Source organism: Trematomus bernacchii, unplaced genomic scaffold (genome assembly GCF_902827165.1).
Source record: "Trematomus bernacchii unplaced genomic scaffold, fTreBer1.1, whole genome shotgun sequence".
Lineage (NCBI taxonomy): Eukaryota > Metazoa > Chordata > Actinopteri > Perciformes > Nototheniidae > Trematomus > Trematomus bernacchii.
This window is the reverse complement of record NW_022987513.1, coordinates 1257497-1379392: the sequence shown is the minus strand read 5'-3', so window position 1 is coordinate 1379392 and position 121896 is coordinate 1257497. Positions and strand designations below refer to the sequence as shown.

At 41.0% G+C, this 121896-nt stretch overlaps 1 protein-coding gene and 1 long non-coding RNA gene across 3 annotated transcripts; one reads left to right on the top strand and one right to left on the bottom strand.

Moving 5' to 3' along the window:
- Positions 1–22960: 22960 nt before the first annotated feature.
- wscd1b (WSC domain containing 1b) lies at positions 22961–41780 on the top strand. The gene is made up of 9 exons (XM_034113841.1): positions 22961–23098; positions 24112–24705; positions 33329–33443; positions 35105–35289; positions 37135–37256; positions 38270–38444; positions 38839–39003; positions 39099–39299; positions 40818–41780. Exons 2-9 carry the CDS (start codon positions 24321–24323, stop codon positions 41168–41170), a joined length of 1701 nt encoding a protein of 566 aa, XP_033969732.1. The 5' UTR covers positions 22961–23098; positions 24112–24320; the 3' UTR covers positions 41171–41780.
- A 28516-nt stretch (positions 41781–70296) lies between these two features.
- LOC117500204 lies at positions 70297–116132 on the bottom strand. 2 transcript variants are annotated; one of them, XR_004557772.1, is made up of 3 exons: positions 115671–116132; positions 84865–84913; positions 70297–70714 (listed from the first exon to the last, which is right to left on the bottom strand). It is a non-coding gene; the product is annotated as an uncharacterized LOC117500204 (long non-coding RNA). The 2 variants fall into 2 exon arrangements; XR_004557771.1 differs by lacking the exon at positions 70297–70714 and adding an exon at positions 72151–73016.
- Positions 116133–121896: the final 5764 nt, after the last annotated feature.

Below are 121896 nucleotides of genomic sequence, written 5' to 3'. Positions count from 1 at the left end.
ACACAAACTTATTAAGATCTAAAGCTTTAGTGCGTTTTGATTCAATGCTGAATACAGCCAAACTTCTCTGTCATTGTAGACCGCAAATACCTCATTCCTTCCGTCTACTTGGGTCCGAATCTAGACTGCATATTTAAATGGACGTAGTGTCCGTGACGTCACCCATAGGATTCTGCAGAGTTGCCGAGAAGCCCTTAGTAGGCGGAGTCGGCCACTAACGTCTCGACAGTGAGGTCAGAGACTAATGGCGCGTTTCCACTACACGGCCTCGCTCGGCCTCGCTCGGTATGGCTAGGCCTCGTTAGGACTGGCTCACTTTATGGCGAATTTCCATTACAGTTTAGGAACTGGGGTAGTATCTATAGTAACGCAGTGTAGGCGGAGCCGTGACGTCATCTTCAATGAGAACCCCAGAAAAACAACACAGCCGTTAGCTGTTAGCACTCAGAGCTCACAGCTCCTCATATATGTTCAGAAACTAGACAAAAGTTAAACAAGTACACACCACAGACTGCCTGTGTCATGGCGAATACAGTCGCTGCATTATTTATGTCTGTATAGGCCGTTGTTGTGAGTGTGGACGGTCGGAGCATATACTGCGTTAGCTTAGCCAATCTCCATTTAGAAAACACGCATTTTAAAAGGTTTTTCGCCTGCCGTCTGTCTGCAGACTTGACAAAGCATTAATTCATGGTTTTTACTAACCGGTATCAGTATGTTGTTACTTCGGCATCATTTTGAAACGTGTATTACAATTAAATCACGGTCAAATATGTCCATCTTGTTGTAGTTGTAGCCCCCTTGCCAGCGATGCTCTCTCTAGTTTAGCATACTCAGCCCGACTCAGCCTCATTGTCTCTGGCCCTAGACCCACGATTTTATGAGGCCAGAAAAACTGTGAATTAGGACCCGCCGGCCGGTACTAGGCCAAGTGGAAACGCAACCAAAGACGGGCCGCTGACGTCACAGCCCTCTTAAACCGTGCTCCGCGCTGTAGTGGAAACGCGCCATACCTCCCGCCTGCTCTAGCCTGATCCAAATAAGGGCAAAGAGGCGGAGCCGAGGCGGAGCCGAGGCGGAGCCGAGGCGGGACCTGCTGCCAGCGAGCTGGAAGTTCCAGAGCTAGCTCAGGCTAACAAGCTAAGCTAAAGGAAACCTTTATACAAAAATACATAAAAAGTTATATGTTAGGTGTGTTGGGTTACAGACTGCTTAACAAGCAAAACATAGAACTTAAATTAGTGATGCAATGCTGAAATGTAAAAATGTGACAGTCAAAAAGTATAGGTGTTTTAATGCCATATTCACTTAAAGGTGGGGTAGGTGTAGGTAATTTTGGAGAAACCAGCTCGAGTGCGCTAGAATTTGAAAATACACAGCCGGAAAAAATCTGCCACTTCCTTACAGAGCCCCTCCTCCAACACACACCGAACGTGCACATGACCAATGAGGGCACGAGATAAGTTTGTGCACAGATGGAAGGCTGACAGGCAGGTAGGCCATCCAGTTATTTTAGCCGGGCCGGCTAAAATGATTGGTCGTGCTTTTTACAGTACTACGGCTTCCACAGATTACATTTTTTTATGGATTTTTTGTCAAAGCACTTAAGATATTCATTGCTATCGGGATGTTAAGAGCATTCCATGGAATATAACAAAAAGTGTATCTCGAGCCGGTTTCTCAAACTTACCTACCCCACCTTTAATAATGCATGAACAACTTTTACAAATATTTCTATATAGTCTGTGTTGGTAAATGTCATCTACGTTGCACATTTCCTGCTGAAATACATGCATACCAAGTTACTGCGTGGCACTTTGGTTTTGATAAAACAGTGTAGTTCCACTATATAAACGTTACATTCATAATCAAACGAGACAATCTGCAAGAGAATTCGCTATTTTTTGTTATTCTTAATGCTTGTCATTCACACGTTAATAAAATAAAATAAGTAGGCTACCGATACATAGCAGAACAATTGTGCCGATGTTCAGCTTAATAAACCTTGTTCAACATTATTTCTTTAGCTAATACTACAGCGGGCTGCAGGCGAACCAAGTCCGCGTTTCGCTGCATTCCTTGATCTCCAGTTATAACGCCGGACTCCGCCGCCACCCGGGATGCCGGCCGGAGCTGTACTGGAGCCCCCTGCGGCTCCAGTACATTGTTGGTTACTGTGAATATCTACAGTACATTGCTGGTTACTGTGATTATCTACAGTACATTGATGGTTACTGTGATTATCTACGGTACATTGATGGTTACTGTGATTATCTACGGTACATTGATGGTTACTGTGAATATCTACAGTACATTGTTGGTTACTGTGATTATCTACAGTACATTGATGGTTACTGTGATTATCTACGGTACATTGATGGTTACTGTGATTATCTACAGTTGGGACGTTACTACTGATATTTTAAAAGTGACTCCAGAGGTACTGTAATTTTTGGTTGGAAACACGGTATTATACTCTAAAATAATATACAGTAATTTACTGTGCACAAACACTGTAAATAACTGTGGATTTCACAGCCATTTTTTACAGTGCATCAGCAGACAGTGGCAGAGAGCACAAAGGTGACACATCTCCCAATCCACCGTGGATAACCTGGCTGGCTGACATCGAGGTTACACACACACAGAGATAAGCTGAGAATTGAGTGTGGCAGCTCTGGGAGGGCTGTATGTGGGGGGAAAGGCCTTTGGTCTTTTATATAAAAATAGTGAAGCTGATGTAAAATTTGGTTTCTACTTCTGAATTTGTGACCTGCATCTTTGCCTTTTGAAAAAATCCAGGCTCTTTTTTTGCAAGTACAAGTTGTTTATCTGCTGTGAGAAAAAATGCTATTCAGCCTTCTGTTGACATGCAGCAGGAAAGAACCAGGGTCTGACACACACACGGCGGTGGCTATGTATTTTTATACAGTATGTAAACAACTTTTTGTATTTTCATCTTCTCTCCCCTTCTTTCAGTTTGCTGTCTGGTTTCCTCTTCAATTCAGCTCTGAGGACAGTCTGTTCCAATTAAGCCTACATCATGAAATGAAGTGAAGAATTGGACAAAAACACAGTCTGTAAAACATGTGGGCCGTCCTTCAAAATGCCTGTCCACACTGAAACTCCTCAGATATTTAAGCTCTCTCTGCCAAAGCTTTCACGGCTTGTACAGAAATGTTTTTCATGACCGTCAGCCGAAATGGGCACAATTATTTGGCCATAGTGCAAATGGTATACAACCTTAGAAAACATGCAAATGGGGAACACATTTTTACCAACCTCACAACACAAAAGAGAAAAGGCTGTATATTTATGAATATATTATACACTTTTTTGCTGGTAGGCCACCTGTTTACTGAGGCAAAGTATTTGTTCAGGGAATAATTCAAGACAACCTTTGGAGCCTGTCACTGGAAACCCTCCATTGCTTCTACTGGTGGATGTCTGCTTACGACTTGAAACTCAACCTTGAATAGACCCAACTGCTCTTCCTATAGGACTTTCCCATCCTGACTATCAACACCTGCACCTCTGTTGTTTCCCTATCTCGGACGTCAAGTAGTTGTGTGACGCTTGACAACCAACCACATTCCTGTACTGACCCAGAAGGTGACCCAGGTCCTGGTCCAGGCTCTTGTGATCTCACACCTTGACTATTGCCACTCCCTCCTGGCTGCTCTACCTTCCATTGCCATCCAACCTCTGCCAGTGGCAGCCCAGATGTGCCTATAGACACTGGTACTGGCCTACCGTGCTTTGAATGGATCAGTCCCTTTTTAAAATGGCCAATCAGCTCGCTACTCCCTCACTGTGAGTGGGACCCAGGTACTACTCAACAAAAACACGTCTGTTTGCATGGCTCCAAAATGGTGGAACAAGCTCCCCATTGATATCAGGACAGCAGAAAGACAACACAATCTTCTGCAGTAGAGTGAAACCCAGCTGTTTTCACTGCACCTTAACCAACTAAAAAAGTGTACAAGATTCTTTCTATTCTAAGTTTGAATCCTGATGGTTGATTGTTGGTTGCTCCTGGAGGTATGTGTGAATATTAGCTTCCTTGAGCAGGGGACACCTTGCATGGCAGCCCCTGCCTCGGTGTGAATGTGCGTGTGAATGGGTGAATTCTATGTAAAAGCGCTTTGAAGAGTCGTAAAGACTAGATAAAGCGTTAATGCAGTCCTTTTTACCATTTAGGTCTTTGGATAAAAGCGTAGGCTAATAAAATGTAATATAATGAAGTGAAAGTGTACCCAAGTTCAAGGCAAGCTTTCAATAAAACACAAACATGTGTAGGCAATTTTATCTTATCCAGTGCACAATAATCCCTCCTGCCGTCATGCTTGGACTCATGCTGTGGTTTGTCCACATTAGCCTGTGCTCCGTTCACTTGGCTTCAGTTGGATGTAATACAAAGAGGCCGACTGGGCTTCAGAGCCTGTGGGGTTCTTGTTTTGACACACAGTAAATGTTTAACTTCACAGCAAGAACCTTAATTAAAAGTATCAAAGAACTATGTTATTATCCTTTTTTTTATTAAATAAAACTACAAAGCGAACCATTATTGCTTGGCTTCAAGACATGTTCAAGTGGACATAAAACCAAAGAGCATTTTTACCCACTAATATCTTTAGTCAAGATGCCAGATAGGATAAAAGGGTCATGTTGCAGCAAAAAGAACAGTATACCTTGGTGTGTGTGTGTGTGTGTGTGTGTGTGTGTGTGTGTGTGTGTGTGTGTGTGTGTGTGTGTGTGTGTATGTGTGTGTGTGTGTGTGTGTGTGTGTGTGTGTGTGTGTGTGTGTGTGTGTGTGTGTGTGTGTGTGTGTGTGTGTGTGTGTGTGTGTGTGTGTGTGTGTGTGTGTGTTCATGCACCAGAGTTCCCCTGTGACTACATGTATTCCTTCTGCATTTCTCAAATATACATATGTACAAAACAGACTATGGCTACTTTATAATACAACCAACTAAGGAGAACTTCAATTTCACACGCTGACCTCCTCCAGACAGCTGTGTACCCCTTTCCCACAATGCACTAAATACAAGCCCACACTGAATGGGCTTTGAGCTGCTGTCAGTTGGTGGCATTTTCAATGACGTACATTTATTTCACTCAATATAACTAAATAAAAGAATATGAAATGTATTTTATATGTCTTGTTTCATTTCACCACACACATTGAATTAATAGGAGTTCAAATTGTTATATTCAAATAAGTTTTCCTTTCACAATTTAAAGTTTGGGTGATTTATTGCAAACGGTAAGCCATTTTTTCCAATATGTCCCCTTTGAGGTGAAATCATTGGCATGCCGTGTAGCACAGTGTAGCCTAAGAGGGGCACAGAGGCTAGATCCCTTGGAGTTGGTAATTTAGTTAATAGAGTGGGTCTAAATAATTGTGAAAAGTAAATTGCTCTTTTAAAAGGTTATCGATACCCTGACACGAGACCACCTCTCAGGAATATAAAACTACACCTTGTTAAGTGATTGGACAGGCTCATTTCAGCAGCTATTTTCACCGCTGCACCTTTCATTATTTGATTTTCACCTCATCTTGGAAGCCACACTTTTAATGGATTGATTTTTTCCAGGCCAATTGGATTATAAAACCTCTACCAGAGAGTGGCAGTGGAGTGTCAGAGGAAAGGAGGGATGAAAGCAAAGTGTCAGCTTGGAGGTGGAGAGAGAACAATGAGGTAAACAATCAGGAATTCATGTGTCAAATCAGACTCTTCACGCTCTTACAGCTTCTGCATTCTCCCTCTACTCATTTGTTTAAAAACATCATTCCGGTCACAAGACAGGCAACCTACATCACTGATTGAACTTTAAAGGGGTCATTCTGCTCATATTCAGGTTATTTTATTTATGTAGTGTCTCTACTGGGACATGTCTCCATGCTTTAATGTTCAAAAAGCTCTTTATGTTTCTCTACTGCCTGTGCTGCAGCACCTCTTTTCACCCTCTGTCTGAAACCAGAGCCCAGTCTGCTCTGATTGGTTAGCTGGCTGGCTCTGTTGTGATTGGTCAACCGCTTAGGGATGTCCCGCCCCTTAGCCTATCACGTACAATGTGTTGGAGCGCTAGCAAATAGAAGCAAAAGTTTTACATATGATGTCATTATGTAACAGTAATAAACAAAGGAGACCCATGGAGGCGTAGGGGGGGAGAGTGTGGCAGAGGAAGTTAAGGATTTCAGCCTTTGCAGACCATTTACATGCACAAAAACCAATATAACACACAACACGAGAGGAAAACCCCCAAAATCATAATAAGGCACATTTCACATCCTGAGTTCAAATTACTTGCCTGATGTTTTCTAAGGCATCATATATTTGTATACACATTTGTACATTCTCCTTCCAATGAGTGTCCTGAGAGAGACATCAATGGTCTCAGCCATCATGAGAAGAGGTTTGGTCATTAGTCATAGATAAAGATACATTATATGCCAGATTTACTTCACTGTGTTTTTCTTTGACTGAGATTTTCTTTTTTCCCTCTGTGACACTGAGCATCACAATGTAATCAATTCTCTTTTCTGAGCCTGAGAAATCGAAAGAAAAGGCAATTACTGACAGAGAAAATATAAGGCTAAGGAATTGAACCCCAACTGTCGAAGAAGATGGATTGGTTTTCAGTTTGGTGAGTCAGGCAAGCTTTATATTTACTGTGTGGCTAAGGAAAATGAATCGCAAACATCATAAAGTCAGGGTTAGACTCATATAAAGCTGTTCTCTGCAGGGAATAATCCATGATGACGAGTGAAACCATCAATGAGCTCCATTTTCTCATTTACACAGTATGAAAGCAAGTGTTCATTGAACACCAGCTTATATTGGCTTTATAAACGTTTATGAATACTTTTATTATTTATTATCAGCACAGTAAAGGGACATTTTTGATTATCCTAAACAATTATCTTCATCCATGAAAAGATACAAATGTTGCTATTAACCTTTTTTTTAATCCTATTTTAAATCAGTTTTTCATTTAATCTTAAGAAAGATATCAAAACAGGGCCAATTATTTTCAGCTTTTGAGCAAAAAATGATATATATATCTTTGCAACCACCAGAGGCACCAACACAAGTCAACATGAACCCATTCACACACATATTCATACACTGGAAGCAGATGTTACCAAAGAGAGGGCCACCTTGTTCTGGAGAGATTGACATTCATTCTCTTACTGTGCCATTTTACATAAGGTCACATCTCCTCAATGACTACAGGGGCTGGAGATCTAACTACCGACCTTCTAAAATGGACAACCACTTCTGAGCCTAAGTTATTCAAAAATATTTAGAACTGTATCCAACCCCCAACCTTAGCTACTAGCTTACTAGCTAATATGCATGTACAACATTGAAGTGAGGCACTTAAGCAAAACATTTTTGGCCGACCCTAGGGGGGATCGTCCCCAATAAGATTTGTTTTTATTTCAAATCAAATCAAATCAAATCAAAGTTTATTTATAAAGCACATTTAAAAGCGATTTTTGGTCGGGCCAAAGTGCTGTACATGTAATAAAAACACATTACTACAATCACAATAAAAGACAATAAATTACAACAGATATATAAAAAACACAGGGAAAAGTCAGGAGTCGTGCTCCGCTCTGACTAACAAACAAACAACTACGTGATTTAACACGTAAACTAGGCATTCTGAGAAGAAAATAAAGTAAAAAAAGACAAGATTTACTTCAGGCAAACAAGCCAAACAACATTGCTGCAAGCATGTTTTTGGGTAATTTTTTACCAGTCAGTATAGTAGCGATGAATTATTATAAAGAGCACTGCTGTGCCCTGCTGATGCAAAGCGGGAGGAATGTTTGTTTTTACATTTTCTATTTAAAGTTAACCAACATGTCCAAATGGCACATCTTGGGTCCCCAGACATACACCCACCAAGTGTGAAAAGACAAACTGTTCTCAAGTACATTCTCTTGTGCAAAATAACCCAGTGTTCTTGTTTATTACATTTCTTTGTGCACACTATTTTTCAGAACATTTGTACCAAATTACACTTTTGAATAGTGGTGGGGACAAAATGAGCCATTTAAAAAAGTTCCTTGTGTCTCAGCCAGGCAATTCTTCTTCATCTAACTGTGGTTCATCCTCAGTGGTGTCTGTGGTTGTAAATATTTATATATTCAATTCAATTCAAGTTTATTTATATAGCCCAATATCACAAATCATATTTGTCTCAGAGGGCTTCACAAATCAACAAACACAATTGACAATGTAAAACAATGTAAAAACAACAAACATATCTTACAAGATAAATGTGAAAATACCAATGAAAAAGGAACATAACACAATGACACAAATACAGTTAGAGTACAATCATTAAAATTCCATAAAACGAAGGGTCCATGAGGATGTTTAAAAGGGGCTTTAAAACCAGTCCTAACTGTACTCTTAAATGTGTGTATATATTTATATATATCTTACAAACAGTAAAAACTGGTGGTACATAACAACTCATGAACATGTGTCCTTGCTACAGCAATACGAGTGTTACAGCCATGTGTAGTTATATTTCTTGAGACAATAAAATGTTATCATCTACTTAACATTTTAGTTAGCGAGAAATAAATTGCTTTGTAGACTACCATTTTGACAACTTGAGTTGCGCATTTTTGCCGTCCCCATTTTGATCATTTGAGTTTGCTGTCACCATATTTGGACGAGAGGGACCCAAAAGCCATTCATAGTTTTATTTTCAATTTCTTACTCCAAATCGGACCATCGTTTACAAAATGAAAACTGTTTTGAAGAAGACTTGAAACTGTTTTGAAGAAGACTTGAAATTAGAAAGACATTTACTTAAAGGTCCCATGTCATGCTTCTCTGGTTATTACCCGTCCCCTTGTGTGTTATGTAGCTTTTTCTGCATGTAAACGGTCTGCAGAGTCACAAACCCTCAAAGTACACCCTGTAGCGAGTAAAACTCTAACACAGAAAAGACCTGTCTATGCTGCCCCAAAACGTCTCGTTGGAGATTTCTCATTTTCCATTGTTTTCTTCCTGGGTTCTGTGACATGTGAACACCCAAATCAACAACAAATGACCGGATTGGCCCAAATGGACCAATCTGCGGAGCACCTCACACACCAGGATCCCTTGGCTAACTAACAGGGAGTCCCCATTGACTTGCATAGAGCTCCCTGAACGCTGGTAATAGACGAGTTGGGATCGCAGAGAAATGCTCTCCGTAGAGCCATTCTCACAGCGTTATAAACCTTTTTCTTACTCAATATCAAGCCACACTTATTGTTTTTACTTCGGCTGTGAGTGTTTGTGTGTGCTCAGGATGAGTTTCGCTTGTTCTCGCTGTATCGCCGACCCCGAAACCTGTCCGCTCCTCGCAGCAGATCGCAGCAGCAGCCTCGCAATGTCCCGACCAATCAGAGCACACTGGGCTCACAGGGAGGGGGGGCAGGAGCTCCAACAAGCCGTTTAGGACAGAGAGTGAATACACATACTATACAGAGATGCTGTATAAGAAACCAATGTGAGTTTGGAAAACTGCACAATATAAATCTATTCTAGTATACCTCAACAATGGAATTATGATCAGTAGAAATGGCCATGTCATGGGACCTTTAAGAAAATATGGTTTATAGACTTCTAATCAGATTTCTTGTTGCAACCAATGGGGATGGTAGTAGTAATGGCACGTTTAAAGGTGCAATGTGTAGTTCTATGTCATCTGTTTAAACAAAATAAGGGTAATTATTGTACCTCTACTACTGGGTCAATACAATTTGAAATAATACATTATTTAAAAGTTATTGAAATAGCCTGATGTAGTTTGTTATCCTATGATTGTAGTTTAGTTTTAGTTGTAAGGCATATTTATTTCATTTTCAGTCATAGAGTATTATAATGTATTCTTATATTGTGTATTGTATTCTCACAGAAAGGAACTTATTATAATACCAATGATTGTCTGTTAATCTAAAAAGGCAAACAACAGGGATATAAAACAATTCCACAATCTTAAATATGTAATGTCTTTGTTAATCCTTACTGTAGGCCTTTTTAAACCAGTAAGACCCCTTAACACCTTCAAGTAATATTATATTTGACCTATTTTTAATTAACATTCTCTGGCATTTACAATCGGGTTTAAGAGCTTGTTAGAGAAAAGCAGCAGTAATCTCCCTCTGGCTGATTTGATGTCTTTGTTTGTTGGATGTTCGCTTAGTGACAGTCTTTGTCTTTGACATTGTGAGAGAATGCCTTTGCACAAAAAGCTGTGGCCACTCTTCACAGTGTGACTCCAGGACCATTTGCCTCCAGCGCTGCAGTCACTTAGCTCACCATATATCACTCAGAAATGAGCTTGGCCTGCTGTCATTACATTGAACTCCTTAAAGGTAATCAATCTGAGAGAGCTGGGTGTTTGCTGCAGGAGAGACATTTAGAAAGGTGGAACTGGAACAGTGCAGATGGATGCCAAAGTCGGTGTTCTGTGGGAGGCTGCAAAGCAAGAGCTGTATTCTTCTTAGCAGGACACCATTACAGTTCTCATCTCAGGTCACATGGAAGAATACAGAGAATACAAAGCAATATTTGGCTATACTGTAGGACAGCACAGAAGGCAGGATAAGACTGGGAGAGATGAGCCCACTGTGAGATTTGGAATGAAAACCACCCAAACATGCACTCAGTGTGCACAGCTCCATCTTCAACACCTCTCCGTCTCACGTCTTTGAAGCTGGCAGGTGGAACGGCAGCTTCAGCAGCAGTGTTGCTTTCACTGCCATCGCTTTATGGAAGAAATCTTTTGATGTTAGTGAGCAGAGTCATTGTAAAAACAATATTTAAAAGAAATGGAAAGCTTTCATAATGCTCAAAATGTGGGTGTTTACAGTATTTAGTCCAGCAATATTTATCTATTTACTGTATTTATATATTTTGCTATCAACTATTCAGCATGCGTTTTATCATCACAGTTCAAGACCAGTCAAACATTTCCTGGCAACGAGGTCTGCTATTACCACCAGATTTATGGTTTCTAGTCTCATATCACAAGATGATCAACTTCAAACTCAAAATGCACATCCAAAAAAGAAAGACCTGCCACTGAAAACAACAACACTCATACATGGGACCAGAGTGAGCCCAGTGCCATGGCTCTGATGGATGAAAAGCCACCCACTGTGGGCATTGGTAGTAACAGGTAATGTGCCCCTTTGCCTATCTCTTTAAAAGCACCCAGGAGAGCAGATGAGATACGTTTTCCAGCAGTCTTTGTATTCCAATAAGTAAGAGTAATTCCATTGAAGGAAGGACCTCTGATAGTGCCAAGAGCAACAGTGGATGGTGAGTCATGTTACCCTTGCATGACAAGTCATTCTTCAAGCTTGGTTGAAGAGAAAGAATGATGAATAGATGAAAGGACTTCTCTTAGATGAGTGCCTGCAGTAACGGTCTCCAGTGTAAGAAAATGTAATTCTCAATATTGTTTTTTTTTTTAATCATGCCTGATCTTTGATGTAATCAATGCAAAATCAGAGCAGACCTTCACCTGTGGAGCTCAGTAGCACCCAGTGTGTGCATCGGCTGATTCATTGAAATCCATTGGAGTCTATTGGAGTAAAGAAAAGCTGTAACCAAAAATCACAGGCTGATTACAAAACTGTTATAATATCCAGCTTGAACCCTAAAAAAAACCCTACTACTTTCAATTCAAAGTCAATTTATTGTCAATTCCTCTATTTGTGTGATACAGGCAGGGGGGTAGAAATTCAGTTTCTCACCATCCCGGGAAATAACATATATACAAAAATATATACATATATATATATATATACACACAATACATACATACACACCTTTATAAGATACATACACAGAAAATAAATACTGCCTGGAGTGCAGAGATGTACGTGTAACACGCTGTAAGACCACAGAGATAGTGTTCAATATTTTGATTCCTTATTTAACAATCTAACATTTACTCCATCTGTTGATACAAATTGTAATCCAGATGGAATGATAATCTTTCTCTTTTAAAAAATTGCTGTTACATTTTAGTGGTTGTTACGAACCCACTAGGGATGAGTAAGATAACACTGTAACACATCAGGCATGATTAAAAAAAAAAACAATATTGAGAATTACATTTTCTTACACTGGAGACCGTTACTGCAGGCACTCATCTAAGAGAAGTCCTTTCATCTATTCATCATTCTTTCTCTTCAACCAAGCTTGAAGAATGACTTGTCATTCAAGGGTAACATGACTCACCATCCACTGTTGCTCTTGGCACTATCAGAGGTCCTTCCTTCAATGGAATTACTCTGGATGGTCGTAATCTCACTAAAATCCCACTGGTGTTAGTTATTATCCTTCAGTTTAACTAATCCTGTAGCAGTAACAAAAATGACTTTATTTCATCAAAGAAATCAAAGTCCGAGCAGACCCCCGGATCATACTGTTGAACAACAGTTCTATTAGCCTTTTTACATCCTTGTTTCTCATTGGTTGACCTTGGTGAAGGACAATGTTTCCCCTCCACCATTTTTTATGTTGTCATCCTTCTTTTACTTTTCACCGTACTCCATGATTTCCTTGCGTTTCCTACACGTGCCCCTGGTCACGTTGTCACTATGGTCATGGTATCACTACCTTGACCTCATTAGTTCTCTGCCATGTGAGAGGGGAGTTCTACTGTTGTCCACTTTTCTATCGTAACCTCGTACCATTAACTTCCGAGAATGAGAAGGACAGTTTTACCTAAATCCACTAAAGTGGCCTTCCGTTCAACCTTGACACTCTTAGTTCCACAGTTTGTTAGGACTTGTTTTGTTTTGTTTAAACCTACAGTAGTTAGCAAACAATCTTCTCTTAACATTGGACACCACTTCACATCACATTGGATCACATTCTGATTACTTACTACTACAATGTATAACAGTATACTTCATGCATATCCTACTACAACAAGCTCCATCTCAGCAGTTCTCCGACAAAAGTTGGAAGGAAGAGAACCGATGCTGACTCGAGGATATGTTCCAATAACATCCAATCATCTGCTTGCACAGCAAAGAATATCAATCAGTTTGCATTGTGTTTGGGCTGAATGCACCAAAATCAGTCCTCTAATGGCCTGCAACGTTCCAGTAATGATTCATTGGATTGGCTGTGTATCATCTCAGTGTTTCTAACGCAAGGCTGGAATCAGAATACTGATTAAAAACACCTCGTTAACCCCACACACTCCGGCCGCGGCCCCATCAGGTATATCATCTGGTGTTCAGAAGGAAAACCTGCAGTCAGAAACAGCTCATTGTGAGGACAAATAAACACCACAGCCACTCAAGTGTAAATGGAGTAGCCTGCAAGAAGGATTTCAATTATTCACAGTGTATATTCGATGAGTCCGATATTTTCTTAGTTTCTCACACAAAAACAGTTAAAAATGTAATATCTGTAAAAAGCAGATCCCAAACCAGGTGGCTCTGTCTGGTATTGACAGTATGAACTGTGGTAATAAATGATCAATTGAAAGAATATGAAATTCATCTGTTATTATTTAAAAAAAGTTAAAGCATTGAAACATAAAACAACATTTCCAGTTAAACAATATATTATAAATATTAGAAAAACAAGATCCCCAAACATAAAAATATTCTGCTATCATGTGTTGTGCACCTATTGTTGGTACCCTACTGCCTGATATACTTAATGAAAGGCAAGTTTTCCTATAACATCTCTGAGCAAAGGACAAATTATTGTTACTAAATATCTTGTATTTTCTTTTCTTTTGTTTTATTAAGGTTACATTGTTCTGTTGTCTCACACTTCAGTAAAACAAATATTATTGATATTTACTGTAATGATGTGATAATAACATTAGGAACAGGTGATTAGTCGGAATACATTTGAAGGTAATCCTGGCTGACATTAAAGCAATTTAAAGAGGTCAAAGAACGCTAGCTCTATAGACTGTTTAATGGTCATGTCAGAACATGTTCATTTATTTACCAATAACAAGTGCACACACACACCAATGTTTAATTGAATGCAGCATGAACATCTGTGTGTTGAAGAAGATGAAAGGTTGGAGAAGCCGCAGTATCTGAAGTGATACAGATGCACAGTTGGAGTCCTGAAGATGAATAAGGAGCAGCCTCTTCATGTATAAGTCAGACTGTGTGACACGTAAACACTGGAGGCTGTTTCTGCAGCAGAGGCACACTGTGGAGGATAGTGATGCAAGGATGAGCGAGCAAAGGCCTCACAGAGAGAGATATAACATCATGCTTCAAAACATGTCCTTCAGCTCTCCTCCCGAGAGGTCAGGGTGTGACTCTGAAAGCCAAACAGGTCTCACTGTCATCACTACAAAAAGAAAGGCTGTTTGAAGTCTCTGGGGGAGAAAATGTGTCATACAGACTGTCTGAAGTGAATATTGTGTAAGTCAAGTTTGACTTTACTGCTTCTCAAAGTATATAGAGTGGCGCAGTGATGATGAATTATTGCAGGCCGACCCAGAAGTTGGGATTGCAACACCACTCTGTGATTGTGAAAGCGTTAATGCAATCGCCAGAGGTCGAAAAAGCTATTGTTAGGCAATAAATAAACGACATCACGGTTGCATGTCTGCGTATCATCACCGCTAAGCTAAAGGTAGCTAATGGTTAATGTACTGACATATACTAGTCTCATTTAGACACTTGTTAGCAACCACTGTTTTTATAAAACATAGAAGCTTTGGATATTCAACAGTGGGCTATTTAATGACTTTTTTTGTCACATAGAACCAAACCTGGACATTTCTTCAGCTTGTGTTAACCACAGACCTTATTTCAGGCGTCTAACCACAAAGAACTTCCGAAAACCATTGACTTGAGACAAGGGAACAAGAAGTAGAAAACTGCTATGTCATTTCTGGGTTTTATGACTAATTCCTGCATCACTGAGGGATGCCCCCACACAGCTCTCAACATGGCGACGCTGGCTAAACTAGCGACTATCAGCTAACGGTGTTAACAGAGGGAACAACAGTTTAAACAACGGCAACAATGCTGACAAATCTAACCTGCGAGGAACCAGAGGGTGGGCTTTGCGTTACCCACTCTATGAGCACATATAACAGCAGCGGCCATCAGCTCACAAAGCACAGAGAAGCGACCAACCACCAATGGGTCACTACAGTATGTCGCCCTTCGGATTCATGTCTTGTGGCCAAACTCGTAAAACTTTTGTCATGGACCCTGTGTGCTCTTTTTTGTGTATGTGCGTGTATGCTTGTGTGTGTGGATACATGTCCGCCCGTGGTTGCAGTAGTCAGATGAACAAAGGCAGTACAAACAAATCTTATATATTTTACTCACAAGTGGAATAACTATTGGACGAATATTGGATTGATGATTTAAATCACAGTTTATGACATCCAGAAGAGTCCTTAATCCATGCAACATTTACATACTGCAAACTTTGTATTATGGTTAACGGTTTCATAGTTAGAAAATACTACCTTAAATAGTTATAGCGACTGACAGTCACACATTGGGTGTTGTTCTTTTTCTTGTTGTTATTGTATGTACCTACTGGGTATCAATATGCAAACTGAGCGAAACAGATTCACACAGAACATGACGTCCATAAGAGACATGTTAACAGGATTTTATTTAGCTGTTGCCTCTCCATCTGATAGACAAAGGGGATGGAAGTTTACATTTGTGGTTGCTTACAGATGGTTGCTGCCTTCTCTATAGCGTTAACTGCCTGACCTTTATTTGAAAGTCCCTCTGAGCCACTTACAGTGAGCTTGCTCATAGTCAATCTCTTTATTGTTCGTTGACCTTGAGCAAGCAAATTATAAGAGCTGGTTTATCAAAGGCCATTTTTGGCAGAGACACATGAGGACAAAAATGACTCTTATTTAACCTAAAACTCGCAGGTTAAATCTCCAAAATAAACCCTCCAAGGTGGTGATTTGTCTGGCGAAAAATGTTTTATGATCGTCCAAATGTCCACTACACTTAATCTAATCCCCACACTTCCTTTTCTGATGTCGAGGAATGTTAATCTATCAGAGGCTAAACATGCTCCAGTGATAACAGCCATAAGAAAACAAGTCAAACCAAAAATGTAGCAATGTTCATGAGGGTCTTTAGAGGCAGGTTACACAGCTCTGGCTAATTTCCCCCAACGTTGCCTACCTCTGCTTTAATACACCAGCATACTTTTAGCATGCTAGCAGTGTTGGCTCTCGGTATGATTATGTCTGTCTGTCACTTGGTCAGTAAGTCGGTCAGTCCTCCACTTTTCTTTATTCCAGAATGACACCTTGTTTTGGATTGGAATGTACTTTGGTACACACATGCATGCCCCTGTGAGGATGAAGCCTACTTACTCAGGTGATTCTATAGTGCCTCCATGCTGCTAGTAAATGAGTCCGATAGAAGAGCAATGTCTGTTCCTTTAACAATGACTCATTCCAAGTGAAAGAAAAGGAGAGCTCTTGGCAGAAAGAATAACACCATGAAGAGATGACTGAAGGTAACCACCTGCATGAAGAAGTTGCCGATGCAATAAAATAAACATATTCATAAAGCCTGCTTTCTGACACTTTCTGTCTGCGGCAGGGATGTTTTTTCAAAAGACTTTGCAAGGTTTTAAAATGCAAAGCTGTGGAAATCCTGACAGTGAAGGAAGGTCAAAACCAGAACAGAAAGCAGCAGCTGTACTGGGTTAGAGAGGAATATTGCTAACAGTGACTGCAGAGGGCAAGTATTGATGGAGAGTGACAGAATTCCACTTCTTAGTCGGGATTTTCAGGTCAGCTGTTTTGAGAAAAAGCAGTATGAATCATTTAAGGGGAGATTCCCTAATCCAGGTTTGTGTGGTTCTAGTTAAAGATCATTTGAATGAGCCATTGTTCAGACATATTCACAAGTTGAGTCATCTCACATTTATGTTCACAGCTCAGACTGTATCACCACAGATGGCAAAACTGCGCCGTTCCCAGAAACTCAAAGTAATAATAAAATGGCTCAGACTTTTACATACACTGTTTTACCTATAAAAATCATTCTTATGTAATGTATATATCATGTGCCATGCCAGGAAGGAGTATAAGAAGCGACACAATCCAAACAGAAAAGAGGTTAAGTTAAAAAAAAGGAAAAAGTTGAAGAATAAAAAAAGAACTTTTCGTAGAAATGTGATCAGAATCAGAATCTGTGTTATTACCAAGGTTTACACACGGAATTTGCTGTGTATATGTGCTGCATACAAAGACACATAAAGAAGAAAAACTAAATAAAATAAAATGTTTACAGTTATAACAGCCATTTAAAAACAAAATGTTTTAAGACTATTCTAACAAATTAAAATTAAAGACAATATTTATTATATTAAATATGAAAAATACTATATACTTTATTCAAAGTGGAGAGCTGGGCTGATTTAAAAGAGGTAGTTTGGAGAAGTAATGTGCAACATGTGCAGGATTTACCATTTTAAATACATACATAAACTATAAACTGATATAATAGTAAATCCCTGCATGTGTCCACAATTTACATTTTCAAGGAAAAGCTCTTAACTATTCATCCTGTGTTCAGTTTGTGTCTCAGGTTTAAGAAGTTGAACCAGGGACTTCATGATCCCATGCCTGTTTCTTTCAAATCTGACTTTCCTCTTCTCTCTAATGACAAAAAGGACAAATGACAATACTGTGGAGAGGAGAAGGAATAAAGGATGAGAGACTGACTGAGGCATTGTGCTGCATGGAGACAGCAGCAAGTGTTTCTGTCTTGTCTGAGCTGATCAATGTCTGTGAGGCAGCAGAAAGGCAGAGGCGGGACAGATGAGCTGTGCTGTCTGGACTGCTGACTGACAGCTCCAGCACCTCCTATCCACAATTGTCTGAGTGCAAACTGACCTAAAGGGATGAAAAAGGTTACATTAACTGCATTGTTGTGGACAGATTGGCTCCGTCCTCTGAAAAAGCCTGTGGGTGGTGAACAGAGGGATGGATCAGGATGGATCAGGATGGAGGAAGCTCCCTTTTGTGTGACTTACACAAGGCATACACTACAGCTGAGGCCAATGCTGATTGGAATAATCACAGGAGTGTTAAGCTCTTTATAAACTGGATGTGAAACAAACTTACAGAAAGGCCCGTGTGACAACTGTGTCAAAACTCACGGACAAAACCCAGAAGCTCAACAAAGGCAAGTGCAAAACATCTCTTTACTTACAAAAATGGAGCAAAGATACAAAAATCCAGTCAGGCCAACAAAGTGTTAAAACACGGGTTGAACACAGGTACCGGCACGCTTAGGTACACAAATGCTGAAGAGCTAAGGCACATGGCACAAAGACAATCTGGAATCAAACTGGGTCAACTTTTCCCGATTGACTTACATTGGAAAAGAGACGTCTGTAAAAAATACCAAGCCTAGACTAAAGGTTTATCAGTAAGCTCAGGGATCTACTGTAAGGTCACCAGCGCCCTCTGTGACAGGATCCTGAACACAACCCCATCACCATCAACGGGACTACGGTGAAGAGAGACAGCAGATTAGGCTTCCTCGGGATTCACACCAACACGAAGACTGCTCGACAGAGGCTCTTCTTCCTCTGGAGGCTGCAGAGGTTCAACATGGACTCCAGGATACTCTGCCTCTTCTACAGGTGCACCATGGAGAGTATCCTGACCGTATGCATCGGACCCCGGTATGGCAGTTGCATCACCCTCGACCATTAAGGTCTACTAGACTCAAGGACAGTTTTATCCAACAGGCCATAATAAATACAACTATGTGTTAAGACCATAATGTTCCATATCTCAATCACTAGTACTGACCTACTGTGCTGTGAATGGATCAGGCCCTTACATCCAGGACATACATCCTACATTCCAGCATGTGCACTTTGACCGGCCAATCGGATCGCTACTCCCTCACTGGGAGTAAGACCCAGGTGCCCCTCAGTAAAGACACCCCTGTTTCCTGTCCCCAGACTGGAAACCCACCTGCTTCCACTTCACCTTTGGACATAAAAAAAGAAATGTCCTTTCTGTATGTAGAACTTAGAGATGTTTGTCTTAGTTGAAGCCATTGCAATAGTACTAACAATGGTTTGGCTTATTTAAAGCGAATGTGCTTGCAGGATTCAAGCTTTTTTTCAGATTGTTTCTTCATGGTTGAATCCACTTACTGTGCGTCGCTTCGGATAAAAGCCTTAGCCAAATGTCATGTAATGTAACAGTTATACAGTATAATATATATTTACACCTGCACATCTGTTCACACAACATTTGCATGTACACATTACCATATTACACTATATTATTTCATAACTAATATTATGAATGATGTCTATATTTGACTTATTCCTGTATTTTATTATTGTTATTATTGTTCCTGTGCTATTTTATTTCTTCTTGCACTATTTTATTCATTGTTATGTCTGAGTACTGCATACTGTATGTTGCAGCGACGTGCAGTCAGTGGAGGCAGGGGAGGCAGAGCCTCACCTGTCATCAGTGGCGGCGTCAGGGTATGGCTGGGGTAGGCTACAGCCATACCAAGAAATGGCTTAGCCCCACCTTAGCCCCACCATGAAAAGTAATGCAAATTCAATTAAATAATAAGCAAAATGCTAAATGTTGAGAACACGGATTGCGAAAATATACGGGTCGTGTCCACAGCACACAAACTGATCCTGCTGTAACAACAAGTGCACGTTACTGATGCAATATGGTTGAGACCATTCGGGTTTATGCTAGAAGAGGGGTGCAAGGAATAGTCTAAGTAGTGGGGGAGTTTTATACACTAAAGGTGTGGAAATTCTCTGGCGTTATAATATCAGCGCGGCCGCGGTCAGATCAAAATGCCTCCGAATGCAATTTCAATAGACCTACAGCCAATCAGAGCAACGCAACGTTGGATCTGCGTCATGCCTTATTGATTGAGATCAATCGAAACCGCCATTCAGTATCCCCATTGGATCTTCAACGTGTACTATCATACGTCACGTTCACAGTGATCCCTTTTTATTTACTTCAAGACAAATGTGCCGTTTTATTTCATACAGTTCCATTTTGATTGAGACAGGGAAATAATCTAAACCTCACGCATGGCGTTTCACTGTCAAGGGGGGCGATATAGCGTGTATGTAATTACATTGCAAATACTGACTTGCGCACCACCACTGTATGGGTTAGCCCTACCATAGATTACCCAACAAAAATGCTCTGGCGCCGCCACTGCCTGTCATACTCCAATGTAACGGAAAAACAACTAAAGAAAAACGAAATAGTAATAATAATAAAATGTCTCCACTGATCTGTGTTGTAAGTGTGATTTATGTATGATTCTAATCGCTTTTTATAGTCAAAATCATCAAATTTGCCGAGCTCCGCTACGGGAGCGATGACAAGTGAGGCAGGCTGTGCTCTGCCTCTCGTAAGCCCACAGTAACTTGCTGGAGCACGGGCACTAATTTAGCGCGGGCACTTATTTTGCGAGTGCGCTCAAGCCAGTTACTGTGGGGTGAGGTGAGGCACAGATGAGATCTGCCTCACCTCAGAATGCGTCACCCCACAGAAACTGGCTGGAAAGCGGGCCCTAAGCGCATGCCTGTTACCATCTCACTGTAGGTCACCAATGTAATGTATGTAGATCCCTTTATTACATTTATCCTCGCCATCCATAGTCTCTAAATAACTTATTTCACGTATATATGATATTTAGGCTCGCTGGTCTCAACGGCAATGAAAATGCACCAGGGGAGGCAGCCATAACCTCTGCCGCACTGAAGGGGGCGCACGTGAGCCCACAGGTTCTTGTTGCTACTGTAATTCTACGCAGAGACGGTAGACGTAACAACAAACTAGACTTTTGAAACTACAGGAAGATAAGGAGGACTTTTACAAAAAAGTAATAGAGATTGTTGTCCAGAAGGATAGCATGGACTTCATCTTCAAGTCAAGGTAAGACCACATTTGTAATGAAAATGGGATCCTACTAAGAAAGAACAATCCAATATTTAGATTTTGGGTATCCTTTTGTTGAACGGTCTGTTTAAAATGAATCGAAGCATCAGACTAAAAAAGCTTTTGAAAATAACCGAATATTTCGATTAAGGTCAAAATATAATATTTGTAAATCTGACTCTGCCTGACTGACTCTGCCTCACCAGCCATGAACCTCACCGCACGTCACTGGTATGTTGAATTGTTGGAGGATCCTTGGTTTTCTGCTGTTTGGACAATACACCTTTCTATCTTGAATCTATACAGACATTCAACGACAGTGGAACTAGAAGATATCCTGAAAGATACACAGGATGATGTTATTTGAACAGCTATTGCATTAGGTTGTTCATTTTAATATTCACTTCTATTTTTATCGAAAGTACAAGTGAATGAAGTGTTCCTCTCTTGTCATTCTCAGGTTCCTAAAATATTGAAGCCAATTACGTTTTACATTTAAGGGTTCTACACTAAATTGAGATTGTAGATGCTTATTTTATTCATTGTGCCCTTCATTTAACACACGAGTAGAGGTGATAGAAGAACTCAGGTAGCAATACCATGATCTGAAAATACCCTATCACAAGTAAAAGTTCTGAATGCAAAATAATACTTTTGTAAACGAACATAAATATCATCATCTAAATATACTAACAGTATCAAAAGTAAAAGTACTCTATATGCAGAATGACTCTTTTCACAATATTATATGTTCATATAATATCATATTATCCTATTTTAATCAATATCGGGGCATTACATGTTGTATTTGTCAATGTGAAGCCAATTTTAGATACTTTTAAAAATACTGGTTTGTATTTTTGTATGATATAGTACAGCACTGCATCATATATCACAGGTTTTTATATGTCAAAAGTAAGTAGTAACTATGAGTGTAAATGAATGTAATCGAGTATAAAGTAGGCTACAATAATTGCCAATGAAATGTGGAGTAGAAGTATAAAATAGCATAACATGGGAATTCTCAAGTAAAGTGAAATTATGTCTGTAAGTATTGTACTTGGGCAAAGGGTTATATGTAGGCGGCCTACAGTATGTGAATGCTGTAATTATCCATGACGCAGCGCTTTGTTATGCGCCGTTGCTCCCTCTTGTTGATTGCAGGCGCGCGCAGATGTGGCGCTGTTCGTGGTGCTGAAACGCTGGGACATCGGTGGACTGATGGATTATTCATGACTCATGGCGAATTCCGAACATTCAGTATTTGGACGCACCGATGTGCAGAGCTGAATCCAGTAAACAACTCTATATGAGGACAATACATCGGTCAATGAGACACATGGTTGGAGAGCTCTGGATCTCCAACGTATCTGCTGCAGGATAACAACTTGTGCTTCGCTTACCAAAAACGCACAAAACCAAACGTCCTTCAAATGGCTGATGGCTGATTTACTGCTGTTGTTATACCCCGAGACAAATGTGGTGTCAGTGAGATGCAGTTTGCATGCTGCTCGGGTATTTCTGAAGTGCAACATCGTGGTGTAGCGGGGGGGGTTGCATGGCGACATGATGCATATAAAGCCGTGTGTCGTTAGGTAGTATAGTGAAGCCGCTGTTTATTATGTGCTTGCTGGACACGACTCTTCCGTTTGCTCAGCAGAGGAGCTATGACGCGTTGAGATCACCAATGCAAATTAGACTGACTTCCCATCCTGCCCCTCTCTCACCACACACACACATTCTGCCTGCTTTATATCGCCGTGCCAGCCTTCCAGAGCAGTAGTGGCTGGCAGAGAGAGAGAGAGAGAGAGAGAGAGAGAGAGAGAGAGAGAGAGAGAGAGAGAGAGAGAGAGAGAGAGAGAGAGAGAGAGAGAGAGAGAGAGAGATAGAGAGAGAGAGAGAGAGAGAGAGAGAGATAGATAGAGAGATAGATAGAGAGAGATAGAGAGAGAGAGAGATAGAGAGAGAGAGAGAGAGAGAGCTTATATAACACCAGCTCTGGGAAATGCTGGAGAGACCTTCACTGGACACTAAGCGGGGGAAACAGCCATCGTAACGGCATAAACTGATCCGCGATCGACGCATAAATGATGCCAAACCTCCCGCAGCACGGCTGAAGGTAAGCTGCATGTTTAAACAGCTTCTACTGTATGTGGTGGAAACACAGTGAGGGTTTTTTTAAGATGGAAGACCTCGGATTTGTAAATAGGTGATTCGTTTTACTCTCGCAGCTTATTGATTTATCTTTCAACACCGCATCCGAACAGGATCGTTTTGCGTAAAAAAACCTGGAGTTTAGCATAATTTGGGCACTCGGGCTTGATCAGAGAGTCATTGTGCAAACTGTTGCTTCTATCCTCGGGAGCACTACCGCACCCCTACTTTTTTGGTGGTGGACGGTGGTGGACGGGTACAGTTGGGGACTGAAGACGAGAGGCCTGAGAGGAGAAGTGGAGCTGAAGGGCATGACGCTGTGTGACGGACACCGACTCACCGGGGTGATAGATGGATATCACCATTGAGAAGAATAGATTGTGTCACATGGGAACCTGTGGGGGGGAGGGGGGGTGGGGTGCGGGGGACTTCCAGGAGACCATGGTGACAGAGGAGGCGGGGGTCAGGGCTGCCCCCCCCCCCCCCCCCCCCCCTCTCTTCAGGCTTCATGAAACACTGCCAACACATCTCTCTGTGCATGTTTTCCTTTAATCACTTATTAATCTTTCCACAGATTGTCTGCATAACCCTCATTTCATAAGCGCCCATAATGCGCTCTCCTGACAGTGTGTTATCACATTATGGCATTTGACTGGGATAAGTGAGATTTAAGAATATGATCTGACTGTGCTGGAGCTCAATGAAATCCCTGTATTGAAAAGAGGATTCAGTTTGAAGCAGTATTAGTAAATTGGTCTCACCCTTTTTTAAAGAGGAATGTGAAATGCAAGCCAAAAGGCAGAACCGGATTTACAGGAAATGTAGAACATAACTTAAGCTCTAAATGAAAGAAATGGCAGGGATGAAGTGATAAAGCAGCGGACAGCGTGGGTATGGTGCAAGAGAGAAACACAAGCCTGTATGTTCACATCAACTGTGAATTTAATCCGCAATGCATTTTCTTTTTGTGTGCCTCAGCTTCTCCCGAGGATCCTCCGGAGGGAACACGGCCTTGGATATTAAATCCCTCTCTGTTGTGACACATCCATTGTTCCGCTGCTGCTGTTTGGACAATGAAGAGCCAACACACCATTACTTTACCACATGCTGCAGGCCTTTCCAAGATTATGAAGTAGATCTCCTCACTCGTAATCCATGAAATGGCCTTCCACTGAGGTGAGAGCAGGATGTTGGCGCCCCCCTGCAGACTGTACTGCCTGTTGAAGCGTGCTCAGATGCTGCTGCTCGGCCTTGGCATCGCCTACCTGATGGCGGGCAGCATCCTGCTCCTGCAGCGCTCCAGCATCAGAGTCACACAGCCCAACCTGGCCAGCCTGCCGCCTCTGCTGTCCCTCGCTGCCCCCCCCACCGCCCTCAGGACCGCTGGCCTGGGCGTGAGGACGCGCTCCAGATGGGCCTCCGTTCAGCCCCAGTCCGGAGGGGGGGCCAAGGCCAGCAGACACTGGCCTGCGTCCCAGCGCCTGGGGGTCCAACACTTGCATCGGCGCTGGTTCCACAGTCTGCTGCCAGAGAGCCCGGAGCAGAGAGCCCCTCTGCACAGCAGACATAAAGGTACACATTCATTCATATATTCAAAAAACGATGCATATTTTGATGTTAATGTCCTTTTCATGTTTATTGAGTGCTTATTTCAAGTAGGTCAGACAGCAGAAGCTGTGACGTCCATCTTAATCTTGAGATGGCGCCTCTGCTTTTGGAGGGTAAACATGTTTTGACCACAGGCACATCCTAAGTCCTAAGAGTCAGTGAAAGCCAGGGAGACTTGGCAGAACTCAGGGTGGTGTGCACACATCTATTATAAGGTTTCTGTTTTGTAATGACTTCTAATCAAACCTCCAGTGTTGCAAGACATCTGTTCCAGTGTTGCAGCATCTTCATTTTTGTTTCCAATCAATGCCTTAAAAATAATTTCCATCACAATACTGACCTTACAGATGTTTCTCTTTCAACACACGTAACGGTTCATATAGAGAGATAGACAGTGTCAACACATTGAGTTGAGAGAACCATTTTAAAGTGATAGTCCAATGAATACTGCTTTTAACAAGATGACCACGTGCGTGCTTTAACCATCAGTTGCTTTGGTGGTCATCTAAAACTCAGGTCTGATATCTGCTGATATTTAACCTGACAGACAGGGTTTGTGCTTTGCTCCCCCTACAACATCTAATGTGATTTGCCAATCTCAACTGATCTTGTATATCTGTAGCCAAGGTTGTGTACCTCTATTAGCGTTAAACAAAAGCAGACATTGCAACACGAGTGAAAAAGCCTTAAAGAGGACATATTTAGCTTATTTTCATATCAGTATGTTGTGTCTCTCCTGTGACATGTCTCCATGCTCAAAAAGCTCTTTATTCCTCTCACACTGCCTGTGCTGCAGCACCTCTTTTCACCCTCTGTCTGAAACCAGAGCCCAGTCTGCTCTGATTGGTTAGCTGGTCGACTCTGTTGTGATTGGTCAACCGCTTAGAGACGTCCCGCCCCTTAGCCAATTACGTACAATGTGTTGGAGCGCTGGCAAATATATGAGTGAGTGTTACTTAGTGATGTCACTATGATAGATAAGTAAACAAAGGAGTCCAATGGAGGAGTTTCAGGCGGGGGGGGGGGGGGAGTTGCAGACCATCTACATGCACAGAAACCTATATAACACTCAAAGAGAAAACCCAAACAAGCATTATAGGGCCTCTTTAACACGACCCTGCTTTCTGAAATACTGCGGGGGAAAGTAGGATATGTGAGAATACAGATATGTTCCTGATGAAGATGTGTTTACTGAGACGCTGGTTTTCCTGGTGAATAATATATGAAGAAGCAAATAGGCAAGTCTATCTTCTATTTTGTGATTTACTTTTTGAGCTCAGGTGGCCTGGAGCTCCCTCACAACAGCATCATTGACATTTATGAAGAGATAACCCTGATCTTAGAACAAGAAGAGGGTCATTATACATTTATGTGACATTTTACTTGTTCAGATCATGTTGATGAGGGGTGTTGGGGAAATCATTTCCAAGGCCCCTAACTTTGACCCAGTTGATCAGTTCATACTGTCCTGACTGAGCACACGCACCTGTAGCCTTGGCTGCTGTGCTCTCAGTGTTGTGTCTCCCTGTTCCTGCCTGTTGGCGTCAGCTGATAGAGGTGTTATCATTCTATCTTGTTATGCACAATGTGGATTATTCTCTCTAGACTAGCTAAATACACGAGTTCTTCAGAATTGATTGTGGCATCTCAACCGTGTGGTCAACTCGTGGCCCGTGACATGTCGTGTGAGTTCTCCGGCCGAAGCTCCAAATAAACCGTCAGTGTTTGCCATCAAAGCTCCAGCTCTCCTCGTGTCTCTCTGAGTCCTGACTCCTATTGCTTCAGAGGTTTCCCCCACAAAGGGTATTGCTCACGACTCCTCTGCAAAAAAGAGAAGGAAAAACAGGCAAGCACGTATTTCTTTTTGATAATACATTAGTATTTCTCATTAGTAATCTTGAATAAAACCTTGATATTAGTCATTTCTTGCACTCACTAACCCCTAACCATTGTTCTTCCAGCTTCTTTAAAAGCCTCACAAGAGCTCTTAGTCCTTCTTTTGAACAGACAATACAAGGCCCCTCAGTCACCAAGAAGGCTATATACAGAGGTGGAGAAAGTACTCTGACTTTGTATACTGCAGGGTAGCTTGTGAATTTACTCCAGGTGGAACTAAAGTCAGATCTAAGTGTTGATTATATTTCACATCATTCATCCAAATCTGTAAAGTAACTAAAGGTACTAAATAAATGTAGTAGAGTAAAAGTATATGATTTACCTCTGAATTGTAGTGGAGTAGAAGTACAAAGTATAGCAAACAATTGAAATACTTAAGTAAAGTACAAGTACCGCAAAAGTGTACTTAAATACAGTACCTGAGTAAATGTATGTGTTACTTTACACCACTGGCTATATACAGTATACATACAATGATGGAGGCAGGAATGAGACCAGTTTCAGTCACAGCCATCCGGTAAAGGTTCCTTTTGAAAAGTATTTCCCATGAATCTGAAATAGATTACCCAGCTCTGCTGTGCCACATGCACTGGGAAAGTAACAGGTTGAAGGGTTCAGAGGAATTGCAGAGGTCCCCTAGGTGATATGATTCATATCCGTGGATTTTCCCGATTTTTACTCTGATATAAATATATAAACATAGCTTAAAAAAAAAACTTTAGCTTGCCATTGACATTCACTCATTCCCACGTCATATCTAATTTGTTTATACCATGTGTCGACGCACACTGCATGTCAGTACTAATATAACTGTGTGTGCCAATTTACCATGCAAGGCTCAACTCAGTGCTACCAGAGGACTAAAAGAATAAGGAATAGTGAGAATATCAGTGAGTGTCCTCATAGTCGTTGCAAGGCCTGCAGACATAATGCCTTAAGGTCTATGGTTTAGTATTACATCTTTATGTTTTCACTGTTTTATTCAAATCAATCTTTATTCAATGTAGTTTTACCGTCAGCTTTCAAACTGTATTTTGCCGTTACAACACACAGCCAGATGGAAAGGTTTGCCAATGCATTGTAATATATTCATAGATCCATGGGCTTACCAATTCCTTTTCAAACATTTTATATATACATGAGACGAGGTAGGGATGTCCCGATCACCTTTTTTTGCTCCCGATCCGATTCCGATCATTTGATTTTGACAATCTGCCGATACCGATTTTTCCCGATCCGATCTTTATGCAATGCATTAAGAAAAAAAAGGCGAAAAGCATTCAAGTTGTCCCTTAAACCCCACGTTCTCCTCCACAGATAACGGCTGGTCATCGAACGCGATGAATTCAGCTATCTTGGCTGTTATTTTTTTGGCCTTTTCACTGTTCTGGGGCAGTTTCTCTTTCCTTTTAAAAGTCTCTGAAAGTGTCGGTTGTTTCAGTGCCGTTACCCGAGTGGCCGCTGTGTACTCGTTGGTCGTGTTGAACGTAGCTCTGTTCTTTCCACCACGCGGAACCTACGCCTTGCAAACATTGCATCTGGCTGTTACACTGCCTTCGCTTTCAATTTTATAATACTTCCAAACTCCTGACATTTTCTCTGTCCCGACTCCCGAGGCACCAGCTGAACGTAGCCTCTTGTTAGCTTACTGCTACTATTAGACACTGCGCCCTGCCCACTCTGTTGCCAGATTTGAGAGAAATAAGCAACCAGGTCTATGAAAACAAGCCCAAAAGAAGCAACACATACATGATGTTGTGTAATTTTAAACCTCAGGATGACTTTAAGACGTGAACATGGTCATTTTTGTTTTGTAACATTAAATAAAAAAAATATATTTTATATAAAAAAAATTTAAAAAACAAAAGAAAAATTCCCGATCCCCGATCTTTTTCTCCCGATTCCGATCATTTGAAAATCACGTGATCGGCTCCGATCCCCGATCACGTGATCGGATCGGGACATCTCTAAGACGAGGGCCAGTCTTTGTGTCTGCTGCTGGAAACGTTGTGCCTCGCAGGGACGAGTCACACATTCCTTGATATGTAAAGTACATACTACATGCCCAGAGATGTGACAGGAATCAGAACGGAGAAATATTACAGGGGTTGCTCAGTAAAAGCCGCACTTTTTATTTTGTTGTGCTCGTTCTTTTCTCTGCAGAGTTTTAGGTTGTCGGGAAGTGCAGGTGATTGTGTTTTAGATACAGGCGTAATTTCCACTGGGAATTCCCCTCCACATTTCCCCTCATTTTATTGTTTCAGGTTTGATTCAGTAATAACAGAGGTCCCTCTGAATATGGCAACAGAGAGAGATAATGCTATAGGCTAAATACATGTTATCGTAGCTTATGGGTTATGGGTTTAGGGCTTAGCAACCTTAAAGGTCACCTATTATGTCTTTTATACATAAACATGTGTCCCCTCTGTGGAAAGAGATTCTGAAAGTTTCAGGAAAAAAGAGTCTCTCTCTTTTTGTCCTGATCCATTTATATAACCCCCCCCCTCCCTTATCACCTGCATCTCCTCCTAGAGCACCATTGTGTTCTTTTTAACCAAATATCTCTCAGAGGGGCGTGGGGAGGGGCTCCTTATTTTCATCTAAAGTAACAGACAGAGAATCAGCACTTTGGAAACAGGGCTGAAACAGAGGGGATTATGGGTAATGCTGCAATGATCTGTTTGGTGTTTGGAGGCAAACACTTCAGAGACATGTTTTATAATATATGAATGAAAAACAGTATAATAGGGGACCTTTAAGAGAATACCTGTAGACACTAATTAGGGCTGAAAAACAATCATGCCCATGCTTTTATTTTTACAAAATCATTTAATCTCAATTTTTAATTAATTATTTCCCTCAAAACATATGGTATAATTCAGTTACATTTTAAAGATGTGGATACAACATTATCTATAAAAAACAATATAGGATAGGGTAGGGTAACAGACATTTACATGTTCAATATTTTCTCTTTATTTTGTAATACAAGTATAAAACAGAGATGATCCTCTCTGTCACCCAGCCTCATGTGTTGAGCTCAATGTAAGGTTTGTTTCAGACTGTTAACCTTCTCCAGCCGCCTTTAATGGACACACACAGTTCACATGCTACTTGTCATTAGCCTTCTCCATCTACTCCTGTGGAGAAGAGTCAGCTCCACAGCCATCAGTCTCAGTGTTCAGGAAAGAGACACAGTGTCAGGTCTAAGTGCGGTCATTTCCATCATGTCTGGGACTTTGGGCAGCTTCCCTCCATTAACCCTCAGCGGCAGACGCCTGGAGCTTCTCCTTCACTTTGATCAAAGCAATGACCTGCCCCGCTGGGTGGAGGCGTTGAGGGGGGGCTCACCTTGGTGATGGCTCTTGAGAAGTTTCCTGCCACATGTAAAGTACATATTACATGCCCAGAGAAGTGCAGAGGGATCAGAACTAAGAAGTGGTTGCACAAAAGATGCCACACTTTTTTATTTTGTTATAGTCGTTCTCTGCAGAGATTCAGTAAGTGCAGGTGATTTGGTTTTAGACACGGGCGTAATTTCCACTGGGAATTTCCCTCCACATTTCCCCTCATTTAATTGTTTCAGGTTTGATTCAGTAATAACAGAGGTCCCTCTGAATGTTGCGACACTTAGTGATAAAGGGAAAGCTACATGAATGTTACCCCAGCTAATTGGTCATGTTTTTGTAGTTGTTGGCAATATACCTGCAGACACTACATAGGGCTGAAAAACAATCCTGCCCATGTTTTTATTTATTTAAATAATGAAATCTCAACTTTTATATACAGTTCCTAATAGGGGTGTAACGGTTCACAAACATTTCGATTCGGTACGTACCTCGGTTTTTAGGTCACGATTCGGTACGTTTTCGGTACAGCAGAAAAAATGATCACACAACATAAAATATTTTTTGGGGGTTTTTAATTATTATTAAACTGAATAATGTATTCACTCAAATACATAGAAAATATAATAAAATAAACATTAAGGTGCAGCATTTCGATGAACTGAAATAATCTGTATTTGAACTGTACTGTACTAGTACCTAAGCAGCCAGCTTGACATTAGGACTTGCTTGCTTGTCATTGTATTACATGTTTTTTTTAAGAAAAACGAACTTGTCCACATTGCTTGCCGAAAGGGCAGATCTGCTGGCACTAACAATGTCTCCTGCTGTGGAGAACACCCTCTCTCTAGGGACAGAGGTAGCAGATACAGCCAGGTAGCGCTTTGCTAACATGGCAACATAAGGATATTTGGCGTTTGTAATAGCTTTGGCTCGGTCTGAACTTGTTGCGAGTGGTGGAGGCTTAAATGCTAGTGGGAGTTGGGTTTGCACTTCAGTCTTTTTTCTTTTGGTACCGGTGATATTCACGTTCGGGTGATGCCTTTTCAAATGAGTGTGCAAGTTTGATGTATTGCCAGCCGCGTAACCAATTTTAGTTGAACACTGCCGACAAACAGCTTTGGTTCTGTCCACCTGTCTTTGTCCGTCATCCGTACGTAACTGCGAAACCAAAATGTTCCCAAACCGGAGACTTCAATGGTGCTGGAGGATTTTCGAGCTCAACTGTATCTGCGTTCGCCATTTCGACAGTTCCTCAAATTACTGACTACATTTGAACGCATCCCTGTGACCAGCTCTCATAGTATGCCTCTCGTCCAATGAAATGACTTGGTCGCTCTATGACGCGTTGAACCCAATGTGAGCAAATTACACTGAACACTGCGACGCAGCACCTGAGATTACTTCCAAAAAGTTGTTCACGTTTTCAATTTTTTACGTTTAACGTTATATTCGTTCGGTACACTTCGGTACACTTCGGTACACTTCGGTACACACGTGTACCGAACCGAAGGGCCCATACCGAATAATTTCGGTACGAATACGTATACCGTTACACCCCAAGTTCCTAAAGATATGCTAGAATTCAGTTAAAGATTAAAGATGTGAATAGAACTTTATGTATCAAAAATAAAATGTGTTAGGGACAGACATTTAGATTTTCACCTAACATTTTGTCTTTATTTTGTTTTAGATGATTATCCCTGACCCCTGCTTGGGTCAGCCTACCATGTGTTCAGCTCACAGTAAGGATATTTGAGATCAGCAGTGAGACAGTTAACCTTGTCCAGTCCCCTTTAATGGACACACACAGTGCACATGCTACTTGTCATTAGCTGGAGTCAGCTCCACAGCCATCAGTCTCAGTGTTTGAGAAAGTGACACAGTGTCAGGTCTAAGTGCGGTCATTTCCATCATGTCTGGGACTTTGGGCAGCTTCCCTCCATTAACCCTCAGCGGCAGACGCCTGGAGCTTCTCCTTCACTTTGATTAAAGCAATGACCTGCCCCGCTGGGCGGAGAAGTTGAGGGGGGGCTCACCTTGGTGATGCCTCTTGAGAAGCTTCCTGCCACAGACCTCTCAGTGCCTTCCAGCTGCTGTGTCCTCCAGTGTTTGTCTCCAAACAAAAAGGGCAGCTTCAGAGGACTGTGCAGACTGATTGAATCACAAATTCGATATGGTGATGCTCGGCCTGCCAGAGATTTCATGGTTCATTGCTTGTGTCCATCTTGTCGGTGCTGCCACATCTTGCTGCGTCTCCTCCAACCCTTTAAAATCCTCTTCGTCCAGTTGGCATCAGTTCATTTTTATGCTAATAGGAGACATAGAAAGCTGAATCCTCAATGACCTTGAAGCCTATAAAACATCAATGAATACAAATGCATACAAAGGTTTGGGAAATAAACCTAAAAGCAGACATTGGGAAATTGCCAAAAGAATCTTTCACCTGCCTGGTCACAACATGCACTCAATGACAAAATCCTCTAGCATGAAACCTAAAAATATCATATTCTCCGACCCTAGGGACGAGATGTAAATTCATCTGCAACCAAGAAAGAAGTGCATGCGCTACCCTCCACTCAAGTGATATTTATAAAAAATACTTTTATGTGTCAGCTGAGTTTATGTAGCAGTGTGAAAAGACAAGGGATAACATCAGAGACTGTATGGGTGACATTTTATATGGAGCCGTAATCTTGTCAGCACATCATAGTTTATCGTCGCCTATTATGCGTTTTATTTTTCTTTCCAAAGGAACGATTTTTATTCTAGTGCAAGTAAAAACTCTCCCAGAAACATAAAAATAAAAATCATTGACATTGGATTGATAACAAAAAAGGCTTAGTCATGTTATAAATAAGTTGGTTATTGTGGCTCGCAATACAATCTGGTGTGTAATACATAATAATAACTATGAGGCAATTATTATTTTGTAATATTTTAATTTATCGTCTTAAAAGATGCACTTTGCTCAGAATAGGTACTAACCCAAGTATAGGAAAGTCTCAACAAAGACACAAAACAAAACAAAGCTGAAAAAAATACTATTTAGAGTTAAATTGAAGCTGATTACAAAGCAGTGATATGCAAACAGAGGGTTGGAATTTTTATAATTATTATAAGGAATTCCCTCAAATGTGTACTTTCTTTTTTGCAAATGTTTAAAATAAGAAACATTTCGTCCATACATTTTATGTTAACCTACTGTACTAAGGAATGAATTGCGGAATCATTTCAGAACAAAATGCCTCTTGTAACATAAACACACTTCTCAAGTTGACCCTTGTCATTGTGAGAACACTGTACAGGGAATTTCACACTCAATGGTTTTCTCTCACATACAGGAACCTACATCGGATGCTTTCTTCACAACGCCAGCGATCGAGCCCTGGGGGGGACCATGCTTTATGACCTGCGCAAAATGACCAGTTCTCTGTGTCAGGACACCTGCTCAGAAAGGTAATGCGTTCATGTGAAGGACCACAGAAGGCCTGCTGTTGGAGTAAATGCTTCGGATCTCAGTCTCCTCCATGAATGCCCCCTGTGTGTGGAGCCAGCGGAGAGGCAGGTGGCTGAATGACAGTAAAAGATGGGGGGGGGGGGGTGTGGTGAAGAGCAGGCTAGGACAGAAGGCTTGATCTATTGCAGAAGAAGGAAAGGGGGGAGGTATGCATGTGTTATAGAGCTGAATGAGCAGTTTGTGGATACATCAGATATGTGCTTCTCTGTGGTGAATCTCTCCGCTTTGAAATGACCGAAAGCTGAGGAAACATGCAGAGAAAGGTGGCATTTTTGAAGTAAGCTCAAGGAATGACCCACTTGAGTTATTCCTCTTATATCTTAGCAGCTGTTGTGGAAAAAGTATTCAGATTATTTACTGAGTAAAAGCACTAATACACTGAAAAAACTGAACCGCCGACTTTAATGAATTGTTTTATGTCAACAGATTTCACATCACTGTATCAGGTTAGTTGAAAGCAGTAATATTAAGTTGAACCTAATCTTTTTTTATTTAAACTTAATAGTATTGCTTTCAACTAACCTACTACAGTTAAGTTAAAGCAATTGACGTAATACATTTAATTAAAGTCAACATTTCAGGTTTTCAGTGTACCACACTTTAAAAATACAACATTTCAAGTAAAAGTAGTGCATCGAGAATGGTACCTAAGTAAAAGTATTTAAATACGATTAGGAAAATATAATTAAAGTATTAGTACCCGTGGTTGTAGTTGCTTAAGTTGGATGCTTTAATATAAAATAATTATATTTCAAATGTTTTTCCCAAGTATTGTTTGCTAAAATCTTAATTGATAAAGTAACGAGTCAATACAAATGTAAAATAAGTGTAGTGGAGTAAAGATTACAATATTGGGATTCCAAAATGTAGCGGAGTAGAAGAATAAAGTTGTATAAAATGAAAATACCCGGGTACCTTGAATCTGTACTTCAGTACAGCACTTGAGTAAATGTACCACACACAGAAGCTTTGTTTCACAGAGTAGCGGAGGACAGATGGAAGCAGTCACACTGAGTCTGGACTCACATCTCAAGCCCCCCCCCCCCCCCCTCCCCAATGCCCTATTCACACAGAAAGCAGTTGTGCTCGTTACCTGAGTGGGCCAATTATCTCGATGAGTAAAAGTAAAAAGTCAAGGCAATTTATGAGGACGCTTCAAAAGACGTATGTGAAAAGGTCAATTTTGATGAGTTCTCTGCCTCTCCCGAGCGGGAGGAAGAAAAGAGAGGGTGAGTCACGGCAGCCTTGATATGTAAAGTACAAATCAGAGGTGAGCACAGTTCAGACGGAGACGATAGCACTGGCGGATGAGTGCAGAAGGAGAAGCACTGACAATATCACAGGGGACGGAAACACTGTGGATTTAATGCTGGGGAATTACAATTATACCTTTAAAATGTAACCAACGTCATATGAGATGGCTAAGCCTGAGGGCAGAGGCTTGAGGTTGTGCATTAACTGAATCTACTGTGTGTGTGTGGTGTGTGGTGTGTGTGTGTGTGTGTGTGTGTGTGTGTGTGTGTGTGTGTGTGTGTATGTGTGTGTGTGTGTGTGTGTGTGTGTGTGTGTGTGTGTGTGTGTGTGTGTGTGTGTGTGTTAGTGGGTACCAGTTTGCAGGTCTGGAGTACGGAGCTGAGTGCCACTGTGGGAACCGGATCAGTAGCTCGCGGGCTGCGGAGGAGGACTGTAGTCTGGTGTGTCGGGGGGAGAGGGGGTCTCCCTGTGGAGGTGTGGGCCGACTCTCCATTTACAAGGTGGAGGAGCAGCTGCCAGGTCACAGAAAGTGTGAGTCACCGTCCCTCAGAGACAGGAGCTTGCTATTTATTCTGTGTACAGCCGGCTCTGAGAGCTGCTGACAGGAGAGGAAACAACGGGTCTTTAAACTGAAATCCTTAAACCTAATAGTGTGTAAACAGAAGGCAATGTCAGTAGAAATGAAGCACTTCTCAAACACATGTATAACAATGCCTGGCCTAAAACAGTGTTAAAATAGAGATCATCTCTATTGGTCATCACAAGGGGTGCTGTCTGGTTTTTTATTCTATTATGCATTTTGTAATTATTTGACCAATTAAAAAAGAAATCTTTTTTTATAGCAAACCCCATTGAAAAAAACACTTTTTAAATAGATTTAAATTAAACACGCAACACGCAAACAAAAAAACACACAAAAGTACACAGACTTCCTTTCCTCCCTTTTTTTCCTCTCTCCATATTATTCTTTCCACACACACACACACATATATAGATATATATATATACGTACACACAAATACTAATTATTTTCATGTGAATGATGAGAAATAATGTATATCAACTGATATAATTATGTCTTAGTAGGAAGGTACTCAAATAAGACCGGCCTATTGTCAAATGTTTCCCAAAAAGTGACACCCAGTTTGTTGCTAGGCAGATGAACTTCCCTTTTTCCCAACAATGGGAAGCTCAGTGGTTAACATTACTGTACATCTTTCCATCGCTGCTCTGACACTCTGATATGCAACTCATGTCATGCATTACTCCAGCAGCTCGGAGCTATCAGCACCAGTCTTAGTGATATCATATATTCAGTATACATATATTATATATATTCTCTGCAGTCTTTATTGTACATAGCAATACCCCTGGTCTGTCCTCCAAACACCCCAGGATGCTGCAGCAGCCACTGCCCTACATCACTAAATGTGTGTTAATCCGTGGCTGAAAATAGTCAACAACAAATGGCCGACTAATTCATATTTGAGTCTAATTTCTCAAGTTAGTTTTAGGAAATTACTTTTCCAAAAACTTTGCAACTCTTACTGAAATATTTGTCCTCAATATGAATCAATCCTCTTAAAGCCTTATACCAGCTCTATGTCTGATGTTGGATTTCCTTTGCCGCAAGAACATTTGTATTACAAAAATGTAGAATGATTGGAGCTGTTCCTCTGAGTGATGGGGCTCTTTGCGTGGTTGTAGGGCCACTTCATGATTTAGGCTGATTAAAGGCCCTCTAAGAGTAACTTCATTCTTGATTGCTAAGATTTGTATAAGAATATTGCCTTACTGTGGAGTCTTTAGACAGAGTTTCACATTGTTTGCATGTGGCATGTCACAGACAGCTGTGATGCAGCATGATTCAATCTACTGTTCATTTCCTTCAAAACATCATATAAAGAAAAACATGTATTCATCTCTAGAGTTGTGTATTGGCCTTGATAATCCAAACACAACATATGAATAGCTATGTGGAAAATAAGACAACACTGATTATACATTCTCTTTCGGAACTCTTTTGTTCTTTAAGCTATGCACCACATAATTGATGTTGGCAAGGTCAAATTCATTATAAAGGCTTCATACCATATACATTATTAATATTCATGATTGGAGGCTTCAGTGTCTCTGGAGATTTGCAGCTGAATCTATTACACACCAGATTCAGTTAAGTATGAAAATGTAATTAGGGCAGGAACACTTTGGAAAGGATTATTTAAATTCAGCCCTTATATAAATCTATTTTCAAAAGAATTCACAATAGTCAACCCTCATATGAATCAATATTTCTCCTGCTGGTCATTGCAGTTGAATCTAAATGTATGTTATCCTGTTAAGTGTTCCACCATCTTATAATGTTGTCTGTTCCAGTCAAAAACGTGCACCACCGCGGTTGCTTCAAGTTGCCGAACAGCACCATCAGCACCTTCCCCGTCTCCTCCTTCCAGCCCAACCTGACCACTCAGTCCTGCGTGGAGACCTGCACCGACAAGGTTTGTATCAGTCCTCTAAAATAACAGCCCTGATCAGTTTGTTGCACAGATCTTCCTGTAGTGTACCAGTGTTTCTCCTCCTGTAGTACAGCAGACTCACAGATCAGAGAGCTGCCTCAGCTCCCTGGAGATCACTAGCATACTCCCTGGTTTTGCTGAATATTAACGGTTTAATGGGCCTCTAATGAGAAGTAGATAGTCTGGATTCAGCTCTGAGATCTTTCTGGAAGCAGCTGTGTCTCCTCTGAAATGAATGTGAAAACAGGAATGGCTGGTAGATGTATTGCGTTATTGCATCCATGCATGAATAAAGAGAACAGGATACAGCATTGGGAGCCCTGTTCATTCATATGAACGTTGCTCAGTGGTGCATGGAGCCAAACATGGCCTGACTCTGGAGAACAAAAAGTACCGGCATCATCCGGGGATCTTTGCCCATAGAGTATGCACACTTGTGTTTTCCTTGAACGCTTCCTCCAATCAAATCTAATAAATAAAGTCAAATGAATCGAGAGGGAACACTGGATTTGGATTTAGCTCAATGTTTAACGAATTAAAAATGAGCTCTTCAAGTGTTTCAAGTGAATTGTGACGTTGATGTCCCTCAAAATTATTAGACGCTGATTTACAGACGTCACTTTCCCAATCTTAGTCAATGGGGAAAAGTATTTTTGGGCCCAAACGACATCACGGACTGACCGACACTGTAATACCACCGTTTGGCCACAAGGACATTTGTTTCAACATCTGGCACTTCCTGTGGGATTGATACTGTATCATCAGGTGGTGACTTCATTCAGATTATTACCCACAATGCGGTGTGTGCGGATGTGCGTTTGTGCATAGTGTCATAGTGCATTTTCACCTTCTGTTACCGCAATAATGAGAAAATAATCATCAAGACGGATGATGAAGTGATGCAGACGTCACTGCTGAACTTAGCTGACACATATACATGCGATTAGTTAGAGAAAAAATAATACATGTTGAGTTTTTGTGTTTTTTGTTTGCAGGAGCTCCCGTTGGCTGTGTTCAAGAAGCCCCACTGTTTCTGTACATGGACGTCCTCTCTGTTCAGTCTGAACCAGCAGTGTGTGGGGGACACTGGGCTGAACCACACCAGCAACTCCACCCACACAGCAGCCCCCGAGCTGGACCACTACCAGGTGTATCACACCCCTGTGCTCGGTGAGATATGCAGCAGGGTCTTATTTGGTAAAGGAGGATGGGAGAATGTAATCATTTCCTGCCATATCATTTATTTTTAAGGATCACGCACAGCAGCAAAGTTTCACACACTATTTGCCTCTCCATTAATGTTGTGTTGTTTCCTTGGGGAAATAATTGCTCTTGAAAGCAGTGTCACATCCCAAATTTAGATCAGACCCGAAATTCAACTCTGTCCCAATTTTTCACTTTTGCAACCATGCTGCCACAAGTCATGTTACACAATTTGTGCAACATGACTTGTTCTGCGTCATTTTGAGAATTATTCATTTTGTGCTTCCTGCATCCACACTTTGTGATATATTTGTTTTACCTTGCTTAAGCAGAGTAAAAGTGACAACCCATCTCCTTGTAGACTCCAGGTGCAAAGAGAGGATGTTTCTGCCTCAGAGATCCAGCTCCCTGGTGGCTCTGTCTAGTTTTCCTGGTGCAGGCAACACCTGGGTGCGACACCTGATCGAGCTCGTGACGGGATACTACACTGGCAGCTTCTATTTCGACGGCACGCTGTACAACAGAGGTGGGGAGCTGACTGTTCAAAGAGTGTTTGAGCGAGCGCTCGGTGAAATATGCCTCGCAGCTGACCATTATTCATTCATGTCTTCATGGCACCAGGTTTCAAAGGAGAGAAGGACTACTGGAAGAGTGGCCGCAGCATAAGTGTGAAGACCCACGAGAGCGGTCAGAAAGAGATCGAGATGTTTGATTCTGCCATCCTGCTGATTCGAAACCCGTACCGCTCCCTCATGGCTGAGTTCAACCGCAAGTGTGCCGGACATTTAGGACACGCCACAGACATACAGTTGAAAAGCAAAGGTAATACAGTCCACTTCTGTATTATATGCGTAATCACAGTAAGTAGGTGATGGCAATCGTAGCTCACGCAATTAAAATGAAATTGGATAAACACCGAAAAAAACTGAACCGTTGACTTTAATTAATTGTATTATTTCAACAGATTTCAAATAACTGTATTAGGTTAGTTGGAAGCAATAATATTAAGTAAACATTTTTATTTTAAAATAATACATCTAATTAAAGTCAATGTATCCGTTTTTTTCAGTGTACACAACGCCACACACCTCATACAATATGGCATCCACTAAGTACACAATGTCATACACTTTGTTAAGTACGGCACACATTCTACAATATGTACACATTGCCATACACTACCTACCATACATTAAGTACAATAGGGTGTATACCATGTACACTTTACATTCACTATGTTCAATGCAGCATACACTACGCCCTACATTACATAGACAGCTGCACACAGCATGTACAATACAAATATTCGCCTCAATTCAACCTGGAACCTCTCATACAATAATACAATACTGTGTGTGTGCGTGTGTGTGTGTGTGTGTGTGTGTGTGTGTGTGTGTGTGTGTGTGTGTGTGTGTGTGTGTGTGTGTGTGTGTGTGTGTGTGTGTGTGTGTAGATCGTTGGAGCTATGTGCAGCTCAAGGCATATATGCTCGAACGGGAGCTGCAATCATGTTGCGCGTACTGAGTGTGCTGACTTTTCGTACAATGTCCCACTGTCTGGCTACCTGCATAAAGTCAAGTGCTCGGCGCAGTTGTCGGCGAAATGTCATTGAAACAGCTCCTTATATCCGTTAGCGCAGCTAGCTAGCACCGGATGCTAACAACAACAACACGTAAGGTGTGCCTCGCTCGCGCGAGTCGCGCCGCGCCGCGCCACACATACACACACACACACACACCCTCCCGGTCCTCCCGATGGCCAGTCCGGGCCTGCCGGTGAGCGTGGAAGTGTGGTCTGCCACAAGCGGGCGGCAGGAACGGGGCTGTCAGCATCAGCTTGTACAGTAGATGGTATTTTAAATTCGATGCGCTCTGAAACTACGGCGGCCGAGGACAAAAAATACACATGCGTTAATCGCGTTAAAATAATTAGTGGCGTTAATTTTTTTTTGCGTTAACGCGTTATTAACGCGTTAACTTGACAGCCCTAATATATATATATATATATATGATGGCATATTTATATATAAGATAAGATAAGATAAGAATAAGAAGTACTTTACTGATCCCAAGTTGGGAAATGTTTGTGTATATAAATATCATATACTATAGCCACAACCTAATAAGAGCGTACACTTAAGCTTTGCTGCACACTATCAATATCAGTGTGTGTCGTGTTAGAGATGTCGCAGCAGACTCTGGAATCATTCATATCTATTCTACTATCTGCAGTGGAAAACTAAAACGAGTAAATGAACTGTTTGAGTTGATTTGAGTCAAGCGGTAGCAGGCAGTGTAAACTAGACTAAATGTCCTTAACTTCTCTCTCTTTCATCCACAGAATGGCCAGAATTTGTCTCCAGTTACGCCCCCTGGTGGGCGTCCCATGCTCTAAGCTGGCTGAAGTTTGGCCACCGCCTGCTGGTGGTGCACTACGAGGAGCTGCAGATGGCTCTTGACCCTCAGCTGCGTCTCATCACAGCCTTTCTAAACGTCTCCATGACCGAGGAGAGGCTGTTCTGCGCCCAGAGCAACCAGGACGGACACTTCAAACGTTCAGGGGGACAGAGACCCTCTTTTGACCCATTCACTCCTGATATGAGACAGATGATTGACCCCTTTATTCTTACCGTTGACCAGGCGCTGAAGAGCAGGAACTTTAGCGGAGTTCCACAGGAATACCTTCCCAGATGATGATGTGAAAAGGTCATATACTACCTTCAAAAGACTGATCCAGGTGGGGTTGTGACTCTTCATGAGTAAGGGGAACAGACACACTCTGTAAGTGGACCACCTGACTCTTTGATAAGACAGACACACTGTGAATGGCTGTAGATGGCCGGAGGTCACTGGAGGAAACATGACAAGTCCTTGTGGAACCCAATGGAATCAGTGATGAAAGCCCCAGTGCCAAGAGCGCCTCGGGAATAAGACGAGTACGAGAGGATTGGACATGACTTGTTGGTCTGCTGAGGTGGGATTATCTGACAAGTGCCCGACTGCACAAATATGAGTTGGGTAAATCCAGGATGGATTTATTTTGGTTGAAGAAGTTTTTCTGCCACACTTTCATTTTCACTTTGGGAACATATTGTGTTTTTAACCTACACACACTTGAAAATCTGCTGGTTGCTACAGGTTTGAAGACACTGATGGATACAAGCCTCAAAGCTGCTCCATGTGGCTGTAAGGACTCTCCATGAAACAGTTCATTGATATGTTGATCATAATGAAACTGCTTTAAGCTGTAAACTGCAGCTGGTTTTATGATTATTTTTATTTCATTAAAAGCATTCCGTTTCAATTGATTGAAGTTTGCATTTCTTTGAATGTTTCACTTTAATGGACCAAGGTAAGACATTATGACACTCAACCCTAACCCTAACCCCTGATCTCAACAGGTTGATGTATTTAACGTTTAACTCTGAGGGACTTCCTCCGACCAGTACAGTAGGTCTGCATTGTAGTTTTTTACCATTTTTATTATTTCCAATGTTAACTGAATAAATAGTGCCACCTGGAGGCTGAAGTGCGGCAATAGCGTTGACGTTATACTGAGGGCTTGACTAATCGACTTGTTTTCTTTAATTGTACTTCAAAACAATAATAAATGGCTGATATAGTAATGACATTGAACATTTAAAAAATCTGAGAATGTAGGTAATAGAAATTATTAAGCAAATCAATAGAGCCACCGCAACAAAGAGACGTGTTATGATGGGAGACACAATGTCAAGAAACATTTTGAAGCTTCGATTCCTTTATTTAAATATAGAAAATTGAACATGAACTCAAAATGTACCATGAAGGTCATTTAACATCTATTAACCAAACACGGTGTCATCCACACAGAACATTAAAGCTTCCCAAAGGATCTATTCCACGTCTGTATTGGTTCACTGGTTTTATGATACAATGCTTAGTGACCGTCACAGAGAACAGGCAACATCATCAAAGATCTAAAGGACATTACAATCAGTTTGCAATACTCACAACATGTTTTAGATGGTCTTAAAGCTCCCATGTCATGCTTTTCCGGTTATTTCCCGTCCCCTTGTGTGTTATGTAGCTTTTTCTGCATGTAAACGGTCTGCAGAGTCACAAACCCTCAAAGTACACCCTGTAGCGAGTAAAACTCTAACACAGAAAAGACCTGTCTATGCTGCCCCAGAACGCCTCATTGGGGATTTCTCTTTTTCCATTGTTTTCTTCCTGGGTACAGTGACGTGCCCATATCCAAATGGACCCATTGGTCCAAATGGACAAATCCGTGGAGCCGTTACGTTACGTCCGCGGAGCCGTTACGTTAACTTCCTCACACACACACACTCAATCTTTTCTCAGCTGCAGCTCCGCCGATTTCTCCTCCCTGAGACGGCGGGATGCGTCGAGACTGTGAGTCGGTGTGTGAGCACACACACAAACTTCCAGCCAGGCTGCGGGTGTGTGTGTGTGCTCGGGCTGGTTTCGGGCTGGTTTCGGGCTGGGTTTCATTGTGTCTCGCTGTCTCGCAGACGGCCACTGGGCTCACAGGGAGGTGGGGGGCAGGAGCTCCAACAAGCCGTCTAGGACAGAGAGTGAATACACATACTATACAGAGATGCTGTATGAGAAACCAATGTGAGTTTGGAAAATTGCACAATATAAACCTATTCTAGTAGACCTCAACAATGGAAATATGATCAGTAGAAATGGCCATGACATGGGACCTTTAAGAAACCATGCCACAAATCTAAAGTGAAGTTCAATTTCATTTGTAAAAGCGAAACAAGAGAAAGGATTTCACAATGACCCTAAGTTTCAGAATCTAAAGTTGAACAGCTGCTGATTGATTAAGATCAATTGTGAAATGAGGTTAAATATGTACATCATAAGGGAAAATATAAGGAGCAGGCAAGTAGGCCAAGGTCAGATGTGGTTAAGCGGCACAGATTCAAGGATGAAGAGGAAATGAGAGAGGGAGAGAGGGGGGGGGGAAGAACCAAGATCTTCATCAAAAACGATTTTACAGACAATGAGAGACAAAAACAGATGGAAGTGTGGCTTTAATTCAAGCATGCATGTGACCAGGGACAGGCTGTAGATCCACGCTATGATGAACTCATTGTTCAACAAGCACTCTCTTCATATAGCATAGCAAATACATCCCCAAAAGATCTGCAGTGCAAGTCATAATAATTAAAAGGGGTTAGTATATGATTGTGACAGTGATTCATTACAAAATGTATACTTTTTTTATAGAATTCTTCTAAATGTAGTAGAGCTGGTCACTGACAGTAGAGCTGCCAACAATTTACATCGTTTTTTCTTCGTGGAGCATAAAATGTTTGCAAAACACTGTAAAACTACGGCAAAAGATTTGAATAGATGAACATTTCTGATCCAAAATGTTACGCCAAAGTTTAGGACATTCTGTTTCATCCAAAACATTTTCTATTTTTCATCTCAATGCAAGCATCCATAGCTAGATCATTTGACCCATTACTGCTCATGCTTAGATCTTACATTTTCCATTGTTGCCTAAACTAAAAGCTGACTAAACGGGTTTGTATCTCCCTTCAAAGAGTGCTTACAAAGGCATTCATTGGACAAGGGGGGAGATAACTAGAAACAGTTAGATGTTGGTGAATACACTGAAAAAACTGAAACTGGCTTTAATTAAATGTATTATGTCAACACATTTTCTAATTACTGTATTGGGTTAGTTAAAGCAACAATATTAAGTTGAACCTAATATTTTTTATCTAAATGTAATATTATTGCTTCAACTGACCTTATAAAGTTATGTGAACATTTTTATAATAATACATTTAATTGAAGTCAACGTTTCAGTTTTTTCATTGAACTATATCAAAACTCAGCTACAAAAAAAAGGCGGACAGAGGAAACACTTACAACTCCTAAGGAAAGTGTGTGTTCCTCCACATCTACTGTAAGTAGGCAGCTCTCCAGTGATTATTCAACGTTTATAGATATTTGCACTGCTCAAAATGGTCAAAAAAAGAACGGGGGGAGAATGGAAGAAACCTTAGTGAGAGCAACAGAAGAGGGATCACTCTCCCAGGACAGACAGATGTGCAACAGTTTTGCTCTGTACAGAATAAACCAAACAATAAGATTACAACAAACATAATGAAGTAAACAAGTAGAAATCTTTAGATTTTAACTTAAAGGGGACCTATCATGCAAAATGCACTTTTGTACGTCTTTTATACATGAATATGTGTCCCCGGTGTTCCAGGGAACTCACCAAGTGTCAGAAAACACAACCCTCTCTATTTTCCTCCATACCCAAATCTCTAAAAAAGGGGCTGCAACGGATCTGATAAAAACTGATCCAGATTTGAACACTGTCCTGACGTCAGGACGGTGGCACTACGGCTATTGGGCCAACTCTCCACCTATCAGGGGAATGTGGGGTTGGGCCACGGCTGGCCATTGCCGCTCGAAAGCGCTGGAGACGCTGTAGTACATATGCCAGGCCTGTAAGTGGCGCTGTAGTCTGCCACAAAAGCAGCGAAGAAGACTTCCCGCCCATAGTTACCATGGTTACCCTTCTGTTTATTCTCCGCTGTGGCTCTTTTTCTCCCTCCCCGAGGCAAGTGTTTGCTCCCGCTGCTGTAATTCAATGCAATCCCTCCCCGTCGAGGCAAGCACTGTAATTCTCTCCGGTTAGTCCACCAGCAGATGACAAACACCCACCTCTCCGCCTCTTCCAAGGAACGAGGGGACCGTGCGGCAGAGTTTCAGTTTCAGTTTCTTTCGCCGGTCAAGATGTCCGTTAAAGTTTAAATCTTCCGGACAAAATTAGAAAAGTGCCGGTCAAAGGTCTTCTTTGTTATTTATTGAGTTTTAAAACAAATGAATAACGACTCTATATAATAAAACACGGAGGACGGAGATCTCTTTTTCTCCCCCTCTTCTGACAGCCCAGCAGCTGATCAGAGCACGTCTCCCCTCTCCTGCAGGGAGGCGTGGTCAGCAGAATCAGACCCGTAGACAGCAAACAGCACATAGAGCGAAATGAGGCATGGCTAAAATGCATGATCTGTTTGGTATTTTGAAAACAGAAACGTATACCTTATATAGGTATGGCCCTACAATATATAATTTAAATATAGCATGATAGGTCCACTTTAATCAAATGTCGCAATTAAAGGTGGGGTAGGTCATTTTGGAGAAACCAGCTCGAGTGCGCTAGAATTTGAAAATACACAGCCGGAAAAAATCTGCCACTTTCTTACAGAGCCCCTCCTCCAACACACACGAACGCGCACATGACCAATGAGGGCACGAGATAAGTTTGTGCACAGATGGAAGGCTGACAGGCAGGTAGGCCATCCAGTTATTTTAGCCGGGCCGGCTAAAATGATTGGTCGTGCTTTTTACAGTACTACGGCTTCCACAGATGACATTTTTTTATGGATTTTTTGTCAAAGCACTTCAGATATTCATTGCTATCGGGATGTTAAGAGCATTCCATGGAATATAACAAAAAGTGTATCTCGAGCCGGTTTCTCAAACGTACCTACCCCACCTTTAACAGACGTAATTATTAAATTAATATTGTTAATCTGGTGGTTAAAATGGAGGTAGAACTTTAAATCTGGTGATAAAATGTAGTTCACTGAGAGCTGGTTGACAAGCATGCAGCTCATCATGTTGACAGTCTTTCACAGTTGTTTTATTCCCAGAGGGTTGAGGAGTGTGAGACTGAGCCTACTTTGTGAAGCAGAGTCTGTCATGAACACAGAGCGGACTGACAGCTAGTCTGGGACATATTAAGTTAACAAACACCATCTGTTTCAAAAATATGTAATGCGTTTACTGTCTTTTTTCAAGTTTGTTGCAAACACAAGTGATTAAGCATGGAAAAAAGAGAATAATGATTTTGCTAATATAATGCAGTTCCAGTGGAAGGGACTGGAAGAACGCAGAGATAAGAAGAAGAAGAATGTAGATGACTGCAGATGATGTTCAGGCCAAAGGAGCCTCCTCTTCCTCCTGTTGCATGGACAGGAGTCAAGCTTGTTACTTTACCAGGGAGAGGAGGAACTTCAAATGATTGACTTTAATTAAATGTATTATGTCAACAGATTTCACATAACTGTATTAGGTTAGTTGAAAGCAATAATCTTAAGTTCAACCTAATATTTTGTATTTAAACATAATTATTGCTTTTAACTAACCTAATAATGTGAAATCTGTTGACATAATACATTTAATTTAAGTCAACGTTTCAGTTTTTTCAGTGTACGGGAAAGAGTTTACAAAATGTAAAACAGGTTAAAAATATTTTAAGTCCAAAAACCAAGAACTACACAAATTCAATAGAAAAGTCCGGAGAAAACGTGTGGAACCACGAATGACAATTCATTTGAAATATTGTCAATTCAGATCACATCTATGACTGTAGGATTGCCTCCACATAGCTCTCAGGAGGTAGAGGCTAAAATGTACCTACCAAGGTTTGGTTTAGGCATGGTCAGTATGACTGGTTGGTACCATGGTGAGCCACTATAGAGGGAGAGTAGGACGTATGGTGGGTACATTCCCTCTTATCATGGCGACCGCTAAAGGTGCATCAAAAAACTGTACAGAAACAACAGTCATGTTCCTGGCCTTTTGGTTGATCTGTTTCCTGTTATATTTTGAATAGTGCTCCCACTTTGTGTCAGGTCTGTTTTTACATGAATCCAACTGCATCAACACAGTGGTGTTAGTATGATGCGACTGCAGATGTTACTGATGAGAGTCTTCCGTGGTTAAACTACAATATTATCTTTCTTCTTCTTTATTGATCTAACCTGCTGTCCTACCGACTGAAATATGAACTCACAAATGTCAATCATTTCTCCTAAGTGTTCCCGTGAATATCCTTTATTCTACTTTCCCAAAGAGGGTTGTGCACATTGAAGTCCCAACCCAAATGACTGGGAGTCCTATCATCTCCATTAGCTCACCCAACTCCCTCATTTCGATTTCCAAATATGAGTTGCAAAAGTTTAGTACCTTTACCTGTATGTGGTTTGCTACAACACATTCTAGTTTAGTATTCTATCTGATCTTATAAATGTTGCACAGCCTGATAGTATTGATGAATTCCCTTGAAAGCTTGATATCATAATTACATTTAAGACAATATGTCAAGCAAATTAAGAAAAGAGGCTTGTAATAACAGAGAATTTGTGATAATAAAGTCTTTAGAGAACTAGGAAATGTGTTATTGAGGGACGTCTGTCCTGAGCAGCTATTGGATAGATATTAACAGCTGATATCAATAGATACAGCAGGAAATGATCAATGAACATGTGTGAAAGGAGTGATTGTCAGGATGTAAGTTCCGGCTAGTTTTGAAAATACATCAGTGATGATCCATAAAGTTAGGAGCTCTTCAGGAAGGTATTTGCATGAAGAAATCCAGCTGCAGTGGAAAAACAACTAAACACTGCAGTGTGTCAAGACTTCTGTTTAAAGGTGTGTTACTGTCACCTGCTGGCAGATCGTTGCCAGTGAGCGTAATGTCACTACCTCACACTGACAGCATGGAGCAGTGGAGCCAGTTCTTCTTCTGAGGTTCTAAACAGTGTGGTTCTGCTAATCAACATTACTTACAACTGTTGTGCTTTCTTACTTAAGTCCAAAGCTGGTCACAATGCTATCATGTATGTTAACTCCCTCTGCCACGTTTAATACTGTCATGTGTTGCATATTTTCTGTACATGGAACATGGAACACGACCAGGAGTTGGATAATAACAAAAGGAATTGTTTGCTGTTTGATATTGCATTGATTTGTATTAGAGTCAGCGTCACAGTGTTATCTGATATTTAAGTAGAAGCATGGCTGTTTAATGCAGTGACTCACACTTTGTTTGTCCTACTTTCAGAGAGTTGTGGTTTGTAAATCCAGGTTTTGGTTTTCAGGCAGAATATTTGTATATTTTAAAATACTTTTGTTCTGGTTGTCTATTTTACTTTTTCTGCAGGAAAGTGAATAAGTATCTCCCAAAATGTTGAACAACTTCTTTCAACTGAAAAGTAGTCTTTCTTTAATTAAAAAATATTATTTAAAAAGTTATGTAAAATGACTAAAGTAATGCTAATATCTAAGATTAGCCCTCTATAAACATATACAAGGATTGAATCAGAAGAACAGTGATGGAGTAAATTTAACTGTAAGTCCTCAGATCTACCACAAGATGGCGACAGAGCTCTGTGAGGAGCTAAAGCAGCACTGCAGGACTGTCATCCAATCAGCTGACAGTGAGTGTGCACTGTAGCCTGTCTATGGTCTGCACATAAGTGTCATACCTGAGAATATTAGACCAAAAAGACATAACACCACTGACCCTCTGTTACTGTGGAGTTTATATTGTATGGAGCCAGGGAACATCTCAACAGGACAATACAAACCTGAGATTTACCAACTCTATAATGTTAGTTAGTTAGTTAGTTAGTTAGTTAGTTAGTTAGTTAGTTAATATGTACGCCTATACACACTGTCAATACCAATGTTCATAACAATTACAAATATATAGTGTAAACCTATAAATAGATACAAATATTTAGAGTTCCTGAGACTTTTTGTTAATTTTTTTGTTAATTTAACTGATACTTTTTGGTTTACTTGGACTATTAACCTGTTCCACTCTGAGCCTGTTTTTCAGGTCTCAGGCTCGAAAATGACATTCCCAGAACAAATGACCATATCTTCCCTTCTAAAAGGGTTAAATTAATAATCTTTTCTCAAAGTAATGATAAACCTGTGAGTTGGATGTAGAAGTGTCAGAATCAATATAAATGTTTTTTATTTTAAAGAAAATTCAGATTTTACATAGTAAAAAACTGTAAATTATAGTGTCCGTCCAAAAATTATTTTTTACAGATAGTGAAAACTACCCTTGGATGATGGGTTAGTAGACTAAAAGCTTTAGGAATCCAAAGTACAACATATAATAAGTACCCTGTATCAAGATTGATGCAAAACAAGTGAAATTTGACCTTTTTAGAGAGATTTAGCCAAAAACACTGGGCCATCTGGGGTCATTTGGGTGGATTTGACCTATCTCTGGCCCCCCTTGCTCGATCTGGTTGGTTGACATACCCTTGTGACCGTTAGAGCCAATAGAATCGAAGGAGGAGACTCACATAGACACACATTGTAAAGAAAAAATGTTGCCGCTTCGCGTGTGGAAAGCGAAACTAAACTGGAGGAATGTCTCCTTCTGGAGTTTGGAAACTAAAACGCAGTTGTATTGCTTATGGATTATCAGAAATAATTTCAAAGAAGGCACAGACACATAGGATGAACCTATGGATTAACTGCAGCATCGTTTTTTTATCGTTTTAATGCCATTGAAGACCACTTTTGACCAAGGTAAGCCATATTTACATGTTTAGCTTCTTGGCTCCACATGTGATGATGTACGCTTTCGTTGATAGCGTCGCGAATGTTTATCACTGAGTGTTGAGGTGGGCACCGTTAGATTCAGTGTCTCCAGGACACCAAAAAATAGTGTTTGGTTGTGCATCTAGGATAAGTAATAAGGGAGTTCTGAGTGAGTTTATGTGCCTTTGTAGGTTACGTTTTTTTGTCGAGGCTAATTCAGAGGCTGAGTGCTAGCATTGTGGGTTTTTTTTGAAAAAAAAAATTAAAAAGATCAGTTAGCTGAGTTTCTTCCCGTTACATGGATATAACACATTCATAGTTTTATTCAATATTAAGATTCCTTAGACGTTGTTTCCTGCAAATGACGCGTTTATCCGCCCGGTACCGGGGGGAAGGCGTGAAACAGGTTAAGTAAGCTCGACTTAAAGATATACATTTAACCATACTAAATTGCATTGCTCTTTTTTGTGTGCATGTGTCTGACGTCAGTAACGTCGGTAAAGGTTGTGCCCTCAGGAAAGCGCTAAAGGCCTGCAACATTTTGGCATCATTGCTCTGACAGTACGTTTTAAACATTCAAATATCTTCCCATTTCTTCTTCTAGGACATTTGTTGTTGTTATTATTGTTGATGTTGGCCAGATATTTGCTAGATATAGCATCAGTTGATTCAGGAGATTCACAGAAACGTTGATTCTTTTTTTTGTTGGTACGAAGCTACCCTTTCTTCTAAATCAATGATAACTTGTAGTATTTATAGACATGTGGTTTTGGAGCTGTCAGTCTGTTTTCCGGTCTGTATTGACGGTTGGACTAGCTTCTTGCAGATGATATCTCCTTAACCAGCTGAAACACAGCAGCTCTGTCTCTCTGTTCCGCAGATAGCTCTGACACGAGTCGGTCCTCTCCTCTGTTCATCATGGAGCTGCTGCAGTGATGCTCTGCTCTGATGGATGTGTGTCTGACAGCAGCTTCCAGCAGCATCAGCAGCACTGCTGTGTGTTTGCTGTCTCCTGTTCAGGCCCCAGTGAGCGTGTGAGGGACGGAGACATCTGTGTTTTCCAGTTTTAGCTCCTGCAACGTGCTGCTCAGTGTGCATGGGAGGACACAAGGAGGTGCACGAGGAGGAGCACAAGGAGGAGCACGCTCGCCTTGCTGCGTGGCGAGCCGTGGACACCATCATTGTTGTATGACATCTCAGTAAATGAGCTAGTAGATCATTTTAATTCAAAAATTAAAAATGTTATAGATACCATTGCTCCAACTAAGGTAAAGGAAGTGATTGGCAAGAAAATATCTCCATGGAGAAAGGCCATGACCGTGAGAACAGAAAAAAGAGAGTGTCGAAAAGCTGAACGTAGGTGGCGAAAAACAAATCTCCAGGTTCACTTTGAAATCTATAAAGAGAGACTTGGCCTTTATAATTTGGAATTGAAAAACGCACTACAGTCTTTCTTCTCTGACATCATTACCAAAAACAAAAACAACGCACGTGCCTTGTTTGCTACCGTCGACAGACTAACTAACCCCCCAGTGTCAGTAGCCTCTGAATTTCTATCCACCAGGGCATGCAATGATTTTGCCTCCTTCTTCACTGACAAAATTCAGAAAATCAGACAAGCAGTCAGTGCCTCTGCATCAGGTACAGCAAATGTGTTGTCCCTATGTCCACCTAATATCAATTCAAACACCATGACACAATTCCATCAAATTAATGATAAAAACTTAGAGGACATTATTCAACTTCTGAAATCCTCCTCCTGCTGCCTTGATATTATTCCAACAGGATTTTTCAAAGATGTTTTTCCTTGCATGGCCTCAGATCTACTTCATATAGTAAACACATCTCTTCACTCAGGTATTTTTCCAGAGGCCCTGAAAACTGCAGTCATTAAACCGCTCTTAAAAAAGAATAATCTAGATGCTTCAGTAATGAACAATTACAGGCCAATATCAAACCTGCCATTTCTAGGTAAAATCATTGAAAAAGTTGTATTTCAACAGTTGAGTAACTTCTTGCATTTAAATAACTGTTTGGATGTGTTCCAGTCAGGCTTTCGTCCAAACCACAGCACTGAGACTGCTCTTGTAAAGGTCTTCAATGACATCCACTTAAACACAGACAGTGGCAGAACTTCAGTGTTAGTATTATTAGATCTCAGTGCTGCGTTTGACACTGTTGACCACAACATATTACTAGACCGACTAGAAAACTGGGTGGGACTTTCGGCAACAGTTCTAAATTGGTTTGAGTCCTACTTAAAGGACAGAAAAGACTTTGTTTCTATAGGTAAATATACATCTGAGTTGACAAATATGACATGTGGGGTACCTCAAGGCTCCATCTTGGGGCCTCTTCTCTTTAACATCTACATGCTACCACTGGCTCAGATAATGAAAAACAACAAAATAAGTTACCATAGCTATGCGGATGACACACAAATTTACGTAACAATTTCACCAGGAGATTATGCTCCAATTCAAACACTGAGTAAGTGCATTGAACAAATCAATGACTGGATGTGTCAGAACTTTCTCCAATTAAACAAAGATAAAACTGAGGTAATGGTTTTTGGAGCCAAGGCAGAACGTATAAAAGTTAGCGCTGAGCTTCAGTCTGCAATGTTCAAAACAACAGATAAAGCCAGAAATCTAGGTGTAGTCATGGACTCTGACCTGAGTTTCAACAGTCACATTAAAACAGTTACTAAATCAGCCTACTATCACCTAAAGAACATATCTAGGATTAAAAGACTAATGTCACAGCAGGATTTGGAAAAACTTGTCCATGCTTTTATCTTCAGTAGACTCGACTACTGTAATGGTGTCTTCACAGGTCTCACTAAAAAATCTATTAGAAAGCTGCAGCTAATTCAGAACGCCGCTGCTCGAGTCCTCACTAACACTAAGTAAGTGGATCACATCACTCCTGTTCTGAAGTCCTTACACTGGCTTCCTGTGTGTCAAAGAATAGATTTCAAAATATTGTTGCTGGTTTATAAAGCTTTGAATGGTTTAGGCCCAAAATACATGTCTGACCTACTGCTAAATTATGAACCATCCAGAACTCTCAGGTCTTCAGGGACTGGTCAGCTTTCTGTCCCCAGAGTCAGAACTAAACATGGTAAAGCAGTATTCAGTTATTATGCTCCAAGTATCTGGAACGGACTCCCGGAGACCTGCAGGTCCGCTGCAACTCTTGCTACTTTTAAATCCAGGTTGAAGACTTTTTTTTTTGCCGCTGCTTTTAATTGAACTATTCACATCTTAAACTGCACTGTAACTTTTAACTTTTATCCATGTATTTTTTCTTTTAATGTTTCTTTTATTATCTTTTCTTTTTAATGACTGACTTTAAATGCCATTTTCTTAATGTCTTTCATTTTTGTAAAGCACTTTGAATTGCCTTGTGTTGAAAGGTGCTATATAAATAAACTTGCCTTGCCTTGCCTTGCCTATGAGAGTGGGATATAAAGAGGGAAATATGAAGTGAAGATCTACGTGTGTGTGTGTGTGTGTGTGTGTGTGTGTGTGTGTGTGTGTGTGTGTGTGTGTGTGTGTGTGTGTGTGTGTGTGTGTGTGTGCGTGCGTGCGTGCGTGTGTGTGTGTGTGTGTGTGTGTGTCAAAACAACAGTAAAACCTTAAACAACCATATAAACAATATAATGTAATTATGTACAATCAAGACAATAACTTTTGGTGTGCGTGCCCAATTGCCCATGTTTGTGTTTGTGTGTGTGTGTGTGGCCTGGCATTACTATCCTTGTGGGGACCTAAATCTGTTTACACGCCACGATCAGGGGAGCACAGGTTCAAACCCCATTGCAGTCAACATGTGGTTGTGTCCCTGGGCAAGACACATCACCCCAAAAAATGCTCCTGTGGGGATTGTCCACAGTATTGAGTATGTAAGTCGCTTTGGATAAAAGCATCTAACAAGTAACATGTAATGTAATTTGAACGTTTTTTTTATTACAAAGTATTTATTGGATTCCAGATTGTGTTATTATATGAAATTAAAAAAATGGCTGCTGAGATTTATAAGACAATAACTTTTGGTGTGTGTGCATGCCCAATTGCCCATGTTTGTTTGTGTGTGTGTGTGTGTGTGTGTGTGTGTGTGTGTGTGGCCTGGCATCACTATCCTTGTGGGGACCTAAATCTGTTTACACAGTCACGTGTGGGGACTCGCTTCCCTTATGGGGACATAATGGAGGTCCCCATGAGGGGAATCATTAATTTTAGGGTGAAGACATGGTTAGGTTTAGGATTAGGGTAAGAGTAAGGTTTAGGGTTAGGCATGTGTTGGTTATGGTTAAGGTTAGGATAAGTCTCCAGGAAATGCATGTAAGTCAATGTAATGTCCCCTGAAGTGATGTATACATGGTATGTGTGTGTGTGTGTGTGTGTGTGTGTCAAAACAACAGTAAAACCTTAAACAACCATATAAACAATATAATGTAATTATGTACAATCAAGACAATAACTTTTGGTGTGCGTGCCCAATTGCCCATGTTTGTGTTTGTGTGTGTGTGTGGCCTGGCATTACTATCCTTGTGGGGACCTAAATCTGTTTACACGCCACGATCAGGGGAGCACAGGTTCAAACCCCACTGCAGTCAACATGTGGTTGTGTCCCTGGGCAAGACACATCACCCCAAAAAATGCTCCTGTGGGGATTGTCCACAGTATTGAGTATGTAAGTTGCTTTGGATAAAAGCATCTAACAAGTAACATGTAATGTAATTTGAACGTTTTTTTTATTACAAAGTATTTATTGGATTCCAGATTGTGTTATTATATGAAATAAAAAAAATGGCTGCTGAGATTTATAAGACAATAACTTTTGGTGTGTGTGCATGCCCAATTGCCCATGTTTGTGTGTGTGTGTGTGTGTGTGTGTGTGTGTGTGTGTGTGTGTGTGTGTGTGTGTGTGTGTGTGGCCTGGCATCACTATCCTTGTGGGGACCTAAATCTGTTTACACAGTCACGTGTGGGGACTCGCTTCCCTTATGGGGACATAATGGAGGTCCCCATGAGGGGAATCATTAATTTTAGGGTGAAGACATGGTTAGGTTTAGGATTAGGGTAAGAGTAAGGTTTAGGGTTAGGCATGTGTTGGTTATGGTTAAGGTTAGGATAAGTCTCCAGGAAATGCATGTAAGTCAATGTAATGTCCCCTGAAGTGATGTATACATGGTATGTGTGTGTGTGTGTGTGTGTGTGTGTGTGTGTGTGTGTGTGTGTGTGTGTGTGTGTGTGTGTGTGTGTGTGTGTGTGTGAAGGGGGTGTATGTAGAATAGAGCATCAACATCTACGCCGTGACTCATCCCCATATATCACGCAAACACACCCCTGTGTCTTGGAATCATTGCTCTCATGTTTGCTTGTTTTCTTTTCCATCATCTTGGCGGCGGAGTCTGTCGAGGAGGCCAAACAGTCTGAATAAAAGATGCATCACTGACAGATTCACATGGCGGAGAAGTGAGGTAAACCCTCGGGTGAGTCACAATGCAACAGGAAAGTTGACACGTTAAAGCACTTTATCGACAAAGGTGTTGGATAATGTCATGACTCACAAACTGAGTGTGTTCAGGCCTATAAACTGAATGTCTTTATTTATCACGCAAGAACAGAGGCTTCTGTACATCGGAGACAAATTCATGAAAAGTGATCAATGCAATCAAGCTTTCCTTTATGTTTTCTGTCACAGGTGAATGTTTTACAAAGTTGTACCTCTATGTATAAACACAAATACAACAACATAATGGAGATAAAAAACACAAGCGGAATTTAATGATTTGACTCTTTCAGGTCTGTGTCTGTAGGGTGCCTACATTTCATTTGGGACGGAGGCGTGTGGCGCAGTGGACTAGTGCGTTGGTGTTCGGATCAGGGGAGCACAGGTTCAAACTAGGGATGTTAAGATTCACCAATTCGCATCGGTGCACCGGCATAAACGTTCAAGATGCGAGTGCACCGGTTGAAAGAGTGCACATCGGCTACAGTTTGGGTTGAACTCGCGATGCATCGATTGTAGCGTCTTTGCATCGGTAAAAAAACGATTCATTCATATAATATCCTCTCATCCTGTCAGCACTCAGCAGAGACGATCTTTGATCTTTGCTTCGCACTACGGAGGCCGAGAGTCTCAGTTATCAACACACATGGAAGTCGAGGAGAAAGAGAAACACAGCGCACCGAAAAATACCTACAAATCAAACGTTTGCTAACACTTCGGATTTTTCAAGAAAGACGTTCAACTTGAAAAATCGCTCGCAAATTGTAAACGATGCCGTGCCACTTTAAAGTACACAAGTAGTACGAGGAACTTAGCGACGCACATAAAGAGGCGACATGGGGTCTGCGGCTGAAAATAAAAACCTGAAAGTTAGACATATGACTTAAATCACTCAGTGAGGTGTTATGTCAGAGAGAGTGGTGTTTAGTATACAACAGCCTGTGACTGCCAATAATAGTTTAAATGTCTTCCTTACAATTGTAAGCAGTTATGAAATACCTGTTTGTGAAAGGTTATTTGTATTCTTTATTGTTCATATATGCGGCTTTCACACCAGCGCTTTTCCCTTTCTAGCTCCGAGCTAGAGCTTTTCTGGTTCAGCTCCGGTTTCCCTTTTCTGCTCCCGCTCTGTTCACACCGCCCAGAGCTGCCGCTGCTGCGTCATGACGTCACCGTTTACATCGCTGATTTTCTCCCCAACGGAGCTCACAACAACAACAACAACGGGGGACTGCGTCGGGTCGATGATCGTGTTGCTTTTAATCATACGAAGCCAGATTAAATTAAATAACGACTTCTCCAACCTTATACTTTTCTCCAGAGTGCCGTGGTTCATTGTTTATTAATATGTTTCAGCGGCATTTACCGACCGCTGCAGTGCTGGCTGCTCTTCCACGGGAGTTTATTCTCCCGTTAGCTCTGGGTTAGCTCACACTGCTCTAAAGTATTCACTGTCTGACTGTCACACAAGCAACTGATACATATCCCCAGTTCCCCTTAAGTGAATGTGTGTCAGTCTGAATTGACGCTGTTTGGCATCACAACGCTGTTATGAAAGTTTCTCTGGTATAACATGGGTGATGTTAGCATAGCAACCGAAGCTAAACTGACTACTTGCTAAGCCGTTTTCTACAGGCACATTTTACCGGCGTATTTTTCATTATGATTCTACTTGTGATAGTCGGACATGACAACCTGTGCAGCCCATGTATTGATTCCATCCGATAGCTGCTATAATACAAAACAAAACATCTGCCTGCTCTCCACAATGATCAATAACAGCGAACGGATGGTCAAAGTAAGGTACAAATAAACAGAATCACACGAAGCCTGGTTAGTGTTGCCTGACTTTATAAAGTGTGTTTTTTTTTATAAGTGTGTGGTTGCCTTCTAGTCACTTTGCTCAGCGCTACTGCTTGTAGGCAGGCATGACGAGACTCTTCAGTCGACCCATGTTCAGGGTAGGTGGGTTTAGTTTCCTGCACGCCTCGACGTAAGAGAGACGTAAGCGACGCCGCCTCTAGCTCCGAAGCTCTTGCCTCTAGACCGACAATTTTTTGGAGCTGGAAGTGAACCGCATTCCGGAGCTAAGAGGCGGCGCCGCTGCGGTGTGAACAGGAAAAAACGGTACTTTTCAGGCTCCAGCTCCGAGCCGGAGCTGAAAACGCGTTGGTGTGAAAGGGGCAATAGAAACCACACCACTGCAGTCAGCATGTCGTTGTGTCCCTGAGACACATCACCCCAAAAGATGCTCCTGTGGGGATTGTCCACAGTATTGAGTATGTAAGTCGCTTTGGATAAAAGCATCTAACAAGTAACATGTAATGTAATTTTAACGTTTTTTTATTACAAAGTATTTATTGGATTCCAGATTTTGTTATTATATGAAATTAAAAAAATGGCTGCTGAGATTTATAAGAAGGTCAGAACATAGTTTAAAGAAAAATGAATTGAATACAGAAAATGATAAGAGAAATAGATCTCTGTGTGTCCCACTAAAAGGTTAGAATATTACTGTCATGCACCAGAGCGTTATGTAGGTTGAAAGAAAAAGATGAGTCATGAAATAGGAAATAAAATGAGTTTGGCATTTATATCATCACCTAAGAATGAGAGTAAGAACTAAAAACTAAGATGCTTGTTGGAAGATAATAAATAATGAGAAGAGGGAAAGTTATTAACATATTGCATTTTTTGTCTTTACAATGTAGTGATTAAGTAGGCATACTTAGTGCATACAGCCATGCTAGCTCTAAGCTAATACTATCATCAGCATGCTAACAGTGACAATGCTAACATGCTAATGGTTTTTTCAAGTTTAGCATGGTAACATTTGCTTAACACAAAACACAATGTACCACTGAGGTTGAAACCAAAGTGATGGGCAAGTAAACATTTTGACCTGATGATGGCTCTATGGATGACAATCAAATGAATCATTAAAGCTGTTAGATTTCATCTTAAACCTTTCATATTCCTAAAGACGCTAAAGAAAAAGACAGGTGATCACCAAAAGACAGAAGGATTCATCCTATGGGGACCATGAACATGTGTCAAAGTTCAGGGCATCTCTCCAATAGTTGTTCCACCGAAGTGATGGAGCAGCGGACCAAATGATTTATATTGTGTGTATCAGCATTCTCATCCTCCTGGACCTCTCTGCAGCCTTCAATACCATATCCCATACCATCCTCCTCAGCTGCCTGTCTGACTACCTAGGCCTCAGTGACACAGCTCTTGCCTGGTTCGAGTCCTACCTCTCTAACAGGAAACACTTTGTCACCATCAGTGACTGCAGCTCCCCTCCGGCCCCAGTCAACCAAGGTGTACCTCAAGGCTCTGTGCTTGGACCCCTCCTATTCACCATCTACATGCTCCCACTTGGTCAAATCATCCGCCAACATGGTCTCAGCTTTCACTCTTATGCTGATGACACACAGCTCTATCTCTGCACCAAACCGTCCACTCAGCTCCCCCCTCAATCCCTTGTCAACTGCCTACAGGACATACAAAACTGGATGTCATCAAACCTGCTCAAACTCAACAGCAATAAAACAGAGCTCATGTTTGTGGCTCCCAAGGCGCAGCTCCAAAAGGTTGGAGACCTGCTTCTCTCCATTGACGGCTGCTCCATCTTCCCGTCCACTGAAGTCCGCAACCTGGGAGTCATCCTGGACACCACCCTCTCTTTCCAGGCGCACATCAAATCTGTTACCAAATCCACCTTCTACCATCTCAAAAACATTGCCAGACTCCGGCCTTCACTCTCTGACTCTGTGGCAGAATCACTTGTACATGCCTTCATCACATCCCCTCTGGACTACTGCAATGGAGTCCTGTCCGGGGTTCCCAGCAAAACCCTGGACAGGCTCCAATACGTCCAGAACTCTGCCGCCAGGCTTCTCACCCGCACCAAGCCATGGCAACATATCACCCCCACCCTCATCCACCTACACTGGCTGCAGGTCAAGTCCCGGATTCAGTACAAAACACTCCTCCTCACGTACAAGTCCCTCCATACCCTCGCGCCCCAGTACTTATCGGACCTCCTCCATCCCTACACCCCCTCTCGGAGTCTGCGGTCCTCAGACACGGGCCTGCTCTCCATCCCCTGCTCTCGCCTCCGAACTGTTGGTGACAGGGCGTTCAGTGTTGCGGCCCCCACCCTCTGGAATGCACTTCCTGCGGGGATCCGTAATGCTGCCTCCCTGGACATCTTCAAATCATCATTAAAAACACACCTGTTCACCCTGGCCTTCGGGCCCTAGCCCTTTCTTGGTCCCCCGGCTTCCTTTATTTTTTGTTTGCCCTTTGATTGTCTGTTTGTTTTGTTTGTCCACCATGTACAGCGACCTTGGGTCCCTTGAAAGGCGCTATATAAATATCATTTATTATTGTTATTATTATATCGAGGGCCATGTAATCCCAAGTGGCTTGGGACATTTCCTTTGTATAACACAGGAAAAAAATCTATTCAAATGCATTAAAACAGCGGTTTTCAAAGTGTGAGGCGCGCCTCCCCTGGGGGGCGTCAGAGAGCTTCAGGGGAGGCGCAGCGTGAGAAAAAGAAAATACAGAAAAAGACGAGTAAAGTGACACTTGCACATTTTTGGCTGTCTGTGGAGACCGAGTTCCCCCACCTCGCCAAAAAGGCTGTAAAAGTGCTCATTCCCTTCACCTCCACTTACCTGTGTGAGTGCGGGTTTTTCGCATTGACTTTGATCAAAAGCAAGTACCGGTCAAGGCTGCAGCCAGAGGATGATCTGCGTTTATTCCTGTGTGCATCAAAGACGCAGACTCATTGTTCCCACTAAAGTAGGGGTGAGTGTAATAAGGAGGCAAAGTTGATGTTCAGTGTGTTGCCGGGAGCATATAAGGATGTATCCACGATGTTGAAAATGTTAAAAATGTTTTTTTTAAATGTGTTGAGAACACGGCGTGCGAAAATATACGGGTCCTGCTGCAGCTAGATTTGCCTGTTCTCTGTAAGAAGGTGTCGGCGACTGACATGCAAGGAAGAACGGCTGTCCACAGGCTGTTCCAACTTTAACAACTTTATTAACTTCCAGGGTAGTGAATTGAACATTACATTGTAATTGGGTGTGTGGTATATTTTCATGCACGGACACGCATGTTCCACAACACACAAACTGAACAACACTCAATTTTTCGATCGCTACCACTGTCCTTGCGATCTTGTTATAACAACAAGTGCACGTTACTGATGCAATATGATTGAGACCATTCAGGAGGGGTGCAAGGAATAGTCCAAGTAGTGGGGGAGTTTTATACAATATGTTTAACCCTTAGATGCACGAGTGACTGGACCCTACACTCTTCCATAAGTGGGTCTAAAAGGACCCGTATTAGAATAATATGTGTTATTATGCAATTGTTGTATAATATTTAGTATTATATTTTGGTTCACACTAGAAATATTTTATATTTAATTTTTCACTATTTATAATTTTAGAAATTTCTTTTACATTTTGAAAAAAAACGTTTTCCCATAGGATTCCATAGAAAATGCATGCGGTCAGTTTTGACCCACTTATGGAAGCTTGGGGTACTAATACAAAAACTACATTTTCTTAAAATGTAAATTAAAAATGTGAATGGCATGATATCCAAAACATGTTTTTTGAGGAATAGCTGGAATATGAAATGATACATTTTTTTAATTACAAAGATACTTCAAGAAAACCACCTCACCGGGTCCAAAAAGACCCACTTATGCATCTTATCCCCAGCATAATGCTGCGTTCACACCGGACGCGATGCGACTATTCGCTTCGCTCTAATCGCTCCTATCGCTTCGCTCTAAACGCTGGAGGTTCACCGCGGCTGCCAGCTGTGTTTACTCGCATCATTCAAACAAGACGCGCTGGCTCGGGAGCTACAACTACAACAAATGAACATATTTTACCGTGATTAAATTGTAATACACGTTTCTAAATGATGCCGAAGTAACAACATACTGATACCGGTTAGTAACAACCATGAATTAAGGCTTTGACAAGTCTGCAGACAAGACGGCAGGCAAAACACCTTTTAAAATGCTTGTTTTCTGAATGAAGATCGGATCGACCAGGCTAAGCTAACGTTGTCTATGCTCATTCCACACTCATAACAACGGCCTACAGACATAAATAAACCAGCGACTGTATTCGCCATGACACAGACAGTCTGGTTTGTACTTGTTTAACTTTTGTCCAGTTTCTGAACAGATATGAGGAGCTGTGAGCTCTGTGTGCTAACTGCTAACAGCTAACGGCTGATGTTGTGTGGTTGAACGTCAGTGACGGCGGCTGAGATCCTCACCGCTGATTGGCTTCCGCGAGAACGCATCACGTGAATTTGACGCTCGAGTTGAAAAAATTGAACTCTCGCGTTTAACGCGGCACCGTTAAATCGCCTCAATCGTGTGATTCGCGCCGCGTCCACCGCTTCATGCGCGCCGTCGGAGCGAATTCGCGTCTGTCCACGTCTCTGCATTGATTTTACATGTAATCGCGCCGCCCCCAAACAGCGCATCGCGTCCGGTGTGAACGCAGCATAAGGGTTAAAACATAAAGATAAAAAGGTTTAAAAAAGTTATTGTTTAATGTTTTAGGGAGGTGACGCTACTCAGCCAATCAAATCGGTGCAGTCAGTGAGTCAGCACGATAGATTCAAACACACACACAGAGACGAGACAAGAGGAGAGAAACAGTCTTCATTTTCTCTTACTGGACCTCTTTGAAATGCAATTGAATACCCCTGCAACAACAATAATAATAATAATAATAATAATAGCAATAATAATTGGGAGGGGGGGCGCGGCTGTTCTTATGAGGCTCACCTTCCCACACTTTGAAAACGCCTGCATTAAAACAAAGCCCTATGTATAAATAAATATATTGTAATGATCAAACACTAAGTACATACATTATTCTTGTGCTTGTGGATATTACAAAAGCAAAGCGTGATCACAGTTGCATATATTCATCTGTTGACACACACAAACACACACAGGTTTTTTTGGGACGTAAACAAATGCACACAAACATACTTTCAGCCAAAATCGGTTGCTATATTATGTGTGTTTTCAAGCCTAATTTGCAATATATGAGAAGCCTGTGTTTTTGTTCCCAGTGTGCGGTTCCCACAGGCCTCTGACAGAGGCACAGTCAGCAGGTTGTGGTAATATGTACAAGCATGATGTTTGCTTTACTCATCATAAATCAAAACCAGTCAGTGTTCCTAGAAACTGTTAGATTCCCAGGCCTCAGAGGTCTCTTTGGGCTTTCAAAGCCGTGATAAAACCGTCACAAGATTTCAAAAACGCTTGGAAGCTCCATCCAAAATATACAATACGGAACCTGATCTGAGAAGGAGGGGGTATTATTATTTGGAAAGTGTATATCAAGTTAGAGCAGGTTATTTCCTCCTGAGATGCTCTGTAAGTTTGCATTTGGTGAGTGACGGCAGTACATTTATTAGCTGCTTTGTGGTTTTTTTGTTTTCTTAAAAGGCAAGAACAACATATCTTTATTGTAGGACTCAAAGCTCTAAAACATGCACACAAAAACAATGCTGGAAAGTACATCTACCCAAGTGCTGTACTTAAGTACATTTTCGAGGTACTTGTTCTTTAGCTGAGTATTTCCATTTGATGCTACTTTATACTTCTACTGTACTGCAATTTGTAAGCAAATGCACTTTTTACGCTGCAGGTTAATATTATTAATACAAAAGCCAAATCATCTAATGGATTTTGATGTTCTTCTATGAATTAAGATACCAGCAAGTGTAAAAAGTCGTAAAAAACAGTTTACTGCCTATAAACGCTAGGGGATTACATGAAATGATACCAATGTGTAAATCATTTGGACAGTAAAATATGAATTCCTTACATCATTTGCTTTGATATAAGTGATGATTTCTTTGACTGTTACTTCAGACTTGATCATAACATGTATTATATCTAATATATAATGCATTGGAGACATTATATTGGGGATTTTGGTTCAACTTTATTGAATTGTGATCTGCGGTGCTAAAACAAGAGTGTAATCAATAATCAAAAATCTAAACAGGCCTTTTCCTCAAAGCTTTCATCATAAATGTTTCAAAATAAAACTCCTTCAACACGTGTTGAATCTTCTCAAATGTTATATTCTTTATTACCACTTTATTATCACCTGCGCTCAGTGGCGGCGCCAGGGTATGGCTGGGGTAGGCTACAGCCATACCAAGAAATGGCTTAGCCCCACCTTAGCCCCACCATGAAAAATGATGTTAAAGTAAGCTAAATAAAGTCCGTCATCTCGCGCGGAGTAAATTGCACAGACAGCAGTTAGTAAAATTGATTTCAGTAGCCACTTGTCTGGAAATACCGAAGACTAGAAACGGTTTTGAAAACTTTTGTCACGTAGTGATCTTCTTCCCAATAAAACATCTTTGATAATGTCTTCTGGCCAATCAGAATCACGATAACGGCGTGCAGGAAGTCCCGACGGAGAATACTTTAGCGGTAGTACATCTCTATATACATAGATACAACATTACGTGAAATAAGACCCCACGGTTTGATGATTGATAGGTGTGTGGGCTGTCTTTCATTTTGACACACAGAACAATGGGGGCTATCCACCCTTATCCACAATGTAATTCACACAGCCTCTTCCCCTTTCTCTCTGAGGAGCAGCAGGTTCAGCTTTCAGAACAAAGTAACAAAAAACAAAAATGGCATTCATTTTTTTAAATATGTAGTAATAGATTTATTTATTTTTCTTCTCAAGAGAGTACCAGAATGTGTATTTTATGTTAGTATTTCAAAAAATCTCCTGGGGGCAAATCCCCCCAGACCCCCCTGCAGGGGTTGGGTTTTCAGCATGTCAACTCTTTCACCTGTGGGGAAATTGCAGGATTGGCTCCAGGTCGCCCTTTTTATTTACTACAAGACAAATGTGCCTTTTTATTTCATACAGTTCAATTTGGATTGAGACAGGGAAATAATCTAAACCTCACGCGTGGCGTTTCACTGTCAAGGGGGGCGATATAGCGTGTATGTAATTACATTGCAAATACTGACTTGAGCCCCACCACTGTATGGGTTAGCCCTACCATAGATTACCCAACACAAATACTCTGGAGCCGCCACTGCCTGCGCTTCAATATTCTTCAACATTCTTTATTATTATTATCCTATTTTAAATTTCATCTAAATGTTTTGATATTTTAATTGTACATTCTGGCATGTTAATAAGCAGGTAAACATTATTCATATTTGTATGTAGTATATTTAAAAGATGGTACCCCTGAATGCTCAAACAGAATGACTTTCCTAATATCATCAACTGGTTAGAGAAAAACCCTAATGCTGCATGTATAGAGCCTCTGGTGAACTACGTCCGTTAACCAGGGACAAATGTTGGAACAGCATTTAAATCTAATTGGCCAGAAAATGATTTAGAATAATATCTCAGTGAGTATCAGCTCAGTTTCTTACAGCTGAATGTAATCCTATAAGGACACTAAAATCATAAGTGAATTGAAATAAAACATAACACGCTTTACTCATCAAGTATATTTACCATGCACAATGTGTTAACATGGCAATAAAGTAAGAAAAGTAGATTAGACATATTGAGCATTTTTCATGAAATTTACCACAAAACATATTGTTTTACACAGAAATATTCATACTTTCTCCTCTGCTGGGTAATCCCCAATATATCAATATTCATACACTTACATGATTTCTCCACTGATAGATTTAGTTGGACTCAGATGAGTGCTCCGAAACTGGGAGTCTTATTATTCATTATAAATATTCCCTAATGTGTGACTTCAGTTCTCTATCAGAAAAGTTTTTGAAGGCTTTTTCATTTCCTGACTTTAGTGAAACTACCATCCAGTTACACACATTTAGCCTGCATGTCAATGTTTATTTTATGCCTACCAACAGATATGAGAATTAACACTTAGAGGGATGGTAAATGCTGACACTTATAACAAAAGCTATAGAATGTCTGACAACAGCTCTATAACACACTTAGTCATGGCTAACAATAAAGCATGTAATCCAGTTACAGCTATTGCCAGGTGGACTTTTATTTTGAAAATGCACTTTACAAATGAAATCCCTGCAGTGTTTTAACTATTAGTCTACAAAATGATGTAGCCGCTTTAACATGCGATATTTGTGTGTTCTTAGTGTGGAGTTCATGCAAAGTGTGGCTGCTCACGGTCACGGCTGGTGCATGATGGGAGCTGATGCGCCTTGCAGCCAGCGGTGGCCCTGTGGCTGAGCTCTGTGCTCTGTTGGTGGATGGTGGGGTTAATGGTTATCTGTACTGGGCGGGGGTAGCTGCCCAGGGTTTTAACGCGTTCTGTGTGTCGGAAAATTAGGATGCCGCCTCTGCTTCAGAGCGGGAGCTGTCTGCCACTTTCCCAGCAGCCCCTGGGCCGCTGACAGGGAGATGGATGATATCTGCAGCCTGCACTGCTCCCTCAACACACACACACACACACACACACACACACACACACACACACACACACACACACACACACACACACACACACACACACACACACACACACTTACAGTGTGTATGAGTATTTGTCAAATACACCACTCTTTGTTGCCTCTGGCTACAAATCCAATATCCTACATATCAAGAGAAATGAAACCCTCACATGTGAAAACAATGAAAATGTTTGGAGGGGAAATTGCAGGATTTCTTCATTATTTGCTCACACAGAATAGACCATTATAATTCTAAATCACCAAACACAGAACATATTCAATAGAGACCTTTATTGAAATCACAGCAATCACAAAATGAGAAACATATACAAATATGACATTTACTGTTAAGAGAAAATACATAAATTCATACCTGCAGATATGTACTACTAACATTCCTCCACCAGCAGCAGATGCTGTTGTATTCAAACAAAGTGTGTGTGGGGGTGTAGTAAAAGAAGACCAACCCTTACCTTCCTCACCCCCCCCCCCCCCCCCCCCCCCCGTCTCCATCACCCTCACCTGCTCTCCCGCTCTCTTCCTCTCTGCTGATGTTCCTCAGACTCAATCCACAGGCCATGTCACCTGAGCAACAGCCGCTGCATATAATGAGGAGCTGGAGAGGGGGGTTGGGGGGTTCTTGACTCTGCTCTGAACCCCCCCCCCCCCCCACACACACACACTCAATCTCCACTAATCCTCCCATCTTTCCCTTTCCTGTAAAAGGATTGTAGAAAAACTAGAAGGATAGGAGCAGGCTTTGGGAGTAGCAGTAACATGTAACGGAAAAATGTAATCAGGATAAAAAGAAGAAGGTGACTGTAATTACCAGAGACACCAACAATGTGTGAGACATTTCTAAACGAGAGGGATTACCGGCAGGATTACAATGTTACAAAAAACTGAAAAGAGCATATAATGTTTGTTGTAAAAGGATCAGATTTGATTTATTTTATGTAAACTTTACTGTTCTGTAGGCTAATACTTTAAGTGTGAATCTATACTATCATTTTTGATAGCAAATATCTTTTATAATTCCTTTCTCTTTTATTTATTTGGATTGCATTTGATATTAAGGTAATCCAAGAGAAATGGAAAGTAACCAGATTACATTACTTGATCTGAAAACTGAAACATTGACTTTAATTAAATGTATTATGTCAACTGATTTCCCATAGCTGTATTAGGTTAGTTGAAAGCAAATATTGCGTTTAAATGTAATTAAAGTCAATGTTTCAGTTTTTTCAGTGTACATTTTTTTACAGGTAACTAGTCATTGTAACGGATTACATTGTTAAAGGTACCCTCCCAACCCTGGAGAGGAGATGGTACAACATAAGGGGAGAGTGGTGTTAGAGGAGAGGGGAGGGGAGGAGGGAGGGAGGGGGGAGAATAGCAGCACTGGTGGGGAGCGGGTGTTAAGGAGGAACATCCATCACTGTTTTAAGTGAGTGCAGTGGGACGAAGCAGAGTAAAAGGTCGTCTCTGCTCCCTCTGCTCAGCGGGCTCCGGGCAGCCTGCGGATCATGAGCAGGCCGTCTGTCTCTCACTGCTGCTGGAAGAGTGCACGCAAAACAGGGCGGTCGCACAACAAGAACACATCACGCAGGGACATCAGAATCAGAAATCCTTTATTTGTGACAGAGGGGGACATTGTTACAGCAAAGGGACAGTGCAGATGTTACAGCAAAGGGACAGTGCAGATAAAGAGCAGATCATCAGAGTTCCTTTATTTGCCAGGGAAATGTATGGTACTACAACAGCAAGAGTGCAGATTCATTCAAAAGAGTAGACTTACATATCATATTAAAAAAAGTAGACACATGTTATTAGTAATATAAACACAATAAGTCAAACAAAAACAAATAACAGATAAAAAAAATCGAAGTAGCAGTATAGTTAAAAAAAAAGACCATATCAAAATATAGAGTAGCTGGTACTGTTTACAGATTGAAAAATACATTTAAAGAAAAATTAGAGCGTGAATTGCACAGGATATTTATTGCACATGATATTGCACACATTTTTATGAATAAAAGTCTAAACTAACATTTTAAATAAAGAGCACAAATCAAATAAGCACACATCCAAGGAGGCAGCATTATACAAGTAAGCAGGTTTGGGGAGTAACAGATTACGTAATCAGGGTACAAAGAAATGTATTCCCTTAAAGTTATATTCAAATAATTAGATTACTGTTACTTTTCAAAAATGTAGGATTACTAACAGGATTACAATGTCACTAAAAAGTTCAAAAGAGCATCTAGCGTTTGTTGTAAAGGATCAGATGTTATTTCTTCTCTGTAAACTGTACTGTTCTGTAGGATAATACTTTAAGTGTGAATCTATACGCCTACTGCCTGAATCTGCTTTATGCTTTTCACTTTCTTTGGTTCATTTGTTCTGTTTTTAATTCAGCAGGTGAACCTATATGTACATTAAATAGTGTGTGAGCTTAACTGTGTGTATTAAACTAACACGGAGCATTTTCTGTCAGCTCAGACTTTATTTCTGCTTTTTTAAACTGTAGCATGTGCTCATGTGTTTCAGTGTTGGTGTAGAGGCTACTGCCTGAATATGCTGAATGATAAATAAATAAGATCTCCCAGCAGAGGAAACTTTCATACTAAATAAAATAAATAAAAAATAAAGAACTAACATCTTATTGATATTTATTTTCTCTTGTATTTATTTGCATTGCATACATCCAAAATGAACAGAATTACTTTCATGTTGTATACACAGATTAGGTTACTAATCCACAGACCGTGGAGGCTTTTCAAAAAGGCCTCAACTCCCATCTGTTCAATAGAGCCTTTTCCTAGACCTTTTATCTTATTTATTATACCCTTTTCTTTTTTTTATTGTTTGTTTTTTTACTGCTTTTTATTCATTCTACCGTGTTGTGTACTGTTTTTATTTAGTTCCATGCTAAATGCTTGTAGCACTTCGGGATCTGAACTCAGATATGAAGTGCGTTGTAAATTAAACCCATTATTATTATTATTACTGATTACACATTTTACTACAGGTAACTATTAATTGTAACAGAATCTTTTGAACATTTTGTTAAATAAGTTGTGACAAATCTTACCTTTGATTGTGGAGAGAGACAGACAGGGCTCCTAAACCAGAGGAGATAATGATAGCAATTTAGTTTATGTACTGAAGTGTTTTTTATTAGAAAATACAGGAGGGATCACCATGTCACTGGAAACCATTATAGAAAAACTGTAGCAGAAGGTCTACGTGAAACATCAACTCTTTAGTGGTGATGCCTGTGAAACACACAGTGATCATTGAAGTGTCCACCTGCCGGGGCTGAGAGGAGACACTTGAGGACTCAGCAGGAATGTGTGGTCATGACCCATTTGATGGACACAAAGCAAATCAGCAGAATGTGGCGAGGTGAGCTGAACATATGTGTGTGTGTGCTACAGCGACCACTAACATCTAGCCAACATGGTGTGAACAAAGAGGTTGAGTATAGTGTTAATAATACTCGTAGACCAACAAAATGAAAACGGAGGAAATTGTATTTGGTCCCCCATCTGATTCTCACAAAGTCCCCCATACTGAACAACTAAAGCAGGTAGTGTCATATAAATACTTGGGTGTAATGATCTGCTTTGATGGAAAGACCACATTAAGTAAATCTACAAATAATTAATTATTTTCCATGCCTTAGGTCTTTTAGGGAAAGTAGACACGTTTTTCTTCAGTTTTTTTTTACATCTGTGATTATCAGTGTTCTACAATATTGCAATACTCCAAGTGTTTGTCAACGGCTGAAAAGTAAAAACGGCTACAGTAAATGAAAATCTGCTCAAAGATTGTAGGTACACCCTTTGAAAAACTCTATAAATCAACATGCCATAATAATATACTGAGGCTTGCTAGCAACATTGTCTCTGACCACTACCATGTCCTGAACAGAGAATATGACAAGTTGCCATCAAATTAGAGACACAGGGTCCCACGATTTAATTAAGTTAGAGCATTTGTCAATCCTTAAATTAAATGTAGAGCTGGGAAATATCCCAGGTCCTAAACATATTTACTTCCGTGACTGTAATGTCATGTTCAGTGTTTACCCTACCATTGTCTTGGAGGGGCGCTGCGCCCCGCCAACGGTGCCCCGCGCCCCCCTGAAATTCAAGGTGTTTAAAAAATAAAATAAATGATAATGTTTTTTTTTATATATTTTTTTATATATATATATATATAGCACCAAATTGCAACTAATCTATATCTACTGTCACTTTTCACATTGAACATGTGCTCTTTTATTAAATAAACTAAACGCTTTCATTTTAAGTTGAAAAGCTCAGACAGCACCCCCCCAAAGCAGTAAACCTAGGGGAAACACTGAAAATGTCTGTTTCCTTGTTAATGTTGCAAATGGAGCTCCTGTGATGCAAGAAACCTTTTACGATAAAGCTCTGTCATATGATAACAAGAGGCCATCAAATGTTTACAAAATAACTGACTTCAGCACTAATGCAGCAGCAGTATGGAAGTAGACACTCTGATATCTGCCAGAGCCACTGCAGTCCAACTGTCCAGTGTCCGAGGGGTTAAAAGCTTCTGTTCTGCCTGTGGCGACAATGCTACGCCGGCAATAGGTCACATTTAAGTCCCAGCCCCTGGACGGCCAGACTGCAAGACAGAGCGTAATTATCCCAGCCAGTTACAGTTCAACAACTCCATCAAGCTGCTAGCCAGATACCAGGTTTCCCTGGCAACGCCTCCGAAGTGATTCACAGACCAGAGAGAGAGAGAAGGGGATATAAGACCAAACCTGGAGAGGACTGACCATCACACACACACACACACACACACACACACACACACACACACACACACACACACACACACACACACACACACACACACACACACACACACACACACACACACACACACACACACACACACACACACACACACACACACATGAGGAATGAGTTAGCATTTATCTCTTCCGGGTTTCCTCATCTCGAAGTCAATGGTTTTCCTGAACGTGTTTTTGGTCAGATGAAATAAGGTCTGTGGTTAACACAAGCAGAAGAGATTTTGACATCAGTAAATACCTTACTGGTGCATGTCTGAAGTTTTTAAGTATCACAAAAAGGGCAGTAGTAGTGACCAAATGAGACCATGCTGTTTGTTTATAGACTGATGTTATCTTTTTACTTCTGGTGATTGCATTTACGCTTAAAAAATCATAAACGTGGTTTTAATATTTAGCAATTATCCTACCAACGTGCAAGTGTCATAAATGTGTGTTTGCCACATATCTTATTTTCCGCACTATTCTAAAATCGAATATAACGTATCATTTATTTAGTTCAGGGAACCCTTGCTCTGCTAACTCTCAGGTCACCCTACAGAAAGACGTGATCCCTGCACCACTCGGTTCCAGTGGGTCGGCTGAGACCTCTGGCCCTCTTGAGCTTTGTTGTTTTTAATCCTCCGCCCAGGTCTCCAGACTCCTCTGAACCCACAGGCCCACCGTGAACATCCTCAAAATCTCAGCGCGGCTCGACTGTCCCTTCATTAGACCCCCCCCCCCCCCTACAGCACTTAATGTATCTGAAACAGTCGCCCAGAGAATAAAAGACAAAGTTGTTTGCTTTTGATGCACGGGATAATTACATTAGGTCAAGCACAGTGTATACCTTTGATTTAATAACAACTCAATTGAATTAGCGTGTGTATGGGGGGGGGGGGGGGCTTTGTGTATACAATATGTGCATGCATGCTTTTGCTTAGGTGTGTGTGTGTTCAGGTGACTGTCTGGCCTCCTGCCGCAGTGTCTGGAAACTCACGTGCCATTCCACGCTGCTCGGCTATCAGGCATACCTGAAGCCCCCCCCACCCCCCATATTCCCCTCCTCCCCCATCCTGCTGTGATCCACTGAACACTAAGCTGCTTCAGCAGACAACACAACATGACATTAAAAATAAAACAAGCTAATTCAATCAAATCCATGCCATTTCCATGTTAGCTCCAGCCCAAATCCAGATTCAGAGGATCAGCGTTAATCTGTCCTCCTGACTTTATCTGGGATCGACGTGGCGGCGCGGTGTGTTACATGACCACCTCTGAACAATGGAGTGGAATCTCTCACACACACTCGGGTCCATCAGCTGGAGCCTTTGGTTTATCTACACCTATTCACGGTCTGAATCAATCTTTGCTGCAGGAACCTGACGAGTAGAAACCGCATCGTGAATTTGGTTTATTAAGGACAAGTGAGGATAAAACGTATCACTCCATATTTTATAATACAATACATTTTGATAAGGTCCCGGTAACAAAAAGTAAATCTGAAGGTCTGCTTGGTGATTAGTTTTTATAAACTTGTTTTTCTCGCCATTATTATTTTCATTTGTGTAAAATAATTTGAGTGGCTTTGTCTAAACATAGTACATAAATGGTTGTATTGAAAGACATCATAAGCTGCTATTACACCTGCTGTTAAGTCATTTGACCTTGACAACCACTTACAGATTTTCTAAGAAAGCATCTTATTATATTGAAATTTGAATATTTGATGACACTTAAATAAAAATGACAATTGCCGCTGTTGTTTAAAACAAAGCCATTCTGATGTCAAATAAATGTACATTTAATACTCATTACCAACCAGTCACTAAATGTGCAGCTTGCAGGAGTTTCCTTGTTGGTTCCTTGTTGCATCAGACACAGTGTGAAGTGTGGATGGCACAGAAGAGATGAATTTAGTAGTTTCTAACTGAGTGTGACTTTGAAGAAAGTTGTTATTCACCGTTCAGCGGACTCACAAACTAGCCGGCAGCTGATGTTAACGGGGTGATATTTATTGGGTCCCTGGCGGAAACATGCTGCTTTGTTACTGTTCGGGAAGTCGTGAGGATTCCATCAGCTACCGTGTTCCAGACTCTGTCAGACAGACCCTAATAAAACTGTCTGGCTGTTTCTGGGCAGCGCTCCGCTCAGGCTGTGCTGCGTCTGACTGCTCAGCACTTGTCGCACTGTGCCTGGCTGTTTGGTATTCAGGGGGCTCCTTCAGCTGTTGCTGGGGCTCTGTGGCACAGGCACTGATTAGTTGGCATCAGCATTGTTCACTTAGAAACCAAATGGGGGGACGAGAAGAACAAAAAAAAACATAATTAGGGAGAGAGGGAGACTGGAGACAGGGGGGGGGGTGCAGAGGAGAGTATTCGAAAGAAAATCAATTGTTTTGAGCTGCATCTGTAATATGGGTCACTTTGCAGAAATAAGGTTTTCAGACAGGCGCGGTCTTGGGAAAAACTGAAAGTCAGGTTGTTATGGTGAGTGAAATCCCAGCATCGCATAAGGAAACAGACCACTTCCCTTAAAGGGCCTCATTTATTTACATTTGACTCCTATAGTCATGTTATTATGAAGACAAGGGCAATTTTTCATTTTCTATTCAATGTTCAATCTTGTCATTTTTTGCGGCCTGTGGTGTTGAATTAATTTCCTTGACTTCACTTTAAATATTGATTTACAACATTGTGGCTGAAACATCTCATGACAATGAAACATTACAACTAAAATAAGTTAAGGAAGTAACACAATTCCTGTGGAACTGATGAGCACTTTAAAAGTGGTTTGATTTTTATTTAACATTAATAAATATGGCATTTATGATTTGTCCTTTTTTCTTATTTTAACAATGCTTAGCAATTTTCTGGAAATGATATAAATGTCAATACTTTAAATAAAGACAAATTAAGCTTGTAAATTCTAGTTTCTATTTGGATTAAATAGTTTACATTTTTTTTATCAAATGATAATACATGTTTGGCAATTTTTACCTGGGGATTCCATATATTTGTAAATTATAAGGTTAAAACTTTGAAACATTAATTTAAATAACTCTTCTGGGAAATTCTGAAAGATCAGATGCTTCATTTTTATATGGATTTTAATAAACAATATGATTACTCACAATCATTTCTTGCACTTTCTGACAGTTTGCAGAGAAATGCTAAAACTCGTTAAGGAGTACAACTAAAATCACAGAATGTGTGTGAGTATTAAAAAACACATAAATGCGCAAGCTCTGGTCGGGGGTTTCAATGAAATGAACAGACTACTGAAAGCTGAATTTGTAAAGTGTGTATCACAGTCTTTAGTTTAAAATGTGGAACAAGCGGCGGAGTGATGTGGAACACAAAGACCGTGTTGGTAATGGAGGATCAGATATATTGGCGGTCCCTGATGCTGACAGGGGTTCATCAGGCTGGGTGTGGTGGTCTAATCAGATCATCTGTAACTAGAATGGTATTTAAACAAAGATGTTGACACAAAGACAGATTACATGTCGTCGACGGCACCGTGCAGCGAGGGATTCGGTTTTATGGCGATGACACTGCTGAGTTCATTAACGTCATTCTCGCTATATCTCTTCGAAAAAGTCAAACATGCACATTCCTTAATATACAGTTCTGTCAGCTCTAGAGTAAAAAACCATTCGCTCTTCATTTTACTCGACTGTTTCCTTAGCGTCGTCTCTACCATATATACATTTTAAATCATTGATGCCTCATTTTTCGGAAATTTGGTAGAAAGTCGATTGTGCCCTCCGCCCACGTCCCAAGAGCCTAACCCGTGGTTTTATATCAAAAGAGCTCACAAGTTAGGGTCTCAGGGAGCAGGTGAAGTACGACAGGGTCTGCTGAGGAGCCGCAGTCAGCTGCAGGGCACCGAGCGCCACCTTTCCCCTCTCTCTCCCTCTCTCTCCCTCCCTCCCTCCCCTCCACACACACACACACACACACACACACACACACACACACACACACACACACACACACACACACACACACACACACACACACACACACACACACACACACACACACACACACACACACACACACACACACACACACACACACACACACACAGAGGCATCCACGTCCAAGAAGTGTCTGTATTTAATGAGAAATGGGCTCCATTTAAAATAAATCGGTGTATTGGACACACAAAAAGGTCTCCATGTTCCTCCACTGCAGATAACTTGTGTTCTTTAGAAGGCTGAGTTTGGTTGTGTAAAGGAAAGCATGCAAAGGTAGAAACACACACGTGCTTACACACACTAAATGACACGCCAACAGCAAAAGAGATGAAAAAGGCAGATGAAGCCGTTAGTTTGTTGAAGGAAGCCGGACTTAAATGATCTTCATGGCAGCACCCAGACAGAAGCAGAGGCTCAGACAGACCGGGCTGCTCTGAGCTTACTAGCCTTTGTGCTGAAGAGAAAAAAGAAGCCAAACAGCCAGGCTCGCCTCTTTGTCCTAAACAGCACCGGCCGATCATCAGTCTGTGTTTGTCTCTTCCAGGAAGGTTGGACCCGACTGTTGGAAGCCGAGCGTCCCTTTACATTGAGCGGAGAACTCAAAGAACTCGATCAGCTTCTGGCTTTACACCACACGATACGCTCGGATATCTTCAGCGTGGAGGAGAACACAGGTAAACTCCACAGTGACTGCACCACCCTGGACTCCAGACCACACCACCCTACACATCAAACTCTACAGCGATGGCGGCTAACATGAGATGACTTGTCTCAGGCAACAAGCCGCAGTCAGACATATTAAAGCCTTTATCCAACAGAAACATAATGAATTGCCATAAAATGCAGTAAATACAAATGTATATTGGTTATATTCTAATAAAACGTTTTTGCCTCTCATGTCCCCAAACACACCACTGCCCCCACCCCACCCCACCTCCTCAGCCTCCCAGCCTGCCACCCGCCTCACAACTCCTCCCCCTCAGACATTAAACAAAAAAATGGATAGATGTCTCTGACTGTCTCCTCTCTGGGGAACGCCGGGCAAAGTGGAGGCTTCCGGAAATGAATGCTCCGCACCACCCGACATGTTGCCTCGCATGCTCGCTCCTCTGTCTGCCCCCCCCCCCCGACTACGGCTTTTGTTATCTGCCTCCGAGCTGTAGAAGAAGAAGAAGAGGAAGAAGAACAGAGGGGAAAGCGGCAGAAGAAGAAGGGAGTGCAAGAAAGATGGGGGGGGGGGGGAGTTGTCCGCGGGAGGTTGCAGCCAGACGCAGGTCACTGAGGTGGGACGCTACCCCCCCCCCACCCCCACCAGCACAGCAGCACTTGCATTGTCAGCTCCATCCCAGCATCCTACCCCCCACCACCACCACTCCTCCTCTCCTCCTCCTCCTCCTCCTCCTCCTCCTCCTCCTCCTCCTCCTCCTCCTCCTCCTCCTCCTCCTCCTCCTCCTCCTCCCTCCTCCAGACACCAGGACCATCAGCCATGTCTTGACACTGTCATCTACTTTTATATTTGTCCTCTCTGTCGCCACAGGTCCAACACGATGAAAGAAGAAGAAAAACAAAAGCCAAAAATATTCACTCCCGCCGCCGCAACCCGCTACCTTTTCCTCTCACCATCCCCCCTCCCACATTTGACCCTTCCACCCCAAGCTCTGCCTCTCCAGCGTCTACTGCCCTCTACCAATTGTTCCACCCCCCCCCCCCCCCCCCTCGTCCCCTCCCATCACACCAGGTCTGTACCTGTCTGCTTGTCTCTCTGCCTGTTACTCCCTGTCTGCAGCTGCTTGCCCAAAGTGAGATACTGCAGCAGGAGTCTGCAGCGACAGCCCTCGCTCTCTCCCTCCCTCTCTCTCTCTCTCTCTCTCTCTCTCTCTCTCTCACACACCCTCCATCCAGCCTTTGCCGGTGAACACGTTCCTCCCTGTGCTGATCAATTTCTTCTCTTTTCCAGCCGCGTACAAACACACACACACACACACACACACACACACACACACACACACACACACGATGCAGCGAACGGGCTGGCCGTGGAGGAGGACGCACCGCAGCCATCCCACTGAATTCTGCTCACATGCAAACACTGATCAACATATAGAGCATGTGATACAAAATACAAACAGTCATCTGACACACACAAATAGTGACTCACACACACACTGGCTGCACACAAAAAAAAAGACAGATGCCCGATGCAGGAAAGCGAAAGCAGGACACAGGATGACACTACAGCGGCTCGGCACTGTGTGGTCACTGCAAGCATGAACACACACTGTCACTGTCACAATATTGTGACCGAGGCTCGAAAACAGTAAGCCACACATCAGTCCGAGTCAGATGCTAGTGCTGGTTAATGTGTCAAAGATATTATATTTTCTACACACGGGTGTGTTAAATATAGTTCATTTAAAGTGAATTAACGTTAAAGGGATGACATTTTCTTTGTTCTTTCACAGCAGAATATCCACTTTTTCTACTGCAAATGGGATAAATGTTTTTTTGTAGTGTGCAATATTAATTCAACTGTGGGGAAGGCTGTAGAAAAGAATAAACAAAGAAGACGTTTTTTTTGTCTGTCTGAGCGAGATCTGCCCTTGACAGCTTGTTCTAATCTCAGAGTTTAATCACCCTCAACACCCCGGATAGATTAGGGTTATGACCCCGTGTGACACGTAGGGGGCAGGGAGAGAGATCTGCAAATGTTATCATTGATTGATTATGCCCTTTAATCTAAATGGAAACGTCCGCTTTTTTTATTCTGCTGCTCCACCAGAAAAAAGACTGAATTTGAAAATGTCTTTCGGTACCTTTCTTTACTACGGAACACACGCAGAAGAACGGCGAGCCGAACACCGCCGACGTGAAGAAGTCAATCCTGCAGCCAATGTCAAAACCGTGGCCAGGTTGAAGTCTATGGGGGATGGTGGGTCTTGGAAGATTGGCTCGGTGATGGCGGCGGTGACGCAGAGGCGGGGGGGGACGGGGGGGGGGTTGGGAGTTTGCTGTATGCTAAAGCCAGTGGGGCCAGCAGGCGGCCATATAGGTGATCAATCAGCTCCATTACAGCCGTTTCACTGCAGAGTCTGGAGCTGTCGCTGCATCCCACCCATCACCCCTCCACACACACACACACACACACACACACACACACACACACACACACACACACACACACACACACACACACACACACACCACACACACACACACACACACACACACACACACACACACACACACACACACACACACACACACACACACACACACACACACACACACACACACACACAGTGTCTAGACTGCAGATACAACCTATTGGTGTGATGAAATTGGTCCAGATGAGCAAATGGCGCATAGGAGATACACAATCCAGTATCTGTAGACACTCTTTCAACAAAAGCTGCGTATCTTATTACGGTGGGGTTTGACGTTGATCATAGAGTTTCTCAATGTACTCGCTTTGAATTGTAGCAAGACGTTTTCAAAGCACCCATGAAATAGGCCGGGCTCATTTGTGATTGATAAACAACATGCACAATGATCCAAGAGACGTTACGCAGCAATGATACCGTTCGTTTATGAGCTCAAATATCATTACTCAGCCGAGAGATGCAAATCTGCGCCACAGATGCCGGGCCAGCATCAGACAGGTATCGGAACAATGGACTTATCTCGGTCCGTGCAAGCAGCACCGAACGGGAACATGGAGCAGCAGGAGTAGGGGGGGTGAAGGTGGAGAGCGAAGGAGGAGGAGGAGGAGGGAGCAGGACATTTGTGATGCACAGCGCCTTGCCAGCCAGTCAGCCAGCCAGCGGGACATTAATGACGATCATGTCTTGTCTCACTAGCTGTCGGCCAGTCAGCAGATCCTAACCTTGTCCCTGCCCTTCTCAAATCAATGCCATTGATCTGTCCCAGGGGTCAAGGGGCAAGAGCGTATCAATAGGGGGAGAGTGGCTGATGCAGCAGGCGCAGAGGGGCTGACACCAGACAGATCGATGACACCCCCCGTCTGCCATCGGTGTGTTATGATTATTCATTTGCCATTAACCCCCAGCACATTAAGGGAATATGTTTCCTTTGGAATAAATAGGGCTTGGGGCTGCTCGCTTTTATAGGGAAGGGAGGTTTTATGAGTTCGGAAGCTAAAGTAGCAGTCTGGCCGGAACGACAGTGTTTCTGGTCTCAGACGATTTGTTACCAAGGGTTCCGCCTGTGAGTGACGTCAACAACGAGAAGCCAATGGCTGCACGCACAGCAGATACAGGCGCAAGAGGCTATTGGCTGATTTGACATATTTTTTGTGCAAGATTGCTTCACTTCCTGTGATGGATTTGGATGGATCTCGGACACTTGAGGTAGAGAAAGTATCAGGAAGTTTATGACCCTTGACTGCTGGGTCGATTCCTTTTAAATATGGTTCCCCAGATGTCTAAAAGAAATTAAAAGTGTAATCCGCAATGTGATCACAAACAATGGATCCACTGCACTGACACTAAAACTTTTTTTAAATTCACACAACATCCTTAACCCTATGCAATCTGGATTCAGATCAAAGCACAGTACTGTGACTGCCAGTCTGAAAGTCTTAGACGATATTAAGGCTGCTTTGGATAAGAAATCAGTTTGTGTTGCATTGTTTATTGACCTAGCCAAAGCATTTGACACTGTAGATCACCACATTATGTCTAATGTTATGTTGGTGTCTCGTTTCGGTCACAATGCCATTTGCTGGTTTCAGAGTTATCTAACCGACCGTACTCAATGCGTCAGGTTGGGTAGTACTGTCTCTGACCCTGTCACCTTGGAGAAGGGAGTTCCACAGGGCTCTATCTTGGGGCCCTTGCTCTTTTTATTATATGTAAACAATATTTGTAATCAGATGCAATTTTCTACCTATCATATGTATGCTGATGACACTATTGTATACTCGTGTGCTCCTTCTCTGGATATGGCCGTTTCCAATTTAAAATCAGATTTTATCACGCTGCAGCATGCGCTTCTTGATTCTAAACTGCTATTGAACAGTAAGAAAACCAAAGCAATGCTTTTTGCTCCCAAGTCAGCGTCCTCCTCTTGCCTCTCCATTGACACCCTTGATGGCGTTTCTGTTGAGTTTGTTGATACCTACAAATATCTGGGCTTTTGGTTGGACAGTAATCTGAACTTTAAACACCATATTGAAGTTTTAACAAAGAAATTGAAATTCACTCTTGGCTTCCTTTTCAGATTTAAATGTTGTTTTTCAACTTCATCCCGTAAAAGGTTGGTCTCTGGCTTATTCCTGTCCCAGCTGGACTACGGTGATACCATTTATAGATTGGCCTGTCCCACTGTTTTGGCCAAACTTGACCCACTCTACCATGCTGCACTGCGTTATATATCAAATGCACCCTATAGGACTCATCATTGCACACTGTATAGCCTAACTGGATGGTCCTCACTTACTATGCGTAGGATGCAGCACTGGTTTTTATTAATGTATAAAGCCATTTTAGGTAAGCTTCCACTCTACATATGTGTCAGATTTGCCCCAGTTTGTGACTCTTACAACCTCAGATCCAGTGCCTGGATACGGTTCCAGGTACCTACTGTACGGACTGAGGCTGGAAAAAGGAGTCTTTCTTATTATGGTCCTTGGTCTTGGAATGACCTTCAATCACGCCTCAAACTGAGGGCACTTGTCTCTATAGCATGTTTTAAATTGAAGTTGTCTGAAGTCCTCACCACCAGCTGCTCTTGCAGTAACAAGTAGTGTACTTTTTTTATTGTCCTAATGTGCACAATGTAGTGACTGCTTTTTCCTCTTTTGTTTTCTTAGTTATGTTCTCTGTATTTTATATGTTTGTGTTATGTGTTATGTGTAACGTTGCTGCCTTCTTGGCCAGGTCAGCATTGAAAATGAGATTTTATCTCAATGTTTTTATCTGGTTAAATAAAGGTTAAATAAAAATAAAAATAAAACACTGAAATAAAGTGGCTTCAGGGACTGTTTTTGTTTTGCTGCATTAGGTTGAGGAGTTTACTTCAGCTGGAGATATAAGCAGTTTTGAATCGTCTCCATCTACTTTTTTGCCTTTGTTATAAGAGACAGTAGACTAACTAATACCGATTCAACCGACCATAGAATGAAGAAAAAAGAGAGGAAACAATTAATTGATAGCGTTTTTGTTGTGTCCCTGGGCAAGACACTTCACCCCAAATTGCTCCTGTGGTGATTGTCCACAGTATTGAGTATGTAAGTGGCTTTGGATAAAAGCGTCTAACATGTAACATGTAATGTAATGTTCATATAAGAAAGTAATGAGATGAGGCAGATTTGATTTAAGAACTTTAGACAATAGATACTAGCTTTAATTGCTTGTTCAAAATAATCAAAGTTTAGGTTTATTGTGTGCCTGTTTTCGTTTGCGCACTGTGACAGCGTTGCACTACAACATCTCATTGTATATTTTTGTATAATGACAATAAAGGTTTTCTATTCTATTAATGGTTAACTGCTTTTTCTGTTTCCTCGTCGAAAAAATATAGTGTAAAGGTGACTCATCAAATGATTGTCAAGCCTAATTACGGCACTTCCTGCAACACAAAATGTGGACTCCAGCTGCCACATTCAATAAAGACAATTCTTATTTTCTTAATGCTTAAAGTCGGCTGAAGAACCTTGAGACTCTTGGCAAACGGACTTCTCAAAGGGGTTGTTGTAGCACTGGAGACAGAACTTGAGCCACCCCTATCTAATCCTATAATTTATTTGTTTAACCATCCCATAAATAAAGGCGCAGCTGGAACCAATTACTTTTAGTTGAGCTGCTGGACAGGGGAGTGCTGAGGCAGCACCGCTCTCCTCCGCACATCTGGAGGAACCATTGGGGCTCAGAGGTGAGGAGAGAGGAGGAAAATCAAGGTTCCTAAAATAAACACTCCATGTCAATTTGTGAAAGCTTAGGAAAAAAAAACTAGCAACAATTTTAAATAAATTATGTATTCGTTGAAAAAACTTGGAAATTGTGGAAGCAATATATTTTACAGAGACGACCATCCCTTGTCTGATCGCTCGCTGTTGTATAATCCCTGCTGGGTTTTTTGTCTTTTTTTCCTTTACGCAGAAAAAGCCCCGTGTCTACTGTTTTATTTGTTCTTGCTTATTTTTTTGTACTTATTAATTGAACGTTAGCTTGTCTGGTACGTTGACCCTATTGTTGGGTCACTAAACAAAGTTAAACTGTTAACTCACCAAAATGATATACAAATGCTTTGTGACCACAAACAAAGAATAGAAAATGACATATATTTCTGATTATTTGAAGAATTTCGAGCCACCAACTCTTCATCACCAGCAACACTGGTTATGTTGGGTCAAATGATGAGGCGCGAGCTTCCTGACATAAGAGATAAAAGGAGTGCTTGGGTTTCCAGGGATTTACCGGGCTCAGATTCCCTCACAGAAACTTGTTTGACGACAATGACGATGCGAGACCGAGCAGCTTCAATAGAGGTGTAAGTATCTCTCCAGATTGAATTACTTTCCTGATCTAAAGAAATGACTGTTTCCACTTGATCCCATTCAGTTTGTGCTCTGATAGGAAACACAAATGGGGGTTTCCAGGGCTGTTCACAGGTCCAAGATGATTTCAGGAAATGAAATTCGAAGACTGGTTTGTTAGTCCCTTGATGTACGGCATTGGGAGTGTGACCTACATTTCTCACTAACCCTCAGTTGGTTATTATTATAAGTTTGAGTCCTTTAGCCAAAGGGAAGAGCAAATCGTCTAGAGATAATTGTATGATTATAGGATTCAGATTCAGATTTTTAAAGTACAACAACACATCTGGCTCATATGAATACAAAGGCAATTTCAAATACCCAAACCAATTAGAAATAATGATAAAGTTTGCCGAATAGATGTCCACTTGAAGAGCAAAATCTGTGCCATCTCACAAAACAATGCAACCTACTCAAATATTTTTTTTTTAAATAACGCTGTCTTGAATAGGGACAAAATGTGTTGCCACTTTTCTGCTGTGTGCTGCTTTGGAGTCATTTTACAAGCCATGGCTCTGTGCCAGAAAAATATGAAGTTGGATGCATTCAGCCGAGTGCACAAGTCTACCAGACACAGAGGGTGTTTCTCAATGTCGAGGAAGGCTGCTCCAGAGCCACTATTTCAAGCATACTACGTCATCGAGTGCCGCCGAAGGACTGTTCCAATGTCCAGCATACTTGGGATTCTACCGAGGCCGGCATACTTCGTAGCGAGAAATTTCGAGGCTGCACATGTGTAGACTCCGCGGTCTTAAAATCCCCACAATGCTTTGCGCACGGACCAATTTCCAAATCTTTGGCGGAAATCGCGCTCCATTTAAGGCGGGGCCTCGCATATGACGCACACCTGTTAACCCGTTCCACAATTCTTCGTTTTCCGAGGCTAGGAAGGATTCTTGCCTACCAAGCAAGCGTCCTCGACATTGAGAAACACCCAGAGACTTCAGAGTCACTGAGTCAAGCCCAAACCTGAGACTAAACCTCCGAACGACAAAAGCGAATTGTTTTGAACTTGAACAGTATATCATATAAGGCCCAGAGACAACATATAAATATCATAATAAATATTGCTGAGTTCTGCTGGGGCAAACAGCCGTACATATGTTTGTTATGTCAATAAAACCAAAATCCTGGGGAAATGTACCTCAAACCTTAGTCCGCTGTAGGAAAATATACAAATGTAATGTGCAAAAAGCAATGCTTTGAAACCACAGGGCCTGGAATACACAATGGAGAACCTGTTAAACACAACAAGTGGGATTTATTAAGATTATTATGTTTCCTATTTTGTCTTTGTATTAAACCAAGTACATCATGATGTTTGGTGCAAAGCTCACACTGGACTGAAGATGCCACACTGACACTGTATTACAGGCCAAAGATGGAGCAACATTTAACATAGATGGTATAAAAACCCCAGTTACAAGATTCTAACACTCTTTTTATACTGAATTTCACTGTTACAGAAGCAGCAACAGAACATTTTAGTAACCCAAAATGTACAGCGTTGCTTCAGCAATTTCACATCATCGTAATTGGGCCTATTTACCTATCTATAATATTATTAACAAGACTTTTGTCATATGTCATGCAGACAGAGGAAAACAGTAGACTGCATATAGTTGTGTTTGTGTGTGTACTGCAGTTAAAGGAACACCATGATGCAATCGATGTTGCGTGGTTACTCCCACTAACCATAATGCATTATGTCTAAAAATACAGCATTCGTCAAGTTAACGCTCATTGAAGGTTTCGAGCCGCAGCAGGCTGAAGGTCAGCTATGAAATCAGATCCTTAACTGAGCATGGATCACATTAATACAAAGACCATTAACACTGCATTGAGTCTTTTTAAAATGCAATGCCATTAACAATCCTATACTGCATTATAAACAAAAGACTGATGTCATACGTGTACTCCAAGGAAAGCTAGAAGGTTGTACAGTTAACTCCCAGGATGTAATTCTAAACCATACAACCTACTACCTCAACCCGGATGCACACATTTTCAACTAGGGTTCCCCTTTTTTATTTACTATTCATAGTATATCATCCTTTAGTCATAAGGACTCTTTGTCGTTCTTATCTAACACAAAGCATTACCACCAGCATAATATGTCAAGATAATTATTTCCTATGTACATGGGACATATGATTAATATGCAATGTACACTTCATATCATAAATGGGACTTACGTTTTAAAGCGAAACATTAAAAAAAGGGTTTAAAGGCGACGTTCACACCACGATGACAAAGACCCACAGAGGCGAGCTTGTGCTGTCAGATTCGCCACAAGATCGGATCTACGGGTTTGTGCCAAATGGTTATAGCCAAAGTATGAACATAATTAAATAAAGCATAAAGTCTAAGCACTGTCGTCTCTGATAATGTGACAAAGAGCTATACAAGTTAACAGGCGTGAATTACTACCTCAAAATGTCCTTCCCTTGTGCGCCGAAAAGTGACAGAGAGTGGAAAGTCGGTTCACTTCAGCTGACATATAGAGAAACTGCAGCAGGAGCATTTGTTGAGATTCAGCCAAAAAATGAAAGTTCATCAGACAGATGGTGAAAGCATTGTGATAACTTACCCCTCAGGGAAGTGTCTCGCTCGGGGGGGTTTGCTGCCATGGTCAATCTCTGTAAAAACAGGACAAAGAAAGTTAAAAACACACACACACTGATAAGGGACAGCACTTTATGAAATACTAGCAACTTTCAGTAAACTGCAATAGAAACCATTCAGAAGTGTGATGTGAGAAAGGAGCATGCTACATGCTAATAACTTCGGACAACACCAGATCCACATGGAGAGGGGGGCGACATTTAAACACAAATGACTGAACATGTATACGTTTCTGTGCCCTGTCTGGGAGTATCGCATGACTCAGCAGTTCCTAGATATGAAATAAGGTCCATAACAATAACAATTATAAGTGTTGCTATGCTAAACTAGCCGCAGGATTGCCATAGCAGTGCTGTTCCTGGCCAGCAGCAGGCTGTGGTGAGAGGTTAGCTCAACTTAGCCAAGACCGCAGAGAGCCGAGCCTGAGAGGGATGCCAGTGAAATCAAGCATGCCACGGGGAGCTACCATTAACTGTGCCAGTGCCAGAGAGCCGTATTCCACCGGTCGCAGTGCGACAAAGTGAGGAGAGAGTGAGAATTTCACTTACCCAGATTTCTATTATCCTGTCTAATGTATTATTTCCCTATCCTTCTGCGAGCGTTACAACCGTTGGGTTTTAATTTAGTTTTGATCAGTTTTTTGGTTATGCAAAGAAAGATCAAGAGGCACTGACAATACAAGTTAACTCCAGCGGTGCTCTGAACGCCATTTTCTCCCAAACAAACAAGAACAAGAGAAGGAAAAACCGGATAAAACGTCTCGCCAGCATCATTATTCCCTGTTTCCTTCTTTTCGCCCTCTGTGTGTCTAACTCGCTCTCGCCTGGCACCATCACAAAACCTTGGCAGGAGTGATCACATGATTTCCTACCAGAAAGCCACAGCATTCCCAGTAAGTATTCTGCTGACATTGTGAAGACATCTTTTGTCTAAATCAAAATGTTAGACAGGCGGGGGACTGGGTGAAGGGTGGTGTTAGGAGTCATGGCAACCTCTACCTGGCAGGCTGCCCAGCACCCCGAGGTGGGGGAAGTAGGGGCTAATATGGTGTGGAGCAGGAATGCTTAATGCTTTCCAAAGTCAACTCTAGGGGCGTGCTGGTTGCTTGAGATTTCAGCTCTGATGCCAACAATTACAGTAAATACAAGAGACTGAATGCAAGGCAAACTAAGATTAACTCCTCCAGATTTAAATATATCTGGACACGGGATCGGACCAAAATATTTCTGATTACAGGAAAACTGACATGATCTCCTTTATGATAGCTTAGCTTAAACAGAGCCATTAGTTCTCTCTACAAAATGGCCAAGCAGCCCTCTGCTCCAGCCTACATTAAACAGTCTCATCTGACACAGTTCCAAAACATTCTCCCATTGAGAGGGTCATTTCATATCCTGAGAGGCAGGAGGCCGGGGTCAAAGTTCAAATGAGAATGGAAGGGGGGGTCTTCCCTTGAGCATTGGATATACCACTGCACACGAGACAGGGGTGAACAAACCAGACAGACCTCTCAACATGGTAATACATGAGATGTGAAAAATCTATAGTCAGTGGAGGAGGGAGAGACACAAACAACATGAGCTCAGATATGAAGAGCTTCATCATTTAAACTGGGGGTAGTTTACAGAAAATAACACTGTTAAAAGAATATCTGTAACAAAAACACTGAGCCTGAGTCTAAATGTCATCATAGGCTCACTTTTCAAATGACTACATCATTATAGAAATATAATCAGAATGCTGGACAACAAAGGATTGGGAGTATAATTGCTTTAAAAAATGTGCCGTTGTCAATTGTTGTAAAATCAGTTTACTGTGTAAACTCTGTAAAGCTTTTCATTTATTCTGAGCATCAGTTAGGGTTGTTAGTTAGCCATAATCACTGTAAATCACTTAATTGATCAGATGAGGGCAATTTACAGGCTGGACGGAGTGGCTATTCATCTTTTTGAGGCATAATATCTGATAGTTTGTAATCTACATTTCCAAAGATATCAGTCCTCTGGACAACAAAGGGGTGGCTGAGTATAGCATGCTTAAAAGAGGCCCTATTATGCTTTTGGGGGTTTTCCCTGTCCTGTATTGTATTGGTTTCTGTGCATGTCAATGGTCTGCAAAGGCTAAAATCCCTCAAGAAGTTCCCTCCAGAGGGAGTTTCTCTCACGACCTGAAGCACCTCCATTGGACTCCTTTGCTTACTGCCTTATCATAGTGACATCACTTTGTAACACTCACGCTTCTATTGGCTGTCATTCCAACACATTGTGCATGATACAGTGATAAAGTGAAACAATGTGTTATTTTTACCAAAATCTGCGAAGTGGCAGCTCATACAGAAGGAAGAGTTTTTTGTTTGTTATTCTCCACAGGCACAGACACGTTGTTATTTTTGGCTCAAAACTTGTATCTCCATCAAACTAATAGCCTCAAGCTATGATGGATAAACAGTCAACAGGTTCATCCAGACAGAAGTTTGTAGAGTTCAGTGTAATGAGAGACAAACTCATCCAGCCGTTTTGTTGTGTTTCAGTATGTGACTTGACTTGCCAAGGATAGAATAACACAATACAGAACCCACAATGCTGAAATGAAAAATGTCCTGAATAATATTTTGGATAACTGTGCAGTTGTTTTAAATATTGGAAGAAAGGAAACTGCAAACTAGTAATAAGATGGCTGAGGCTGCACACAGAATTGACTTTGTAGAGGCGCTTCTCAATGCCCAGCCACGAGCAAACAGGGTTCACAAATACAGAAATATTACTTCAACGCTAGAACAAATATGTGTTGACATTAACAGCAAGTGCATAAACTAGAAGCAAAACAGAAATGAAATTAGATTTGTGATTCCATTACGGAACATTCCTTTTTTTAGATCATTTTTGGCCAGTTTAGTCTTTATTATAGTGATAGATTTGAAAGGGGGTTATAGGGATTATACGCTTAAAAGGTTCAGGGGCTGGATCTAAACCGACGTCCCCGAAACGTTCGATTTTGAAATTCATGCACACAGAGCAAAATCAAAGGCATACAAGCTTCAATGTGTAATAAAATACGGCTTAATGCAAACATTCTGGCTTTAGAAGACAGTTGCTCACTAATGTGGACTCTTTAGGAGGACAGAATGATGTTTAGGGACGGATACCCCGGGCTCTCGTGTTGCTTTAAAAGCTTACAGCCGGGGCCTGACCCACCTGTCTGTTGATTCTGCTGCCTAGCACCAGACACTGATGTTTTCAGCAAGGCTTATTGGCTGCAGCTGACTAACCGGCAACCAATCAGAGCGCAGAGAGGAATGGAGGCCATCAGACAGTTGTTGTAGGAGGGAGGGGAAGAGGACAACCAAATCTCATCCAAACAAGGAAGCCACCAAGATAAAAACTGCAGGAAAATCCCACCCTGAGCACAAAGGGTGTCTTTGCTGCCTCTTCATTTAAAGACACTTGGCAATAGAAATAGACTTTTGTCAAATGTAGATGCATCCCAATAACACAGTAAAGGGCATGTGCTTCTGAGTGGTGCAGAATTGATAACCTGGCTCCGGGCGAGGCAGCTATCAGACCGCGCGTCGCTAAAAACGGATCAATACTTGATGAATTCCTCACGGCGCAGTTTCAGAAACATAAATGTATCCACACGAGTGCATAAAGTAACATCTGGGGATCGATGAATATGACATTACACACAGCCCAAGGAATGCATCTTCTTGATTGACCTGAGCATTTTCAAATTCATTCAGGCCAGAATTAAAATGGATCGGCCGGCGCGGCACCTTGGTTCGTCCTGGAATCTTTTTATTGTGTGCTCGGCTCATCTGGCCTTGTGTTTTAATTACCACTGTCTCCTATCAGGCAGCTCAGGCAATACGACAACAACAATGGAGAAATGAAAGGCTTAGACTGGCATTTTATAGTGAATTAGTGCTCGGCAGAGATAAGGTTAGCATTGTCCTGAAATCAAATGTAATTAAAAAGCACACAGCAGCAGGAACCTGTGATGGATCTTAGTCAATATTTAACGCTATTGTTTGATTCACTGTTTATGTGCTTTATTTTCATGGCTTTTAATAAAACCAAATCGATGGTAAAAATAATGATGTTAAAACTGCCTTTGTGGATGCGTTCCTAGAAGAAAGTAGTTCTTTTTTAAAGATTCTTTAATGGGAATAATTAGCAATTTTACACCTTATATCAGACCATAAGAATTTAAAATGAAGTATTTGCAAATGTTATGCTCAGGTGAGTAGGTACGGTGGTTTTGATTTGAAATTTGGCATAAGTCATGCCATTGGATGAGCTGCTTGTGTGAATTACTTACAAATATTCCTCACATTTTCGTGACTGCAAAAAAAGCGTAACAACTTCTAATATGGAGGCTGAATCAAAGCACGAGTCTGAATGCTATTAGTTCATCCTATCAACAATACCAAACCATGAGAGAATAAGCAGGTGAGCGCAATCTAAAAGGTTCTTTATTCATTTATTTACCAAAAAAGCTTTAAAAACTGTTTCCAGTTTGTATCTGGTACATCTTTAACATTTATTTGAGGAATCCGAACACATGCAGTACCAAGTTCTAGTTGTACTCCAGCCACACCATCAAACGATCTTTCTGCTAAGATCATAGCGACAGGTGTGTGCATTTCAAAGAAACCCAGAACATTATATTGCACACATAATTGTCCACAGGCCATCTTCAGAGACCATTATCGACCACATCAAAGATGACTTCTCATTGAGGAGGCGGTTATTATAATGATACCTTTTCTCTGCCAGAGCTCACCAAATGCTTTCCCAAAGATAATCCCTCTGCACAACCTCTCATTATCAAAGCAATTGTGTGACAATGGGGAGAAGAACACTGGAAATGATGTGAATTAGCGTAGGACTATGTGAGAATGATTGCTGATTCAAGGCTTTAATTAGGCCCTTGCAAAACAATCAGACACAATTAGGAGGTAGGAGTCGGTAACTCATGAGCAAGAAGAGATTATTTTGTATTTGATGATGGTTTTTAAATGCTCGTTTGATGCTTTTTCAGTCGAGTACTAGATAGAGGAAAGTGTGCACAGATCTTATTGTGGCTAATAAAGCAGGTGACTTGCAGGTAAATCAGCAGGTGAGTCAGCACTGCCTTCCAATAGAAATGACAATTAGCTGGTAATTGACTTCCAAAGCATCGTCTGACGGGCTCTGGAAACAAGCTCTTAATTCTAAAGACATCCACAGTGCACCCTGCACGTCTACCAGGCCAAACAACTGGCAACATGCACATCTTTATGGAAGCAAACTGCTTATTAATGCCAAATCCTGGAAGTATTGTCAGATGTGTGAAAAACCCAACAAGAAACATAACCATCCATGTATTATTCCATAAAAATTGACTCACATTATAAGTGGAATATTATTCATAACTATTTAGGTAATACTAACACTAGACATAGAAATTTAAATATTAAATTAACTTGTTTTATTGCTTTTTTACATCCAGAAAAAGGTCACAGTTCATGTAGAAGACCTACCATCAGGTATGTTTAGCAAAGGTTTGGCCCACATGTTTGTATTAGTGAACATTATTCAAATGATCAAGCTTTATAAGACAATTAACATGGAAGTGTAAGTATGAAGTTGCTTCACTGTGTCTGGTTGGATATTACCAACAATATAAAGTTTGATACTGTAAATAAAAAAAGTTTTTTATAAAAAACAATAATAATAATAGTTAATATAATAAAAATAAAAATAATAATAATGATCATACATTCACAATTTTCATATGAATTGAATTGTATTATTATCAACCTTAATTTTTATGGGGAAAAAAAGTGGTATTACATGGTATTTAAATAGCGTTACAGACCTAAATTACCACAGATAAAAGATACTGCAGACTTCACCCTGCATTATGTACTGGATTTATTCTGCTAGGCCTCTATGAGCTGCAGTATACACTGTGGACCATATGACACATGTACACCCATAGTGAACTGTATGATACTTCTATATTTGTATGTTTGACAAATCAAGACTTACTACACGAAATCACATGCAGCAGGTCTAGACAATAATTCAAGACATCTGTCCAAAGTTCATGTCCATTTGGCATTATGATCATTTACTCACTCAGCTTACACATGCATATATGGAGGGTGTGTGTGTGTGTGTGTGTGTGTGTGTGTGTGTGTGTGTGTGTGTGTGTGTGTGTGTGTGTGTGTGTGTGTGTGTGTGTGAAAGGTGTGTGGAGGCAGTTCTGCAGAGATGCGCTCCAGTTGAGAACATGTGGCTCCTCTCACCCACAGCCATGTAGCCTGGCAGAGCACATGTCAGTGAGCGGGTTGGACAGAGCAGGGATTATAAGGCAGCCTGGTGTTTCCACTGGGCGCCCCCCCGCCGGGCTACATGCTCTCAGCTCCCTTTGTCTGCTCTTAACCCGTTAAATCCTGTGGAAGAGCCCATTCACAAATGTGTCACACACCCCGGGGATGCATTTTGTGTGGAAGAATGATCTTAAAGGGGTTACACAGCACTGCCACTGACTCCAGCCCCCCCACACAAACACATTCATTTGTTTCCTGGGGTGTTTGCAGTTTCAATTATTGTCAACTCCTAATGAGTTAATTTCTTGCTAAGGCCTTAAAACAACGTTCTCTAAGAGAATGTGCCCGTGTAGTCAGTCCACACCAACACCCTAACCCTAACCCTAGGGATATGGACGTTTATTTTTTAATTTAGATATTATACCTCCTATTAGGTTAGTTCAAAGGTTGTAAAGTTGAACCTAATGTTTCTTATTTAAACGTAATATTATTGCTTTCAACTAACCTAATACAGTAATGTGAAATCTGTTGACCTTATGCATTTAATTGAAGTCAACGTTTCAGTTTCCTCAGTGAAACCACAATTGGTTTGCTGTATTCCAGCATCAGCCACTGCTTTACTGCACCGTTGTGTTGAGCATACTTAGCAGCTGACTACATCGCGACTGTTTGTGTATTGGATGTGTTATGGATACAGATAACACACGCGGTACATTTTGCGGGTCCACTCAGAGAAAGTGTAATTATACTGCAGTAATACCCTCCATGATTAATGATGTGGGCCTCTGAAACCAAACCATCGCGCCAATGGCAAATTACCAATATAAAAATAAACCATGATGTGAGCGGTTCAGCGGGGCCAGAGCACAAAATGTCTCTGGGTGTGTATTTATTCACGGTGTGAGCGACTGCTCCAGTGACCCGATTAGTGTTGGGCCTCTGTTAGAGACCAGCTCCATCCAGATGAATGGTACGCAGCCCTGCAGTCTGACAGATAAGTGGGGTTTGTTTGTGTTTTTTAGAAAGGAAAAAGTCAGAGCCTCATATTTCTTTAAATGAAGTGCTAAGATAGTCTCAGCAACACCTTCACTGAGAGAAAGAGAATAAAAAAGAAAGAAGCCGTGTCATATAAATTATTGTTGACATTGTCCTGTCGTCACTGCTCTGGAATGTGTTGCAAATGTACAGAAAAAAAGAAAAAGTAGAGTAAAAGTTACAATACCAAAAAGTCTGAATACCTTGTTAAAGGAAAATCCTACATTCATCATCATCATTGAGTATACTGTTTATTTATAGTAGTATTGGCATCAAAAACACTACGTGGATTATGATTTTGATGCATTAATATGTCTTGTAAAGCCAATAAAAGTGTTTCATTACTTTGTATACTCCTGCTGCATACTTTACCTATACTTAAATCTGAATCTACAAAGTAACTAAAGCTATCAAGAAATACAATAATGGCTTCTAGAATAAAGTATAGCATTCAGTGGAAATGCTCATGTACAGTACAGTACTGGAGTAACTTTAGTTGTTAGTAACTCCATGTAAACTGCTCTGTCCTAAATTCCTCACAAAGGTCTGAGCACTGCAGTCAAGTTCACATTTCTTGTAAAACACTGCTCTGCGCACAACCACATATGATTAGTCCTCCACCCAACAACAACACACACACTCACACACAGGCAGGCACACACTCCCTTCTTGCATGGAGAGCACTTGACTCGTTCCCAAATTGAACTCTTATGCACTCTCCTCGTATGAAAGAAAATGTCTTTTTGTAGCCAAACTGCAGTGGATTGCTACATTGAGCGCGGCCCTTAAAGTAGCAGGGATGATGTGGTTAGGAATCAACGTTTACTGACGCCTGGGCCGGTGTCAGAAACATACTGTATGTAACACTAGGCAATTATTGGCCAGCGCATAATGATGTGTGTCAGATATATAGTCTCTGTATTTTCCAGTAAATCAGAGGTAATTCAGCAAGATTCATTTAGGATTAGATATTTCTAAAATCTGTCATTAAATCAGATTAAAGTGAGTGATAAAACAAATGTACACAGAACACACACCATCCAAACATTTTTTAAGTAAACTATAATAACTTGGTTACGGCAACAAAATAATATTTATAGCAGAGTAAGAATTGATCCATCGACAGTACATATGTTTCTTTTTCTGCTGCTGGAATCTGCTCTCAGATAACAGAGGGAATTCCCGAGTGGTAAATGAAGAGCTACCTGTCTGGACTTCACGCTACACTGACACTGATTGTTTGTTGATAATTCATTTGTATTGTTTAAACTGGACTTTCACACTTTTAAGCAGTGTCTTCATAAATTCCAACATCCTCAAACTTAATTAAATGAGCTAAGAACAATGTTTTAAGCACAAATCCATCTAATCCGTCTAGTTTTATTGCACATTCAAACTGATAATTAATGAGCCATTAAATGCCAGGCCTGTGGTTTCTTAACGGGCATGAATTTGAAGTGTGCATGCATCTCAGCATCAATCAGATGCAAAGTTGACAAACGGCTCTGTTCCTTTTTTATTAACAATAAATCAAAGTGTGCACATGGCCGTCTCTCTGACAGAGATAATGAAAAGCAGAGGGAGAAATAGCCAAACATCATGTCGTATGTCCCAACAAACTGAGGATCAACTGTTTCCAATTAGGCTTACAAAGAGGCGTGCACAAAATAGAATGAACCCATCCACCCTGTGTCCTTTTGTACTAAAATAATAGTTTACAGGTTGCTGGTAAAAAAAAGAATTTCAAATACAATCTCTATATTGAAAAAACTGACACGTTGACTTTAATTAAATGTATTATGTCGACAAATTACACATAACTGTATGAGGTCAGTTGAAAGCACTAATATTGAGTTTAAATAAAAAAATATTAGGTTCAACTAAACATTATTGCTTTCTAACCTAATACAGTTATGTGGAATTCCTTGATATAATACATTTAATTAAAGTCAACGGTTCAGTTTATTCAGTGTATTTGTTTTATTTTCTCTCTTAAAGAAGATATGAGAAAATGCGTCCAAGTTTCTCTCTCCTTTCTCTCACTGCTTTTTAATCCGGTCACATCGCTGAGCAGGTGAAGTCAGCCGGAGACTTTCCCACGGTCTGAGAGCAGATCACCGCCCCGAGCCCTTCCTGAGGGCCGGCCATCTGTCCGCTCTGTTTGGAGTGTGTGAGGGGGTAAAAGCGTCAGCTGCATGACCAAATTCAACGTTCCAACACACCCCTCCTTCATGAAGAAAAGCCCAAAGCATCCATTCAACTCCACACACACATACACACACACAGCTTGTGCCCAAACACAAACAAATCAACAAACAAACAGACAGATGTGACTCCTCACACCGACAGATTTGCAATCCAAAGCCCTCACACACACAGTTGTTATAACAATTAGTTTGCCTTAACTGATCTGTTAAAAGTCCTTTTAAATATTAACACCAGCTCACATTTTGAAGATAATAAAAAAACAAAGGCATCCCGGAGAAAGAGCAGAACAGATTGTTTCCTTGGCCCCCTTTTCTGCGTAAAACATGAAAGTGGCTGTGTGAGAATCCTCATTAGGACGGGATCGGCCTCTCAACAAAGCAGTTCAGCACATAAACCTTGACCTTTGCTCCCTGCGAGGATACATCATCTGACACCCACAGAACAAAACAATCTCACCACAGAGCAGCTCAAAATGTAGCCCGGCAAATCTGAGAACATCATCGCTAAAATCTCACAATAAAAAAAAAAAGAAACACATCTTACTCTGAATTGCCACGATCATGTGACGCATTTCTTTCTTTCTGGAGCACATGCTGCCACCCCCAGCCCCAAGCGTCCCCCCTACTCTTTTTTTCTTCCCTCCTCTTGCTGATCATTTTATTCCCCCTCTCAAAGGGCGACTCTGCCGCTGGTGGATATGGTCCTCGCCCCGGCCTGATGCATTTTTAAAATGCGTGACATTGCCTCTGTGGGAGCATGAGAACGGAGCTTCCTCAATAGTAGGGTCCCCATACCCGGCCCGTAACCATGGAAGCAGATGCCTGCCCTCCCGGCCCTCCTTACCTCCTGTCGATCGCAGGCTGGGAGCTGCTCTGGCTGTGAAAAGAAGCTGCGCCTGCCTTTCTCCTCGCTCTGACCGAACTTGCCCCCCTCCTCAAAAGGAGCCATTGAACAGGTCACCGGTCTAGACTTGTTTGCACGGTCCAGGGAGCAGCCTTGATGTAACCCTTGCTCTGTCCTCTCTCTCTTTCTCTCTGAGCCTGCCACAGCAGCCGCCCAGCGACTGCAGACTGTGGAGGGGTGGCGGGGGGACATTGGAGACGTGGATTTGAAAAAGAGCCCGTCCGATTTTGCCATTGTGCCTTTTCATTCATCGATCGAATGAATATCGAACCTTCTGTCCCTGTGTGTGTGAAACGGATAGCTTAGCAAGCATTTCCCGCCCTCTCCTCGCAGGTCTGCGGGCCAGAGCTGTGATTTCTTTTACCACTAATTGTAAGAATGTCATTTTTATTTTACACATTTCTTTCCTTTTTAATTATTCCTGCTGCCTGATGCAAGAAACACATAAAAGAGGTTTAATGCATTTGATCATTTTGGATCATTTGATGAGTTTTGTTTTCAGCATACACTTATTTTAATTTAATTTAGTTATAAATCAAATTGTTACATCTGTGCAAAATACAACAAATCATGTAATAGTGCAAACAAACATTACATGTTTGTGTTATAATGAATCAAGTAATAAGCAACTTTCATTTGAAGCAATCCCAAGGAATTATATTACATTTTTGATGGATTTGCAACATCTACAAATAAGTTGGAACCTTTTATATTAAATACTGAAATATTATAGGGAAACAAAACTAGCTATAACTTTAAACTGATGCTTGATTCCTAAAAGCTGCTAGTAATTTCATCTACCATTATTTGTATATAGAGAGAATTAAGATCAACACTAAAATGATTGCACTTCCTCCAAACTGATTTTAAAATGAAGTCACCAGACCCATAGTTATAATTGAAAACACACAAAATGTTGTAAGTCTTGTCATCAAGCACAATTACTTACAATGAATGATCATTTCAGGGCTGATATGATGTGTTTGGATGATCATGAAGGAGTAAATGGTACAGGTGAGTATTTGTGCATTTTACAAGGAGGCAGAGAGAGGACGCAGCTTTACTAAAAGGTGAGATTATCAATGTCAACATATCCATAATGTTCAATCAGCGCTGAGGCCACTGATACGGGCACTATTATCTCATTCATAACCCAAACTCATCTTCTTGTTGAAAGGACATATTATGGTATTACTTAGCACCCAATACTTTTCCTTTAATATTTAAACTGATTTAGAAAGAAACAATACTATTCCATTTTGTTTTTAAATAACCTTACACATAACATTTTTGTAAAATAAAAGCATTCATTAATTTCAAATGATTACAAAGCCAGTTTAACCTATATAAATATTGTATTTATTTATATACCATTATGGTAACACATTTTTATTTTTTAACTGAATTTGTTATGCTTTCTAGGAAATACATATATTTGTGTGTGCGTGTTGAGTTGCATGATGACAGTTAAAAAAACACAGCTAAATAAGGTTGGAAATAAATTGTAAATCATGCAGACACAATGCTGAGATGAGGAGCAGGTTCAGCTTCCATGCTCCGTTTGACAGGTTGCTATGCAGGGGCCAATCTGAGGGGGCCGGAGGGGGCCGGAGGGGGACAGAACGGGGCAGAAAATGAGCAAATTCAAAGGCAGAGGAAGGAAAGCAAAGGAAGCAGTGAAGTAAGAAGGCAGAGGCATTGTGTGAGCACGAGCATCCAGGCTGCTCCCACACTGAGAGCCAGGCCGGCCTCTAAAGTACATCCACACCACGACACCATCCACCCTGCAGAACAAGGGCCACGGCCGGGGACAGACATCGCTTTATGGGAAAATATACGGAATAATTACACAGACAGAAAAGCTGCGTTTCGGACAAGCAGCAAAAATAATTTAACATTTAGTCTGAGGTTTAAGTGATGAAGATTTACTGGGGTTATTATCTGATAAATACATCTTGACAAACACAACACATCTTGACCATTTTAATTATTCTTTGTCTGCTAGTTATGTATTTTGTATCATATATTTGTTATATATTAATACAGTGTTCTAAAACTAGAGAATCCATGAAATGGAAATTATTGATATTTTTCATTTGGTTTTAAACTAAAATGATAGAAAAGATAAGATATTATATATAATATAATTGTTATTTGCGATTTCTATACTTAAAAGGAAAATAAAGATAGGATGTAAACAATTATAAGAAATAGAGAAAGAGTCCTCCAAATAATGCAGAACATTATTAGAGCCGGCTGAGAGTAGCAGAACAATGGTGGAGCAGGGTGGGGGGGGACGTCTCACACACCGACAGCGAAACGCTCAACCTTCCTGTCTCATATCACACACACACACACACACACACACACACACACACACACACACACACACACACACACACACACACACACACACACACACACGGCCATATTTTACTCAGTCACAACACACAAAGTACAATTTTAAAATGGGGGGGGGGGCTATATGTTCATCAGGGAATAAACTGTATCGTATATATACTGTGAGAAATTATTATGATTATGTTAAATGCAGTTTTTGCTAATTCCAGATTTCTAATTCCAGGTTATTTTGTGAATTTATCATGTGATGCAACATGGCCGCATAAATAAAGACATACCATTCTCATGACTTACATTTCCTTTATTATTTTAAATAATCCAGGGGGGGGGGGGGGGGGCTGCAGAGTAGAGGTTATACAGTATGGATCTGCTGTTATATATTGTATCAATTGCATTTGGGTTGTTACTAAAAGATCATCAGAATCAGAATACTAATGTAATCATACATCTAATAAAAGACATCACCCAGAACAGTGTTGGATTTCTCTACAGCTCACACACACACACACACACACACACACACACACACACACACACACACACACACACACACACACACACACACACACACACACACACAACCACATTTTGGCAGATGTTTTCTGGGACATACAAGCAACCCCCCCCTGGCTGGAGACGGTGGCAGCAGAATGCCGTGCTGCTCCACCTCTCCCCGGTGTCAGCAGCACTCACGCATCATTACAGGGCAGAGAAACCCCCCAAAGAGCAGAGTTTGTGGGATGAGGGGTCCCTGCTCCCTAGTTCTGTTGGCAGACCCCCCCCCCCCCCTCACACACACACACACACACACACACACACACACACACCTTAGTTTCTCGAATGCAGAAACGATGTGAACCATATGAAGACCACTTACATGTGACATCACTGTTCGTTTGCACATCTGTTCATTATCCTTGTATCCTTATATGAATACAGAATTACAATAAACTGTATTATTTCCAATCCAAAGTATTTCATTTTACATTCGATTTTATATGTTCATATTGTATTACTCCTGGCTGCACCATTATGTGTATTGTACTTCTTCATATACTTTCCTCTTTATTTTAATGATACTGTTGTTGCATTGTTAGCGGGGCTTTAGAATTAAGATTACCAAAACTACAGCAGAGCTATTGTGCATATGACAAATGAAGCATTTCAATCTTTTAATATTGAATCCGTTTTAGCAGAACACAGACAGCGTTGATTTCTGCTTCGGGTATTTCATGTTTGACTATGAATATAAGATTTCACAAGTTAAAGTCAGCAGTAAATATAGTTTATTACCAAGAATGCATCACATCGTTTTCTAATACACTCAATAAAATATTAGAAATATGGTATCTGATGACATAAAAAACATTGATTGGTCGAACTTGGCCTTGTTAACATTTTAAATTAATTTCTGTTATTTTACCAAATTGAATACGATAAGTCATGAACACAAACGTGGAAAGATTATTTTCTTTATACATCAGTTTTAATATAATAAAAGTCAGAGTAATATGTCTATTGAACAACATCATGAGTTTTGGGTTGTGAATCAGTAATTAAACATCATTGATATGTTGACATTGATATCTCACCTTTTTCTAAAGCTGTCATTGAAACTCTACCCTGCTACCTCTCTGAAAAACCCCTATGAATACAAAATAAATACAGCATATGCAGTCAAATCTGAATTCCATTAGTGTCAGGGTCTTGAAAATGTCGAAGGCCTATCAAACAGCATTAGGACTAAAACGGCCCTGAAATCTAAACTAATGAAATTCTTTAAGGGTTGTCCGGGTGACGGACTACGGCGATTCAAAGGCGTGAACAAATCCAGAGAGAAATTATGCCTTTAAATAAAGAAATTAAATAAAGTAAATTCATAATTAAACAAAGGAATAAAATGTGTGAAGAATTGTTACTGCAGGCTTTACAAAAAGCTGCTGTGGTCAAAGAGGAACATCTGGATAAGATTTAATTTAAAATAAAAGGCAAAGTCTACCCCCACAGCAACAGATCAGAGCACCACAAAAACTCAAAATCTGTCCAAGTATATTCGTCTAATATCTAGTCAGAATATGTCTTTACACTCGATTTAAGACATAATGACTTAAGAAGTAACAGTGCAGTGCGATAAAAGGCCTTATTCTTTTTAGACAATGCATCTTGAAAACATCTCATTTTGAGTTGTATCTCAGATTTGTTATCATTTCTATTGGAAAATCACCAACTAACATCAGAAGACAGAACACTTTTGATCATGTGTGGCTTATTTTGTCACACAACATTTCCTGATTCTGTTCAAATATATTTCAAAATAAATTTACCCAGCTTATTACAAGATCTGATTTATCCAAATCCATACCATTTAAATCCAAGAGATTTTACCAAGCAAACTCTCACTTGTTCTATTGGCAGATTACTTTACTTATTACAAACAAATTATGTTTTTTTTTTTCTCGAGCAGCATTTTTCCCAGTGTCTCCTCCTTTCAGTGATCTGTGTCTCTTGTCAGGACACAAAGGCCTGTCTCCCCCTCAGGTCAGGCCCAGAGGCTGCTGCAGACACCATCAAAATGTCCTCACCTCCCTGAATCCTAAACATCTTCATTACACTATCATGCTCCTACTATTCCACTACATTTAGCGACACCGGCCCCTCGTGTAGACCCCAGCCGGGGACCAGAGGCTCCAGTTATTTGTGTCGCGGCGCACCATCACTGTCACTAAAGTCAAACATTAAGCCGCGGAAGGTGAATTGGAACAAAGGACCCCTCACCATAACCACTACTTGAAGCACTGTTTAATTAGGTCTAGAGCAACAAATCCTCCCCATTCAGCGGCCGGACACTTGTGCTGTTGGAGTGGAGTGTATGGTGGCTGAAAGACCCCCTCATAACACTTAGAGGAGTGTCCCCTCCCTCACAAAGACACACACTGATTCACTAATGCGTGTGTGTGTTAACAAGCCCATCGTCTGCTTCTCTAACGCATTGTCTATTGAATGGGTGCTAATGGAGAGACAAAACAGCACGCACACCCACCCACCCGCACGCACACACACACACACACACACACACACACACACACACACACACACACACACACACACACACACACACACACACACACACACACACACACACACACACACACACCACACACACACACACACACACACACACACACACACCACACACACACACACACACACACACACACACACACACACACACACACACACACACACACACACACACACGCTGCTCTTTTTATAGCCTGAAAACAATTGTTTCTATACGTTGAAACATACCATGCTTCAGCTTGGCAGATATGTATGTATACCTGTATAAATGTAAAATGACTAATAACAAAGAAATAACAAGAATAATCCTTTAAATAAAGAGAAAATAATGTCTAAAGAAATGTTGTGACGGAAATGTTATATATAATATCATTTCATATATTTAAAACTAAATACAAATACGAAACACAAAACTGTATAATAGGCTGTCACGCAATTCCTGCAATCTTTGAAAATTAGGAATGTTTTCTTAAAATACTCCCCACATTTTTACAGCAGGTTGGTATTTCATTTAATTGAATAGGAAAAGCAAGTTTCCCCTTTTTAGTTATTTCATCATATTTTGTGTTTTTTTAAATGCTGCAAATCACTGAAATAAGCCAGAGACAATTTCAAATATGCTGGAAACAAAAGAAAATGCTTATTCTTTACGATACGAATTAAAACTCTTCAGGCACACGTTGGGCAACTGTGTCTGAAACACAAAGTAACTGAGATTGGATTTGGGTGGTGGGCTCTAATCCTGAAGGACAAAACAGGAATATCCACCGAGACAAATGTGGTTTGATGGTTCCCCGCTGCTCGATGCAGCCACTCCGGCCCGGTCTGGGAGGCCCATTGTGTGTGAAGGATACACACTCACAGTGCATTAGAAACAGGACTCCTCACACACACTCAGGACTCACAGACCGCCGGGAACCTGATCTGCATTCTCCCAGGGGCAATGCACAACCCTAACATAACTTTTACAGTATTTATGTGCTGCAAAACCACTAAAAATAACATTAAACCTGATTTGATTTCCCACATAGAAATTGTTTTAATTGCAGCTGTTCTAAAAAATATATAAATATACATTTTATGGCATTCTTCTTTTAATCCAGATGAATACACTAAAGTCACATTTAAATGTTAATTGTAATAAAATAAAATGTGACCCCTCTTTACATTTTATGTATGTATTTGGGTATTACATCATTTTCTGGCCTTTTCAACCATAAAACGCTTTTCAATAAACTTGCAGTCAAAGTTATCGAGTATCATCATCTGGGTATGATCATTTTTCTTTTGTTGGGGGGGGGGCCAAAGAGTGAAGTAAGGGTTGATAAAATAAAGGATCTGAGGGGGGAACAGAGGAGCGTGTTGCAACAGCGGCCTCTCTCTGGATTAAGCGAGGCGGTGTGTGAGACAGTGACTGAGACTGTGTTCACAAGTGCTCAACTGTATCTAATTGTGTGAGTGCAATTATGAGCATCTGCTTTTTTCATCTCTAGTGTAAACTGTGTGTGTGTGTGTGTGTGTGTGTGTGTGTGTGTGTGTGTGTGTGTGTGTGTGTGTGTGTGTGTGTGTGTGTGTGTGTGTGTCGCAGCTGAAATGTGCCATGCTCTCAGCTCCGTGGTGCGGGGGGGGGGCCGAGGCCGGGCAGTGCCTTTAAGACAGCTCGAGGTCAGCCCAAACACTGGCAGCTATTCATGACCAGATCAAGTTGATGTGAGACTGTCCCTCCTCTGCCCCCCATTTCCATATGAATGTGGAATATGCTAAAGAAAAAACAAGCAGGATCCTTGTCCCATGCAGGGAGCCTCGGCAGGCTGAGAAAAACACCCATTTTGCAGGAAACACTGTACATCCTCCCCCCTGGCAAATAACAGGCATATTGGCATCATAAGCACATTTTGATAGAATAATAAAAAAAAGGGGAAAACTGCATCCACTTACACACACACACTCTTTCTCTCTATCTTCTCTCCACACACATTTAAACTCAGCCAAGGTCAACGCAGCTTATCCAGACAAACACAATTGCTTACACATATTTAGAAATGCTTTATCATGAATAGACACACGAGAACAGCTCCATGCAGCTCCTTCCAGCCCCGGCAGAGAGGTGGTAGCTAGACAAAGGGTTCGTCCTGAAAGACTAACAGCAGGGAGCTGAAACGGCAATGAACGTGATGCACAGACGTACACATCGAGAAGAAGCATGAAGCTATGATGGAGAAACAGCAGACATGAGAGTGAAAGTGAAAAACAGATCTGCATACCCTGAGAGTCCTGTATCCTCGGCTACCTGCATCAACACCCCCCCCCCCCCCCGTGCTGCTGCGTGATGTGGGCCTCCGCTAACACTGACAATGTCACAATATGTAGCTGTTTAAAGGTGGGCTCAAACCCAGAGAGCCATCTATTACCAGGAGGGATGGGGGGGGGGGGTCAGAGCACCCTAAAGCTACATCAGCTGGGAGCCCCACACACAGATACAAATGAACATCCAGATTTACTCACGTTTCCTATGAAATAAGAACAGGTTTTTCCTACCATTTATGATGTCAGAAATAATAAGTATTTCAAATATCTTTTTGCAGATGTTGCAGCAGTTATTGTTCACAAACCAGAATCATATTCCGTTTGTATTGGCGGTTCTTTGACTTCTGATTAAAAATAATTATAATGTATATTACATATGTTTTGAAACGTAACTATCATAAACGTTGCCGTTTTTTCAACATCAACCGAAATCAATGTAATTGCAAGAAAAACGTATTAAATAAATCAAAAATAATCAATTCGTTACTGATGATAGTAACCAGATTTTTTTTTAAATAAACAAACATTGACATCTTAAAACGTATTGAAATGAAAAAAAATTAAATGCATACATGTACCAATGTAATTTTGTTTAAAAAAAGGAAATAACCTTTCACTTTGTATGAGAGCAATCCAAAAGAAAAAACAGAGGTTCAATAAATGCAGGGTCTTTTTCCAAAAAGACTTTGGCATTGCTATTTTGACCTGGAATCTTACTGGATTAACAAAGTAACACAAACGGTAACCCTAGCTCTCTGAAACAGATAGTCAAACAGCCTGCTTTTCTGAAACAGCATTCCTAAGTCATTTTATTACGTGCAAGTAAGTGCATTAAATGCAAATTAAGTTAAACTCTGTCAGAGTAATGACTCTGACACTGTCTCTCAACTGAATCACGGTACAAGATCTGCATCACTGGGGGACAGACACATGTGTATGTTCATGTTTTTACTTTTGGAATAGCCATTTAGAATGCAGGGACTTGATACCTACAGTACCTGATGTAACACACAGGTGATATGTGTAACATCCACAGAACCTGGTGATATATAACACATTTTGACTATGCTTTGTTACAGTTTCTTTTTGTGATATATTGTGGAGCTAATATAATCTGTCAAATAAGAGACAAGTTGATCCATGAACATGTTTGGCGTCCCTCCCAAACTAAACTTAATGCCAATTCTAAATACATGCATCTTATGATTGTATGCTGGCTATTTTAAACAGTAGTGGATGCATTCATGAGGCATTGAACATCCCATCCACATTTTAAAAGGTATCTTTCAATTGTTTGACTTTTTGTAGCCAGATGATTAATAAAGAAAATAATTGGAATCATTGAAAATGAAAGATAGTTTCGGCCATACTGTGAAATCTGGAACAAAAACGTTCCTGTTTGATGTTTCAAGGACCCTGACAACAGTTTGAAAAAAGACTTTCTGTGATGTTACAGCAGTGATTTATTTCACTTGTGCAGACACCAGTCCGGTCTGGTTAGCATCAGCCCAGCGGCAGCACCTGTGCCCAGGCCTTACTGTATTTACCCTGTGATAATCACAAAGGGGATCGCAGATTGTATTTACAGTGAGCGCTCTTTGAAGATAAAACATAAAGTCTTATCTACAAAGAGAGCTCACTCCCGTACGGATCAACAAGTTACAAGAGAGTCAAACAGATTAAAAACATGAAATGTTTGTACAAGATTTTAAATCATCATGTCCAAACACAATCAAAGAGAACCCACAAAAAAGATTGTGGAGGGACAGAAAAGGGAGTCTTGATTTTACCCTGGTCTTTGGACAATGTCCTACTGGGCTGTTCTGGTCTCCACTGAGTCATAGTGTCGACCTCTGCCAGCTACACAAACAGTGAGAGAGAACATGACATCAGCCCTCTATCATGCACTGGATACACCCGAGGCTCACGGTTCAGCCGGTTCAAAGCCTTCCTGCAGATGGAGGCCAACACTAACTCCCTGAGAAAGATATTTGACTATTAGGGTTCACATCCTCCTGTATGAAGTCTTCTATAGCAGGACACTGCACCTGAGTTTCTCTAAATGGTGTGTTGCTTTAGTGACATATTGTTGTAGATCGACCCAGAAGGGATTTTAATGTAATTTAGATTACTATTTAGATGCCGTTGAACAAAACGTGAACATTTCTTCAGCTTTAGTTAAACATATATCTTATTTCAGGCACCTAACCAAAAACCGATCAAAAAAACCCTAACATCGAGACAAAGGGAATTGGAAATAGTAAAATGCGAACTCATATCCAAGTTTAAGGATATTTAAGGACAAATCAGTGTATGTGATTGTAAGTGAATGAGAGGCAAAAAGTACAGTTAATGTAGAAATGGTTACCAAATCAGTCCATTAACCATTATCCTTCATCTTACAGTTACATTTTTAAAACGTCCCCCAAATTGCCTGCATGCCTAACACACTTTGAGTGTCATAACAATTACATGGGGATCGTGTTACAGTTTGGTCTTAAGCAGATTCTTTTGGGACACTATGTTGACAGGGAGATTAACAACGTTTCACCATGCTGGATTTGAATAATAAGAGAATAGCGTCTCTCTGCAGGCATGTGGAAAACGCTGCTTGCTGACCTGTAATAGGTACGACTAACCTCAGCAGGAGTAAACACAAACACAAATCTCTCTTCCCTTCGGCTGTCCAAGCAGGAGGCATTCATTCCAGACAATCACCACGTCTGCATTTAAACACATCTCATTACTACCACCCAATGTCACACCCTTCAACAGCTAACATGCAGAAATGATTTTGTTTCAGTTCAATAACCAGCACCCAACAGATTATATGACTGTGTAGTGTTTTTTTAACTGGTGAATGAAGTGTCATTATCACAACATAAAACCCATGACCCTTAAGGGCAATTCTCATTTTACCTATAACATGAAAAACAGCAGTTTCTGACAGGAAAAATATAACCTTGTCTAACTGAAGGAGAGTGAAGGCTGGTGGAAGAAAAATAAACGGTAGTCCGCCACGTTCAGTCACGATCTATTCATTGCTCCCGTTTAATTTCTTTTGGGTGCATAATCCTTTCAGTTTCAATGGCAAATGTAACAGTCCCTAAGGCCTTAGCACCAGACTGGTCAATACAAAACCAGACAACTAATTACTGAGCGCACATTGCTCTCCTCTACCCCTACCCCCCCCCTTTTTCTCTCCCTCATTCCTCCCTCTCTCCAGCAGCTGTGGGGTTCATGTACACAAGAGCAGCAGTCCGCCAGTATTAGGTTTCCACATCCCAGATCTCCCTTAAAAGCCTGTCCCATAATGGCCCTTCAGTCACACAAACACGCATAGGGTTTCATACAAAAAAAAGCACACAAAGTTGGACAACCACATGTAAATATGTACAGACATTCACTCGAGCCATATTGAAGATTTGTGAAATAGCCTGCCTACATTTGTTTTTTCTATGAAAGAAACACATTGGATTTCCTAGTTGTTTAACAACGCCGGCGTAAATTGTCATGTTTACAACCAGAGAGGCAACCAAACAAATCTCCATAATGTCTAGCAGTAAAGCAGTAGATTTAATGGCGTGTAATTAGCACGTAATTGAAGCCTTGTTTTCAGGTAATAAATGAGCACAACTTGACAGGCTGTTCAGCTAATAGAAATACAGCTGACCTACACCTGAGCTTTAGAGTGGTTAGAAGATAAATAAATCCATCAGATACAATTAATCAGCAGCTATTTTGATAACCAAATACAGTAACTTTCACCCAGAGATGGGGTCGTTACTAAAAAAAAGTAATATATTACATATTACTTTAAAAAATAAAAGTAATATATTACACTACTTCGTTACTCTCTACATAAAGTAACTCGTTACTTTACTCGTTACTTTACTCGCAGGGCCGGCCAGCCCCTCCCTGCAGGCAGATCACGCAGACTGCTAAAGTTTCAAATGTTCTCTTTAGTTCAGTTTCCATTGTCGCATAAGACTGATCCAGATAGCTCTGACTATGGCTGTCCTCTGTCTCCTGCTATCTGTATTTTGCGCAGTATATCTCTGAACGATGCGATGGTGATTCCACTGTGCAAATGGGCAACATTACCTCTACTATGAAGGATGCTACAAGCCTGTCCATCTCTGCTTTGGTTACCGGTCCTCCAAATTCTAATGTGTGCTGCTTCAGATTACGTACATATAAACCTGCGGCGGAAACCCCTCTTGTCTGTCAGTGTGATTATGACTGATTTTATAAAAGTAACGAAGTAACGCGTGTCGGGGCAATGTTAGTAACTGTAGTGTGATTACTGAATTATAAAAGTAACGCGTTACACTACTCCGTTACCGACAAAAGTAATATTAATGTTACTTTGTAACGCATTACACCCAACTCTGCTTTCACTCCTAAACTAGCATTTTGGCTTTTTTAGTGGTTGCATACAATGTGGAAATTGAACCTCTGACATTAAGGCTACGTTTACACGGAGACGAAAACTAACCTTAGTCGATATCAAAAAAGTCTTCCATCCACACGGAATCGGCTCAAGAAACGTGTCCGTCCACACGAGACACTCGACCCGCTGGAGACGCTGTAGTACATATGCCGGGCCTGTAAGTGGCGCTGTACTTTTGCCACAAAATACACCAAAAGCAGCGAAGAAGACCCCCCGAGCATGGTTGCCCTTCTGTTTATTCTCCGCGGTGGATTTAGCAACATGTAGTTCATGTAGTTCTCCATGTCCACTTGTTGCTGATGGTTGTGGTAGAGGAGCTGTAGATTTTGCACTAACATCTGTAGCATGGTCAGTAGCGTCTGGAAAACGAAAGCAACCCTGTGATCCGTCATTGTTGTTGGCGAAACACATCAGTAATGACGCGGGTGACGCGGGGGTGAGCAGCAGAGGTGGGGAGAGGCGGGGCTATGGCGTCATCGTTATCAGGAAATGATCGTATAGGACGTACACACGGAGCCGTTTGGCCCCCCAGAGCGTTTCGTCTGCAGATCTACCCACCTTGGGAGGCGTTATCGTTTGAGGGCTCCGTTTCCGCGGTTCCGTTACGACCTCGTGTGGACGAACCGTCCATACGATAGAGAACTGTAGCGGATACAACCCGTTTCGTCTCCGTGTAAACGTGGCCTCAGTGCTTATTGTGGTTTTGGAGTAGATGAGAAAGAACTTATCCTGTGCTTCCCATGAGTAAACACCCCGGCTGTGACAATGATAACACGGCCATGATAGCATGCTCCGTGTGTTGTGTGGTGTTGTGACTGCTGTGCTTTACAGCCGCCCTCTACAAACAGCTTTGATCACGAAGCAGCTCACAAAGCTACTCAGCACAGCCCCTAATTTGCTGGTGGGTTTAAAGAGTTCCCCAGTTAAGATCACTTCCTTAGATAATGGGAAGAGTCGGCCCCCCTGTGACCTGAGTGGAGTGTCCTTTGTCTCACTCCTAATGTTTGCCTTAGCCCATTGTGTCTGCATTATTCAGCACCTCCACCCCCCCTCGCAGCACAGCTTTGACGCGACAACCCCGCTGCACCACACTGGACTTCCCTCAAAGTAGAATCACTAAGTGTATGGAAGCCATTTCCCAGTGTCCCCCACCCCCACCGAGAGGTTGACATGGTTAAAGAAGCACACACACACACACCACTGATGTGCAAAAATATGTAAATTGGATGCACCAAAGCAAAGCATAACAAACGGATAAAAGAATTTAGTAAAATATGGTAAAGTGGTGCAGTGTTTTAGTGGGTTGACCCGGAAATTAGTATCACAAGGGCTCCCTCATCAAAAAGCATAGGGATTTTTTAATTGGATTTTGGAATATTGCAAAGATTTAGGCTGCTTTTACACGGGAACGTTTGCGTTCATGCACAGTATGCGTTTTCAAAAAAGTCTTCCGTTCACATGCATTCGTTTCATTTAACGTGTCTGTTCAAACGAGACCGCTGGAAACGCTGTAGTACATATGCCGGGACTGTAAGTGGCGCTGTACTTCCACACAAGACCGCTCGAAAGCGCTGGAGTACATATGCCGGGACTGTAAGTGGCGCTGTAACTTCCGCCACAAAATACACCAAAAGCAGTGAAGAAGATCCCGGAGCAGCCCGGAGCAATGTTGCCATGGCTACACTTCTGTTTATGCCCCGCGGTGGATTTAGCAACATGTAGTAGTTCATGTAATTCTCCATGTCCACTTGTTGCTGATGGTTGTGGTAGAGGAGCTGTAGATTTTGCACTAACATCTGTAGCATGGTCGAGCTGTAGATGTTGTACTAACATCTGTAGCATGGTCAGTAGCAGTAGCACTAGCAGTAGCTACTGACAGTAGCTACTGGCCATGCTACAGCAGTGAGCAGCAGAGGCGGGGAGAGGTGGGGCTATCGTTATTTTTTCAGGAAATATTCGTATAGAGGCGATTACACGGACTCGTTTGACCCCCCAGAGAGTTTTGTTTGCAAATCTATCCACCTTGGGACCCGTTATCGTTTGTGGGGTCCGTTTGTTACGGCCTCGCGTAAATAATAGGGCTATACGTAAGAGAAACTATGCAGATACAAGCCGTTTCGTTCTCGTGTAAATGTGGCCTAAGATCTTTGGCAAACACATATTTATGATACTTCCACGTTTCTTTCAGCAGGATAATCTCCACATATTAAATCCACTTTTATGACTTTTGAAGCTTAAATGCTCTTCAGGACGGTCACGTGACTTTGTATCGCCAATGCTAAACTAAAGGCAGATGTGTGTTTGGTGTAGTTACGTTTAGTAGTCTCATTTAGACACTTGTTAGCTTACGCCGTTTTTACTACACATTAATGTTTTGTGCATTCTCTAGTTGGCAACTGAAATATTTTATGTGGCAGAACAAAATGTGAAAAACTCTGAGGCTGACCTTATCTCAGGCATCTAACCAAAAACCCTTCCAAAATGTTTTGACTTTGAGAGATGCTTAAATGAGGAGGCTAGAAATACTGGGCTTTACACAAATACACACACAAACATACACGCATGCATAGCACTGATGTGCAAAAGAAGAATGTAAGCATTTTGTAAAACAAGGTGTTTGAATATATTTTATTTAGCATCCTGTCACTTACCATAAGAACAATTTAAAGGCAGAGAAAAGGGTGTCTTAAAGCAGGTGGGGAAAGGGATAAAAATGGAGCTTGTCCACTTTCCTCCTTTTCCTTTCTTTCTCTCTGCTTTGTGTCAGTTAGGACAGCTGGATCAGAAATGGCAGACATGACATCACCCCCTTTATACCAACCCATTGGGGGCCATTTGTGCTAGAATTGAATGCTCTGTGTGTGTGTGTGTGTGTGTGTGTGTGTGTGTGTGTGTGTGTGTGTGTGTGTGTGTGTGTGTGTGTGTGCGTGTGTGTGTGTCCATGCATGCAAGCTGAAACTTTTTGTGTCACTTCAAAAGACCAACATGTTGTTTTACTTTTTTCTAATTTATATGTTCATCATAAGTTTAATTGAAAAATGTAGCCATAGGGTATACATTTATTACAGAAACCAATAAACATCTGGGTTTTTTCCACTGACAAGGCCCAGGACTTGGCTCGAGTCATCAATAATTCAATGAAGAATATGACTTATGATGAATATCATGTCATCATTATCCTAGTGTTTAATTACATATTGCATCCATCTGTCCTTGATCAAAGTAATCAGAGTAAGTTGTGCTAATGATCCTTAATGCCATGACTGTTTATCAGCATATGAATTACATTTTCAAGTAAGTTTTTTGAAAATCATTGCATAGGTTTCAGCTCTATGTTTAGGTATCACTGTGTCTACTGTCTAAGTTGGTTTCAACCACCAAAATAACTTGTTTTGCTTTTCTAATGACCAGAGCCTGAGAGAAGTTACGTCATGAGTCATGACTTCATCATTTTTGTTGCTGCAACTAAAGCGTGAATATCCCTGACAATAACGACAATGGCTGACTACGTTGTGCTCATGTTGCTATTGCCTGGTTATTGTTTGTAGCTCAAAGCTACCGCTTCTGCAACAACTTTCTACTCCCAACATACAGTAAACGGCAGAATGTTTGTGATCCATTTTTAGAGTGCAGAGCAGATACCGCTGCTTTTGAAACCCAAAAACCTGGTTCGCAATTGGGCACTGTTCCCTAACCAGCCCTGGGACCACCTTGGTACAAAAGAGGTATTAGAGGCTGCATGTCTGTTAGACTCCTCTCATCACACACAAAGGCTTCCGTCCTGGTCAAGTGAACCACAGCACTGCTCAGAACTGGAGGGAAATAAAACCGGAAGCTTGTACAAGTCAATGGTGAGCAATTGGGCTACTGTAATTGCTGTAAATCAGAAAAGATGACTAGCTTAGAGCAGAAAAAACTTAGCCTGTAATAGCAGATCAAATATTAACTATGACACTAATGCTACTCTTTTGTTAACCACGTTTTGGCTGGACCTTCTGCTTGAGCAAAAGGATATGGATGACAATGTTGGGAAAACGCTTTGAGAAGGAGCTTCATCAAGATGGAACAAGATGGACTCGGTGGGGCTCTTGTTCTCTCGTCCTTCTCGGACTGCATGAGCAGCTGCATTGTTGGAGCAGTTATTCTCAAAACGATTCACTTCGTATTCCTTCCTGGAACAGCAGGGATTCACAGTCACACACTGTGTTCCCACATTAATCAGCAAAACTCAACATGAGGAAAATCCCTTTGTCCAGTTTCAAGACTAGGTTGTGTCTGCCATTAGTCTACTGAAGTGCAGCATTAAGAATACCTCACATGTTCTTCCCATTCACAGCAGAAAAGCCTCACAGAGGGAACTCAGATTTGTGCCTGAAAGTATTCCTTGTTCCAGAGGAGGGGTTTTCCTGCATGAATACTTTTTAAAGTGACATAACAAGAGAGACAAACAGGGTTCTCTCTCATTGTGTTTAAATGCTTTTTAGTCATTCGATTACAACCCGTGTAAGGCAATACGGAGATTCTTGTGACTGACGAACAAACATTGTGACATAATGATCTTACTTGCATTAACGGGGTAATTGGAGAAGCCACAACTCAATTTTCAGAGATGCATTACTCTTCCCATTTTCAAATGACTCAACATGTATGCTCCATTTAGTCTTTCAACTGTAACTGTGCAGATTTTGCACACATGCTACAAAGTCACAGAGTGAACCACATGCAAAGCAGTGTCTTTAAAGAAAGAGCCTAAGGCGTGATAAAATAAGAACTTTGTGTTAACGTCATGTAAAAGGAATGAACCCAACGTTACTTTTACATTCCAATATCTCTGTAGGTGTTCACAGCTCCTTATGGCGATCAAACAACTCCTGGTGAGTAGGGATTTGCACTATTAACATGCTCTCTGCACGACCTAATGTATTATGGAAGGAATATTAAAAGTTAAATTGTGCTTTTTTTCTTTTGCTTGAGTGGCTCTAAAGGAAACCACGTCCTATTTCCTGTAGAAGTCAGATCCCTCTGTCATTCACTAGGCAGCAGGAGGCTAACAACTAATAAATCACTGCTACTAATGGCGCATTTCCACTGCAGGGCCTCGCACGGCTTAGTACGGTATAGTTAGACCTTGGTAGGCCAGGCTCACTTTATGCTGCTTTCCATACAGTTTAGGAACTGGGGTAGTAACTATAGTAACGCAGTGTAGGCGGAGCCGTGACGTCATCTTCAATGCGAAACACAAAACCAACATCAGCCGTTAGCTGTTAGCACTCAGAGCTCACAGCTCCTCATATCTGTTCAGAAACTAGACAAAAGTTAAACAAGTACAAACCACAGACTGTCTGTGTCATGGCGAATACAGTCGCTGGTTTATTTATGTCTGTATAGGCCGTTGTTGTGAGTGTGGACGGTCGGAGCATATACTGCGTTAGCTTAGCCGATCTCCATTTAGAAAACACGCATTTTAAAAGGTTTTTCGCCTGCCGTCTTGTCTGCAGACTTGTCAAAGCATTAATTCATGGTTTTTACTAACCGGTATCAGTATGTTGTTACTTCGGCATCATTTTGAAACGTGTATTACAATTAAATCACGGTAAAATATGTTCATTTTGTTGTAGTTGCCAGCGATTCTCTCACTAGTTTAGCATACTCAGCCCGGTTGTTGGCCCGGAAAGAACCTCGATTTTGGAGAGCCAGAAAAACTGTGAAAAAGTACCCGCTAGCCGGAACTACGCCTAGTGGAAACGCAACCAAAAACGGGCCGGGCACGCTTAAACCGCGCTGTAGTGGAAATGCGCCATAAGTGAGCTTTTCCTTTCACTGCTTGCAAACAGCAACCAGGCTAATTTATAACCAGAGGAAGCATGAGGGAGAGGCTAAAATAGGCGAAGAGGTCAGGCAGGTTATCTTGCAACATGTATTCATTTGCATAAAGGAAAACCAAAAACTAAGATGATGTTTAGACATACACTGGATGACCATTATTATTGAAATCCTAAAATACATCCTAGAATTAAATAATCCAGTCATTTTATTTAGGCAGTTATACTGCACCTAACATGTATACGTTAGTAAGGCTCTCACATTGTTCATTATATTTTAGAAAAATGTAACTGATGAATGTCCCTCAAAATGAAATATACAGTATATAAGCAATACACACAACAAAACATGTAATTCTCTAAAAACACGATAACTTGGCAGAAAGCTTTGGGATAGCAGTGAACACAGAAATGTTCCTGATTTCATTTGGAATCTTTATAACTGTTCAAATGTTGTGAGAGAAACTATTTGAAACTTTTTATCAACAAACAGTAATCCAAAAATACTATTTTCCATTACTGTGCAGGCAATGTATGCTTTTATAGTTTATCATGTTATATATCTGTGGCAGGAGCCGCCTCCACCAAGACTGCAGCTCTTTGACAGTGACTTCACTAGTTCTCATTAGGAAGGTATGCAGTGCTGCTTCATTAGCTTGTGACCCACATGCCCAAATTAAAGAACTAGATTCAGCTGCAGACAGAGTTTGAGTGTATTTAAGGATAGACTGACATCCAGAAGCTTCCTGTGCATACTAGTGAAATTAATTATGGTACACAGAGAACAGACTAACAATGAATTCAAAAAGCCAAAACTAACCAACTATTTTTGCGTCTATTGCTGCCTTTAACAGAAGAAAAAAAGTCCATTGAGGCCAGTGAGGACACTTCATTCCCATGTCACTACTATGTCTAATGAACAGAGGGACTGAGGGAGGCACAGAAAGGGCCGGTCAGAGGGACGGGATCTGATTTGAAGCGTCCTGGGAGTTAGGTCAAAACCTTAAACCGCTAAAGAACCACAGAGGGGAGACACATAAATCAAAACTCTCAAGTTCAAAGCTTCCTAAAAGAAGAACAAATACTATGAGGAGAGAAGACTATTCATTCTTTCTTAGAATTAAGCCTGCAAGTGTATTTCAATTTATACATTTTATATTAAAGATTTTTGTGAGGTGGAGGATAAGACTGGTTGGTTGTTTGAACAGTTGTATCTTAGGGAATGATTCTTTGTGCACAAACCTAGACTAGAGCCTAGTAAAAAAGGTATTCAATCCCATCTTTAAAATTGAATGAAATAAAAATGTATGGGGAACGTTAATTGCAATAATTCCTCATCAACATTACTGTAAAACAAACTTTAATGGTTGTATGCGAGTCCAGTGCTAAAGAGGTAAAGAGTACATTTATCATATAAGGCGAATCAGAAAAGCACTGTGACCTGTTTCTACGGAGATGAACCTACAGCTAATAATCTGCAACAAGTAACTTTTTAAAGCCGCTATCCTCTACATTCATGAAGCAGTGAATCGTGTCCTGAGGAAATATGGAACAGTCTACCGGAGACTTTGTGAACTTGGAATCTTGAGAAGAAGAATACGTGAGCAATGCATTTCTCATCTTTGAAAGTCATTGTTCACCTCTACGTGTGCCATTTCTCGAAATAAATTAGGTTAAAATAAAATTTGACATTCAAAGTTCTTAACAGCTTTGTCAGATGGTATGGGTGAGTCAATGTTTTTAATGTCTCAGAAACTGCACCCAAACAAAACTTTAAAATCACAACCATGTGAAAAAGTGAGACCGCCAAGCAAGTGATCAATTTCATGTCCTAAATAAATGATCTTTACAACAAAGCTCCAACAAGCCGGCTGAAACAAGAAGTAGTTCCAAGGCACATTTTCCGCAGTGACAATGTCATACTAGTAAAGTTTCGGAGCCTTTGTGCTGCCTGGGCCAAGTGCCATTCTCTTTGACCCTTCCAAATTCCCCTCCCCCACTCCATCTCGCTCTACCTTGACCCACAAAACTTTGAGCAAAATCAAATGCATAGAGCCCCTTTTGTCACAGCTTGCAAATATTTTATAGCTATGAACCATATGAAGTGAAGGAAAATGTTTTCCCCTTGAGGAACTGCCAATTAAACAATAAAACTCAAAAAAGGTAACTGCATGAATCAAAAGCAATGAGGAATCAATGGAGCGGGAACCCAGGCATACGGAGATTCTTGGTAGAGGAGAGAACTTCCAGAAAGTGTTGAGTGAGAGAAAGAGAGAAGCACTTACCACGTCGAGCCCGTTATCCGAGACCGAGAATGACAGATTCCTCTCTTCTATCTCTGATCCACTTCCATTTTTCTGAGCTCCCATATGGCACCCCCCACCCCGAGAGGCAGAAAGAGTGCAACAGAGGGAGAGTCAAAGAGGGGGGGTGCATTAGTCCAAGTGTAGAGATGGAGGGGACTGTTGCAGCTGTGCACCCCCGTCAGTATCTCCTCAAATCCAATCCTCTCCTCTACGAGTGTTCTGCAGCACCGCGGAAAAAAGGCAACGGAAACAAAGTGATCCTCTTACACACAGCCCAGAGAGGAAGGGAGAGGGACGGGGGGAGAGGAGCGTAGAGAAGGAACGACACAAAGTGAGCTGGTGAGGAAGGCCGAGGCGTCTGGAGAGCAGGTTCAAGTTTTGAGCGTTCCCCTTTCTGTCGTAGGAGTGGGAGGGAACAAGAGGGACCTTGTAGAAAGCTGAGGAAACAGTGCATAATACCTTCCAGTTTCTTTCTCCCCCCTCTTCTCTCTCTCTGTGTTTTCTCTCGCTCTCGCTCTCTGGTAATATGCCTGGCTGCAGCCCCCCCCACCCCTCCTCCGGGCGCTGGAATGCAAGGCAAGAGTTTCAAGGGGCCCAGTTAGACAACCCTCAGAGTCACTGCACCTTGACCCCCGGGTCAGACGCAGAGTGTGTGTGTGTGTGTGTGTGTGTGTGTGTGTGTGTGTGTGTGTGTGTGTGTGTGGGAAGGAGGGGTGGGTTACTTTTGTATCTGTATATACTTACATTTGTGGGGCCAGCTTTGCCTCACGAGATCACATGACCGTACCTTGACAGTGATTTTACTGTGGAACATTTACTCTGCTGTAACAAGTCACAATCAATGTAACACTGATTGGTGTTACACACACACCGTCGCTGCCTGCGCTCCATAAGAGGAATTTAAATAGAGCTGTTTTATATGTGGAGAGGATAGTACCAAACCCGATATTTCACTTTTTTTATTTGGTTTTTTTAATACATTTTATTGTAGTTGAAAGTAATTGAAAAATTGTTTGGACGACATACCTATGTATAGGCCATCATAGCGGAGATACAGAGTCAGGTTGCAGTGTTTTTTGGCCAAACACATAAGGATTTAAAAAAAATCTTTATTTTGTTTTAATGTAATACATTTTTCTTTTCTCATTCCATGTTGTGTTGTGCCACATAATAGCATGGCAATCATTTGACAAGAGATTGGCTTTGCAATGTACTTTTAAGGTACCTTAACTTCAGATAACTCTTAGATTTAGTATCTTCCCAAGAGAATAATTGTATTTATTTATCTGTGGACAATTTTCAAACTTAACCCAAGTCAAACACTATAGTTAAAATGTATGATCAATATTTAATGGCTTTAGTCCATTTTGGATGTTGGTCAACAAGCTTGCGACATATTGACAATAGCAAAACAAATGCAACTGAATGTTATTATTCTCTGTAGATAATTTGCTTTCCTACAAAATCACAGTGAAACATAATACTGATATAAAGCAGGGTTGCCAACTTTGGGTACCTGGCTGGAGTGAGATTTTGATATCATGGGTTTAATTACACATATATGCACTAAATGACTGCTATCGTGTCAGTAGCGAGACCTTAGCATATATATATATATGATATATATACAATATATACAAATACACAATATTGGACACAGACTATAAAGGGCACAATGTTTCATTCACTAATGAAAGTCAAACACATGTTTGTTTCCACTGTTTTATTGTGTGCATAGGCCTGTCGCGATAAGCAATTAATTGACTTATCGTACGATAAATAAAAATGAACTCCATAACTTTTCTGACCTCGATAAATTGCAGTTTGAAAGGATGTACTTGAATTATTATTATATATTATCATTATGTCAGTGGTCTAAAATGGTCATACAACGGTGCCGACAATATTATCGTTTATCGCAATAATTTCCGGGAAAATGTATCCAACAAAATTAATTATCGTGAGAGGCCTATACATGAAACACACACACACAAACAAATCTACAGACTTACTCCAAACTGCCAAATATATGAATTAACGCACTCTCACTCTCATATACTCTTTGACTCTATTTTGGCCTAGTAGAACAATAAGCAGCAGACTTTTACTTTTTATCATTTCTACTGGATCTTAGATCTGCGCATGCGCAATACGGGTCGGGGATTTTCAACTGCATAATTACTCTGTAGCTATGTCAGATTGACAATAAAGAACCTTGGATTGACCAACCGGCTCCCACTGCTCTGCTGTCTGTTAACGTGGGGGCGGGGAGGGAGCGGATCGACAGCTTGAGCAGCTGTCAACTCAACATTGTAAATAACCAACCAAAAACGATCGCTGGTTCATCTTGTTTTTGGCGTGAGAATAGTTTGGGCAGCGTGAGAGCGTGAGATTGAGAGTGAAAGTGTGTGTCACACGCCAGATGCGTGAGAGTTGGCAACCCTGTATAAAGGGAAGGAAGAACTCGGAAGACCAAATCACCTCATACTCATGTCTTGTGACAGAGTTGACAACACATTCAAAGATTGCATCTTTGACGCTTAGAAAAAAAATTCTAATAGGCTCCGTTTTAGCCGTTCAGTAGCAGTAAAGCTTACACCACTGGACTTGGTTTTGTTTGGGCGATCTGTTTTAACACGTTTTTGAATCCCTCCAATCAAGCAGGTTTGCATCGTTTGAATCAGAGAAGCTGGAACTGTCTGCAAGTCAGAGCCAAGTATTGTGACCTATTCTTCAAATTCATTCAAGTGTCCCAACTAATGCGGGTCCCTTTCTCTCTGTCTGTCTCTCACATTCAACTTGCTGTATTGGCTTGAGCATAACGACATCCCGTATAGCCAAAGTATTGTATGAATGGTGACAATTACAACATCTACACATTTGGAATATACCGTTAATATACCGTTGAGTGTATATACATTTGAAATATTGTTAAAAACTTCAATAAAATAATTAACATGTTTCTTTACAAGAATTCAAGGTGCTTTTGAAAAATGAACAAAAGATTCAACAAAAAAACCTTTTTATTTGCTTAGTCAGTAAATATAAGTGTGAAAGACTGCTTGTAAAGTTTAAATGTAGGGTACCTTGTGAATGCTCTATCTTTCACACTTTTGGCACCAATCCCCAAGGAAGTAAACCGTGCGTAGAATAACAATATTGTAGTGGACAAACGGTGGGATTAAGAATTTTGTTTTTGTCATGTGTCATTTACAACATTTTACAAGCTACAATGCGGTATTTATCATCTAAATTTGGCGATAATATTTAATAATTCCGAAAGCCAAGACTTTGTTTTTAATTGAAATCAGAGCGAAACCTTTATACATGTACCATTTGGCTGTCATTTAATAGGAAGACGTAGGGAGTGGGAGCGGCGATTGCTTAACCTGTTAAGCCCCGAGCCTGTTTTCCAGGTCTCAGGCTCGAAAATGACATTCCCAGAACAAATGACCATAACTACACTTCTAAAAGGGGAAAATGAATAATCTTTTTACTCAAAGCAATGATAAACCTGTGAGTTGGATGTAGAAGAGTCAGAATCAATATAGATTTATTTTATTTTAAAGTAAATTCAGATTGAACATAGTAAAAAAATGTAAATTATTGTGTCCGTCCAAAAAAAACACATTACTTATAGTGAAAACCACCCTTGAATGATGGGATAGTAGACTAAAAGCTTTAGGAATCCAAACTATAACATATAATAAGTAATAAGATTGATGCAAAACAAGTGAAATTTGACCTTTTTAGAGAGATTTAGCACAAAAAAAACACTTCTGGGGTCATTTGGGTGGATTTGACCTCTCTGGCCCCTCTTGGTCGATGTTGATGATTGACATCTCTTTTTAACCACACTGTAAAACCTGACAAGTTAATAGAACTCAAAAGATTTTTTGAAACGGATTACATCGAAGTTTTTGAGTAATACTTATACCTTAACTGAAATGTTTTAAGTTAAAGTATAATCTTATCAATTGAGTTCTATTTAGTAGTAATTTTCAAGGGACACAAACATATTGTTTTTTAAGTTAAAGAAACATTATATATTAAGTTTCTTTTAACTAAGAATTTGTGTTAACACTGTACATATAAAGATCAAGTATTGTTGACTTAAAAATGTTCATATCTTTTCAACTAGCTATTTTGTTAGCACAGTACATATGAAAATCAAATATATTTAAAGTGGACCTATCATGCTATATTTGAATAATATAGTGTAGGACCATACCTATATAAGGAATATTTATACTTTTTTTTTTGCAAAATACCAAACAGATCATGCATTTTAGCCATGCCTCATTTTGCTCAATTTGACATTTTTTAGCTCTGTGTTTGTAAGGGCAGAACAGCACCATCTACAGGCCTGGCATATGTACTACAGCGTCTCCAGTGCTTTCGAACGGCAATGGCCGTGGCTATCTCCTCCTGATTGGTGGAGTTGGCCCAATAGCCGTAGTGCCACCGTCCTGACGTCAGGACAGTGTTCAAATCTGGATCCGTTTTTATCAGATCCGTTGCAGCCCCTTTTTTAGAGATTTGGGTATGGAGGAAAATAGAGAGGCTTGTGTTTTCTGACACTTTGTGAGTTCCCTGGAACACCGGGGACACATATTCATGTAAAAAGACGTACAAAAGTGCATTTTGCATGATAGGTCCCCTAGAATATATTTATTATCTCTAAATAAAAAAACATTTCGCTGTATAAAACGCGATATGAATTAAAAACGTCAATTGATTAGTACTCAAAACTGACTGAATGTAGAGTACTTAAAACTTTTTTTGAAACCGATTACATAAATATTTTCAGATAACTAACTCAAAATCCCTAAGTTAACATTTTGAGTAAACATTAAAAAGCACTTTAACACTGACAATTTAAATCACTGTTTAAGTGACAATATACAAAACATTATATATATATAATTATATATATATATATATATAGACCAATAACAGCTACTTCAACAAGGATTTTCCACATGAAGGACCTTATTTTTTTTTTTTTTTGCATTTTTCTTTTTGCATTTTATTATATATATAATGATTTGCTCTAATGTGTGTATATATATACACACATTATAGCAAATAACTCTTTTAAATAAAAAAAATACCTTAAAAACAGTGCTAAGGCCTTGAGAAATATCTGTGTGTGTATTTTATCCATCACTTATGAGTGAACACAATTTTCAGGAACAGTTCTGCGTATTAATTTAACACATGGACCATAAAGACCCAATACATATAAAAGTATAAAACAACATCTACAAACAGTCCCTCAACTTGAAGCTGAACAGTAACAAATCTGTAACAAATCTGTCAATGCAATACAGAACACAGATGTAAAGCAGCAGGATGTAAACAGAGGAGAACAGTGTGTGTGTGTGATTGTTAAAGTGCAACTTTGTTGGTAGGATTACACTGCCAAAAGCTCATTTTTCAGGCTCAACACCCTGGGCTTCAAATTCTTCAAGTTCCCCTCATCCAGGCCCATCAACACTTTCTGGGTGAAGTCGAAAGTGTTGGCCAAGTCTTTTGGGTAGCTCAGATGCAGGGCAAAGGTCAGTGCAAAAAGCAGGATGAATGCGTCAGCCAGTGTGGGGAGTTCGATAACTCTGTTACCCTCAATGACAACAGCGATCCTCTCTGGGCAGTAGGGATGTTAAGATTCACCGATTCGCATCGGTGCACCGGCATAAACGTTCAAGATGCGAGTGCACCGGTTGAAAGAGTGCACATCGGCTACAGTTTGGGTTGAACTTGCGATGCATCGATTGTAGCGTCTTTGCATCGGTAAAAAAACGATTCATTCATATAATGTCCCCTCATCTTGTCAGCACTCAGCAGAGACGATCTTTGATCTTTGCTTCGCCACTACGGAGGCCGAGAGTCTCAGTTATCAACACACATGGAAGTCGAGGAGAAAGAGAAACGCAGCGCACCGAAAAATACCTACAAATCAAACGTTTGGCAACACTTCGAATTTTTCAAGAAAGACGGACAACGTGAAAAATCGCTCGCAAATTGTAAACGATGCCGTGCGGCTTTAACACTAGAACCGCCAATCGGGTCAATTTGACCCAGAGCTGTTTTTTATTGTATGTAACTTTTTTTCAATAAAATATTATAGTCTCCCAGTCCGTGACTCTTCCTGAAAGTGTGTTATGTAGCACCCTATGTTGTTAAAAATTGTCAATATGAAGTC

Coding starts and splice junctions, on each gene's coding strand:
- wscd1b (XM_034113841.1), top strand. CDS start 24,321: ATGTTGGCGCCCCCCTGCAGACTGTACTGCCTGTTGAAGCGTGCTCAG. Junction 33,444..35,104: donor CAGGACACCTGCTCAGAAAG/GTAATGCGTTCA, acceptor TGTGTGTGTTAG/TGGGTACCAGTTTGCAGGTC. Junction 37,257..38,269: donor TGGAGACCTGCACCGACAAG/GTTTGTATCAGT, acceptor TTTTGTTTGCAG/GAGCTCCCGTTGGCTGTGTT.